General features: G+C 39.7%; 3 protein-coding genes across 7 annotated transcripts in view; 1 reads left to right on the top strand and 2 right to left on the bottom strand.

Moving 5' to 3' along the window:
• Window positions 1-21461: 21461 nt before the first annotated feature.
• LOC122422615 (nephrocan-like) lies at window positions 21462-52585 on the bottom strand. 2 transcript variants are annotated; one of them, XM_043439066.1, is made up of 4 exons: window positions 52459-52585; window positions 43123-43409; window positions 30292-31193; window positions 21462-22264 (listed from the first exon to the last, which is right to left on the bottom strand). In XM_043439066.1, exons 2-4 carry the CDS (start codon window positions 43309-43311, stop codon window positions 21817-21819), a joined length of 1539 nt encoding a protein of 512 aa, XP_043295001.1. In that variant the 5' UTR covers window positions 43312-43409; window positions 52459-52585; the 3' UTR covers window positions 21462-21816. The 2 variants fall into 2 exon arrangements, with proteins under 2 accessions (XP_043295001.1, XP_043295002.1); XM_043439067.1 differs by lacking the exon at window positions 52459-52585 and adding an exon at window positions 51609-51774.
• A 176-nt stretch (window positions 52586-52761) lies between these two features.
• GOPC (golgi associated PDZ and coiled-coil motif containing) lies at window positions 52762-93124 on the top strand. 2 transcript variants are annotated; one of them, XM_043439068.1, is made up of 9 exons: window positions 52762-53289; window positions 72354-72518; window positions 74079-74102; window positions 77344-77519; window positions 80539-80704; window positions 83004-83099; window positions 84345-84509; window positions 87022-87202; window positions 90030-93124. In XM_043439068.1, the coding sequence occupies exons 1-9, from the start codon at window positions 53002-53004 to the stop codon at window positions 90158-90160; spliced, it is 1392 nt and encodes a 463-aa protein (XP_043295003.1). In that variant the 5' UTR covers window positions 52762-53001; the 3' UTR covers window positions 90161-93124. The 2 variants fall into 2 exon arrangements, with proteins under 2 accessions (XP_043295003.1, XP_043295004.1); XM_043439069.1 differs by lacking the exon at window positions 74079-74102.
• A 16846-nt stretch (window positions 93125-109970) lies between these two features.
• DCBLD1 (discoidin, CUB and LCCL domain containing 1) overlaps window positions 109971-144179 on the bottom strand; it is a 91599-nt gene continuing 57390 nt past the window's right edge. For 2 of the 3 annotated variants that reach the window (XM_043439094.1, XM_043439093.1), the window contains 13 exons: window positions 137493-137627; window positions 136059-136110; window positions 133778-133850; window positions 123788-123921; window positions 119138-119178; window positions 117975-118190; window positions 117454-117578; window positions 117025-117184; window positions 116829-116936; window positions 115276-115360; window positions 114995-115044; window positions 114100-114219; window positions 109971-112025 (listed from right to left, as the gene is read on the bottom strand). In XM_043439094.1, coding sequence (XP_043295029.1) covers window positions 111523-112025; window positions 114100-114219; window positions 114995-115044; window positions 115276-115360; window positions 116829-116936; window positions 117025-117184; window positions 117454-117578; window positions 117975-118190; window positions 119138-119178; window positions 123788-123921; window positions 133778-133850; window positions 136059-136110; window positions 137493-137627 — 1802 coding nt within the window. In that variant the 3' untranslated portion in view covers window positions 109971-111522. Of the gene's footprint in view, window positions 112026-114099; window positions 114220-114994; window positions 115045-115275; window positions 115361-116828; window positions 116937-117024; window positions 117185-117453; window positions 117579-117974; window positions 118191-119137; window positions 119179-123787; window positions 123922-133777; window positions 133851-136058; window positions 136111-137492; window positions 137628-144179 lie in introns of those variants that run through there. The other variant, XM_043439095.1, reaches the window with a different exon arrangement.

Here is a 144179-nt window from a genome sequence, read left to right on the forward strand (position 1 = left end):
TTTCCCAGCATCAGGGTCCTTTCAAATGAGTCAGTTCTTCACATCAAGTGGTCAAAGCATTGGAGTTTCAGCTTCAGCATCAGTCCTTCCAATGAATATTCAGGACTGATTTCCTTTAGGATTGACTGAGTGGATCTCCTTGCAGTCCAAGGGACTCTCAGGTGTCTTCTCCAATACCACAGTTCAAAAGCATCTATTCTTCAGCGCTCAACTTTCTTTATAGTTCAATTCTCACATCCATACATGACTACTGGAAAAACCATAGCTTTGACTAGATGGACCTTTGTTGGCAAAGTAATGTCTCTGCTTTTTAATATGCTGTCTAGTTTGGTCATAGCTTTTCTTCCAAGGAGCAATCGTCTTTTAATTTCATGGCTGCAGTCACCTTCTGCAGTGATTTTGGAGCCCAAGAAAATAAAACCTGTTACTGTTTCCATTGTTTCCCCATCTATTTGCCATGAAGTGATGGGACCAGATGCTGTGATCTTAGTTTTCTGAATGTTGAGTTTTAAACCAACTTTTTCACTTTCCTCTTTCACTTTCATCAAGAGGCTCTTTAGTTCTTCACTTTCTGCCATAAGGGTGGTGTCATCTGTGTATCTGAGGTTATTGTTATTTCTCCCGGCAATCTTGATTCCAGCTTGTGCTTCATCCAGCCCAGCATTTCACATGATGTACTCTGCATATATGTTAAATAAGCAGGGTGACAATATACAACGTTGATGTACCCCTTTCCCAATTTCTAGATCATGTGGTAAGAATATTTCTCGCTTTGTATATTTCAAAGTGGCTGTACCATGCTGCATTCCCATCATTTAAGATTGAGAGTTGCTGTTGCTGCACATTCTTTTTCTTTTTATGGAGTACAGTGGATTAATAATGTGTCAGTATCTGATGTACAGCAATGTGATTCAGTTAGACATATATATCTTCTGCTTCATACTCTTTTCTTTTGGTTTATTGTAGGATCAATATAGTTCCCTGTGCTATAGAGTAGGAGCTTGTTGCTTATTTATTTTATATATGGTAGTTTGTATCTGCTAATCCCAAACTCCTAATTTATTCTTCCTCAACCCCGTTTCCCCTTTAGTGACCATAACTTTGTTTTCTATATCTGTGAGTCCATTTCTGTTTCATAAAGAAGTTCATTTGTGTCATATTTTAGATTCCACATATAAGTGATATATATGGTTTTTGTCTTTCTCTTTCCGACTTATTTATTTAGTATGAAAACCTCTTAAAAAAAAAAAAGAAAATGTCTAGGTCCATCTGTGTTGCTGCAAATGGCATTATTTTATTATTTTATTCTTTTCATGGCTGGGTAGTATCCATTGTGTTTATATGCCAATTATTTCTTTGATGGATGGATCATAGCGTTGTTCACTGTCTAAAAAGTCATTGCCATACACAAGGTTCACTATGTTTTCTCTTGCGTGATATTCTAAACATTTCTTAGCATTATGTTTTAATTTAGGTTTATGATATATCTTGAGTGATTTTGGTGAAGGGTGTGAAGTCTCTTTTTGTATTTGAATTTTGCATGTAGATATCCTATTGTTTCAGCACCATTTGTTAAAAAGACTATCATTTCTCCATTGAATTGCCTTTCCTCCTTTGTCAAAGATGGGTTGACTATATGGATTTATTTCTGGGTTCTCTATTTTGTTGAAGAGGGGAATAGCAATCCACTCCAGTATTCTTGCCTGGAGAATCCCATGGACTGAGAAGCCTGGTAGGTTACAGTCCATGGGGTCACAAAGAGTCAGACACAACTGATGGACTAACACTTCTCTATTTTGTACCATTGGTCTATTTGTCTATTCTTTCATGATTGCCACACTGTCATGATTACTGTGCTGTAAAATTGAGTGGTATCAGTTCTTCAGTTTTGTTCTTCTCCTTTAATATTTAGGTGGTTATTCCAGGTCTTTTGTCTCTCCGTATAAACTTTAGGATTCAGTTCAGTTCAGTCACTCAGTTGTGTCTGACTCCTTGCGACCCCATGGACTGCAGCAAGCCTGGCTTCCCTGTCCATCACCATCTCCCAGAGCTTGCTCAAACTCATGTCCATCTAGTAAATACATATTTGGATATTATTTTTATATAAAAAATTGACTTACAAGGATTTTTACTGGGATTGCACTGAATCTATAGATTAAGTTATGAAGAACATCTTACAATATTGAGTCTTGCTGTACAAAAATCAGAGCTATTACTTTGCCACCAAAGGTCCGTATAGTCAAAGCTATGGTTTTTCCAGTAATCATGTATGGTTGTGAGATTTGGACCATGAGGAAGGTTGAGCACTGAAGAACTGATGCTTTTGAACTGTGGTGTTGGAGAAGACTACTGAGAGTCTCTTGGACTGCAAGGAGATCCAACTAGTCCATCCTAAAGGAAATCAGTCCTAAATATTCATTGGAAGGACTGATGCTGAAGCTGATACTTTGGTCACCTGGTGCAAAGAGCTGACTCATTGGAAAAGACCCTGATGTTGGGAAAGATTGAGGGCAGGAGGAGAAGGAGACAACAGAGGATGAGATGGTTGGATGGCATCACAGACTCAATGGACATGAGTTTGAGCAAGCTCTGGGAGATGGTGAAGGACAGGGAAGCCTGGTGTCTCGCCGTCCATGGGGTCACAAAGAGTCAGATACGACTGAGCAACTGAACAACAACAATACATGGACCTGGAACACATCTCCTCATTTATTTAGTTCCTCTATTTCTTTCATCAGTGTTTTGTAGTTTCTCTCATAGAGATCTCATATGTAATTTGTTAGATTTATACCTAAGTATTTCATTTTGGGAGTGCTTGAATGGGCAAGAGTTGGGTAAGTCATCCCTCAGTATCCACAGGAGTTTGTTTCCAAGACCCCCTATGGATACCAAAATCCTCAGATGCTCAATCCCTTATATGGAATGGCATGGTATAACATAAGCAATTCTCCCATACACTTTCTCATGTCTAGATTATTTCTAGTACCTAATACAAAGTAATGTTCTGTAAATAGTTGTGAATACAATATAAATGCAACGCAAATAGTTGCTGGAGTGCAGCAAAGGGTCAAGTTTTGCTTCTGGAACTTTCTGAATTAAAGAAAATATATTTTCAATCTGCAGTTGGTTAAATTCATGGATGTGGAATTGGTAAATACAGAGAGCCAACTGTATTTCCCTTCCCCCATGTGAAAGGCTGGAGTGGGCTGGAGTTGAGTATTTCCCTTCCCCTAGGTCAATTAGGTTCTGATAAAAGCCCAACAGTTTAGGCTCTGGAAAAATAGCCTGTTGAGGGCAAGTCTTGTTAGGAGTAGAATTTCTGGCACATTTCAAAATGGTCCTTTCCCCCTCCTCTTGCAGAAGTATGAAGGACTATTCTTCTAGTATTCAGTTGTGAACCTGGTTGAGTTCCTGAAGGTAAAACTCACAAAAAGAGGAGCCTCCGTATATCTGGGCCTCCCCCACCCAGAGTTTTTAATTCTTAGACTTGTCTACTCTGAGCCTCCAGCAATTCATCAATTACAGGTCAGGTGTTCCTGCCAAAGTACTGGCTCCCGTGGAGGTGTCGGCTCTGATAAATTGTAATTCTCTATTTTCCCCTGTCTGTCTCTTCAATTTGGGGGCAGCAGTTTGCCCTATGACCTCACTGCTCTTGTGGATCTAAGAAGATTTGTTGATTTTTTCAGTTTGTTTAGCTTGTCACTTGTTGTTACAAATTCCAGACGCCCTGTATGCTGAACTGTAAACTGGAAGTCTACCACCATTTTTTTGTTGTCGTTTTATTGGAAGGTAGCCACGTCCACTCATTTATGAATCATCTCTGGCAGAGTTGGGTAGTTGCAACAGAGACCATATGGGCCACAGCATCTAAAATTTATACTATCTGGTCATTTACATGAAAAGTTGGCCAATATCTGACTTAAATTATAAACTCTCTTAAGTAAAAGGAGCTTTATTCTGATTGGTTTACAGAGGCTAAGAAGTACTTACATAAATCTAATATTACTAGAATTTCCAGAACATAAAGAAAGTGAACTATGTTTTTGAAGGGAAAAAAATTCACTTTCTCACAGAAACTGCTAAATCCTAATCATTTTTATACAGGAATCCAAAATCCTTGGGGAACTATATCCTTGACAGTTTGGAATTTTTTTTTTTTAATCTGTAAATTTATTCCCTGGATTTGTCTTCTCATAAAGAGACTAGTTAATCTGAACCTCCTGAACTTTTTATACCATGTTATTGATTAGATAAGTTTACCACCACATAATGTGGAAATCAGGGAAAATGTAAACTTGTATGTTCAACAACTTAGAACTCTATTCATCTCTCACTATCCATGGGGGATTGGTTCCAGAACCTACCATGGAAACCAAAATTTGACAGTGCTCAAGTCCCATAGTGGGCCTTCCATTTCCATAGTTCCACATCTGTGGATTGAACCAGCTACCAATCATGTAGTACTGTATATATTTGTTGGAAAAAATCCACATAAAAGTAGACCCACACAGTTCAAACCCATGTTGTTCAAGGGTCAATTGGCTATAAATTTTGATGAACTTATTATGTCAACATTTACTGTGTCATTTTAAAAAAAATTTTTTTTTGTGTGCTTCTTTCCCTCTTTTTTTTCCTTTACTTATTTATTTATTTTTTCAGTGGGTTTTGTCATACATTGATATGAATCAGTCATAGATTTACACGTATTCCCCATCCCGATCCCCCCTCCCACCTCCCTCTCCACCCGATTCCTTTGGGTCTTCCCAGTGCACCAGGCCCGAGCACCTGTCTCATGCATCCCACCTGGGCTGGTGATCTGTTTCACCATAGATAATATACATGCTGTTCTTTCAAAACATCCCACCCTCACCTTCTCCCACAGAGTTCAAAAGTCTGTTCTGTATTTCTGTGTCTCTTTTTCTGTTTTGCATATAGGGTTGTCGTTACCATCTTTCTAAATTCCATATGTATGTGTTAGTATGCTGTAATGCTCTTTATCTTTCTGGCTTACTTCACTCTGTATAATGGGCTCCAGTTTCATCCATCTCATTAGAACTGGTTCAAATGAATTCTTTCTAACGGCTGAGTAATATTCCATGGTGTATATGTACCACAGCTTCCTTATCCATTCATCTGCTGATGGGCATCTAGGTTGCTTCCATGTCCTGGCTATCATAAACAGTGCTGCGATGAACATTGGGGTGCACGTGTCTCTTTCAGATCTGGTTTCCTCAGTGTGTATGCCCAGAAGTGGGATTGCTGGGTCATATGGCAGTTCTATTTCCAGTTTTTTAAGAAATCTCCACACTGTTCTCCATAGCGGCTGTACTAGTTTGCATTCCCACCAACAGTGTAAGAGGGTTCCCTTTTCTCCACACCCTCTCCAGCATTTATTGCTTGTAGACTTTTGGATAGCAGCCATCCTGACTGGCGTGTAATGGTACCTCATTGTGGTTTTGATTTGCATTTCTCTGATAATGAGTGATGTTGAGCATCTTTTCATGTGTTTGTTAGCCATCTGTATGTCTTCTTTGGAGAAATGTCTGTTTAGTTCTTTGGCCCATTTTTTGATTGGGTCATTTATTTTTCTGGAATTGAGCTTCAGGAGTTGCTTGTATATTTTTGAGATTAATCCTTTGTCTGTTTCTTCATTTGCTATTATTTTCTCCCAATCTGAGGGCTGTCTTTTCATCTTACTTATAGTTTCCTTTGTAGTGCAAAAGCTTTTAAGTTTCATTAGGTCCCATTTGTTTAGTTTTGCTTTTATTTCCAATGTTCTGGGAGGTGGGTCATAGAGGATCTTGCTGTGGTTTATGTCGGACAGTGTTTTGCCTATGTTCTCCTCTAGGAGTTTTATAGTTTCTGGTCTTACATTTAGATCTTTAATCCATTTTGAGTTTATTTTTGTGTATGGTGTTAGAAAGTATTCTAGTTTCATTCTTTTACAAGTGGTTGACCACCTTTCCCAGCACCACTTGTTAAAGAGGTTGTCTTTTTTCCATTGTATATCCTTGCCTCCTTTGTCAAAGATAAGGTGTCCATAAGTTCGTGGATTTATCTCTGGGCTTTCTATTCTGTTCTATTGATCTATATTTCTGTCTTTGTGCCAGTACCATACTGTCTTGATGACTGTGGCTTTGTAGTGTAGTCTGAAGTCAGGCAGGTTGATTCCTCCAGTTCCATTCTTCTTTCTCAAGATTACTTTGGCTATTCGAGGTTTTTTGTATTTCCATACAAATTGTGAAATTATTTGTTCTAGTTCTGTGAAAAATACCGTTGGTAGCTTAATAGGGATTGCATTGAATCTATAGACTGCTTTGGGTAGAATAGCCATTTTGACAATATTGATTCTTCCAATCCATGAACACGGTATGTTTCTCCATCTGTTTGTGTCCTCTTTGATTTCTTTCATCAGTGTTTTATAGTTTTCTATGTATAGGTCTTTTGTTTCTTTAGGTAGATATACTCCTAAGTATCTTATTCTTTTTGTTGCAATGGTGAATGGTATTGTTTCCTTAATTTCTCTTTCTGTTTTCTCATTGTTAGTGTATAGGAATGCAAGGGATTTCTGTGTGTTAATTTTATATCCTGCAACTTTACTATATTCATTGATTAGCTCTAGTAATTTTCTGGTAGAGTCTTTAGGGTTTTCTATGTAGAGGATCATGTCATCTGCAAACAGCGAGAGTTTCACTTCTTTTCCTATCTGGATTCCTTTTACTTCTTTTTCTGCTCTGATTGCTGTGGCCAAAACTTCCAACACTATGTTGAATAGTAGTGGTGAGAGTGGGCACCCTTGTCTTGTTCCTGATTTCAGGGAAAATGCTTTCAATTTTTCACCATTGAGGGTGATACTTGCTGTGGGTTTGTCATATATAGCTTTTATTATGTTGAGTATGTTCCTTCTATTCCTGCTTTTTGGAGAGTTTTAATCATAAATGGGTGTTGAATTTTGTCAAAGGCTTTCTCTGCATCTATTGAGATAATCATATGGTTTTTATCTTTCAATTTTGTTAATGTGGTGTATTCCATTGATTGATTTGTGGATATTAAAGAATCCTTGCATTCCTGGGATAAAGCTCACTTGGTCGTGGTGTATGATTTTTTTAATATGTTGTTGGATTCTGTTTGCTAGAATTTTGTTAAGGATTTTTGCATCTATGTTCATCAGTGATATTGGCCTGTAGTTTTCTTTTTTTGTGGCATCTTTGTCTGGTTTTGGAATTAGGGTGATGGTGGCCTCATAGAATGAGTTTGGAAGCTTACCTTCATCTGCAATTTTCTGGAAGAGTTTGAGTAAGATAGGTGTTAGCTCTTCTCTAAATTTTTGGTAGAATTCAGCTGTGAAGCCATCTGGTCCTGGGCTTTTGTTTGCTGGAAGATTTCTGATTACAGTTTTGATTTCCTTGCTTGTGATGGGTCTGTTAAGATCTTCTATTTCTTCCTGGTTCAGTTTTGGAAAGTTATACTTTTCTAAGAATTTGTCCATTTCATCCAAGTTGTCCATTTTATTGGCATAGAGCTGCTGGTAGTAGTCTCTGATGATCCTTTGTATTTCAGTGTTGTCTGTTGTGATCTCTCCATTTTCATTTCTAATTTTGTTAATTTGGTTCTTCTCTCTTTGTTTCTTAATGAGTCTTGCTAATGGTTTGTCAATTTTGTTTATTTTTTCAAAAAACCAGCTTTTAGCTTTGTTGATTTTTGCTATGGTCTCTTTAGTTTCTTTTGCATTTATTTCTGCCCTGATTTTTAAGATTTCTTTCCTTCTGCTAACTCTGGGGTTCTTCATTTCTTCCTTCTCTAATTGCTTTAGGTGTAGAGTTAGGTTATTTATTTGGTTTTTTTCTTGTTTCTTGATGTAAGCCTGTAATGCTATGAACCTTCCCCTTAGCACTGCTTTTACAGTGTCCCATAGGTTTTGGGTTGTTGTGTTTTCATTTTCATTCATTTCTATACATATTTTGATTTCTTTTTTGATTTCTTCTATGATTTGTTGGTTATTCAGAAGCGTGTTATTTAGCCTCCATATGTTTGAATTTTTAACAATTTTTTTCCTGTAATTGAGATCTAATCTTACTGCACTGTGGTCAGAAAAGATGACTGGAATGATTTCAATTTTTTTGAATTTTCCAAGACCAGATTTATGGCCCAGGATGTGATCTATTCTGGAGAAGGTTCCGTGTGCACTTGAGAAAAAGGTGAAGTTGATTGTTTGGGTGAAATGTCCTATAGATATCAATTAGGTCTAGCTGGTCCATTGTGTCATTTAAGTTTGTGTTTCCTTGTTAATTTTCTGTTTAGTTGATCTATCCATAGTTGTGAGTGGGGTATTAAAGTCTCCCACTATTATTGTGTTACTATTAATTTCCTCTTTCATACTCGTTAGCGTTTGCCTTACATATTGCGGTGCTCCTATGTTGGGTGCATATATATTTATAATTGTTATATCTTCTTCTTGGATTGATCCTTTGATCATTATGTAGTGTCCTTCTTTGTCTCTTTTCACATCCTTTATTTGAAAGTCTATTTATCTGATATGAGTATTGCGACTCCTGCTTTCTTTTGGTCTCCATTTGCATGAAATATTTTTTTCCAGCCCTTCACTTTTAGTCTGTATGTGTCTCTTGCTTTGAGGTGGGTCTCTTGTAGACAGCATATATAGGGGTCTTGTTTTTGTATCCATTCAGCCAATCTTTGTCTTTTGGTTGGGGCATTCAACCCATTTACATTTAGGGTAATTATTGATAGGTGCGGTCCCGTTGCCATTTACTTTGTTGTTTTGGGCTCACGTTTATACAGTCTTTCTGCATTTCCTGTCTAGAGAAGATCCTTTAGCATTTGTTGAAGAGCTGGTTTGGTGGTGCTGAGTTCTCTCAGCTTTTGCTTATCTGTAAAGCTTTTGAGTTCTCCTTCATATCTGAATGAGATCCTGGCTGGGTACAGTAATCTAGGTTGTAGGTTATTCTCTTTCATTACTTTCAGGACGTCCTGCCATTCCCTTCTGGCCTGGAGGGTTTCTATTGATAGATCAGCTGTTATCCTTATGGGAATCCCTTTGTGTGTTATTTGTTGTTTCTCCCTTGCTGCTTTTAATATTTGTTTTTTGTGTTTGATCTTTGTTAATTTGATTAATATGTGTCTTGGGGTGTTTCACCTTGGGTTTATCCTGTTTGGGACTCTCTGGGTTTCTTGGGCTTGGGTGGCTATTTCCTTCCCCATTTTAGGGAAGTTTTCAGCTATTATCTCCTCGAGTATTTTCTCATGGCCTTTCTTTTTGTCTTCTTCTTCTGGAACTCCTATGATTCGAATGTTGGGGCGTTTCACAGTGTCCCAGAGGTCCCTGAGTTTGTCCTCATTTCTTTTGATCCTTTTTTCTTTTTTCCTCTCTGCTTCATTTATTTCCACCATTTTATCTTCTACCTCACTTATCCTATCTTCTGTCTCCGTTATTCTACTCTTGGTTCCCTCCAGAGTGTTTTTGATCTCATTCATTGCATTATTCATTTTTAATTGACTCTTTTTTATTTCTTCTAGGTCTTTATTAAACATTTCTTGCATCTTCTCAATCTTTGTCTCCAGGCTATTTATCTGTAACTCCATTTTGTTTTCAAGATTTTGGATCATTTTTATTATCATTATTCTAAATTCTTTTTCAGGTAGATTTCCTATCTCCTCCTCTTTTGTTTGACTTGGTGGGCATTTTTCATGTTCCTTTACCTGTTGGGTATTTCTCTGCCTTTTCATCTTGTTTAGATTGCTGTGTCTGGACTGGGCTTTCTGTATTCTGGAGGTCTGTGGTTCCTTTTTATTGTGGAGGTTTTACCCAGGGTTAGACGATTGGCTTGTCAAGGTTTCCTGGTTAGGGAAGTTTGCGTCAGTGTTCTGGTGCGTGGAACTTGATTTCTTCTCTCTGGAGAGCAATGGAGTGCTCAGTAATGAGTTTTGAGATGGTCTATGTGTTAGGTGTCACCTTGGGCAGCCTGTATGTTGATGTTTAGGGCTATGTTCCTGCATTGCTGGAGAATTTGCGTGGTATGTCTTGCTCTGAAACTTACTGGTTCTTGAGTGGTGGTTGGTTTCAGCGTAGGTATGGAGGCTTTTGAACGGTCACTTATTACTTAAAGTTCCATGTAGTCAGGAGTTTTCTGGTATTCTCCGGTTTTGGGCTTAAGTCTCTTGCCTCTGGATTTTAGTTTTATTCTTCCTGTAGTCTCAGAACTCCTCCAACTATACAGCACTGATAATAAAACTTCTAGGTTAGTGGCGAAAAGATTCTCCCCCGTTAGGGACACCCAGAGAGGTTCACAGAGTTACATGAAGAAGAGGAGAGGGAGGAGGGAGATAGTGATGAGCAGGAGGAGAGAAAGGGGGACTCAAGAGGAGGGAGACAGATCTACGCAGTTGTCTGTTCCCAGAGTGTTCTCCGTAGTCCAGACACCCACCAAGATTCACAGAATTGGATTGGGAAGAGAAGGGGAAAGGAGGAAATAGAGGTGTTCTGAGGTAGAAAACAGAGAGCCAAGATTGGGAGAGAATAATCAACACACTCCTGAATAAAAATGGGAACTGAATATTGGATTCTTAAATGTTCACAATTTATATCATATACTGAAAGACAAAAATTAAAAATCTAGAGTAGTGGTTAGACTCTTAAAAATACTATATTAAAAACAAAAACCAAAACACACACACACACAAAAAAATTTTTAAAAATATGTATGAGGTTCAGTTTAAAAATAGGGCTTCTCTTCTTTTTTTTTTTTTGGTAAGGTTATAGTGTATTGAGAATGAAAATTAAGGAGTAGTAGAGGGGTACTAGAGGACTTTAAAAGAAATAAGAGAAAAAGAAAAATAGAAAATAGAAGAGAAAAAGGAGAAAAAAAAAAGAATTTTCCCTAATTAAAAAAATCGTAAAAATCTATGAAAATGAAAGTTAAGGAGTAATGGGGAAGTAATAGGGAATTTTAAAGGAAAATAAAAGAGAAAAAATAAAAAAGAAAAAATATAAAAAAAATTTTTTTTTCCTTACTTAAAAAAAAAAAGTAAAAATATATCTAGGAATTTCTCTGGAGCTGTTGCGGTCAGTGTGGGTTCGGCTCAGTTTCAGATATCTCCTCGTTCCAGCTTACACTTCTCGATATCTACAGGCCTCTTCCAGTGTAATCGGTGTTTTCTACAGGGATTTTAATCTGTTGCACCGCTCTCTCCTGAAGCGGTTCTCTTTGTTTATTTGGCTTCTGTTTGCCGGTCTCTTCAGAGCCTCATTTCTGCCCTGACACAGGCGGGCGGAGGTGGACTCTTATTCAGGTAGCTAGTTCCGTCGCTCTGCGGGGAGGGGCTGGCGCTGTCGGGAGAGGCTGGCGCTGCTTTCTCGGTCTGCGCTGCTCAGGCTCCCGGCTGTTCTATATGGAACGCGCTGCGCAGCTCCAGCCCTCGGGTGTTCCACAAAAGCGCGGAACAAAAGGCTGCGTCCGCTCTTGTGCCTTCCCCGTCAGAGCGGTCCAGGCAGCCAGGGGCTTAACAGGCGCACTCTCCCCGGGTGCGGCGCGCCCACTACCTTCCACAGTCCTAATCTCGGTTTCCGTCGGCGCCAGTCGGGTGCGTGCGCCTTCTGCCCTCCGCGTCCCCAGCCCCAGTCCCTGCCCGTGCAGGTCGGGTGCCTGCGCCCTGTGTCTCCCCGCGACCTGCTCCCGCCTCCGGCGGGTCTGGGCCGGTCCGCAGTCTGCGAGCTCTTCTCTGGACTTTCTCGGTCCCTTTGTTCTGCGAACGGCCGGCAGCGTGTTCGGGCGGTTAATTTTCTCTCTCTTCCCTGCTCTCCCAGGGTTCAAGTTGGCAACTCACAAAAGCTCCCTCCGATTGTCCTCAGGGCACTCAGGCCCGGACCCTACCCCAAGCATTGCCGCCCGCTCCTCTCTGTGCCGCCCCCACTTGCTGGTGGCGGATGCGGGTGTCTGGGGTACTTTTCTGCTGAGAGTTGCTTTTAGGCACGTAATCTGTGGGTTTTATTTATTGTTTCCCTCCCAGTCAGGTTGCCCTCCTAGATTCAAACACTTCCCCCAGGCCCGCCAGTGCGAGGGTTTCCCGGTGTCTGGAAACGTCCTCTAAAGACTCCCTTCCCTGGATGGATCTCCGTCCTTAGCTCTTTTGTCTCACTTTTTATCTTTTATATTTTGTCCTACCTCCTTTCGAAGACAATGGGCTGCTTTTCTGGGAGCCTGATGACCTCAGCTAGCGATCAGAAGTTGTTTTGTGAAGTTTGCTCTGCGTTCAGATATTCTTTTGATGAATTTGTAGGAGAGAAAGTGGTCTCCCCGTCCTACTCCTCTACCATCTTGGCTCCTCCTCTACTGTGTCATTTTAAATAGAGTTTCTAAGACTCTTAGTTAACTTTAGCAGTTGGAAATAATATTAAATAGGGTTAAGTGATGAATCCATTTGAGTTCCACAGATAATTTCTAAGTAATGTAGAATACTGAAATATAGGTCACTATGTTTCATAGTAATATATCTATGCCATAGATACAGATCGTATATATACACACTATATATATGTGCATTACAATATATTTGGAGAAGGAAATAGCAATCCATTCCAATATTCATGCCTGGAAAATCCCATGGACAGAGGAGTCTGGCAGGCGACTGTCCATGGGGTCACAAGAGATGGACATGGCTTAGGACTAAACCACCAACACCATACAATATATTACATGTAAACACACTTAAATATATCTTAGTGTATGTATATGTATATATATCAATACATATAAGTGTATACTTTGTATATGAAAGCTTGACTAATTTGACTATCTAAAGGTTAAAATTTTCTGTAAGGTAAAAGATACCAAAAAAAAAAAAAAAAAAACCATAAACCAAGCTGAAAGAAAAATGATGATCTGGGAGAAAATATTGGTAATATAGCTGACAAAATAGAATATTTCTGCTATACAAAGAAACCCAACACATTGATTTTTAGAAAAAACAAAGAACTGAATGTTAAAAAATGAGTCAGGTATATGAACAAGTCATAAATGAGGAAATGCAAAAGCAAACAAATGTATAAAAAACATGCTCAACCTCACTAATAGTCAGGAGAGTGGAAATCAAAGCAATAAGATACAGTTTTTTTTCACCAGTCAGACTGGCCACATGTAAAGACTGAGGATAAATGCTGGTTAGAAATAAGTATCTATAAACATTGCTGATAAGCTTATATGCCATTCAAAGGAAGTAATCTTTGTAAAATAATCTGTTGGTATTAATTTTAAGTAAAAATACACATAGTATATCTTACACTCAAAAGTTTGTGCCTCCCACCCCCACCCCTATATTGCCCCTTCCCTCATCCCACTGATAACCATTAGTTTGTTCTCTGTATCTGTGAATCTGCTTCTTTTTTGTTATATCCACTGATTTGTTGTATTTTTTAGATTCTATATATAAGTGATATCCTACAGGATTCATCTTTCTCTGTCTGACTTATTTCACTGTAATGCCCTCCAAGCCCACCCATGTTGCCACAAATGGCCAAATGCTATGTTTTTTTAGTGGCTGAGTGGTAAGATAGGCTCAAGGATGTATTGTATAACTCGGGAAATACAGCTGTTATCTTGTAATGACTGTAAATGGAAAGTAACCTTTACATTTAAAAAAATTGTTTAAATACACATAGCCTGTAACACAAGGATCTTATTTTGGAATTCCATTACATTTCCAAGTGAATAATTATTATGAACTACTCTTCATATGGGCTTCCCAGGTGGTGCTAGTGGTGAAGAACCTGCCTGCCAATGCAGGAGACCTAAGAGACACAGTTTCCATCCCTGAGTCGGGAAGATCCCCTGGAGGAAGGCATGGCAACCCACTCCAGTATTCTTGCCTGGAGAATCCCATGGACATGGGAGCCTGGCAGTCTACAGTCCATACAGTCACAGAGAGTCAGACATGACTTAGCATGCCCTCTTCACATAATACATGTACTATATTTTGACTATTCAGATAGTATTATTTTCAGTGGCATTTGTGATTTCTAAAAAAGGAGTGGGGGGAAAGAGATTGATGAGTCCTAAAGCAGAAATGAATACTGTAAGCCTGAATAACAGTGATCCAACACTGGGTCAGGGGGCTTGGGAGGGTTTGTGTTGTGGGGAGAGAGAAGGGGAGAAGATGGGAATATATTAAATATTTTCCAGGAACTCAAATAGATTGGGATAAGAACACTCTTAAGGCAACTGTCACTTACTGTTCTGAACATTGAATAACATCTATTAAATTAAATCCTCTATATTAGGTTCCTTAAAAAAGTGTTTTGTGAAAGCTTACAGAGAAACAGTATTTTGCCTTAGAGAGAAAAAAGATAGGGAAATCCATCATACCAGCTTTTTTCTGTCAAAACCAGATACCATCCACAATATAGGCAATCCTAGTACTCAGAGATAATGCTAGTAATATTCCTCAATCAGAATGTTAAGATAAGCCATTATTATTACTGGAATGACATCAGTTCCACATAAAACCGTGCTTTTGGACACTTTAACCATCTTGGAAGGTTTCAGACTGATAATCTGGCAAACATCCAATTTTTAGCATTCACAACACAATTATTGATGGGAAAACATCAAGCTTCTGGCTGACTTGTAAAGAAAGTAGTTATTTCATTTGGGTACATACATCCTCTGGATCATTGAAAAAGCAAGAGAGTTCCAGAAAAACATCTACTTCCACTTTACTATGTCAACACTTTTGACTGTGTGGATCACAACAAACTGTGGAAAATTCTTGAAGAGATGGGAATAACAGACCACCTGACCTGCCTCCTGAGAAATCTGTATGCAGATCAAGAAGCAACAGTTAGAACTGAACATGGAACAATGGACTGGTTCCAAATCGGGAAAGGAGTACGTCAAGGCTGTATATTGTCACCCTGTTTATTTAACTTATATGCAGAGAGTACAAGGAGAAGGCAATGGCACCCCACTCCAGTACTCTTGCCTGGAAAATCCCATGGATGGAGGAGCCTGTGGGCTGCAGTCCATGGGGTCGCAAAGAGTCGGACACGACTGAGCGACTTCACTTTCACTTTTCACTTGCATGCTTTGGAGAAGGAAATGGCAACCCACTCCAGTTTTCTTGCCTGGATATTCCCAGGGACAGAGGAGCCTGGTGGGCTGCCGTCTATGGGGTCGCTGCTAAGCGACTTAGCAGCAGCAGCAGAGAGTATATCACGCAAAATGCCAGGCAGGATGAAGCACAAGCTGGAATCAAGATTGCCAGGAGAAATAACAATAACCTCAGATACGCAGGTGACACCACCCTTATGGCAGAAAGTGAAGAAGAACTAAAGAGCCTCTTGATGAAAGTGAAAGAGGAGAGTGAAAAAGTTTGCTTAAAACTCAACATTCAGAAAACTAAGATCATGGCATCTGGTCCCATCACTTCATGGCAAATAGAAACAATGGAAACAGTGACAGACTTTATTTGGGGGGGGGGCTCCAAAATCACTGCAGATGGTGACTGCAGCCATGAAATTAAAAGACACTTTCTCCTTGAAAGAAAAGTTATGACCAACCTAGACAGCATATTAAAAAGCAGAGACATTAGTTTACCAACAAAGGTCCATCTAGTCAAAGCTATGGTTTTTCCAGTAGTCATGTATGGATGTGAGAGTTGGACTATAAAGAAAGCTAAGTGCTGAAGAATTGATGCTTTTGAACTGTGGTGTTGGAGAAAACTCTTGAGAGTCCCTTGGACTGCAAGAGGATCAAACCAGTCAATCCTAAAGGGAATCAGTCCTGAATATTCATTGGAAGGACTGATGTTGAAGCTGAAACTCCAATACTTTTGCCACCCAATGTGAAGAACTGACTTATTTGAAAAGACCCTGATGCTGGGAAAGATTGAAGGTAGGAGGAGAAGGGGATGACAGATGATGAGATGGTTGGATGGCATTACTGACACGATGGACATGAGTTTGAGTAGGTTCCGGGAGTTGGTGATGGACAGGGAAGCCTGGCATGCTGCAGTCCATGGAGTCACAAAGAGTCAGACATAACTGAGCAACTTAACTGAACTGAAGAGCAAAATATCTAATTAACCAAGTAATGAATGATATTACTGAAACATGACTCCTGGTAAACTAGAACTTAACAAAAATTACTATTATTATTCAGTTTCTCAGGGCTGGTGAATTCGATATAACCTATATATAAAAGGGATGAAACAGTCAAATGTCAATAGATGCCCATATCCAACCTTCACCACCTACACACACACACACACACACACACACACACACACACACACACACAGCTGTTTTATGAGAAGGAACATTTTTGGCTACAGCCTCAATACCAGAGCATTTTTTTTTTTTTTTGATGATGGGATCTAATAAAACAAACAAACCTTTAGAGAAAGAAAAGGACACCTTCAGAGGAGGAGGCTTCCCTGATAGTTCAGTTGGTAAAGAATCCGCCTGCAATGCAGGAGACCCTGGTTCGATTCCTGGGTCCGGAAGATCAGCTGGAGAAGGGATAGGCTACCCATTCCAGTATTCTTGGGCTTCCCTTGTAGCTCAGCTGGTAAAGAATCCACCTGCAATGTGGGAGACCTGGGTTCAATCCCTAGGTTGGGAAGATTCCCTGGAAAAGGGCAAGGCTACCCACTTCGGTATTCTGGCCTGGAGAATTCCATGGACTATAGTCCATGGGGTCGTAAAGAGCTGGACACGACTGAGCGACTTTCACTTTCAGAGGAAGAAGGGTTTTCTCAGCATCAGCCTCGAAAACGTGTGTGTGTGTGTGTGTGTGTGTGTGTGTGTGTGTGTGTGTGTGTGAGATAGTCTCTCAGTCATGTCTGATCTGTTTCGACCTCCATCGACTGTAGCCCACCAGGCTCCTCTGTCCATGGAATTTTCCAGGCAAGAATACTGGAGTGCGCTGCCATTTCCTTCTCCAGGGGATCTTCCCGACCCAGGGATTGAAGCCCGGTCTCCCACACTGCAGGTGGATTCTTGACCGTCTGAGCCACCTGGAAAGCCCTAGTTCCTGTCTAAAACCAGGACATAGTTCCCATCTAAAACCAGGACATAGTTACTGTCTCAAACCAGGTTCTCCATGAGTCTCCTCCTTCAGAAGTGAAGGAGGCATTCACAGATGTAACCAAACCAAAGATTTTTGAAAGACTCATGAGCTCCTTTGCCATGGCATAGACTGAAATCCTACACATCAAAAGAATACAAGTCTACACTTTCCTGCTATTACACATATGGCATAACAGAAATTTATAAAGTCTGTGAGAGAAAACTCTGTCACGTTTATGAATTCTAAGCAAGTCTGAGTAGAAACTAGAAATGGTCCTGAATGAAAATATCAGCAGTGATAAAAAGCAGTACATTCACGTGTGACCTTGTGAATGTGTGCCGGAGAGGAACACCGTGCCCTCTTTCCCTCATTTTCAGATAATTCACTTCAGTCTTTCCTTTTCGGATTCCAAACTAGGATGAACTTCTCACCACCTTCCCCAAGGGCTGACCGGGAGACTGGTCTTGCTCTAAAAACAGTCAAGCCCTTATCAGGTACATTAAATTGCACCTTTAAATAGGCTGCCACCATGATTTGTATTACTGAGGGAGTGGCCAGTTGGAGGGGTGTGACCGGGCAGTGAGTGGCTTGGTTCTGAGGCTTGGTAGGACTAAACAGGTGTGTTTTGAATTGTTGGGAGGATTTAGTGATGGAAGAGAAGGGCCTGCAGTGTGGATACATGCTGGCCACTGCAAAGCCCTAGTGGACGGATGCCATTTACAAATGCCACCATATGATTGACAAGTTGGGGTATAAAGCAAGGTCTCCATTTGCAGAGAGAGGCATATTTGCAAATTATGGGGTAGTTATGAAAATATATTTCTTCCATATATTAGGTTTAGTTAGAAAGAACTAACTCTGGGAGGTTGTATGTAATCCCCTTTTTATGCATGAGGAAACAGTCTCTGAAAATTAACAGAATAAAAACTGGTCTCTGATAGTTTATCTACCTTAATCTACCAAGTAATTCTTTCTTAGGCATTGAATGTACCCCGTGCTAAGATGACCACCCCTTCTCCAACTCCACTTACATTCACCTTCCAGTTGAAGCAGTCTCTTATATTCCATATTTTGTCTTTCCTTCCCAATTTCACTCATCTTATATCTCAATCCTGGTCACTAGCTATTTTCCATGATTAATACATAATTGTCTGATCTCTTAAAATGTGTACATTAAGTGCAAATGTGTAATAATTGGGCCTTATAATTTCCCTTTCTTGCCCTTTCAACCTTTTCTTTTTTATGTAAATTCATCAACAAACTTAATCAAGAGTCAGAAATTGAGATAAATTGACAGGTAGATAGGTAGATAGAAAGTTAGATAAATACTGTCATGGACTGAATTGTGTCCCCAAGTTTCCTTCATATGTTAAGCCTTAACCTCCAATGAGATTGTATTTGGAGACAGGACCTCTAGGGGGGTGGTGGTGGTTTAGTCGCTAAGTCATGTCCGACTCTTGCAACTCCATGGACTGTAGGCTGCCAGGATCCTCTGTCCATGGGATTCTCCAGGCAAGAAAACTGGAATGGGTTGCTATTTCCTTCTCCAGGGGATCTTCGCGACCCTGGAATCAAACCCAGGTCTCCTGTATTGCAGGCAGATTCTTTTGTCAACTGAGCTATGAGGGAAGCCCTTAATTACTGTTAGTTGAGGTCACAAAGGTGGGGCCTAATTTAATAGGACTGGTGTCCTTATAAGAAGAAGGGATGTCAGAGATGTCTCTCTTCCCCTGTGTGTGCACACAGACAAGAAGCCATGTGAGGACACAGTGAGAAGACAGTCCTCTTCAAATCAGGAAGAGACACCTCACCAAAACCCAACCCTCACAACATGTTGACCTTGGGCTTCTAGCCTCCAGAACAAATTTTCTGTTACTTAAGTCACCCAGCCTGTGGTATTTTGTTATGGCTGCCCACGCAGATGAATACAGAACCTATCCCACTCAAGACATTGTGAGTAGAATGTGCTAAGGGAATCTTAACGTAGTTTTGAATGCTATAGTAGAAACAGTACTGGACTGAAGTCAAAAGGCTGGATGCAATCAAGTTCTGGTTCTGCCACTTCCTATATGTGTGGACCCAGTAGTCACAATGTCCATCTGATGTGAAGAGCTGACTCATTGGAAAAGACCCTGATGCTGGGAAAGATTGAAGGCAGGAGGAGAAGGGGACAATAGAGGATGAGATGGTTGGATGGCATCACCGACTCAGTGGACATGAGTTTGAGTAAACTCTGGGAGTTGGTGATGGACAGGGAGGCCTGGCATGCTGCAGTCCATGGGGTCGCAAAGAGTTGGACATGACTGAGCGACTGAACTGAATAGTCACTTCACCCCTATGAGCCTGAATTCCCTCACCTGTACAAGACTAGATTCTTTCTCAAGGTCCTCATTGCGTGAGACTTCTGATTATCAATATCCATGCAATCAGTGAGTATAAATCATTACACATCAAGCACCATTCATCTTTGTTAGAAAGAACTGTGGTCTAACTCATTAGAAGAATTGAAGCTCCACACAATAGCAAGGAAAACCATATGACTTTCCTGATTTCTGCACATCTGTGCACACGTATTTGGGATACCTGTCAATGTGCCAAGGAGTACTAGAAATGACAATATTAGTAGGCTCTTCTCCAAGGAATATCAATGTTATAAAGATCTGGGGAGAAGAAAATATGGATATAAAGCAAGTAATGCAAAATTTGCCAAAAGATTAACTTAAAACATAGCATTCTGGAGAAAGTTTTAGCTTCTTATGGGCATCTTTGCTCATCCACTCAATCACTACAGTTTCTTTCTTTGTCATTTTGATGAAAATATTTGTAGACTACTATAGCGGATAAATTTTATTGCTTAGAACAGCAGCTGATTTTGATGGGTTTTAAATTTATTTGCAAGTAGATCATTTCACAAGTCCCCAGAGGAGGAAATGGCAGCCCACTCTATTGTTCTTGCCTGAAAAATCCCTTGGACAAAAGAGCCTGGCAGGCTACAGTCTATGGGGTCGCAGAGTCCGTGACTGACCGACTAAGCACACAGCACATTTTCACAGGTAGGTGGTAGAAGATTATCCCACAGTCACGCCTGTATCCTCTGTCAGGCAGCTCTCAAATGCATGCAGTTAATCAAAAGGGAGGCACAGCGGAGACTATGGTCCCTGGAGAAAACTGAATGTAACTAAAGCGTGATCTTTTCAGGAAGCCTGGTATAGGGAGATCTGCGGTAATTACAGTGCCAGTTTACATTTCCCTTTCTGATTTCCCTTTGGCTGTGGGGAGACTGTCAGAGTACCCTTGGCTTCCGTCCCTTAGTTAAAGGCAAACATGTGACTCAAGGTAGAACAATTAGTCTCTCCCTCTGAGGATGTGACTCTTGAGAAGAGGGGAGCTATTAATAACACTGATAATAGTGGAATACTGCGTTCTGCAGAGAGAACCCTGAAAAAGCGCAGGGACTCTCCATTACGTTCTTTTCCCTGGGGCCCTGGGGTAGACCTGATCTCCATCCTTACCATATGTTCCAGTTTTTCCTTTGATTCTGTGAGCTAGTCCCAATCTTTCCAATAAATTCTTTCCTGCTTGAAGTTAGAGTCAGTTTTTATTTCTTGTAAGCAAAGTGTATAGTGTAGGCCTTTAGGTACCAGCTTCATATATGAAATCATCACTTTTTATTTAATAAAATGATCTGCTCAATTTGCAGGAAGTTAGATTGCGGTTTTATTGGGCATTACTGTTTGTCTAGGTTTCAGTATAAAACACAAATTACTTTTAACATGGTAGGAATTTACATCTTCTTCTGACCATTGATCTTTTCTACGTTACTCCTCCCACCTCAACTTATCTTAACTGTCATTTCAACTTATCTTAACTGTCATTTCATTCATTAAACAAAAAAGAAAAACTTATTTAAAAATTTTGCATATCTATATGTATTATCTATTTCTGCTTAAGAGATTGAACATTAAAAAGCATTTTTGGTGGAGCAAAGAGGACATTTAGGGCAGTGAAACTACTTTGTGTGATACTATAATGGTGAATACATGTCATTATATATTTGTCCAAACCCATAGTATGTACAGAAGAATTGATGCTTTTGAACTGTGGTGTTGGAGAAGACTCTTGAGAGTCACTTGCACAGCAAGGAGATCAAACCAGTCAATCCTAAAAGAAATCAGTCCTGAATATTCATTGGAAGGATTGATGCTGAAGCTGAAACTCCAATACTTCGGCCACCTGATGCGAAGAACTGACTCATTGGAAAAGACCCTGATGCTGGGAAAGACTGAAGGTGGGAGAAGAAGGGGATGACAGAGGATGAGATAGTTGGATGGCATCACTGACTCAATGGACATGAGTTTGAGTAAACTCTGGGGGTTGGTGATGGACAGGGAGGCCTGGCGTGCTGCAGTCCATGGGGTCGCAAAGAGTCAGACACGACTGAGCGACTGAACTGACTGATAGTATGTACAACTCCAAAAGTGAACCCCAACATAAACTGTGGGCTTTAGGTGATTATGATGCATTGATACAGGTTCATCAACTGTAATAAATGTTCCACATCTGGTGGGACATGTTGTAATGGGGGAGGCTATGTTTGTGTAGGGGTAGGGGGTATACAGGAAATCTCTGTACTTTGCTCTCGATTCTGCTATGAACCTAAAACTGCTCTAAAAATGAGGTCTACATTTAAGAAAGAAAGAAACAAAACCTTTTTCTAAACTGCAAACAAAGCTCATCCTTAATCTATCTCATAATCATAATAATCATCATCCACATTGATTCTGATGCTGGCGTGCTCCTCCAGCTTTGGTTTCTTTTTGGTCTCTTTGCTTTTCTCGGTCAGACGTAAGTGATGCTCACATTGCTTCATGATCTTCTTGGAAGACATCCAGCTCTCCCCTTGTCGCTCAGCTGGTGCTGCGCACTGTCCTCCCCTCACATCTGTGCCCTTGGCCTTCAGGACCTCCCTGGCCCTCAGGAGACTGCAGGTGCAATTCCACGGATTTCCATCCAGATACAAGTGCCGGAGGCGAGGCAGCACCTCCAGGGCTTTGAGGTCTAAAGCGGAAAGCTTGTTGTTCCTGAGGTTTAGAACCTGAAGCTGCTTCAGATCCTTGACCTCCCTCTCAGCAATGTCCTGGATGGCATTGCCTTTTAGGTCCAGCCTGGCTAAGGTTCCCGGGAGCCTGCAAAGCATGGAAACAGGATGAGAGGAGGCTGTGACCGGCATTCCAAACTGCCGAGGCAACTCGGACTGAGCAACATCCACCTTTGCTGTACCTGTTCTGTTCCCTCTGAAGCTAGAAAACAAGCTTTATTTTGAAAAGTTAATTAAAAGTACAAACCTCAGGCTTACCTATTGGTCTTTAACCCTTTCTCACAGAACTTATTTCCTAAGCCTCTGATTTCTTCTATTTTATATTCATACATTTTTCTCTTCCAGTGAAAATCTTGAAAAAACGGCTAATTCCATGTCTAGGGCAAAGTAGGCTAGAACATCTGAACCAGAATGCAATGAAGTGTTCAGAGATTAGTGGAACACCCATCAGGGTGGCTGCTATCAAAAATACAGAAAATAGCAAGTGTTAACAAGAGTGGAGAAATTGGAACCTTTGTGCACTGTGGATGGGAGTATAAATGGTACAGATGATATGGAAAACAGTATGGTGGTCCTCCCCAAATTAAAAATACAATTGCCATGTGATCCAGAAATTCCACTTTTGTGTATATACTCAAAAGAATTGAAAGGAAGGTCTCAAAGAGATACTTATGTACCCATGTTATACTCCCATGTCAAATTCACAGTAGTTAAAATGTGGAAGCAATCCAAATGTCCACTGATTGATGAATGAATAAGCAAAATACAAAATATAAGTACCTACAATGGAATATTATCCAGCCTTAAAACGGAGGAAATTCTGACTCATGTTACAACATGAATAAGGATACTATGCTAAGTGGGAAAAAAAGCTAGTCATAAAAAGATAACTTCCCTGGTGACTCAGATGTTAAAGAATCTGCCCCAATGTAGGAGACCTGGATTCAACCCCTGGGTCAGGAAGATTCCCTGGAGAAGGGAATGACAACCCCCTCCAGTATTCTTGCCTGGATAATTCCACGGACAGAGAAGCCTGGTGGGCTGCAGTCCATGGAATCACAAAGAGTCTGACATGACTGACCTCCAAATACTTCAAAAGATAACCGCTGTATGATTCTACTTATATAAGATGTCTAGAGTAGTCAAATTCATAGAAACAGAAGTTAGAATAGCGGTTGTCAGGGATTTAGGGGAGAGAGGAAATGAGGAGCTGTTTAATGGGTACAGAGTTTCAGTTTCACAAGACGAAAAAGTTCTGGACACTGGTTGCACAACAATGCAAATATAGTTAACATTGAATTCTACATTTTAAAATGGTTAACATGGTAAATTTTATGTTATGTGTGCTTTACCACAATTAAAAAAAAAAATAGAGATAATGGTATTGTGTCCCATGAACACAGGAGCCAGCTTGGAGAGGCTCCTACTAATGAAATTTGAGCATCAAAAGAGACTAGCAACTATAAATAACCATAACTCACTGAATGAATTAAGATCTCTGAGTCCATAGTGATATTTATTAAAAAAAAAAAAGCGAGAAAAGCTACACAATAATGTTAAATGGGGACAATAGAAGACAAAATGAACTGATTTGAAATAAATAAAAACAACTTATGGCTAGACATGGGTTCTGATTGAGCAGTTATGGATGACTCCTTCATTTCTCAGCACACAAAGTTTTCAACCTTGAACAGGTATTGCTGTATAATCAGGAAAAAAAATTTTAACTGCGGATACCAATTTGAAAAATTTCATGCTAACGACTGTTGATAAAAATAAAAAAGGATCACAGTTGTGAACTGAAAATCTTTCTGTGAGTCAACAACTTTCCATTAAGTGCTATTCTCTTTATGAAGTGCAATAAGTGAAAAAGTTTTATGGGAAAAAAAGTCCCGCAAAATACCATCCAAATGCTATCTTCATGCCGTGTGAACGTATTCTATTTCATGCTTTTTAGTATTCACTGGAATTTTTTATGGTGGTCTCGGTCATATGACTGCTATGCCAAAGAGAAAGAAACAAATTAATTTAACCGTATTTTACCACAATATTACCTTTTGCTTGTTATAGTGTTATTTTCAGGTGAATTTAATTCTAAAAGGTTAATCTTTTAGGTTACTGGAATGGGTAGCCATTTTCTTCTTCAGGGGAATCTTCCCAACCCAGGGATCGAACCCTAGTCTCCCGCATTGCTGGCAGATTCTTTACCATCTGAGCCACCAGGAAGCCCACAGTTACTGGCACTTAGCCTAAATTTTGCCCTTGGTTTTTTTCTTTGATATTTACATTTTATATTTATGTTTATGTATTTTATATTTGTATTCATCTCCTAAACCATATAATACATATACACACATAAGTATTTGTGCTTCTGAATATTTTAAAGTCATGCTTGTTTAAAGTGACTTTTTTAAAATTTGGAATTAAATTTACCTGACAAAATAGGTTAATTTACCAGGGAAAATCACTTCATACATTTTAACAGTGTGGTATAAGCTTCTGCAAAGACATTTTCTCTTAATAAGTTTGTTGTTAACACAATTAACAATTTTCAAATTGATATCCACAGTTAAATTCAGTTTGAAATTAATCCCTGAGAGAATGTAACTTTCTGCACACACCAGCTTATCCAGCTTACATCTCTAAAAGTTATACAGAAAATCAGTGTGTAGCTTTTTTTTTCCCCAAGAAAAAATAGACTGTTAATTGGTGATGATGCGGCAACCAAGGTTCTGTAACTATTGAGGGTACAAGGGGCACAGCTGAGGAAAGATACGGTAAACTCAAGAGTCGAGTCTACTTATTAAGACTTTGAGTTCTAACTCTGGCTATTCTATCTACTAGTATGTGACTTCAGGTAAATAATTTAGTTCTTTTTTTTTTTTTTGGCCACATCCACAGCATGTGGGATCTTTGTTCCCCAACTAGGGATTGAACCCACGCCGCTTGCATTGGAGGTGGAGTCTTAACCACTGGGCCACTGGGGAAGTCCCAGTTATTTAGCTTTTTAAAGCTTCTGATTTTCCAAGTGTTCACTGCACAGAAGTCACATAAAAATGTTAACTAAAGACAATGAGCAAGCCAAGCTTTTCTTTTAAACAAACACAGTTATTCAGTTATCAGCTGGGTAGCCAAAAACTGTACCTGTTCTTAGGAGTATCTTATTTTTCTTTCATGTTACTATGGAGAATCAAAATGGTATTATAAGAAGAATCTTCTGCTTTTGTGATCTTTTGGCAATCATTTAGTTCTTTGATATAATTTGTCTTTATAAGTCTGATTTTTATAAAAATGTAGCCCTGATTTTAAGACAAACAAGTGTCTAGAAATGCTGTTTGTTCTTTGGGCAGTATCCCTTTTTAGAGTAAAAAGAGAAACACCCCCATTTTGTCAGTAGATGGCACTTGAGTGTAAGAGAAAATGCTAACTAGCTTCATTAGGTTGTAGAAAGCTATTCTGGATTTGAATTATCTAAATTGTGAATAATGAAGGAACGGTGTAACTTATCTTTGTTCCCTGAGCTGCAGACTGGTGAAATGAGAAGCAGCAAAAAGTGAGACCCAGGTTCTGGGTAGTCTAAATTCTAAGTTGTTGTTGAGTCGCTCAGTCGTGTCCGATTCTCTTGCGACCCCATGGACTGTAGGCCGCCAGGCTCCTCTGTCCATGGAATTTTTCAGGCAAGAATACTGGAGTGGGTTGCCATTTCCTCCTTAAGGGGATCTTCCCGACCCAGGGATAGAACCGTGTCTCCTGCATTAGCAGGCAGACTCTTTACAGCTGAGTCACCAGGGAAGCCCAAGGAATAAATAGTATTGTGTTTTAATTCTTTATAGGAGGGAAACCATGGAAAAACTTTTTTGGGTCCTTCCAAATTTCAGGTTCAAAGAAAAGTTGCAGAGTAGGGGTTTGGTGGTCATGATGGGGAATTTAAAGATCACTTTCTACAAGAACACAGGCCAAGTTCTCTGACAGAGTAGAGAGTTGTGTGGCTTCATTTATGCCTCATGGGCATATACCCTCTGGTAGCTCATTACTTGCCCCATTGTCCTTTCCCAGTGTCCTCAACCTGGGCTACGCCTTAAATTCATCTGGGGAGTTTTTAAAAAATACTGATGCCTGGGGTGATGATGTAATTGGTTTGAAGTGAGGTCTAGGCATGAATGGGCTTTTTAAAAGTTATCCAGATAATTCAATTGTGAAATCAGATTTGAAAATTAGGGTTAGCTCAGGCTTGCAAGGGCTTCCCTGGTGGATCAGTGGTAAAAAATCTGCCTGCAATGCAGGAGACCTGGGTTCAATTCCTAGATTGGGAAGATCCCCTGGAGGAGGGCATGGCAACCCACTCCAGTATTCTTGCCTGGAGAATTCCACGGACAGAGGATCCTGGCGGGCTACAGTCCATGGGGTCACAAAGAGTCTGACAGGACTGAAGCGACCAAGCAGCAGCAGCAGCAGCAGGCTTCAGTTCAGTTCAGTCACTCAGTCGTGTCCCACTCTTTCCAACCCCATGACTGCAGCACGCCAGGCTTCCCTGTCCATCATCAGCTCCCGGAGTTTGCTCAAACTCATGTCCATTGAGTCAGTGATGCCATCCAACCATCTCATCCTCTGTCGTCCCCTTCTCCTCCCGCCTTCAATCTTTCCCAGAATCAGGGTCTTTTCCAATGAGTCAGTTCTTCGCATCAGGTGGCCAAAGTATTAGAGTTTCAGCTTCAGCATCAGTCCTTCCAATGAATATTCAGGACTGCTTTCCTTTAGGATTGACTGGTTTGGTCCTCCTGCAGTCCAAGGGACTCTTTCAAGAGTCTTCTCCAACATCACAGTTCAAAAGCATCAATTCTTCGGGACTCAGCTTTCTTCATAGTCCAACTCTCATATCCATACATGACCACTGGAAAAACCATAGCTTTGACTAGACAGACCTTTGTTGATAAAGTAATGTCTCTGCTTTTTAATATAGTGTCTAGGTTGGTCATAGCTTTTCTTCCAAGGAGCAAGTGTCTTTTAATTTCATGGCTGCAGTCACCATCTGCAGTGATTTTGGAGCCCAAAAATATAAAGTCTCTCACTATTTCCATTGTTTCCCCATCTATTTGCCATGAAGTGATGGGACCAGATGCCATGATCTTAGTTTTTCGAATGTTGAGTTTTAAGCAGTAGGCTTACAAACCCATTATACACTCTGTTGGGTAAAAGCACTGTGCTTTTTGTAGTCACTTATGAAAACACAGATACTCTGTCAGAAGTAATGAAGAATAATTATGCTACTTTTCACTCATTAAACTTAGCAGGATTACTTCCCCAAATGCTTTCTAAAAGTCACCTGAATAGAAAAATTCACTAAGTTCACAGTTTTGTCCATGGCTGTCATAGCCCACTGAGAATCCTTAGGTGATATAGTCACTCCCTAACCTGTTTTGACTTTTTTACTTGATTCATATTTTTTGGAGGAGCATGTAGTAATCAAAAATATAGCAGAGAAATTATTTAAATAACAAGAATGTTGTTGTTCAGTCACTCAGTCATGTCTGCCTCTTTGCAACCCCATGAACTGCAGCACTCCAGGCTTCCCTGTCCTTCACTGTCTTCCAGAGTTTGCTCAAACTCATGTCCATTGAATCGGTGATGCCATCCAACCATCTCATGCTCTGTCATCCCCTTCTCCTCCTGCCTTCAATTTTTCCCAGCAATCAGGGTCTTTTCCAATGAGTCAGTTCACATCAGCTTCAGCATCAGTCCTTCCAATGAATATTCAGGACTGATTTCCTTTAGGATTGACTTATTTGATCTCCTTGCTGTCCAAGGGACTCTCAAGAGTCTTCTCCAACACCACAGTTCAAAAGCATCAATTCTTTAGCATTCTGCCTTCTTTATGGTCCAACTCTCACATCTGTACATGACTACTGGAAAAACCATAGCTTTGACTATACAGACCTTTGTCAGCAAAGTGATATCTCTGCTTTTTAATACACTCTCTAGGTTTTTCAGAGTTTTTCGTCCAAGGAGCAAGCATCTTCTACTTTCATGGCTGCAGTCACCATCTGCAGTGATTTGGGAGCCCAAGAAAATAAAACCATTACCATTTCCATTGTTTCCCCATCTATTTGCCATGAAGTGATGGGACCGGAAGCCATGGGACCGGAAGCCATGATCTTGGTCTTAAGAATGAGAGTCTTGAAATACTGCCCACATGCTCTAGCCTTAGGGCCTTTGTACTGGCTGTTGTTTCTAGAACACTCCCACTCCCCCCATCCTGCCCACTGCCCGGCAAATAGCATTACAGCTAAATCTGTCAGCTTCTTCCAGTCTTTGCTTAAAGCTTACCTTTACAAGGGGAGTACTATTCTTACCTTATTAGAAATTACAACCAGCTACCCCCACTCTTTACAGTCTTGAACCTGGTAACCCTGCTTGTATTTTGTTGTTAATTAGAACACCTAACAATATCTAAATGTTATATAGTTTACTTATATATTATGTTGTCATTCTTTCATTCCTAGAATTTAAAAGCAAGAAGTTTTATCTCTTTATTAGACTGATGTATCCCAAGTGCCTGGTAAAGTACCTGGCACATGGTGAATGCCAAAACATACTTGTTGAATTAAATTGAGTGTATATGCATGCTTATTCATTAAGAGAAATTGATTATTTTAAAATCATTCTCAATATAGAATTTTAAATACAGATTTCAGTTTGAAAAATCACCTTTTGCTCTTTTGCACTGGGGATAGTTAACATACCATATACTTTTAAAATCTCTTTTTGAACTAGAAAAAAAATGAACATCTATCTATATAAAAGATAATTTTATTCCTTTCTCATTGATAAGAAAATTTATCATAATGAACAATGACAATAAGTAAATCTAGTGCCACAGGATCCTACAGAAGCCCGAAGTTGATATATTAATTGTGAGAAATTTGATAACGATAATAGAAGAGGAAGCCTTTTTTCTATAAAGTGCTGAAAAGAAAAAGAATCTGCCGATAGGCACATTTAATAAACAACATAGTATCTTTTTTAGGAGAATAACAGTACTTACTCTTCTATTTTTATTCTACTTTAAAATGTGAAACATGGGATAAAAGTTAAATAAATAGAGTCAATTAACATAAACATATTAGTTACAGATTATAACTTGGTTAGAGGGGAGCAAGTACAGTGGGTTGGGGATAGAAGTAGGGATATTTGGAAAAAAAATTATTAAGTGCCAGAGTATGAGGATATATGTGTGTTTGTGTGTGAGAGAAAGAAAATAGAAGCAGCAGCTGAAAACACAAGTAAGACCAACACAAACTGACTCACACTCACAGACGGGCCCACAGCAAACCACACAGCACCCCACAGCACTGAGAAACGCAAGGCTCCTAAATACATAACTCAAAACAAATACAATGTTAGATGTCAAGGTTTTGATGTTTCCCTTAGATACTATTTCAATGCTTTTAAAAATATAAATGTCTTACTACATGTCCCCCCTCAGTTTTTCCTGGGGTCCTTGCTTTGCTAGTGGTTAAGCACACGTCTTGCTTCCCAAATGGTGCAGTGGAATCTGCCTGCCAGTGCAGAAGATGCAAGAGACACGAGTTCCATCCTTGGGTCAGGAAGATCCCCTGCAGTAGGAAATGGCAACCCACTCCAATATTCTTGCCTGGAAAATTCCATGGACAGAGGAACCTGGCGGGCTACAGTCCATGGAGTTGTAAAGAGTCAGATAGGACGAAGCATGCACCCCCTTAAGCACATGCCTAGGGGGCCTGTTGCTGGATCCAGGCCATAGTTTAGAAAACCAGAACATATTTCTACAAGTAATAGCCCCCTGTGATGTTCCTTAGCATACTTCCCTGAAGCTGAGTTGCTTCTAATACAGATCTCTAATATAGATCTCCTTTTGGTATCTTGTCCCACAGGCAAGGTAAGTTAGTGTAGGAGTCAGCTTGAGGGCTGGAGATCCCAAACCCTTGTTTAAAATGTCTGCCTCTGAACCCTTGGATAGCTTTAATCAGATAAATTACGTTTACTTGGCCTACTTTTCTTTCTTCTATAATGTACTTAGTTGCCCCCATCTTTGGAAGACTACTCTGGTGAGTTACACAGATGATAAGGCTCACTTACCGCAGAGGTATAGACAGGAGGAGGTTCTGCTCCAAGGCCAGATTGGAGAGCTGGGAACACTTCTGCAGGGCTCCAGCTTCAAACAAGCTGACAATGTTGTTGTCCAGAAACAAGTGCTTCAAATCTCGGAGGTCCCGGAAATCCTGCGCCGTAACCTTCCGAATCAGATTATTGCTGATATCCAGCTTTTGTAGCCGGGCTGGCAGTCGGAGGGGCAACGTCTGGAGCTGGTTTTGGGACACCTCGAGAGTGGTTAAATTGGCAAGAAGTTGGGCCCCCTCGATGGAAGAGAGTGAGTTTTCTGACAGGTAAAGGTGGGAAAGATTCTCCAAGTGTTTCATATCTCGAAACCTCACCGCTTTGAGCCGGTTTCTCTCCATTTTTAAAGAGAGCAAAGATTTGGGCAGGTTAATAGGAATTTTAGTCAGAAAGTTACTACTGAAACTGAGAAATTGCAGAGACGGAAGGGAAGTGAAGAAGCTAGCTGGTATGAGATGCAGCTTGTTGTTCTCCATGCTCAGATGTTTCAGATGGGGAAGGGCCAGCGGTCCCTGCACATTCTCGATGTTGTTGGCGTCTAACGTCAAGCTTTGCAGACTGACAAGGGAGGAGAGCATGCTGGGAGAGACGGAAGATAGCAGGTTGTTCTTCAGTTCAAGGATTTTTAATTTCTTCAGTCCTTCAAAATCAGATCCGTGAAGCACATATATTGAATTATCATTTAGTTTTAACACTTCAAGGCTGGCCGGGAGAGCACGGGGGACCCGTCTTAACTTATTTTTCCAGAGTTCCAAGGTCTTCAAAGTACTCAGAGTTTTGAAAGTGTCGTTTTCTACTGACTCTGTGCCACTGGCCAACAGAAGAAAATCTTCTAGAGCTAACATTTGGGTAAAGTTAGATAGCTATTTTAAAAAAAAGAAAGAAAGAAAAAAAAAAAAAAAAAAGCAGGGATGGGGAAGAGAGGAGAAAGCAGTAAATTAGGATTATTATTTTAAAAAAGGCATATATGTTATCATTCAATACTAATGATGCTTCAGCTTTTTCCTTCAGGATCTATTTTATCTTATTTTATTTTTTTTACTAGAATTACTTAAAAGTTCTTTTAATTGGAGGAAAGTTGCTTTACAATATTGTATTGGTTTTGCTGTAGAACAACACGAATCAGTCATAATTATATACATATATGTTTACATACCCCTTCCCTCTTGAACCTCCCTCCCCACCCTATTCCCTTCCTCAAGGTCATCACAGAGCACAGGCTGGGCTCCATGTGGTTTTAAATTATCTCTTGGAAAAGAATAGAAACTCAGGTCCTGACCATTTTTATTCACAACTGCTAGCAGTATAAGGGGTCTAAAATATTTTAAGCATTTTCATACACTATTTGTAGACATAAAACTGGCCAACTTTTGCTATGTATTCTTTGATCCAGCAAATTTACTTCTAGGTAGAAGTGCTTACAAATTGCACAATGATGTGTGGGACAGGATGTTCTTTGTTGCATCATCTTGTAACAGCCAAAAAGGAAACAATCTGGAAATTTCACCAAACTGTTAACTAGAGTTGCTAACTCTTAGGGGGTAAGGTTATAGGGAATTTTCATTATCTATCTACATTTCGCATTGTTTAGATGTTTTAAAATTTTAAATTACATTTAAACAATTTTAAGCATTAAAAGTAAAAAAAAAAAAATTAGTGTCCTATATACTGCTATCAGTTGGATGGGCCTATCAGAGAGACATTTTCAAGTATATTATAGTTTGGAAAATTAGTCTCCTTGTTCCCACTCCCCAATTTTTGTTTCATTGATGAAAAAGATCCATGAAGAAACAAACAGGATACAGTGTCTCTATGTCTATAGAGCAAGGAGTCCTTTCATGCATATACCCCAGACCTAATGCTATTCCTCTCCTCTATTTTAGGAATTACCCAAATCTGATACACTTTCTCCATGGTTTGCAAGTTCAAGCACCCCTATCTTTCCACATATCCTCCAAACTCCTAGCTTGACATCTACCGCTTTTTTAGGATGATGTAATGTTTGGTATTTGTTTCTCAGAGTAAAATCATGGTTAGGTAAAAGAAGAATTGTTCCAGATTTTCCTCAGCTTGATAAATCTTCACAAAATCGTCAACCTGATTTAGAATTCAGTTAAGCTGGAATTTTCAATGACAATTTTATGTCTTACTGTCTACAGCTTCTAAATGTTTGATTTAATTGTGCAGTTGAATCCTTTTGTAATACCAGTATATGGTTAATACCTTCAAAGTGGGTTAATTCTGCAGCACATATTTGTTATATGTTTTTATACTATAGGAGAACCTGTGATGTGAATTATGGTATATTTTAAAGCATCTCCTAAAATGGTACACTAGTTGAAGAATCTCATGTTAAAAATTCAATAAACAAATATTTTTAATCATAAATTTTTGGCAGCTGCCTTGGCTTATATATTACTGCTAACATTTAATATTTTCTTAATGATTAACAGGATGCATTAATTAGTCATAGTCTCAAGAATAATACCTTTTTTTAAAAATTTGTTGAGCATCTACAAGTTCCATGTGCTTTTCTATATGTTATCATTAGTTCTCCTTATAACCCCGCAAATTTGAATTTCAACAAGGTCTACAGAACTCCAAAGCCCTTTCTTCCTCAACTCATCATTTTCTAATACATTTTCTGCTGCCTGTGGTCTATATTTAATGTTTTTCAAACACGTCTCAAGATCTGGACACAGATCATATTTTTAGAAAAGCAGAAATTTTAGAAATTATATAGTACAAATCTTCCATATAAGGGATGATTTAAGCTGGAATCAATATTGCCAGGAGAAATATCAATAACTTCAGATATGCAGATGACACCACCCTTAAGGCAGAAAGTGAAGAAGAACTAAAGAGCCTCTTGATGAAAGTGAAAGAGGAGAGTGAAAAAGTTGGCTTAAAACTTAACATTCATAAAACTAAGATCATGGCATCCGGTCCCATCACTTCATGGCAAATAGATGGGGAAACAATGGAAACAGAGAGAGACTTTATTTTGGGGGGCTCCAGAATCACTGCAGATGATGAGTGCAGCCATGAAATTAAGACACTTGCTCCTTGGAAGAAAAGTTATGGCCAACGTAGTCAGCATATTAAAAAGCAGAGACATTACTTTACCAACAAAGGTCTGTCTAGTCAAAGATATGGTTTTTCCAGTGGTCATGTATGGACATGAGAGTTTGACTATAAAGAAAGCTGAGTGCTGAAGAATTGATGTTTTTGACCTGTGGTGTTGGAGAAGACTCTTGAGAGTCCCTTGGAACTGCAAGAGGATCAAACCAGTCAATCCTAAAAGAAATCAGTCCTATATATTCATTGGAAAGACTGATGCTGAAGCTGAAACTCCAATACTTTGGCCACCTGATGCTAAGAACTGGCTCATTGGAAAAGACCCTGATGCTGAGAAAGATTGAAGGTGAGAGAAGGAGGGGATGACAGAGGATGAGATGGTTGGATGGCATCACTGACTCGATGGACATGAGTTTGAGCAAGCTCTGGGAGTTGGTGATGGACAGGGAAGCTTGGCGTGCTGCAGTTCATGGGGTCACAAAGATTCAGACATGACTGAGCGACTGAACTTAACTGAACTGAAGGGATAAAAAATTAAAATAAATGCGCTGTCCAAGACTCAGGGTGTTTAATCTATTCTTCATTCTAAAGTGCCTTTTTCTAGGCTTTCTTTCATATAGAGTCACAAGTGACTCTCCACATAGATTTGCACCTCTGGGACTGTTGATCTCCCCCAAAAAGACCTTGGTGTTGCTTCTATCTGCGTGACGACAAACCCTAAAAGACTGCTGACTATGCAGCCAGTCTCAGAGATGACATGGATCTGAATGGACAGTTTCTTTGAGGACAAAGTGTGGTGTGGGAGGTTCAATTTGTCTCCATTTTTATTTACAAAGTATATCGACTAGCCTACATAGTAAATACCAGTCATATTCTTAACTGAATCCAGGGAATAGTTGTTTTCTGTTATTAAGCATAGAGAACCTTTTCTCTTTATTAGGTGAATGCAGATTACTTTTGCCATAGCCAAAACAACACCCAGTTGTGGATGTGACTGGTGATGGAAATAAGGTCCAATGTTGTAAAGAGCAATATTGCGTAAGAACCTGGAATATTAGGTTCATGAATCAAGGCAAATTGGAAGTGGTCAAACTGGAGATGGCAAGAATGAGCATTAACATTTTAGGAATCAGCGAACTGAAATAGACTGGAATGGGTGAATTTAACTCAGATGACCATTATATCTACTACTGTGGGCAAGAATCCCTTAGAAGAAATGGAGTAGCCATCATAGTCAACAAAGGGTCCAAAATGCAGTACTTGGATACAATCTCAAAAATGACAGAATGATCTCTGTTCGTTTCCAAGGCAAACCATTCAAAATCACAGTAATCCAAGTCTATGCCCTGACCAGTAATGCTGAAGAAGCTAAAGTAAACAGTTCTATGAAGACCTATAAGACCTTCTAGAACTAACACACAAGAAACATGTCCTCTTCATTATAGGGAACTGGAATGCAAAAGTAAGAAGTCAAGAGCTACCTGGAGCTACAGGCAAATTTGGCCTTGCAGTACAAAACGAAGCAGGTCAAAGGCTAAAAGAGTTTTGCCAAGAGAACGTGCTGGTCATAGCAAACACCCTCTTCCAACAACACAAGAGAAGACTCTACACATGGACATCACCAGATGGTCAATACCAAAATCAGATTGGTTATATTCTTTGCAGCCAAAGATGGAGAAGCTCTATACAGTCAGCAAAAACAAGACTGGGAGCTGACTGTGGCTCAGATCATGAACTCCTTCTTGCCAAATTCAGACTTAAACTGAAGAAAGTAGAGAAAGACACTAGACCATTCAGGTATGACCTAAATCAAATCCCTTACAATTATACAGTGTAAGTGACAAATAGATTCAAGGGATTAGATCTGATAGACAAAGTGCCTGAAGAACTATGGACGGAGGTTTGTGACACTGTACAGGAGGCAGTGATCAAGACCATCCCCAGGAAAAAGAAATGCAAAAAGGCAAAATGGCTGTCTGAGGAGGCCTTACAAGTAGCTGAGAAAAGAAGAGAAGCAAAAGGAAAAGGAGAAAAGGAAATATATACCCATTTGAATGCAGAGTTCTAAAGAATAGCAAGGAGAGATAAGAAAGCCTTTCTCAGTGATCGATGCAAAGAAATAGAGGAAAACAATAGAATGGGAAAGAGTAGAGATGGCTTCAAGAAAATTAGAGACACCAAGGGAACATTTCATGCAAAGCTGAGCACAATAAAGGACAGAAATGGTATGGACCTAACAGAAGCAGAATATATTAAGAGGAGGGGGCAAGAATACACAAAAGAACTAAACAAAAAAGATCTTCATGACCCAGATAACCACGATGGTGTGATCACTCACTAGAGTCAGACATCCCGGAATGTGAAGTGAAGTGGGCCTTAGGAAGCATCATTGTGAACAAAGATAGTGGAGGTGATGGAATTCCAGTTGAGCTATTTCAAATCCTGAAAGATGATGCTGTGAAAGTGCTGCATTCAATATGCCAGCAAATTTGGAAAACTTAGCAGTGGCCACAGAACTGGAAAAGGTCAGTTTTCATTCTAATCCCACAGAAAGGCAATGCCAAAGGATGCTCAAACTACCACACAATTGCACTCATCTCACATGCTAGCAAAGTAATGCTCAAAATTCTCCAAGCCAGGCTTCAACAGTATGTGAACCATGAACTTCCAGATGTTCAAGCTGGATTTAGAAAAGGCAGAGGAACCAGAGATCAAATTGCCAACATCCATTGGATCATTGAAAAAGCAAGAGAGTTCCAGAAAAACTCTACTTCTGCTTTTTGACTATGCCAAAGCCTTTGATGGTGTGGATCACAACAAACTGGTGGAAAATTCTCCAAGTGATGGGAATACCAGACCACCTGACCTGCCTCCTAAGAGATCTGTATGCAGGTCAAGAAGCAACAGGTAGAACTGAACATGGAACAACAGACTGGTTCCAAATCGGGAAAAGGAGTCCGTCAAGGCTGTATATTGTCACCCTGCTTATTTAACTTCTATACAGAGTACATCATGTAAAATGTTGGGCTGGATGAAGCACAAGCTGGAATCAAGATTGTCAGGAGAAATATCAATAACCTCAGATATGCAGATGACACCACCCTTATGGCAGAAAGTGAAGAAGAACTAAAAAGCCTCTTCGTGAAAGTGAAAGAGGAGAGTGAAAAAGTTGACTTAAAGCTCAACATTCAGAAAACTAAGATCATGGCATCTGGTCCCATCATTTCATGGCAAATAGATGGGGAAATAATGGAAATAGTGAGATACTTCATTTTGGAGGGTTCCACAATCACTGCAGAAAGTGACTGCAGCTATGAAATTAAAAGATGCTTGCTCCTTGGAAGAAAAGCTATGACCAAACTAGACAGCATATTAAAAAACGGAGACTTTACTTTACCAACAAAGGTCCATCTAGTCAAAGCTATGGTTTTTCCAGTAGTCATGTATGGATGTGAGAGTTGGACTGTAAAAAAAACTGAACGCTGAAGAATTGATGCTTTTGACCTGTGGTGTTGGAGAAGACTCTTGAGAGTCCCTTGGACAGCATGGAGATCCAACCAATCAATCCTAAAGGAAATCCGTCTTGAATATTCTGATGCTGAACCTGAAACTCCAATACTTTGGCCACCTGATGCAAAGAACTGACTCATTTGAAAAGACCCCAATGCTGGGAAAGATTGAAGGCAGGAGGAGAAGGGGATGACAGAGGATGAGATGGCTGGATGGCATCACTGATCTGATGGACATGAGTCTCAGTAGGCTCCAGGGGTTGGTGGTGGACAGGGAGGCCTGCGGTGCTGCAATCCATGTGGTTGCAAAGAGAGGGACAGGACTGAGCGACTGAACTGCAGTGATTGTTGGTGAAAATGGCCTACCATTTTCTAAATATTTACTATGCTTATCTTTTATCTTTTAATTGAAGGATACTTACTTTACAGTGTTGTATTCGTTTCTGCCATACAACAACTTGAAACAGCCTTAAGTATACTTATATCTCCTCCTTCTTGAACCTCCCTCCCATCCCAGCCATCTAGGTCGTCACAGAGCACCGGGTTGAGCTCCCTGTGTTGTTCAGCAGCGTCCCACTAACTACCTGTCTTACATCTGCTAGTGTATGTGTCAATGTTACTCTCTCACCCTTGTCCCACCTTCTCCTTCCCCTGCTGTGTCCACACGTCTGCTTTCTATGTCTGCGTCTCTGTTCCTACCCTGCAAATAAGCTCATCAGTACCATTTTTCTAGGTTCCATATATATGTGTTAATACACAACACTTGTTTTTTCTTTCTGACTTACTTCACTCTGCATAACAGCCTCTGGGTTCACCCATGTCGCTAGAACTGACACATACAATGCTTACATTTACAAAGTTCTGTGTGTAAACATGATTGTTCCCTTTTCAATGAGAGAAACTAAAGCTCAAGAAGGCAAAACGATCTGTCCAAGTATTTCATGCTAGGAAGTGGAAAGGCTGGGCTTCCAATCCAGGTTTATCTTACCCTAACACATACATTTAAAAAAAACTTAATCTATTTATTTTTATTGGAGGCTAATTACTTTACAGTACTGTGGTGGTTTTCGCCATATATTGACATGATTCAGCCACAGGTGTACATGTGTCCCCCATCCTGAACCCCCCTCCCACCTCCCTTCCCACCCCATCCCTCTGGGTTGTCCCAGAGCACTGGCTTTGAGTGCCCTGCTTCATAAATTGAACTTGCACTGGCCATCTATTTTACATATGGTAATATACATGTTTCAATACTATTCTCTCAAATCATCCTACCCTTGCCTTCTCCCACAGAGTTCAAAAGTCTGTTCTTTACATCTGTGTCTCTTTTGCTGTCTTGCATATAGGGTCATAGTTACCATCTTCTTTCTAAATTCCATAATATGGGTCAATATACAGTATTTGTCTTTCTCTTTCTGACTTATTTCACTGTGTATAACAGGCTCCAGTTTCATCCATCTCATTAGAACTGAGTCAAATGTGTTCTTTTTTAATAGCTGAGTAATATTCCATGGTGTATATGTACCATAGCTTCCTTATCCATTCGTCTGCTGATGGGCATCTAGGTTGCTTCCATGTCCTGGCTATTATAAACAGTGCTGCAATGAACATTGGGGTGCACGTGTCTCTTTCAGATCTGGTTTCCTTGGTGTGTATGCCCAGCAGTGGGATTGCTGGGTCATATGGCAGTTCTAGTTCCAGTTTTTTAAGGAATCTCCACACAGTTCTCCATAGGAGCTGTGCTAGTTTGCATTCCCACCAACAGTGTAAGAGGGTTCCCTTTTCTCCATACCCTCTCCAGCATTTATTGCTTGTGGGCTTTTTGATGGCAGCCATTCTGACCGGTGTGAGATGGTACCTCATTGTGGTTTTGATTTGCATTTCTCTGATAATGAGTGATGTTGAGCATCTTTTCATGTGTTTGTTAGCCCTCTGTATGTCTTCTTTGGAGAAATGTTAACACATATGTTTTTAACTTTCCTGTTTGTGAAGTGTATAGAGTTCTGGTGCCACAATGAAGAAGACACTCATTGATTTTCAACTTATCAGTTGAGTTTGCAAAGCTGACAAAAGGAAAAAAATCTGCCAGACTTGTTTTTTCCATTTCCGTGGCCTGAGCAGGGTTGTGCTCAAGAGATATGGAAAGAGATGCTTTTGCCCTGGAGCTAACCTTGGGACTGTTGGCCATTTGTCAACATTGGTTAAAAAGCAAGGCAAGTGTGGCTTGGTATTAACAATTAGGCTTAGGGAAAAAAAAAGAAAAGAAAAACAGGCTTAGAAAGCTTAGCTAAGTAAAATGCCTGCCATCACATTTTTACAGTTTGGTGAACCTAATACTTTATGGAGATAAAAGTTGCCTTATAATATGAAAAGTTAAAGAAAAAAAAAAAAGGCTGGGCGGCCAATTCTGCTGGTCTCTCCGTGAAAAGACTTTGTTTCAGTTTTCAGTTCTGGGAAGCCCCCTCTCCAAGCACTAGAGGATCACAGAACTTCCTTAGGCTCTGTTTAGGTCAAATGCACATAGGAAGCTGACACATGTTCACAGTGACTGCCTCAGACACATGTGAACCAAGCCAGCAAGGAGTTTTCTAAACTATGTCGGAATTTTTCCTGATCATCAAAGCAGCATTTGTTCTCTGTAAAAAAATTTAAAAATTCTGGAAAGTATGGAGAGAATATAAAAAGAATTCATAATCTCTCCCTTGTTGATAAACTGTATATTTCTCTTTAAAAAAATATGTATTTATTTATTTGGCTGCAGTCGGTCTTAATTGGGGGCTTCCCAGGTGGGGTAGTGGTAAAGAATCTTCCTGCCAATGCAGGAGACCCAAGAGATGCAGGTTCATTCCCTGGGTGGGGAAGATCCCCTGGAGGAGGCAATGGCAACTCACTCCAATATTCTTGCCTGGAAAATTCCATGGACAGAGGAGCCTGGCGGGCTACAGTCCACGGGGTCGCAAATAGCCAGACACAACTGAGGGGCAGCACTGAGACTGCAGTTGTGGCACTGGTATCTAGTTCCCTCACCAGGGATCAAACCCAGGCTCCCTGCGTTGGGAGCACAGAGTCTTACCCACTGGGCCATCAGGGAAGTCCCTATATATTTCTTACGCAAGAAGAATTTGAAGTACCTTCTTCTCTTCCACAAAAGATGTGAAGTAAAATTAGTTTCACTGACTGCCGCCAGAAAGACATTTCTGTGTGCATGCTAAGTTGCTTCAGTTGTATCCAACTCTTTGCGACCGTACGGACTGTAACCCGCCAGGTTCCTCTGTCCACGGAATTCTCCAGGCAAGAATACTGGAGTGGGTTGCCATGCCCTCCTCCAGGGATCTTTCCATCCCAGGAATTGAACCTGCATCTCCTGTGGCTCCTGCATTGCAGGCAGGTTCTTTACCACTGAGTCACCGGGGAATCCCAAAGACATTTCTATTTGTCCTTTATATGTTAGAGCTAAACCTGTAAAACTCTTAGAAGAAAACACAGGCATGCATTGTCATGACCTTGGGTTTGGTAAAAGTTATCTTGGGTATGACACCAGATAATGAGCCTCTCCAGCAGCACCAGCTGTCCAGGTATAGGAGAAACAAAGGAAAGTGATCATGCTAAATAGAGACTGAGGCTTTGCTGAATAAGTGTTGAGATACTTAATTGTGGGACGCAAAAGGGGAAGGGGTAGGGAAAGAAGATAAATAAGAAATGAACTAATTATCTGAGAGAATGTGGGTAGATCTAGGATTAGAAGTCTCCATGAGGTAGAATGATAAGTGCAGAATATGGCAGCTGAATGGAAAGAAGATAAGGACAAGAGAGTGCATATGGGAATTCAAGATTTTTGATTAGAGAAATTTCAGGTATAACAAGGATTATGATATAAGCAAGAGTAGACAGCTGTGGAGAACTGGAAATGTAGAGAGATAATTTTTTTGAGTTCAAGGAAGTGTGGGACTGGGATATCGAACGCTAAAGGCACCCCAAAAGATGCAGAACTTAGGATGGAGAGGAAGGAGACTTAGGATGAGAGACAGGGGCAGAGTCCAAGACTCACAGAGGAACAAACGGAGTGTTATTGTCGGCTGGTGTGCACCTCAAAGAAGTAGGGATTTTTACAGATAAGTGGATGAATAAAGTCCCCCTTTTCTTGAGGGCAGGAACTGTGAATTTTTAATACTTTTTCTTTTTTGACTGTGCTGTGTGGCTTGTAGCATCTTTGTTCCCCGACCAGGGAGTAAACCTGGGCCACATCAGTTGAGAGCCTAGAATCCTAACCACTGGGCCACCAAGAAACTCCTGGAACTGAATTTTTCATCTTTTGTCTATAGTCTCAACCACAGCATTCATGGACCCAAAGACAGTTGAATCATATGAACAAGTAACAGAAACATTTAAAATTGTGGTATATATACACATACACATATATTATATATATATATAAATATGCTCTGCATGCATACATATATATGTTATGTATGTGTATATATGTATGCATATGTATGTGTGTGTTGTGTATATATATATAGTTTCTATTGTTATTAATCTGTAGATCCATTTTAAGGCTTTTTCTTTAAAATACATGCACCCAATGTTTATCAAACCAGATAAACAGAATAACACTGCATTCACTAGATGCAAGTAACCTATGGTCATTTAAAGCCTAAGGATTTTTAAAAGGGAAAAGAGAAGTATTATTGTTTAGAACTTTCTACTTCCTTCACCAAACAGTCCTCTCTTTCTTCAACTTTTCTGCTGAAAACAGTCCTTCCTAGAGATAATTAACTAGGTTAAAGTCAGGAAAGTGGCAATATTGCTATTCAATGAACCTAAACCAATCAATATTGCTGTTCAATGAAACTAAACCAATGACAAATGAACTCAATCAGTAAGTGAATTTGAGGAGAGACATAATTTCATCTTATTGACTGCAGAGCAACAGTGGGGGATCATTACCAGGGTTAGTTGACACTCCACCTCTCAGTATCTCAAGTCCTCAGGACAAATATTTAAGCATTTTGCCCTTTAACCGGGTGTCTTGCTTGAATGCTGAGACCTGACAGGCATTAGGCACTACTGGATTAGAAGAGGAAAGTAAACAGATGATGACTAGGCAATGGTGCTTATTGAACCTTGACATAAATACCATGCCACAAATTTCAAACTCCCAGTGTTTGTGGCACCTACATTAAAATTTCTTGTCCAAATAAAACAGGGGGACAGGGAGGTGTCTCTGAAAGAAAAGTACATTCATCTGCTGACTCTCTGCACCTGGATCATAGACAGGTATTTCCTTATCTTAAGGTTTGGATTGATGAGGGAGAAGTGGTGACCAGAGAGTCATAGGATTTTCCATCTAGAAAATTCCTGGGATCCCCAATCTAATCCAGCCTTCTCATGTCATAAAAGTAACAAATAAGGTCCAGAGATTTTTTTTTTAACTGCTTGTCTAAGGTAATTCTATCTCTAGTGAGAAAACTAAAATGAGAACTCTAGTCTCTTGGTACCTTTCAAAATACCAAAGGTCAAAAACAAGTTTCTTCATGTTATACAAGTCAGACAGATCTATAGCACTCTTTTCAAGTGCCCTCTGAATAGGAAAGCATGAAAATAAAAGCCATAATTAAAAGCATATAGATCAACTAAAAATAAATAAATTAAAAAATTAAAGCACACAGAATGAGAATTTCAGTAATGTGGCAAAACAAAAATGTGTATTTCTTTTGTATAAGTTTCCATAAAGACATTAATGCCCAGCTGGTTTGTAGGGTTTGTATGAATAATTCTCACATGCTGTGTTTATCTTGATAGCCTTATCATCTGCCTTCTATGGCATAAACAAAAGTATGTTTTTTCCCCCAAAACAAATTCTTTTTAAAATGGGGACCTGAAGGAGCCATATGCTCTCAAACTCTTTTTGTTAAGAATCATTACTCTGCTTTTACTCTGCAACAACATAATTAAAATTTTAAAAAACTAAAACAAAATATTATTTTATTATGGCGGGGGAGGGGGGGGAGGGCTCCTTCCCTAAAATGAAATATCCAGAGGCATATACCCATCTCAGTACACAGAGCAAACAGGTAGCTAGGGCAGCGACACAATTTCATAACCATCGCTTTTAAGTTTCGATTCTTTACATTAAGTTTAACACCCCCACGGTCACCCCTTCACCCTGTCTCACAAATAAAGTTGCAGGAGAATGAGTGATTACCTGAAGGTGCTGGATTTTGCTATGGCTGATGTAGAGCTTCTTGGTGGTGGCAGGAATGCCCGATGGTACCTCCGTTAGCCTGTAGCATTGCACCAGGTGCTCTGAGTCACAGCTGCATCGCCCAGGACAGCGAGGATCGAGGCCATAGCAGAGAGCGAGCAGAGCAAGGAAGGCGTAAAGCAGACACATCTCCCCAGCAGGGCCTCTCACGTAGCCGGCGAGTGTTCGGGCGACGGCTCACTTTTTATACCGTGAAATCTGATCATAGAACCTTATGAATGTGTACTCTGTCAATGTAAGAAGACAGGAGAGAAAAAATTCCCAATTTGCCTGGGTTAAAATGTTAGCAACTATTACAAAGAGGAAGGCACTTAAACATTGATAAGCTGCCTTAATATTTGTAGGTGAGCAACACCCTATGTTATTTATGGCTTGAAAGGCTAATCTGCAAACACCTCTATTATCTGTAGTTTCCTTGTTTTGTTAAATGTGACACTCGGGAATTAGGGGCAGAAGACAAAGAGTTGTTTTATAGTGGGCTATAAAACCATTGCGTTTTCTGTGACCCTGTATTAAAACCATTTTTGTGGGACTGCAATGGGCAGGTGTTTTCTCCTCATGTTAACCAGTGTGGGAAAATAGACAGGTTTTTTATTTATGATTGTTGTTTCAGTATTTTATTGCTAGTGAAACAATGGGGGTACAATGGAGAGATGTTTACAGCCACAGGTAACTTGTTTGATTCATCTGTCACTTGATCACCCTCATATCACATATAGAAAATAACTTTTGTTGTTCAAAAATATTACTGACTCAGATGAAAATCAAACATCACACTAGGTCTTTGCTTGTTTATCTTTACAAACAAACTTTATCTTTGTTTGTTTGTAATAATGGAAGGAAAGTCCTTTAGTTTCTTCAGAGGAACTTGGTCGTGAATTCCTTCCAGTGAGGGAAAGCTTCCTATGTCCTGGGGGCCCCATAATTGTGACTTCCTGTCTTGCTGTGTTCATCCCTGCTGAAGGAATTTGAAAGCATTTTAAGCAAAAAGATTATCTAGAGAAACTCTTTCCTCCCAAATGGAAGACCTAAATTTCCCATATGGCTTCAGCAGATGGCTCCTAGAAACCCCTTCTAATATTGAAAATCTTCTCTGATCTCCTCTTCAACCTTACTTTGCTACAGTTGTCATTTCGAAGGCAAAAGTTTCTTGGCTCTAATAATCAATTCATTCTATTTCCAGAGTAAGGATTTTGTGTGCTTTTCCCAAGAGACTTTTCCTACTCCCCTTTTCTGATGTTTGTCCTCTGTTTTCTTTTACTATCAGAGACAGGAAGTGATAAGAGATTTCTGTCAATATTCTGATTTTCAAGAAGCTTTATTATTTATTTCTTTTGTCCAGTAATAGAATTTTTTTTTTAATTTTTAGAATTTTCAAATAAGAAAGCAATGCTCAGTAAAAGAAAATTTGGAAAAAGGAGCAAGGAAGGGGAAAAAAAACTTTAGTCCTATCTCCAAAACAAACCTTTTTTTCCATTCTTTTTTCTCTGCCTAGGCTTTGAAATGGCAAAAAGAGGGTCTCAATAAATGACAGTTGTGGGAATTCCTTGGCAGTCCAATGGTTAGAACTCTGTGATTCCACTGTAGGGGGCACGGGTTCCACTGCTGGTTGGGAAACTAAAATTCCAAAAGCTGCTTGTGGCTAAAGAAAAGAAAGAAATAGTTGTCTCTGTTTAGGTTATTAGTTGCAAGCAGTGGAAACAAATTCTGACCAATTTAAGAAGAAAAGGAATTACTGAAAGGAAGTTGTGTAGCACACAGAATTGTAGGAAAATCTGGAGAACCAGATTTTAAAGTGGACAAGAATAAAGGAAGGCTACCTACCCAGAGGGCTTCCCAGGTAGCACTAGTGGTAAAGAACCCGCCTGCCAAAGCAGGAGATGCAAGAGACCCAAATTCGATCCCTGGATCCCTGGGTCGGGAAGATCCCTTGGAGGAGGGCATGGCACTGGGTCGCAAAAGTCAGATACAACTGAAGCAACTTCGCATGCACGCATGTATTCAGCCAGAATCACACACTTCAGTATAGTGTCGACACAACATAGATGCCCTTGCTTCTACCACTGAACTGGAAATTGGATATGCTTGCTGACCCTGTGGCTACTGAAAAAGGATGCTGCTACCCTCACCTTCTCTCTACTCCCTATCAGCAAGAATTCTCTCAATCCCTGCCTCACAATCTCCATGTTAAAAATTTCAGGTGGATAATTTTTTGGTTAGGGGAACCTGGGTCATATGCCTATGCTGTAGCTGTCACAGAGCTGGGAAAGTGTTATCTGATGTTTTCAGTTCATTATGGAAGGAGGAATAAATTTCCAGTATTCCAGTCACATAAGTAGACAATTCCCTAACCAAAGGAAAGTTTTAGTCATTCAGTCGTGTCTGACTCTTCGTGACCGCATGGATTGTAGCCCACCAGGCTCCTCCAGCCATAGAATTCTCCAAGGCAAGAATACTGGAGTGGGTTGCCATTCCTTTCTGCAGGGGATCTTCCCAACCCAGGCATCAAACCTGGGTTTGATCTGCATTGTAAGCAGGTTCTTTACCATCTGAGCCACGAGGCAAGTCCTGGGGTTCAAATATGGACAGCCCACCATTTTTAGTGACAAATGTCCACACTAGAAATCTTTTCACCCTCACTCTTGCTCATCATGACCACAAAAGTCAAATGAGTTTTGAGTGAGTTGCAACCACCTGAGGGTCAAATTATACTTCTAACAATGGTTGTGACATCGCTTTTTGTGTCATTGTTTGCTATACATTTTTGATTTGTTCATTTAGAAGGCTATAAAAATTCTAATGAGATCATTTAAAAAAAAGTTTGTTTTTTAAATATACATACAAAGAAAAGATAATTAACATTAAATGGTGTTCAGAATTGAGTTGTTTTGGGTCCCTTTTAGAACTAATCCGAAAGAAATATAAATGACAGGCTGATGAGGGGGTAGTCTGTTTGATCTGCAAAGTCTGATAATCTGAGATGTAAACAGTAACCTGACAGTGGATGAATGAGGAAGAATCAATGATTAGTAAACTCTGATAGCGTTGTTGATAAATGGTGGTTTTAGATAGTGCTCACCCAAACCTGGAACTGTGGGAGAGGGTAAATGAAGAATGTAGATCAGGTAACAGTGGGAAAGCAATTATAGTAAGTCTTTGAGCATGTAAGGGAATAGAAATATAGTAATATGGATTTTTGTAAACTTTATTGAAATATAGTTTATTTACAAAGTTGTGTTAATTTCTGCTGTACAACAAAGTGATTCAGTTATACTACATATATTCTTTTTCATATCCTTTTCCATTATGGCTTAGCCTAGGATATTAAATATAATTCCCTGTGCTCTACAGTAAGAGCTTGTTATTTATTCATCCTGTAAATAATAGTTTGCATCTGCTAATCCCGAACTCCCCATCCTTCCATCCTTCATTTCCCTTCGCCCTTGGCAGCCACAACTCCAGATCTGTAGGTCTCCTTCTCTTTCATATGTCTGTTCATTTGTATCATTTATTTTTAGATACCACATGTAAGTGGTATATGACATGTGTCTTCCTCTGACTTGCTTCACTTAATATGATAATCTCTAGGTCCATCCATGTTGCTGTAAATGGCACTACTTCACTCTTTTTATGGAGAAGTAGTATTCCATTGTATGTATGTATATGTGCGTGTGTGCTGAGTCGATTCAGTCATGTCTGACTCTTTGCAACTCTATGGACTGTAGCCCACCAGGCTCCTCTGTCCATGGGATTTTCCAGGCAAGAATGCTGGAGTGGGTTGCCATTTCCTTCTCCAGGGGATCTTCCTGACCCAGTGATTGAAACTGTGTCTTTTACATCTCCTGCATTGGCATTTGCAGCAAGGTCTTTACCACTAGTGCCACCTGGGAAGCCATGTGTGTGTGTGTGTGTGTGTGTGTGTGTGTGTGTGTGTGTGTGTGTGTGTGTGTGTGTGTGTGTGTGTGTGTGTGTGTGTGTGTGCGCGTGTGTGTGTGTATTTGATATATGTATCACATCTTCTTTATTCATTTATCTGTAGATGGACATTTAGGTTATTTCCATGTGTGTGTGTGTGTGTGTGTGTGTGTGTGTGTGTGTGTGTGTGTGTGTGTGTGTGTGTGTGTGTGTGTGTGTGTGTGTGTGTGTGTGTGTGTATTTGATATATGTATCACATCTTCTTTATTCATTTATCTGTAGATGGACATTTAGGTTATTTCCATGCCTTGGCTATTGTATTATAAATAGTGCTGCTATGAAAATAAAGGTACATGTATCTTTTCAAGTAGTAGTTTTGTCTGGCTATATGCCCAGAAGTGGGGTTGCTGGTCATATGGCAACTCTATTTTTAGTTTTTTAAGAAGCCTCCATACTGTTTTGCATAGTGGCTGCACCAATTTACATTTCCACCAACAGTGTAAGTGGGTTCCCTTTTTTCCACACCCTCTCCATCATTTATTATTATAGACTTTTTAATGATGGCCATTCTGATTCACGTGAGGTGGTACCTGATTGTAGCTTTGATTTACATTACTCTATTAACTAGCAATGATGAGCAGCTTTTCATGTGCCTATTGGTATCTGTATGTCTTCTTTGAAGAAATGTCTATTTAGATCTTCCAGTCTAAATAGATGGCATCTATTTAGGTTGAATGGCATCACCAACTTGGTGGACATGAGTTTGAGCAAGCTTTGGGAGGTGGTGATGGACAGGGAAGCCTGGTGTGCTGCAGTCCATGGGGTCAGAAAGTGTCGGACACGACTGAGTGACTGAACTGAACTGAGTCATTTTTTGATTGAATTGTTTTTTTCTTATTGAATTGTATGAGCTATTTGCAAATTTTGAAAATTAATCCCTTGTCATTTGCATCATTTGCAAGTAGTTTCTCCCAGTCTGTCAGTTGTTGTTTTGTCTCACTTAAGTTTCTTTTGCTGTGCAAAAGCTTCTAAGTTTGATTCAGTCCCATTTTTTAAAAAAATATTTTCTTTTATTTCTAGTGCCTTAGGAGACTGACCTAAGAAAACATTGCTAAAATTTATGTCAGAGAATGTTTTGCTTATGTTCTATTCTAGGAGTTTTATGGGGTCATGTCTTATATTTAAGTATTTAAGCCATTTTGAGTTTATTTTTGTGTGTGGTGTGAAGGTATGTTCTCATTTCATTGATTTGCATCTGGCTGTGCAACTTTTCCAACACCACTTGCTGAAGAGACTGTCTTTTCTCCCTTGTGTATTCTTTCCTCCTTTGTTGAAGATTAATTTAACATAGGTATGTGGGTTTATTTCTGGGTTCTCTATTCTGTTCCACTGATCCATATTTCTGTTTTTGTGCATATACCATGCTGTTTTGATTACTGTGGCTTTGTAGTATTGTCTGACATCTGGGAGGATTGTGCTTCCTGCTTTGTTCTTTTTCCTCAGGATTGCTTTGGCAATAATGGGTCTTTCATGGTTCCATGTAAATTATCAAATTATTTGTTCTAGTTATGTGAAAAATGTCATGGGTAATTTGATAGGGATCACATTAAATCTTTAGGTTGTTTTGGGTAGTATGATAACATTAAAAATAATGGGAATTTTTAAAATTACTTTTTGCTATGTTTTGTTTTAGATTTAGGTACACCATGCAAAATTAGTATCTTATAAATTTAAACTATAGAGTAAGTAAAATAATTTTTGAAGCCTAAATTATGCTGGGTTTATTAGTGAAATCATCCACCACTGTTAAATGAACTTTTCTCTTTAGGCTGGGAAAAATATTCCTTGGATTTTAAAGGAACATATATTTTATAGATATTCCTAACTGTTGAGCTAATATGAAAATATATTTAGTTTTACTCTCTAGCAGGTGTCAAAGGTATGTGTTAAAAAGTAACCGTCTTTACAATTTTCTAAATAGACTATTGTAATGTCTTAATTTTTGAACTGATCACACATATTTTCAGCATTCCTACTAGATTCAAGGCCCTGTGTTAGGATCTGGGATTCAAAAATAAGCAAGATACCATTATTGTTGCCAAAAAATGTATGGTAAATGCTGTAACAGGTATTTGCAGAAAACTAGACAGGGAACACGTCCACAGCCCCACAAGAAAAAGAAAAGAAGGTTCTTCTTGGAAGAGGTTTCTGAGCTAATCCTACATCACTGCACCAAAACTCTCAAGTTTTAAAAACAAGAGGGCAAACAGTTGTTCCATTTGTGTATGAAAGAGAAATAACCAGGAGAATGAGGTTAACAAGTCACTTTGGAATGCCCAAACTCCTTCAGCATGTGTATCAAAGAGTTTCAGATTATTAGCAAATATGAATAAATATAAATAATACATATGAGTATGTATGTACTTTCCTCGCACTGCTCAAGTAAAATGCTAGTGGATTTTCCCCCTTATTCATTATACAACTGTTTCCAGTGACCAATGGTACTTAATACCATTTTCTTTTCCTGGTAGGATTACTGGAGAATAAATGAAACATGTGAAGCTTAGTACAGGGTCTGGCACACAGTAGCAATTAATAAACGGTAATCTCCCTCTACAGTTCAAGGTAGGTTTCTAAGTCCATTCAACTAAAGTGCCTTTGCAATTAATGATGTGCTAATTAACGTTTGGGCTTCCCTGGTGGCTCAGATGCTAAAGAATCTGCCTGTTGAAATCTACAGTAACCTCACAGCTAATTACCACTACCCACCAAAGAAATCTTTAGCATCTTCCCTTTTTTCCCAGTTTCCTTGGTCCCCCACTGTATTCTTATTAATACCTTATGGTAAAACTCTGTAGGGATAAGTTCTTAAAACAAGACTGTCACATTTAAGTTATATAAGAAATTTATCACATAAACATTCATGAAACAGTTTTTAGAACTTTCTGCCAATGCAATTGCAAATAGAAGTATGAAGATTTTATTATCCCAGGAAATTAAGTCCCACAAATATTGAGATGATACACAATTCCAAAGACCAACACAAAGCAACACATGTAGACAGCAGATGGCAGCACTAGAGCATCAAACCAGGCCTTTCACGTCCCTGGGAGGCTTTGACTTGCAAACATGCAGAACCCCAATCAAGGTGGGCAAAAGATAACATCTACCAAAGCACATGAGCACTGTAAATAGTCACGTAGCACCAAGGAGCGGCACATAGGGATGAGGAAGCTGCTATATAGCATGGTAATGAGAAGGAACAATATGAGATGACAGTGTTCTGAGTCACAGACGGTGTGACTTGTTGGAGTGTTGTAAAAATTGTACTCAGAAGTGGAGTCGGGTTCTTCAGTCCTGAAAATGGAGGTATTCACCAAGGATCAGAGCACTGGATACCTATAAATACTTAAGATTCATTGTGGTTGTACCTATACAATATGAAGCTGAATTTTTTTAAAAAATTTAAATTTATTTTCAGGTGTAGTTTATATAAACTAAAGAAAGTGGTAAGCAATAGAATGGGCTTCCCTGGTGATGCAATGGTAAAGAATCTGCATGACAACACAGGAGACACGGGTTCAATTCCTGGGTCAGGAAGATCCCCTGGAGAAGGAAATGGCAACCTACTCCATATTCTTGCCTGGGAAATCCCAGGGACAGAGGAGCCTGATGGGCTACAGTCCATGGGGTCATGAGAGTCAGACATGACTTACTGACTAAACAACAACAAAAAGCAATAGAAAATGAGTATTACACTTAATTTTTGGGATAAATAGTTCTTATATATTAATCTGTTTGTATATGGCTTATAACTGGGAAGGAATTATTTTAAAAAAAAAAGCTTTGGGTTGATTTGCTAACTTATTAACTTATACATGAAGAGATGGATTTCTGCATCCTTCTATACCCTGTTTTAACAGCTAAGACTTTGGAGAAAAAGACATCTAGATTGAAATCTCACCCCAGTGGATTTTTAGGTATATACCAAGATACTTAAATTTTCTGTGACTCATTTATAAAAAACTGACAACAGCTAACTCACAGGATTTTGTGAGAGTCAAAGAAGCAAAGCAAATAGCAAAATGCTTAACACATAGTATGTATTCAATAACTAAAAGCTATTATTGTGATTTCATGTGTATGTGACCCCCCAACCCAACTTAACATTATTTTTCTACTTTAAATTACTGGAAATGGGATTGCTAACTGTACTATGAATAGGGAAAGTGGCTGGGAACTTGGTGGCTGTAGTAATGATGTTTATCCAAATTTTGCAGATAAAAATTAAGTTAATTTGGGAACAGAGGTTGGGGGGTGGGAAATGCAAATCTTAGTCTTATATTATTTCTGGGTAAAACCTGTGTGAATGTGCCTACTTAAGCTCAAGGATCTCTGAGTAGTTTTGCTTAGCCAAGTTTGTTGAAACCAAAGAACTTTATTGACTGATATGTTGAACAGTCTGCCCTGACCCAGAGGGCAAACTAAAACTATGATTTTTTATTACTCACTGGCATTAGTGAGGGACCCACAGTGCAGACTTTGATGGAGATTAACTGGGAGAGTCTGTAGTTAACCAGTGAAATATTCCCTTAGGCAATATCTCCTATGAGATACAGTTCTCACCAGCCTACTGTATCAGTCTACTTTCTCCTTCCTTTTCAAGACTCGGCTGGAAGCGGGTTGAGAGTGAGTAAGTGGAATGGTAAAGAACAGCTGCTCAACACTCCCAAAATCCACATTAAAGTTGTAGCTATGAGCTCTGCTTATCGGAGGGTCACGTCTCATTCATTTTTGTGTCCCCGATGCCTCAACAGGGCTCTGCATTCAATCTGCCTATGAATATGTAAATCTTCATAATTTTGTTTCACTGAAATGTCACGTGTAGGAACACTATGCAAGTTTTTTTTTTTTTTAATAAGAACATCTTTTTAGGTAGTTGCTTTGGAAATGTATAACCTCTGTTGTGATAATAAGGAATATCAATTGCCAAGCACTGAAGCCAAGCATTTTACCTTATTCCTGAGCGAAATAAAATTTGGAAACTGAGGCTTTGAGGTTAAAAAATACAACTAAGATAGCACAGCTAATAGGGGATAGGACTTAAAACTTGAACTGCTGCCTGACTTTAATCCCAAGAGGAAAGGACTCCTCTTAATTAAGCAACACCTGGTGAGCCGCTGTCCTTCAATTTGCAGTTCTAGGCAGTTTCCATCCAGAATTTAAGGCCTGGTTTACCGAGAGGAGCAAGTGTGTCCACCCACCCCACCCACCTCACCCGTCACAGGAACTGGACTGGAAAAGGGAAAACGTGGCCACTGCGCATGCTCACACGGCCCTCTCTCACTCTTCCTTCCCTACCACAGAATGTCACCGCGGCAACTTTGTCGGACGACTTTAGAACGGTTCCCGCCCACTATGAAGTCAAAGGGGTGGAAGCTGTTCCTCTCTGCGACGTGGACACCCTTCTCTTCTCCGGGCCTTCCCAACTTGGAAGCCGACACCATGCGTCTCTATGTCTCGGGGATTCAAGCTGGAGTTTGCCAGTTCTCAACATGGCCGTTGACAGGCCGGTCCCAAACGGAGGCTTTTCATAGGCCAAGGTCGCACCCTAGCCCCGCCCATTTCGTCCCTCAGGGCTGCGTCTGCCTAGGTCTTTTCTACGCATGCGCGGCGGGGGCGGGCCGAGAGGTGGGACGGCCCGCGTCTTCCGTGTGCCACCGCCGTCGCCTCTGCTCTGCTGCTCTTGCCCCTCCGGGGCTGCGTAGCCGGCGTTAGCCACGCGAGGGGAAGAGAGGGGACAGACGGAGCGTGCGTGCGCGGGGCTTCCCGCAGTCCCAGCAGTTCCTCTCGCGGGGTGGACGACGGGGTCAGCAGCAGTCGGGGGAGGCCCTAGACGGCGCCATGTCGGCGGGCGGTCCATGCCCGGCAGGGGCCGGAGGGGTCTCAGGGGGAGCCTCTTGCGCCGTGGGGGTCTCCCCTGGCGGGGTATCTATGTTCCGGTGGCTGGAGGTACTGGAGAAGGAGTTCGACAAGGCCTTCGTGGATGTGGATCTGCTCTTGGGCGAGATTGATCCGGACCAGGCGGACATCACTTATGAGGGGAGACAGAAGATGACCAGCCTGAGCTCCTGCTTTGCGCAGCTTTGCCACAAAGCCCAAACTGTGTCCCAAATCAACCACAAGCTAGAGGTGAGCCTTGAGCCCTGGAGCGGGTGGCATTCAGCTCCAGCCATCAGACTTCATTTAACGTACCGGTGAAAACTGCCAACTGGGGCACCTGGGCTTCCTATGTGACGGGAGAGTGCGTGTCTGTGTGTGAAGGAAAAGAGTGAGGTGAGGTGAGGTGAGAGCAGGCAAAGGTGTGTAGGTTGACATGTAGGTCACCTGGGATCCTGAAAGCCACCTTCCTGGTATCTTTATGAGGAGGAAACAGAACTAATTACACCTGTCTACTTGTGCCTTTTCGTTAAGAAGCCTAAGACTTAACTGAAGCTCAAAGATGCTCTGTCATAAGAATATTTTAGCTCACCTTTTAACATTTGAGTTTTTAGATCTACTTTCACATTGCAGGTTTGTATATCACCAGTCCTGATCATTTTGAACTATTTCAGGTCAGTTTTCATTGTTGCACACAGGCAACGCTATTCCTTGCCTGCATGAACTGTTTAGGGGAATTTGATCAAAGCTCTTAGGAAAATGGGATAAACAAGATAGTATCAATGTCCATCTCAGTTTACAGTTAGTCCTTAAATTACAGGCAGATACCTCCAGAGCGCCCTACGGTTATTCAGATGACTTCTAATATTGAGGTTGTGTCTGTACTTTACTAATTTCCCAAAGTCTGGATTTATTTTTGAAAGTGTGAAGACCGATCATTTGCTTAAGTCTCTCATCTTGGTTGTGGGTGTGAGTGCAGTAGTAATAGTTCCCAAAAAACTGACCATGTTTTGCAGAAAATTAAATTAACGTATTTTTACAATATTTAGAAATCATGATAGATTAACATTATATAAAGAGCATTTTTTAATTGTAAATAAGAGAATGCGTCTTTCATTTTAAAGTGGATAAAAATAGGATAATAAATGATATGCAAAGCTCTTTGACATTAGATTTTCTAAGAAATCATTACTATCAGTTGTGATGATTGAGAGTGCCCATTGGATCCAGATCAATATGAATATCAGAAATGCATTCTTGCCTGGAGAATCTCATGGACGGGAGGAGCCTGGTAGGCTACAGTGCATGGGGTTGGTAAGAGTCAGACAGGACTGAGCGACTTCACTTTCACTTTTCACTTTCATGCTTTGGAGAAGGAAATGGCAACCCATTCCAGTATTCTTGCCTGGAGAATGCCAGGGAGGGAGGAGCCTGGGGGGCTGCCATCTATGGGGTTGCACAGAGTTGGACACGACTGAAGTGACTTAGCAGCAGCAGCAGCAGCATTCTCTCCTTGGTTAGTAGTTAGTTAGCGTTCTTTCTTCTTCCTGTCCGTCTTGAAAAAGGTAGTATAATTTATCTTTGATTAGCATAGAATTGTATATGGGAGATTTTGCGACTCTTCTTCACTGAAAGAACTGTTAATTTCTTTTGTCCCTTTTGAAAAGGTTGGAAGTGTTGACATAAAGCTAATCATTTATTAATCTACATCTGTGAAAATATATCTTGATTTCTCGATTCAGCTGTGGCTTCTAGAAGACGGTTCTTTATTCAGGTAGTGACATTGCATTTGATGGTCTTTAGTAGCTTTTGCTATTCATCCTATACAACTGAGAGTTTTCACTGAGGACAGAAGAGCCTGGCAGGGTACAGTCCATAAAGTCGCAAAAAGTTGGACACAACTGAGTGAGTATACACACATACACACTGAGGATAAGCAGATTTTAAAAAATGAAACAATATCTAATTCATTTTTTAAATGACTTAAGGAAACTTTGATATTTTGGTGTCAGATTTAAAAAATCCAATTTTGGAGAAATGATTGTTCTGTGAGCAGGTGATACTCAGTTTTTTCATCTTTAAATATTTTAAATGAGTATTTAGAGTTATATTAAATTATGCAATTTCTTTTCCAGAAATCATAATTATGTGTTCTGATTCCATGTCCTGGCTTAGAAGGTGGCTTTATTTCTCAAAACAAGAAATGCTAGCCCATCACAATGTGAGCATGTTTTTTTCAACATCCTTGAAGCTTTTGATTTAAAGATTTTAGAAAATAAGGGTTGTTTGTGTGTTTTTTCAGTTACAGTTGACTTCTTTGTAAGGTTATTGTTTCTCTATATAACAATTTCCACAGTTTTCATGGAATCAGTTGTGTATTGCTGAGGAGAGAGAGTCATTGTCAGTAGTGCCTTTCAAAGTAGATCTGCCATTGTATTATCTGCAGAATTTCAGAGGTTGCCCTGTGTTCCTTTAGCAATCTTTTGAGATCTTGAAATTTTAGCAAAGATTTCATACTTTCTTGCCCTGTTTTATTTTTTAGTAAGTGAATTAATTGATTTTATTGCTTTAAGGATATGGACATTAAGACATAATATTTGAGGTCACTTACGGTGTGCTGCGATTCATGGGGTCGCAAAGAGTTGGACACAACTGAGCGACTGAACTGATCTGATGATCTGATGTGCACCAAAATTTGCTGGTTATAGAGATTAATACTTAAACCATATTACCATAATAGAATATTTTTATAATCAAGAAACAGATACCTCCAAGAGTAACTTAGATTTAAATTGAGCATCCTTCCAGATTGCCCTTCTTCTGCTAAGTTATTGTCTTTAGGTAGTTAATTTAATATTAGTATAGTAGTTAGGAAAACAGTTTTGCTACAAAAAAAAAATTTGCTATTAAAAAAAATATATAAATTGCATCTATATGACTGCTTTTTTCCATAAGTTGTATTTGGAGAGAGGGGAGGGGGAGGGCAGAGAAGTCATAATATTTTGAGGCAGTGCCATTTTTAATTACTCATGTCTCTCTTATACTTCCCACCTGCTTGAGAATCCCTGCCGTGGTGAGCCACTTGGGAACAGCTGTGCTGGAATCACAGGTACTGGTTGGGACAGTCGTAGTGGTAATAGTAGTAGCAGGAGTAGGTGTTGGAGTAGAACAAACGTCAAGAACCAGTGCTTTATGAAAACTCACCTCTCTGCCTTGAAACATGGTTTTCTGCCTGTTCACCCCTTCTTTAAAAATAACAGCTACACAGCACATCTTTTGTCACATCCTCCTTTCCCTCAGCAATTGCTGAGTCAGTATCGTTTTTAAAGTGATTTACTGTTCAGAGCCATCGAGAGCTTCATTGAAAATGAACTGATATACTGTCCTTTTACTGCTTTAAAGCTCTTCTCTTTTTGTTCTTTTGTTTTTAAGTGCATCAGTTTTATTGTAGTTTGTTTAACATTGGCTGTTAACTGCTCATGAACAATTGTAGTGCCATAAAATGGTAGGTTTCAAAAACAGTAACCAACCCCCCCCCCCCCCAAAAAAAAAATCTTCCCCGAGTCTCACTTGTCCATCCTTGCTCTTTTTTTTTTGTCTACAAGGCTGTTTGTCCGCAAGGGATATTAGTTCCCTGACCAAGGATCAAACCCAGGGCCCTGGCAGTGAGAACACCAGATCCTAACCACTGGACCACCAGGGAATTCCCCATCCTTGCTCTTTTCGGTATTACTATAGTGATTTCCCTTTGCCCAAGGCCATTCATATTTAGTTTCTAGTGCCATGTTCCATACTTGAATAAGCTGGGCAGCATTCTAGACTAGTGCAGAAGTATTTTGTTTTTAAACAAGCAGTGGGACTCTTTGCAGCCTTGAACTTGAAGTTTAATATTGATCCAGTATATATTTATTGAGTGCTATGTGCCGTGTGCTGTGTTGGGCACTTGGTATACAATGGAGAGCAAAAACAGGTATAGTCATCACTGTTATGAAACTTAAATTCTATTGGGGGGATTTGTTGAAATAATTATCATATAAATGTGAAATTCCAACTTTGAGGAACATAGAGTAATGAGAACCTCTTCTGGGAGATCAAGGAAGGCTTCTTTTGAGGAAGTGACCATTTAGTTAAAACATAAAGGATGAGTAAGAATTAATTAGGCCAAGAGAAATAGGAGTATCATTCAACATTCCAGTAGAGAGAACAGGAAATGGAAAGCACCAGTGATAGGCGAGTGCTAATGCATTTGAAGAACTGAGAGTTGATATGCATTATAAGAGCAGAGGGCAAGAGAAGTTTGAACAAGTATGTAGGGACCACATCTTTATGATTTTCTAGATCATGTAGTAGACTTGATGAGGGCTTTATCATAACAATGTGAAATATTTTAAATTAGGTGGTAATCTCAGATAGGAAATTAGAATAGTTCACTCTGGCTGTGATAAAGAGAGAGTTTGTGGAAATAAAATGAATAAATGCAGAAAACCACTGGGGGCTCTGATCCATGTGAGATGATGGGAGTAGGATAGCAGAGACAGAGGAAAGTGTTCAGAACAAGAGAGATATGAGAAGTGAAAATAAACAGATTCTAGGGATGGGTTGGAACAGAGGGATGAGGGAATTCAGGATGATTCTCTGATGTCAATTGACTGGATAAATGGAAGGATATGATATATTATCAGCAATGACTATATTGCTAACTGTCGGTCAGTTACCAAGGGCCCAGCTCTGTCCTACGTCTTTTATGTATATTGATTCACCTATTTCTCACAAGTTGTGTGGGGTAGGTTTATTATTCCCATTTTACAGGGATTAAGTAAGGGGCCCAAGACTACAGAATACGAAAAACCAGTCTCTCCAAAGACACATTTATCTCTGGTTGGAAAAGGAGGTAGAGAGAAAAGCAACCAGAAAGAGTTGAGTGTGGCTGGATAGCTGGGAAGGAGGAGTTCAGGGGACGTATTGTTTTCATTTTTTTTTTAATGGTAAAAATAAAGTTAAACATGTTTGCAAACCAATAAGCAGCATCTAGTTGACTGAAAATCTGAATATTCTAAGGAAAAGAAGGGGATTATCAGTAGCAGTAAGGTTTCTGAATGAAGATGAAGGTCAGAATATAGGTAAAGAGACTGACTTCATATTGAAAAGACAGCTGTTACACTTAAGGGGAAAGGAGGGAGTGTTTTGTGTGATGGCGTCTTTACTCTATAGAACAGCAGCCTGGGACAACTGGAAGTGGTTGAAAGTAAAAGCTCAAGGAGAGGGAGCAAAATCTGAAATAGTAATGAAAGAGTGTGATAGCAAGTTGGCCAGTCAAATAGAAGGACTGCCAGGCAGTGCTGAGGTAATTTAGAGTTACCATAAATTCATGGTCCAACCAGTCTGCCCCGTTGTATGACTTGCTCTAGTAATACAAACATAGTGATGAGAGTAGTAATTGCATTCATCCAGCGCCATAGCAGGAAGTTTGCTGTACACGCAAGAGTGTTATTGAAATGAAAATGGTATTGGGGATGAAGAAAAGGAGATAATCTTTAAAGGAGTATAACCCGTCTTTGATAATCATGTAGCTGTAAAGCAAGAGGAAGGGTTATGGGTGACATCCCATTTCTGTTTGGGAAATGTATTGGTTGATACCTGCAGTGGCTTGAATGGTGCTTCCCCCCAAATTCATGTCTACACAGAACCTCAGAATGTGACCTTATTTGGAAATAGGGTCTTTGCAAATGTAATTAATGTAAGGATGGAGATAAGGTCATAGCAGATTGTGACAGAGTATCCTCAGAGGATGCACAGAGACTCAGAGAAGAAGGCTGTGTGAGGATGGAGTCGGAGATTAGAGAGGGACAGGTCTACAAGTCAAACAGCCACGGCATTAGGAGACTGGCATGGGATAGTTTCTCTTTCAGGGTTTCCAGAAGTCATGAGCCCTGCCAGTACCTGGATTCCAGGCTCCTGCATCCTGAGCTGTGAGAAAATAAAGTTTTGTTCTTTGAAGCCACCTCTTTTGTGGTAATTTGTTATGACAACCATAGGAGACTGATACCATTCACTGAAGTGAGGAATCCAGAAGACGGAGCAGGACTGGCAGGAAAGAGAATGGGTTGCCTTTAGGAGACTGTGCATTGTTAAGGTCTTTATCCTTTTTTGCATATTCCTAACATAGTTTCCTGGGCTTCCCTGGTGGCTCTGACAGTAGAGAATCCGCCTGCAATGCGGAAGACCTGGGTTTGATCCCTGGGTTGGGAAGATCCCGTGAAGGAGGGCATGGCAACCCGCTCCACTATTCTTGCCTGGAGAACGCCATGGACAGAGGAGCCCGGTGGGGTACAGTGCATGAGGTCGCAGAATCGGACACGACTGAGCAACTAAGCACAACGCAGCCACGTGGTTTCCTAATGACTTCTTAACCCCTCCAAATCATCCTTTTGTTGCCAAAATTCATTCTAAAGTGATTCATATTAAGGCTCATATGAAAAAAGACAGCTCTGACCCTGTCACTCTCTTTGTATACTTCCTTATCACTTACTGGGCTTCCCACGTGGCAGAAGGGGTAAAGAACCCACCTGTAAATGCAGGAGACATAAGAGACGTGAGTTTGATCCCTGGGTTGGGAGGATCCCCTGGAGCAGGAAATGGCAACCCACTCCAGTATTCTTGCCTAGAGAATCCCATGGACAGAGGAAGCTGGCAGGCTACTGTCCATAGGGTTACACAGAGTTGGACATGACTGAAGTGACTGAGCATGCATATTATCACTTACTGGCTAAAATTCATACTCTGGTACATTGATCAGTGCCCAGTCTGTCTGTCCTTTTCTCTCCTCACCCCTTGTTAGCTGCTTGTCCCTCAGTAAAACTGCTCTAATTTCTTTTCTGTAAATAGGCCTGCTCTTTCTTGGCGTCTCTACTTTGGCATAGACTTTTGTGTATAGTAACTTCTCTGTCCCCTTTGTCTACAGGATCAAACACCCTCATCTTTCAAGACACTGCTTACATCACCATTTGTTTTGAAGGCTTTCCTCACCCAACAAACCTTAGTCCTAACACCTTGAAACTCAAGCTGTTGTAAGATTTGTTACATTGGGCTGTAACTAGTGGTTACCACATTTCTCTGCTTCTGTAAAGTAAGCTCCTTGAAGGTCAAGATTTTGTTGTAGGTGGAGTTATCTGAACTATCAAATGCTTGTGACAGCTGACTTTTCAGGGTATCAGTATCCCTTTATGAACCCATTTTGGTTTCTGAAAATTGGTTGGTAGTTTTTTCTCTCCATGGTTCTTCCCATACCATATTGAGAAGGAAATAATTCCTTTCAGTGTGGTTATCAAGTTGACTTATATATGTGGATTACAGAATTGGCCCTTTAAAGGGGCCAATTTTTGGAAATTTGGAACTCACACATTAAATACCAACCTTTCTAACCTGCTTGCCTCCATATCTCACCTGCTAGGGGTTTTCATATCTCAGACCTTTCCCTTCTCTGTGTATTAGCGGATCTCCATTCAGCATTCCCTTCTTTCTGACTCCCTTTGTTTCTTCTTGAATGGGTACATCACGCATGCCTCTGTATAGGTGTTTACAACACTTTACATCATAATTGAAATGTATTTTTAATCTCATTCTATTAGACGTAAAATCCTCAAGGGCAGAATCCATGTCTTATTTATCATTTTTTTCTCCAGGTCCTGGCACATTGTATATACTCTACAGATGTTTATTTGAATGAGTAAATCATTTGAAACAACTTTAGTTATTTTGTTCTGCCATGAATCCTCAAAGATTACCAGTAATCATTCTGTAATACAGGCTTCATGAGAGCTGGAATGGTGTCTCTCTGGACGACTCTGCTGTCCATTGTGTCTAAGATGGTCCCCACCACATTTTTGAGTGACTGAATCAGTCACAAAGATACGATCTCTGAGTTACTATTTCATGGTATTCCATTTTAAGAACAAGTTGAAACTGACTGAGTGTAACTTTAAACATCACTGTTTTAGAGTACTGAGTATGGATTTAGTGTACTTGTAATGTTTCTAATATATTGGGTAAGTTCATTCTCTTCACTCCACCTCCAGTTTGGTCATAGAGCAACTGAATTCTTTACATTAAAATGAAAACTGAAAGCATTTTATATTGTTTGGGACTTCATTTTGAGGTTTAAAATACTTTAACTTTTAAAAATACACCACAGATTTATCTACTTTCTTCCATTTCAGATCCCCTAACTGTAGTTCAGTCACATTGTATCCCATATTACACACAGCTTCCTTTTAAAAAACATAAATATGATCATATCATTCTCTTTTAAATTCCTCAATTATACTTTGAGTTAATTCAGACTCTTTATCACTGATGAACTTTCTGTGATCTCACCTCTGGATAGCTCTCCAGTGTCACATCTTATCATTCTTCCCATTTTTTTTGTATGGCCCAGTCCACATGGGTCTCCTTTCAGAAACCAAAACAATAATTCTTAAACATTTTGGTCTCAAGACTCCTTTACATTCTACAGTTATAAGGTCCTCAGAGAGCTTTTTATGAAAAAAAGAAATACAGGTTATATCTACTGGTATTTACTGTATTAAAAATTAAAACTGAGAAAACTAAATATTTATTGAGTTGGCCAAAAGATTCATCAAGCTGGAATCAAGATTGCCGGGAAAAATATCAGTAACCTCAGATATGCAGATGACACCACCCTTATGGCAGAAAGCGAAGAACTAAAGAGTCTCTTGATGAAAGTGAAAGAGGAGAGTGAAAAAGCTGGCTTAAAACTCAACATTCAGAAAACTAAGATCATGGCATCTGTTCCCATCACTTCATGGCAAATAGATGGGAAAACAATGGAAACAGAGACTATTTTGGGGGCTCCAAAATCACTGCAGATGGTGAGTGCAGCCATGAAATTAAAAGACGCTTGCTCCTTGGAAGAAAAGTTATGACCAACCTAGACAGCATATTAAAAAGCAGAGACATTACTTTGCCAACAAAAGTCTGTTTAGTCAAGGCTATGGTTTTTCCAGTAGTCTTGTATGGATGTGAGAGTTGGACCATAAAGAAAGCTGAGCGCTGAAGAATTGATGCTTTTGAACTGTGGTGTCGGTGAAGACTCTTGAGAGTCCCTTGGACTGCAAAGAGATCAAACCAGTCAATCCTAAAGGAAATCAGTCCTGAATATTCATTGGAGGGACTGATGCTAAAGCTGAAACTCCAGTACTTTGGCCACCTGATGGGAAGAACTGACTCATTTGAAAAGACCCTGATGCTGGGACAGATTGAAGGCAGGAGGAGAAGGGGAGAACAGAGAATGAGATGGCTGGATGGCATCACCGACTCTATGGACATGAGTTTGAGCAAGCTCCAGGAGTTGGTGATGGACAGGGAAGCCTGGCATGCTGCAGTCCATGGGGTCATAAAGAGCCAGACATGACTGAGCAACTGAACTGAACAGAACTGAAAAGACTCATTCAGTGTTTCCCGAACGAACCTTTTGGCCAACCCAGTATTAGTTAAAAGTAGCAACAGTTTATAGCACAGGGAACTAGTCAACATCTTGTAATAACCTATAATGGAAATAATTTCAAAGATTATGTGTATGTGTATAGCTATGTATATATATGTATATGTATAATCTTGCTGTGCATATGAAACATTGTAAGTCAACTATACTTCAATAAAATGTATATATTAAAAAAATAGCAACAGTAAACCCATTGTGTGTTAATATAATTATTAATTAAAATAACTACACTTCCCCAAAAATTATGAGTAGCATTGTTTTACATTAAAATAAAAAAAAATATGTCTCAATAGATTGCTGGACTCTTGTATCTGCTTTTACATTCAAACAGTTGTGATATGTGGTTTTGGTTATAGAAAGAAAATTTGACCTCACAGAGATAAGTACTTCGATAAGGGAGCAGTATTTTAATAGCCATTTCAGATAATTATGGATATTCTTTGATAGTAAAAGGTAGTTACTTAAAGGTTAGTTACAATGTGGAGTATGAAACTATCAGTGAACCATTTATATACCATCATATTAAAATACATTGGTCTATCTTTGTAGCCTTTGAATGAATCTTTTACCAAGGCATGACTTTAACATTGTGTGTGGTCATTTTGAAAACATTGGTTTGCTGAGTTATCCAGATCTTCCAAATGTGGACACACCTCATAATACAGTAGCAAAAAATCACATTTGTTAATATCTCCAATCACATGAGAAATATTTAAATATTGGGAAGCTGTCAGGTTTATAGTGATGGATTCAGATTTTCCAAAATTCTCGTTTTCACTTGAAAGTGTAAATTTTTACCATTGGCAACAAATGCTGTCAGTTGTTTTCCTTGGAATAGCAGATTCACTTTATCTTTAAGAACATGTCTGCCAGATATATCAATCTTAATAACCACAGTTTGTTCTTCTTTCAAATAAAAATGGTGTTCTAAGAAAAAAATGTTCAGCTTTGCAACTCAAGCAGTTGCATAAGTGCTTTTTCTTGAGACAACATAGTTTGATATGCAGCAAAGTGAAAATGAAAAGGCAAGTTTTAGTCACTCAGTCGTGTCTGACTCTGTGTAACCCCATGGACTGTAGCCCGCCAGGCTCCTCTGTCAAAACTTTCCAGGCAAGAGTGCTTGAGTGGGTTGCCATTTGCTTCTCCAGGGGATCTTCCTGACCCAGGGATTGAACCCAAGTCTCCTGTATTACAGTCTGATTCTTTACCGTTTGAGCCATCAGGGAAGCATTAGGGATGCTTTATGCATGCTTCCCATTTCATCCCACAGAACATTAAAAACTTATTCAAGGGTTGAGATTTTTAGAAAGTGATAATTTTGCTGCTTTATTGGGACATTTTGAAGTGTTTTTTGTTTTGTACTGGGAGTGCATGTTAGTGAAACATACATTGACTACTGGTAGTTTGGTGCCACTGCCTTGATGTGTTGTCAGCCTTCTAGTCATTATTGCTTTAACATCTTTGGAACGAATGTCAGCACAATAAAAAAGGCAAATAATACTTTATTATTATGAAAATAATTTTGGCTTTGCATATGCTCTGAAATGGTCACACAGACCAGTGAGAACTGCTGCCCTTATAATAACTGCAACTGTTCCCAGAAGTGTTCCCAGAGGATAGCCATACACTCCCATCCCACTAATTGTCTTTGTTTAGCTCCTTTCAGACAGCTTATTATGGCTTTTAATTATGTATATTACTACTGACTTTGTAATGACCTTGGACAAGTTACCTAATCTCTCTGCTTCACTTCCCTTTGTACAAAAAAGTATCTTTGAGGATTATTGTGAGGATTAGGGCAATTAAAACATGGGTTTGTTCACAACAGTGCCTGGCACATGGTTGATGCTATTATTATATATGCCGTTCATTTTCTGTATGAGCCGCCTCCTGTGCAAGGCCACGCTAAGCCTTGAATGGCAGGATCCACATTTGTTTCAGCCAGCAGTGTATCCCTTGGGCCCAGCCCACTGCTTGATGTATATTGGTGCTTAATAAATAACTTGTTGAATAAATGTGTGATGATGTGGAAGACTAAAAATAGCTGTAGAATACTTTGGGGAGAAATGATGACAGATGAAGTTAGTGGTCTTTATGCTTGGATTGGAAATTGGAGCAGAGAGGTAGTTTTCTCACAGAACTTTCATAAGCCAAATGAACATACTATTTCGAGAGCTGATACGTAATTAAGAAAGAGAATATTATTTCCTATCTTGAGTTAACATCTTGATGTTTAACCTTTGAATGTATTTTCTGTTTGGTCACAGTCTTTGCTTTAGACAGGACTCACTGGCTTTTTATAATCTTGGATATTAGAGCAGCGCCAAGTATCCTGGTCACAGGAAGAAAAGAGAAAATAGAGAAAGTCTTTATAAAGGTGTGGGTTAAATTAAACGAGCTGTAAGACTTTGTTCGGCTATTTTGAAAAAGTAGAAGAAAAGAAAAAGAATGGATCAAAATGCTTTCATTAGTAACATTATCTCCTTGATTCTTGTCACAGAGGGGAAAAGGCCATGTAAAGCAATGATGCTCTTGTCTGTCAGGTAGCTTACAACCTTTTGTATAAGAATGATAGATTCTTTTAACAGTTTAGACCCTGGGGAAAAAAAAGACAGTCTTACTGGATAAAATAGCATTGTTTGTTTACATGTTTCTTACATGTTACATGTTTCTCCTGTTAATAGGAAGCTCAATATTTAATACTCAATAAACTGTAGTAAGGCTTTTATCTTTACCAAGTCATATCCCACCATCATTGTATGATTTTTATTTTTTTACATTTGTTTGATTGGTCTTATGAGCTTTAAAACCTTTGAGGAAAGTAGGTGGGTATAGATGATAAATTTTAGACATTGACATTAAATGGTGTTATTGCTGGAGATTTAAATTCCAATCTGTACTTTCATCCTAAATTGCATTTGCAAATAGTAAAAACATACATTTAAAAGCATAATTGTTTCTTTTTAATGATGTGATTACATTTTATACACATATTTTAAAGTATAGAAGCGTTTGCAGGGAAATGTGGTCTTTATCAGCAACTTTGTATGCTATGGTTCATAACGGTTAAATTGCTATTTGAAGTCAACAGGTTTCTTTGTAATTCCAGCAAAGACCCACTCTTGAGTGTGTGTGCTTTTGTGTGCAAGCCTGTCCTTGCCTACATGTGTGTTTGTGTATGTGTGCACATCCACATGCATTTGGATGTTTGGGGGGTGAGGCTGGCTACATGGTGTATGTTCAGAGTAGTCTCTTGCTTAGAGTTCTAATTCTGGGATTTGAGATGTGATCTCATTTGGAACTCATAGACTCCTTCCTTTCCATTTTTCCTATTAACTGCCAGAATTATAAAGGATGTCAGGAGGTCTTGAGTTTTAATCCCATACAGTTTGTAATTTAGGACAACTCACCTAATCTCTTTGGACCTCAATTCTTCATGTGCAAAATAAAAATGTTTTATCAGATTTTTAACTTAGATTCTTAGCTTAGATTTATTAAAATTTTATCAAAAGAGCTGTACAAAATGCCCAAAGTAATGAATGACCTGGACCCAAATTCCCTGCTGTTGGATATTTGCTAATTTCTTGTCTTAGTTTAATTCTCCCCAGAACAGGAGATTTGGGGGGATGCTTACAGTAAAGTAATTGCCTTTTTTATCCATAAGACAGTTAAATAAAAACTAGCCTAAATCTAGAAAGAAAAAGTACAGCTGTTGTACATTTTTACAAAATTGTATGGACAGAGGATTAAAGTCTAGACAGTGTGGAATAATAGGAAACTCTGAATAAAAAATTGCTTTGATTTTTGGTGCCACAGAATGGAATCCAGTACTTAAGAACTAGAAAGGAATTAACTTCATGGAAAAGAATTTGAGGTAAGAAATAGAATAGTAATGACTACATATACAAATGAATGGTAATGATAATCCTAAAAAAATCCTAAAAAGTTACTTAGATACACTGTCTTTCTTTTTCATTCCTGAGAATACTGCATTCCTATGTTGCAGAATATGCCCAGAATTCTCATACATCTCCCCACTCGGTTCTAGCTGATAGTGGAGATCCAGGGACTATATTTGAGAGTCACTGCCTTAGAAAATCTCACCATTGGTTGATTTAAGGACCTTTAAGTGAAAGTCAAGGTCCTAAGGCTCAGAGATCCTCCTAGGGTGAAGTCTTTTTGTTCTTTATGAGTTCTAGGAAAAGAATATCCTGATTCTTTCGGGATAGAAAAATCAAATGTAGGAAAGTGAAAAGAATGAATCCCAAATAAAATCTATATGTAAGGTGGTCTTTAACTGGTTTTGATTTTGCTTTTTAAAAGATTTTTTTAGATACCAATGTAGAAATGTAAGAGTTGAAGGTTGAAATCAACTATTTATTTTCTTATTTTCATTCTTTCCTGGTTATTGCGTGGCCAAGGTTAGTGATGTGAAAGATGCTTAGGTGTTTTTTACGGTCAAGCTAGATTTGAGTCTTGTTTACCAGCTGTGTGATCTTGGGCAAATTGCTTAAACTCTGATTTCCAGTTTCCTTAACTATTAAAAAAGGAGAGAGAGAGAGAGAATGATGATAAGAATTACAATGATGCATGGTACGTGTACACCTGCCATGTGGTAGGTAAATGCTTGCTTTGCGGTAACTGTGAATATTGTTAGTAAGTTAAACAGGTATTGTAGCAGCAGAAACATTTTTTCCTTACAGCTAACTGCTTAATAACACATCTGCTTCCTTGCCCCAGGAGTGAGGATTGGGTTCAAAGGGCTGTTCTGCCACTGGCTGTTCGGATAGCCATAGAAAGAAAAGCAGCTTTGATGGGCGTTGGTTTTGTTATCTAAATAGTAATCATCATAATCGTAGTCTTTATGTTCTCTAAGATCTCTTTGACCTCCTTCCTTCCAAGGCAAGGGACCACAGGGTAGTATGGAGGTCTTCTGAATATTAATCTGCTAACCTAGGGCTTCCTAGGTTAGAGACGCAAGAGACGCAGGAGACGCAGGTTCTTTCCCTGGGTCGGTAAGATCCCCTGGAGGAGGGCATGGCAACCCACTCCAGTATTCTTGCCTGGAGCATCCGCATGGAGAGAGGATCCTGGCGGGCTGCAGTCCATGGGGTCGCTAAGAGTTGGACACGACTGAAGTGACTTAGCATGCACGCACAGATATCCCAAGATATCCTGCTAAGTTAGTTCATGAATACCACTTATGCCTCTTTGTATCTTTCTTAATGCCAGAAGTTTTGCTCAGCTATTAATAAATAATGAGGTTTTTGATTTGAAACATAAATCATAATGGGAAAACCAGACAGTATATACCTGTTGAAACACATCGTGTACTTCTTGCCATAAACATTTAAGTACCGTTATTCTTCAGTATTTGTAGGGGATGGTTCCAGGCCTTCCCAGCCCCACCCCTGCAGATGCCAGAATCTATGGATGCTAAAGTATCCTATATAAAATGGTGCAGTATTTGCACATAAGCAGTGCACATCTTCCTGTGTATTTTAAATCATTTCTAAGTTAACCTATAATACCTAATACAATGTGAATGCTATATAAATAGTTGCCAGCATGAAGCAAACTAAGTTTTACTTTTTGGAACTTTCTGAAGCTTCCCGCCACCCCCCGCCCCCCCAATATTTTTGATCCACAGTTGGTTGAATCTGTAGATGCAGAATGTGTAGATACAGAGAGCTGACTGTAAATCTGATTAAACCTTTAGGTTTATATTATAAAAATTTATTTCACTTGTTTAATTTTACTTTTTAAATGTGGCTACTGGAAAAATTTAAATTACACATGTGGTTCATATTAAATTTATCTTAGGAAGTACTGATCTAGCCTATCACAGCTTTTCTATTACAGTGAAAACGTGAGATAAAGATTTCTGGGAAAGATCACAATGGATCAAGTTTTAAATTTTAAAACATCTTTTGTAAAAACAGAAGAACTAGAATTACGAAAAAAGAAATCCAGTCATAGCCTCTTAAGCAAAACTAGATGAGGAGAGGGTGTCCTCATAAGCCCCAGAGCATGGGTGGGTTGGGGCAGCAGGACCCACACAAATCATGTGACTGAGCACCTGCGTGGCAGAAGGAATGAATAGCAAGGGGACCCAGACACAGAAGTCACTAACAGAGCTCAAAAGGAGAAGGCGTCCCTTTGGATGGGAAACTTGAGCACCGGGCCTGAGAACAACTGGCAGAACTACCTCCAGGTTGCAGAGGAGTGCAAAACAACCACGGGGACACACGAAGAAGCTGCAGGAAGAAGCTTAGAAAGTACTGGGCTGGACTTGAAGAATCTCAGAAATTTCTAACAAAAACCGCTTTTGAGAAAGAAGGTCCAGTTGTAAAGAAACATTGCTAAAAAATAGAATCCTGTTTGTGCAGGGCAGAAACATGAAGTCTGAAGGGAAGAGAGTTTATATTCAAGTTAGGGATGGAATGCATACATAGGAGTCTGATTTCAAAACAGTGGTTCTGGCCACAGAGGCCATGGTTTTAAACAGTTCACTTTAAGACCAGGGGAGGTAGCTAGGAAAGCTACCCATGCTCGCCTTAAACTCCCACATGCAAGTCTCCTCCTCCCTGACAGGTGCTACATGAAAACCCATTTCATTTCAACATGAGTAACAGAAAAGGATTTTCTGTAAACCCCATATAAATGTACTATATGCAAAAAAAGGTAGAAATGAATAGAATAATGTGACAAGAGACAATGAAAGCATGTTAGAAAAATAAGGCTACAAACCAATTGGAAACTGTAAAATATAAACTAAAGGAAATTAATAATGTTAATTCCTCTATGAATAAACCAGAATGATTCAGAGATAGGAAAACTCAGAAATTAATAAAAAGAATACTTGCAGAACTTTGGGGAAAAATAGGGGAAAATTATTTTAGAATGGAGCCTAATTTGGAAGGAACATAAAAATAGGCAATATAGTAAGTACAGCAAGAGGAAAACAAAAAGAATTTAAGAGGAAATTGCAGATATAAAAGATAGGGAAAGAGTAATTCATGTTAGTATAATTAGAGACCCTGAAGAAGCGTGTGAAAGTTGCTCACTCATGTCCAACTCTTTGTGACCCCATGGGCTATACAGTCCCTGGAATTCTCCAGGCCAGAGTACTGGAGTGGATAGCTGTTTCTTTCTCCAGGGGATCTCCCCAACCCAGGGATCGGACCCAGGTCGCCTGTACTGTAGGCGGATTCTTTACCAACTGTTGCAAGGGAAGCCCTGAAGAAGCATGGGACAAAAACAAATATTTAAAACTTCTGTCAACAAACCCGTAGGAATGTAAAGTGGTCCAGCTTCTGTGGCAGTAATCAAGAAGTTTTCATTAAAACCACAATGAAATGCCACTAGATTCCTCCCAGAATGGCTAAAATTAAGAGGACTGACAATACCAAATGAAGACAAGGTTGTGAAGCTATCAGAGTTATCATACGTGGTAGGCATGTCAGTTGCTGCAGTCATTTGGAAAACTGTTTGGCCTTTTCCACTGAGGTTTAACATAGTCATACTCTGTAACCCAGAAGTTTCCTTCCTAGGTATATACTCATTAGAACTGTATTCCATATAAATCTGTGTAGGGTGTTGCTAGTGTCCCTGTCTTTAACCTCCTTACCTGCAAATATCATGTGACTGAAATGTCATTGAGAGTAAATGTTCCGTGGTTATATGGCATTGATGGTTGCGTAATTCTGTGATTATACTAAAAATCACTGAATTGTACATTTTTAAAAAGTGAATTTTATGTGAATTACATCTCAATAAAGCTGCTATTGAAAACAAAAACAAAATGTCATTGGGAACATGTAGTGATTTCCTGTCAGATTCAGTCTCAGTTTTGGTCTATCAAACAAAGCCATTTGTTGTATCTAGCCTCACTTTCCTCTCCAGTCTTGTCCAGTCTTTCGTGTACAGTCCACTCAGTAGTCTTAATCTTGCTGATAACACCTTCATATTCCAGTAAGTGCTTTCCTATATATGCTTAATAATATGAAAATAATCAAAGCATGGATATTATTCCTATTTTATTTACTTAAAAATTTTATTGAAGTATAGTTGATTTATATCAATTTCAGATTACAGCATAGCAATTTGACATTTTTATAGATTATATACTCCATTTAAAGTTAGAATATTGTGTATATTCCTTGTTGTTGTATATTACATCCTTGTATCTTATTTATTTTATACCTAGTGGATACTATACTATTTTAAAACCAAGGAAACTTGAGACAGAATGATTTATCTGAACTCACAAGGCTCGTATTAGAATATGCTTCAACTTCAAGATACTTAGTGAGCGTCTTTTATATACCAGGCACTAGTCGGTGCAGTTGGGAGACTGAGATCGGCTCCTCTCCTCTGGTCTCTGTACTCAGGGGATTCACCTGTGTTGCTTCTAGTCTTGGTCTGTCCTCGCTGGTCTTCTCATCTCTTGTCTGCTTTACTGCCTCTATTTTGTTCTTGACTAACTTCAAAACCCTTCTAAGCTTTCTTTTCCTCACTAACCTTCTTTAAACCTTCCTTTACTTTGAATTCCTGAGGACCTGACCAATTCTAAATATATCTGTAACTTGCCACATTTTTTTTGGTTGGTTCAAATGCATGTTTATTACCTCAGTTGATAAGAAAGCTTCTCAAGGGCATAAATAAATATCACCTATAATTTAGAAAATATTCTCCACCGTTTTACCTCATTGGGCCAGCATGCTGCTTGGCTTTTGAGATACTTAGTGGTAAAATTTATGTTAAATAGAAAACTAAGGCCTTGCCTTGGTCTTGAATCTACTTGTGAGCTGGAAATATCAAACACACACAAGGGATATATCCTGTGTGCTATTGTAAAACAATGTATCAGTTGTGAAAAATGAAAAACTTCAGATTGAATAGCTAAGTGGTTCTAATGGGTTGTTCTGCTACGCTGTAACAGTTAACTATAGCTTACAGTTAACTCTGGTCTTTGGACCCACTGTAGCCTCAGTAGTTTGTACAGAAGCACCTAAAGCGAGGTGGTGATTAGGCTGATTTGGACTAATATTCACTGAGGTGAAGGCAGCACCACTGATTGGCCTCTCCTGTTGTTCAGTCACTGAAGTTGTGTCCAGCTCATTGCAACCCCATTGACTGCCGCATGCCTGGCTTCCCTGTCCTTCACTATCTCACAGAGTTTCCTCAATCTGTCTATTGAGTCAGTGATGCTATCCAACCATCTCATCCTCTTCCGCCCTTTTCTCCTTTTGCCTTCAATCTTTCCCAGCATCAGGGTCTCTTCTAGTGAGTTGACTGTTAGCATCAGGTGGTCAAAGTGTTGGAGCTTCAGCATCTCCTGTAATGTACTATTAATGTTAGTAAACCACTATAGCACATATTATCTCAATAGAATGATGAATCATCCCATACCTGTGTATTTTCATAAACTTTACAGGTAACAGAAACAGTGAAAAGCCTTCTTAAAGTGAGCAAAGTAAAATGGAACTAGCATTTTGTGTTATTAAGAGATACTGTTTATGGTAGAGTTCTCTTTCCACTCAACTATCTTACTTGTACTGTTGATTTTATGTCAGTTTAGGTGGATATCCTATAGCTTGGTCAGATAGTGGTCTTCTAGTGTTCTCTATTCATTGCAAATAGTCTCTCTCTGTCATTCTTGAATAATATAATCAAATATAAAGAAAACTAAACATACTTAATGTTTTTTATTGTTGCTGTTTTATTTTTTATATTCAGATATAGTTGATTTACAGTGCTGTGTTAATTTCTGCTATTGTTGCTGGTTTTTAAGGCACAGTTGGTGGATCTGAAATCTGAACTGACAGAGACCCAAGCAGAGAAAGTTGTATTGGAGAAAGAAGTACATGATCAACTTTTACAGTTGCACTCTATTCAGCTTCAGCTTCATGCTAAAACTGGCCAAAGTGTTGACTCTGGTACCATTAAGGCAAAATTGGTAAGTAGTTTAGAGAATAACACATACTTATATGTATTTTAGAGGGTGAAAAGAACAGTCTTTAATGAGCCTTTTTAATTATAAAAATTAGTGTGTGCTCCTGGGAAATTTGGAAAATACAGGAAATGTGAAGATCGTCCTAATCATCTTTGATCTCATTACATGGAGACTGTACTGGTCAGTCACAACATCAATAACCAATTGGTACTTAGAATAGAATCTTACTCCTATTTAAAAAGATCTATATAAATATATTTAAAAGATATTTGTGATTGTAACATGTAAACAGTTTTTTTTTGCCTGTCTACTGTATCAGTTAAGATTTAGTTTAGCTACATATAAAACAGATCCCAAGTAACATGAGAATTGTTCTTAAATAGTACATGTTATCAGTCTTTTCTCTCAGTTGAAGAAGCTTTGAGACAGGCAGTCCAGAGCTGGTAGGGCAGCTCCACAGGTACCAGGGATCCAGCTTCCTTTTGTTGTTCTGCTCTGTCATCTTCAGCTCATGGTTTCTGCCTTCAGGATTTCTTCCTTCCTGCATTCCAGGATCTTGCATTCCAAGATCTAAGGGCAAAATGATGCTTCCTAGCTGCGTCCATTTTCTTTAACGACCTTTTCATGAAATCCTCAGCTTTTTGCCAATCGTTTAGCTGTCTCGTTGGCCTTCCCTAGCTGCATGTCAGTCCCTTCATTGGTCACATGACCGCCTCCAGTAAAATCTGAGTTCTTTTAATAAGGAAGAAAATGGAGGAAAACGGAGTTGGGTGTCAGCCAGGGGCACGTTTTTCCTTTTGCTCTTAATACAAGTTTTTTCCCCCGCCACTGAGTGCTTTCTCGTGTTTGCATAATGTTTGTTTTTATAAGTGTTGCGTAATTAACTATTGCCCTCTTAATCAGTGTAGGTTGTTTAAAGAGAATTTTTTTTAAGTCTCATTTTGATTTAACCTCATATGTATTAAGTGTACTATAGGGAACACAGCAATAAAGAAGACATACAGCTTGGGAGAGGGATGAGATAAGATGATGTTGGTGAGGACAGCAATGCAGTTTAAAGTTTTATTCATTTTCAGTTATTTCTGTTTAATTGGTTGATTAGTTTCTGATACTGGTATGTTAGAATTTATTTAAATGAATATTTACATTCTCTTAAAGTACTTTTCAGTTTTGAAATTCTCTAACTATAAATTATTAGTGTTTTATTTAATTGAGATGAATCAGATTCATAACTGCTTCTTTGGAATATTTGATACTAACATTGAGAAACAATGTACATTTTCACTAGAATAGAATTCATGTGACATGTTAACATTAGTTTGGAAACATGGTGCTTTAGTGGAAAGACATTGAACCAAATGTGTTAACCAGTTTGGATAAAACAAAAAAAATCAATCCTGTACGGTTACCATTGCTTATGGATTTGCAAATATATTTATTTTAATGAACTTGACCCAAGTGATACTCAACATATAGGAATTTTCCTTGTAATGATTGTACCACTAAATAAGTTTATTTGTTTGATGTTTTTCTAATTATAAAACTTTTTTCTTATATCTTAAGTCTGTCCCCTCTGTGGAGGAGCTGGTAAGTATACCATTTCTGTTTTGCTTTAATATGTTATGCTGAAGTGTTCTTAGTGCGTTTTTTGCATAGTACATGTTGTCACCTTGTACGTATCTGAAAGTGATGTTAATGATGGTAATTTTTTAATGTGCCAGTACCCAAAAAATTCAGTCAGTAGCCCATTGCTCTTTTCTCACCTCATGTTGTTAAACGATTTTTCTTTTGTGATTTATTGCCATTATTTGTAGAACCCATCAATTTTTGACAACTTCTGAGCTTTGTAATTTGCTCATACCGCTGCTTCAAAAGAACAATTGGTTTTCCTTATGCAGGCCTAGCTCTTTCCTCCTTTCTATTTGAATTTATTCCCAGAGAAGGAATGTGCATGTTCGTTTCTTATTCATCCACTGCATGTGTTATAACTTTTTAGCAGTCTTGAGAATAATTGTGTGGCCTTTGAAACAATTGAATTTTGAAACCCTTTATTAAAATTTACCTTAGAAAATAACAGTATAGATAAATTCTTAATATTTTTCCCACTACCTAAGCCTAATCAGGTTCTAAGTTGTCATATGACTTTTCTTCTTTTGGAAATATAGCATGCGGATATCAGAATATAAAATTAACTTCTTTATTGTTACCCAATGATGAACAGGTTAACTGAAACAAGATTCTTTCCTTTAAATCTAAAAGTGATTAACTTCAGTGTTCTTAGTCCTGTTTTTGCTTGCATCTGTTCATTTCAGGCTAGAGAGTTTGTCCAATTTACTAGGAGTTTAAATCTTTAAAGCAAAGTGGTGACTTAATATGTTTCTCATATTTCATAAATATTGTATAAATAGCTCATTAAAGTGATTGTAAATAGAGAATCCTCAACATAAAATTTACTTAGCCCATAAACAATTCTTGGTCTTCTAGGAACTCTTTTTTTCTGAAACAAAAGCATTAAACTCCATAATGTCATTAAAAAAGACTTTGTTCATGTTGTCCAAACCATGGTTTCTTTTGGAACTGATAACCTGCCCTTTTAGGAAAGAGATTCTGAAATAAATTGAGATTTTAAGAGTTCCAAAGTTGTTGTAAAAGGAGGATTCTAGATTATTAGTTCTTCAAATTAAATTAAAAAAAATCTAAACAACTGTGTTCTAGTTGTTATATTTGTCTTTTTACAGAAGTGGAAAAAACATACTAATCTTCCTTCTTATCACATATATAATGATAAAAGTTTAATCAAGGAAGTGATAAGTATATTCAACATTTGGTAATTGTCATTCATTTTAGGCTATTTTTTTTTTATTGTTTTTAAGATGATGGTACTCACTGCCTTGTATTTGAATATATCATATATTGATGTTTAAATATATTGTATATTGATATGCTATTGTTAAAACGGTAGATCAAAGCAGACATCGAAATTAGTATCAAAACATATTCCATTAATTGTTAAAAGTTTGCTTACATTTGTTTCTCAGTTTATTATTTATAGTAAAAGGGAAATAATTACAGTATTCACTACTCGAACATTAGAAACAATATCCTGTGCCATTCACTCAAGAGAAGCATTCTTCCTGGTGCTGAGGTGGAGCTTTATTTAAATCTCCTAAAGGGGACATGGTGTGGTGAACAGTGTCTTCTGCATGTCATCAGTAAATATAACTATATTTTCACAGGATTTATAGATTCTGTAAATTAACAAATCTGTGAAAGTAGTGCTCTAAGTCAGTAAACACTTCCACCCAAATTTGGGATAGTTCTCTTGATCCAAAAATAACATTTAAATGATCTTTCAGGGCCCTTATCCAACTCTCAGAAGGGTTTATTTAGTCATACTGTGTGTGTGTGTGTGTGTGTGTGTATGTGTGTGTGTGTGTGTGAGTGAGAGAGAGAGAGTTCAAATTTGAATTTGACTGTCTTTTGGCAGGATTTTTACCTTCTGTTTTCCCCTCCGCTTTCCTTTGTACCTACCTGCCTATTCTGTGCTTGGATCCCAAAGGTATTTACATTTGTAACCCTTGATGTATAGGAGTGGGTACACTGTACTTTATACTTTGAAAGTATATTGAAAATTATTTCTCTCACATGTGAGTTGCTGATAAAAGCTTGGTGGCAAAAATCTTAAGGTTATATTCTCTGGTTGACACCTATAAATTCATATATAAGAATTATCTACCAAGTGAAGCAAAGGATAACATCCTTTTTTGAGAGATAAAAATGGATATCTATCCAACCTCATAGTAGGCAAGCCAGGCCAGTATTTTTTCTCAGAAAACAGTTCTTCAGTCACTTTAACATTTGGACAAATGGATGATCCATTCCAGATCCCAAAGTTCAGTGGTAGTCTACATCATGGATATAGTTACCTATAGTTAGTTTTTCCATAAGCTGTATTTTTTATTGAAGTATAGTTGATTTACAGTGTTGTGCTAATTTCTGCTATACCACAAAATGACTCAGTTACACACATGTGTATATTTACTCTTTTATGCTTTTTTCCACTGTGGTTTATCCCAGGAGATTAGATAGAGACCCCTGTGCTGCACAGCAGGACCTTGTTGTTTATTCATTCTAAATGTAACAGCTTGCATCTACTAACGCCAGAGTCCCCATCCCTCCCTCTCCTTCTCCCCTTCCTCTTGGCAACCACAAGTCTGTTCTCTGTATAGATATTTTTAATGTGTAAATATTTTTAATGCAGTTATTACCAGCATTTCTCCATTACCACAAAATGTTTTTTAAAAATTGGAGTATCTGTTCTAATTTAAGCATTGTAAGTTTCTTACAGTGCTCTAAGATAAATTGGCTATAAAATGTTTCTCTTTGTAGCCGAATTTATAGTTTATAGAATTGCTGCATTAAAGTTAATGAAATGTTTGGGCACAGTCACCAGAGTGATTATTTTAGTCTAGTTTTAGAGTCATTTTAGAAAGTAGAGAGTAGATTCAATTATCCATTGAAGCCATTACTATTAGTATGTGATAACATGTGCTTAGAGAAGGCTACTAATCTTAGTATCCTCAGGATCAGGGTGCCTCAAGCTATGTTACCTTACCTCGAAGTGGTTCTAACACCTCTGGTACTAGTTTTGAAAAAAACTGGATCCAAATCATTGTGCTCCATTTTATAGAAATAAAGTGGTAATTTTTATCATATGCTTTCATCGTTGGTATCATAGATTGTGTGCTTTTGTGTCTTTTAAGGCGCATGGTCTAGTGCTAAAGAGTCTTGAAAGTATTTTCATTGCATTTTTTAAAAATTGCAACAGGAGAGAGAGCTTGAAGCAAACAAAAAAGAGAAAATGAAAGAAGCTCAACTTGAAGCTGAAGTGAAGTTATTGAGGAAAGAGAATGAAGCCCTTCGCAGACATATAGCTGTTCTCCAGGCTGAAGTTTATGGGGCAAGACTGGCTGCCAAGTATTTGGATAAGGAACTAGCAGGAAGGTGTGTGGAAAATGGGTACCATCTTACCCTTGTGCTCTTAGGTGACCAAGTACATAGTTAAAGAGTATCTTATCTCTTTCGGTAAACAATATATTAATCTTTATATAAGAGTGATTTTATGGTTGATTATAGCTTACTGTTGTTAACTTCATAGCATTACATATTACAGATTTAATTCACTTCAGTTCAGTTCAGTTCAGTCGCTCAGTCATGTCCGACTCTTTGCGACCCCATGAATCGCAGCACGCCAGGCCTCCCGTCCGTCACCAACTCCCGGAATTTACCGAAACTCATGTCCATTGAGTCGGTGATGCCATCCAGCCATCTCATTCTCTGTCGTCCCCTTCTCCCCCTGCCCCAATCCTTCCCAGCATCAGGGTCTTTCCCAGTGAGTCAGCTCTTCACATGAGGTGGCCAATGTATTGAAATTTCAGCTTCGGCATCAGACCTTCCAATGAACACCCAGGACTGATCTCCTTTAGGATGGACTGGTTGGATCTCCTTGCAGTCCAAGGGACTCTCAAGAGTCTTCACCGACACCACAGTTCAAAAGCATCAATTCTTCGGCACTCAGCTTTCTTCACAGTCCAACTCTCACATCCATACATGACTACTGAAAAAACCATAGCCTTGACTAAACAGACCTTTGTTGGCAAAGTAATGCCTCTGCTTTTTAATATGCTGTCTAGGTTGGTCATAACTTTACTTCCAAGGAGTAAGCGTCTTTTAATTTCATGGCTGCAAACACCATCTGCAGTGATTTTGGAGCCCAAAAAAGTAAAGTCTGACACTGTTTCCCCATCTATTTGCCATGAAGTGATGGGACCAGATGCCATGATCTTAGTTTTCTGAATGTTGAGCTTTAAGCCAACTTTTTCACTCTCCTCTTTCACTTTAGTTCCTCTTCACTTTCCACCATAAGGGTGGTGGTGTCTGCATGTCTGAGGTTATTGATATTTCTCCTGGCAATCTTGATTCCAGCTTGTGCTTCATCCAGCCTGACATTTTACATGATGTACTCTGTATAGAAGTTAAATAAGCAGGGTGACACTATACAGACTTGACAGACTCCTTTTCCTATTTGGAACCAGTCTGTTTTTCCATGTCCAGTTCTAACTGTTGCTTCCTGACCTGCATACAGGTTTCTCAAGAGGCAGGTCAGGTGGTCTGGTATGCCCATCTCTTTCAGAATTTTACACAGTTTATAATGATCCACACAGTCAAAGGCTTTGGCATAGTCAATAAAGCAGAAATAGATGTTTTTCTGGAACTCTTGCTTTTTTGATGATCCAGTGGATGTTGGCAATTTGATCTCTGATTCATCTGCCTTTTCTAAAACCAGCTTGAACATCCGAAAGTTCATGGTTCACGTATTGCTGAAGCCTGGCTAGGAGAATTTTAAGCATTACTTTACCTAGCGTGTGAGATGAATGCAATTGTGCAGTAGTTTGAGCATTCTTTGGCCTTGCCTTTCTTTGGGATTGGAATGAAAACTGACCTTTTCCAGTCCTGTGGCCACTGCTGAGTTTTCCAAATTTGCTGGCATATTGAGTGCAGCACTTTCACAGCATCATCTTTCAGGATTTGAAATAGCTCAACTGGAATTCCGTCACCTCCACTAGCTTTGTTTGTAGTGATGTTTCCTAATGCCCACTTCACTTCACATTCCAGGATGTCTGGCTCTAGGTGAGTGATCACACCATTGTGATTATCTGGGTCATGAAAATCTTTTTTGTATAGTTCTTCTGTGTATTCTTGCCACCTCTTCTTAATATCTCCTGCTTCTGTTAGGTCCATACCATTTTTGTCCTTTATTGAGCCCATCTTTGCATGAAATGTTCCCTTGGTATCTCTGATTTTCTTGAAGAGATCTCCAGTCTTTCCCATTCTATTGTTTTCCTCTACTTCTTTGTATTGATCACTGAGGAAGGCTTTCTCATCTCTCCGTGCTATCCTTTGGAACTCTGCATTCAAATGGGAATATCTTTCCTTTTCTCCTTTGCTTTTTGCTTCTCTTCTTTTCACAGCTATTTGCAAGCCCTCCTCAGACAGCCGTTTTGCTTTTTTGCATTTCTTTTCCATGGGGATGGTTGAAATCCCTGTCTCCTGTACAGTGTCATGAACCACCGTCCATAGTTCATCAGGCACTCTGTCTATCAGATCTAGTCCCTTAAATCTGTTTCTCACTTCCATACTAAATAAGTGTTTCCGGTTGACATACACACTGCTAGTAAATTACTGTGAAATGCTTACAACTCTTAGAGCTATACTTTCACCATTTCCTGTCTTCACACCATAACGGATGATGTTCCCATGTACAGCAGGACTTTCATAGGAATTCTTTCTGTAACCATTGAAACCCAGTCTTTCTTGTCCCTCAAAAACATATTGGAATGACAGTGATTTTATCATAATATAGAGTTCTGCTTTCATTAACTTTTATGGTAAATTATTCACAAACTCTGGTGATTCACTATTACTAAATAATTTTCTGCTTGTTGGTTTAATGTATTAAGACCTGATGTGGAGCAAATAAAAATAATTTACATTATCTCAAAGTGCACATTCCTAATAATCTTACCACATTTTTTTTTTAATTTTACCACATTTAAAAAAGTAATCATTTTGTAAAAAGAAACTGTCATTGGAAAAACTGTTTTGTACGGTTAGCCTCATCTGAAAACTAGTATGACTGCATGTAAGACATGAAACATGTTGACATTAGTCTCCTAAATTGTTTCTAAGATGTATATGAATTAGGTATGTGACTAAAGAAGGTCATAGTCATTCTTTTTTTTAAACTAGTTTTCCCTTGAAGACACCTGTCTTTTTCAGAATTTTCTTGTCTTTATAAATCTGAGAGACATCGGGAAATTCCTGAGTATTAGTTTCATTACTAAATTAAATTGATGTGAAAGCTACTTGTGTCCAGTAATTCTTCTGAATTCTTTATATATATGTGTGTGTGTGTGTGTATAAAATGAAAAACTAACTGAATTAATTCTTTTCCCAAATGAAGAGTCCAACAAATACAGCTACTTGGACGAGATATGAAGGGACCTGCTCATGATAAGCTTTGGAACCAGCTGGAAGCTGAAATACATTTGCATCGTCACAAAACCGTTATCAGAGCCTGCCGAGGACGCAATGACCTGAAGCGACCGATGCATGCTCCCCCGGGCCACGTGTGTTTGCTGCTGTTTCTCTTTCAGTCTTGCCTTTCTTTAATCACAAGTCCTTTGCATTTTTAAGAATTCTAGTAGAATTTCAAACCTTTCTTTAAAAGTGAAAGTGGGATTAAACTTATTTTAAAATAGATACATATTTAAGGTTTCAGCAGCCCATATAGCTCCTACGCCAATACCCCAAAAATGGTATTTCTGAAGACACTGAACTATTGATAGCAGACGAATGTTGCTTCAGCTCATATTTCAGAATTTTCCTGGATCGCGATTAGGCCTGTTTACAGAAGTTCTAAGCTTAGCAGAGTGTGTGTGATCCTATTGATAAGTTGGCAAATATCTGGGGGTAGTTCTTTATAAGGAGACTCTTGGTAACTAGCTTTATATATTGTTTCCAAGCTGACATTTATACCTGTTTGCTTTTGGATTAAGATGGAATTTGAGCTCTGTGTCCAGTTGTCTGCTTCTGTAGCCACCACTATACAGGAGCTTTTCTTTCTACCTATATAAAAATTTATTAAATTTCACTGCAACAGCAGCCTGATGGTACAAGCCTTAATATAATAAAATCATATCTAACTCCTGTCCAATGGATCGCATATTTTAGTATCAGGTAAATCCTGGTGTCGAATAGTAAAATTATTTGTTGCCTTTGAGAAGATTATTGTAAGAAGAATTGGCATGTGTGTGGCGACCATGGGAGAGGAGTGGTGAGTGCAGTAAGCACTCATGTCGTTGTCTTCTTTGGGTTCTCTTGGTTCCCATTAACTTCTAGGCAGTGGCCAGATGATAAATGTTATCTTATACTAAGTAAAGTCACTTGAATCTTAACCTGATGGTCGGGATTTTCAAATAAAATGGTGGACTTAATAAGATTTAGCATTTGTTTGACAGTTGCTTTGGATAGTGAGGAGGATATATTAGAAGAGGGACTAATTGAAATCAGGGAAATTACATTTAGAAAGATAATAAGGAGAAAGGGATCAGAGGAAGAACAGGTTTGAGAGAATTAGAATCAAAAGGAGTGAGTGACTAACTGCTTTTGGTTAAGTAGGTGAGTAAGAAGGAAAGTCTGGGTTTTGGTTTGGGCAATCGAGTGAGATGATGGCATGTATTGATAAACCAAATATAGGAAAAGGAAGGTTTTGATAGAAAGATGATATCAGTTTTAGACATATAGCGATTGAGGTGCCAGTGGGACAGCCAGGTTATATCCAATTATATATATGACTCTAGAATTCTAGAGAGAACTCTTGAGTTCAGGATTACTAGGTAAATCGTCTTTTGAAACCATGGAATTGATTAAGTCACCCAGGAAAAGTATGTAGAAAGTAAAAAGCTGGACGGAAACCATTAAGGAGTGAGGGAAGGAAATTAATCACCAAAGACAGAAGCCTGAGATAGAGCTGTCAGATATGGGCCTCCTAGGAAAGTAGTGTGATGGACGCCAAAGAAAAGAGGTTTCAAGAAGGGGATTGTGAACAGTGTCAACTTCTGCAGGGTTCGAAAGGGCAGTGACTAAAAAGTATACATTGGAAGCAGCCACATTGGTTACCAGTGACTGCAGAGAAGACAGCTTCGGTGGAGCAGGTGGAGTAGAACCCCAGTTACAGGTTGGAGTCCTGGATATGGGAAGCAAGGAAGTAACTACAGTGAGGATTAACTTTGTGTAAAGGTTCAGGAAAGATGGAGCGTGGACAGAAGGTAACCAAGATTGTGGATGGTTTAAGGGTTTTTATATGTTTTGTGTTTGTACGTGGTCTGTGTTTTATAGCTTGGTGAGGCTTGACATTTTTTCATTTTAGCGAAGGAGCTTGTAGAGATAGGGAAAAAGTAAAGGTACCAGAGAAAGAATTATTAATGGAGCAAGGTCCTTTAGTTAAGAGGTAGATTCCACAGCTCAAAGAAATGAAAAAGTAGTTAATGACCAGTTGACATTTTGTTTTTCAGTTCTATAATTCAGTTGAAATGGATATAGATCTTAAAGCTATTTTCCAGTGAAGATAAAGTTACCTCCTTGTATTTCTTAAAGGTATTGTTTATCAGTTCATGGCAGTAGTTTCTTTTGTAATGTCATATAGAAGTATTAAAGAAATTAACAAGAGGGTGAGAAAATCATGTACATTCACTATATTAATAGAACCACTATTTCTGCTTTCCCATGTTATCTGTTAATTATGTTCTTAACATTATACTGTGTATCCATTACAGGAAACCAATAAACATTTCTAAAAGCAAGTTATTCTATATGGTATATAGTTTAAGTACTACTAATTTTTCTTCTTTTTTTTTCTCTAACAAGGATCAAGACTCTTTAAAGAAAAGCCAAGGTGTTGGTCCAATTAGAAAAGTTCTCCTCCTCAAGGAAGATCATGAAGGCCTTGGCATTTCAATTACAGTAAGAAGTAGTGCTTCCAGTCTCCTCTTCGCTACACTTCTCTAGTATAATCACACTCCTTTGTTGAACATCATTGGGAAATAAAGTATTCTGAATATATTTTCTAAATAACTAAACTTATCCCCATGGGTAATAGCACATTTGTGTAAACTTTTTTTTTTTTTGGTATGTAAATCTTCCTAGTAACTGTTAAGTATTACTTTAAAGTACTTTTTAAGTAATCATTGTTTATCATTTTCACTATGACTCAGATCATAGTTCTGCACCACATCCTGTGATGCCTATAGGGGCCTTTGGGATTGGATACAACTGTTTTCTTCTGTGTTAAATGACCTGATTGTATTGTTCTTTTCCCTAGAGTATTTGCTGTCTTTCTCTTGTCTCATTTCTTGGCTCTGAGATTTCACTGGCTCTTGGGTCCAAGTATTCTTCTTTTTTAATGTTGATTCCTTTACAAACGGTTGTCTTGGACAACCTTCTTGAGAGCAATCTGTTTTAAAATACGTACAACTAGAGCATTTTGTTCAGTGGTTTGTTCCAAATCAATGAATAAGCTGGCTTTTTATACTTAGGCACTGCAGAAGTTTATTTACTTTCTGGTATTATTTACTGTAGAAATGTTTCTTGTAATAAAAAGTTTATCTAATAGATATCTATTGAATATTCCTACCTTTTTGAGTATACTTCCCTCAAAGAGCACAAGTTTAGTAAGAGAAATAAGACACACATAGAATTATGATTACAGGCTAGAAAGTGAAAGGTACCAAATGCTGTATTTCATTAATTTCTGCATTGCATATTTTTTCACATTTTAACATCTGTGAAATTCAGATTCATCTTACAGTTATTTTTGTGGAACATAAAATAATGGGTTTTTTCTTATGGTTCATTGGGACTTAGGTTTGATAAAATCTGATAGTACTATGGGCTACTAATACATAAAATATTTATGTTTAAGAGAGTTAAGCCAATTGTTCTTTTGGTTTTTCAGGGTTTTTTTTTTTTCTGTAATGCATTTTAAAAAGCACATATATGTTATTAATCATTTTACTTAGAGGTAACTCTTTGATATTTATGATAGTTTGATTTACCATTACCTAAGTAGCAAATAGGATATCACTCAGCATTTATAGAGATAGTATAGGTGCTTATTGAAATGTTTTTAGAAAAATATTTTATCAGAATAGTGTGCAACTATGTAGAGGTAAACTAGTTTGCTGCTTTTTTTTTTTTTTTTTTGACTAGGGTGGAAAGGAACATGGTGTTCCAATCCTCATTTCTGAAATCCATCCGGGGCAACCTGCTGATAGATGTGGAGGGCTGCACGTTGGAGATGCTATTCTGGCTGTTAATGGAGTTAACCTACGGGACACAAAGCATAAAGAAGCTGTAACCATTCTTTCCCAGCAGGTCAGTTCCCTTTATATAGTTAAAATTGGATCTCTCAGTTGTTTCTTTTTGAGCCTATTGAATAGATGATACTTCCCTAGGAGGGTTCTCAGGTAGTAAAGTGTTTATCTATAGATACTAGTTTCCTTTGACTTGGCCCTTTTGTAGAAGACATTCAGCCAGATTTACTGAAAAAGATTTTGATTGCTCTTCTTCACAGCTGTATAGCTTTGAGCAAGTTACTTAAGTCCTTAGTGCTGCAATGTCCTCATCTGAGAACTGGAAGGATTAAGTTTGTTAATACATACAAAGTGTTCAGAACAGGACTTGGTTCTTGGAAAGCAAAACATCATTAATGACTAAAACACTATATAGATATGAAGTATTATAGAAAAAACAATGCTAGAAGTGGATTGATTTTACAGTCGTAAATGTTAGAAGTCAAGGATCATTAGAAATCTTTTAACCAACCCTCTTATTTAAAATGAGTAAAATAAAGTTCTTAGAAATTAGATTGCTCAAGGTTGCAGAACAAATAGATTAAAGAATTGAGATTCATATCCAGGAGTCATATTTGTTATCCATAAAAATTAAGATGTAAAAAATGTTTTGTTTTTTCTTTCAAGAATAGATTTGAGGGCATTAGAGAGGTGTTGGTTAGTACATTGAGATGTTCATTGGATCATCAGCAGAGTATGCCAGAGCAGACTTGAATTTCAGAGTTGAAAATGAATTTATAGCTCATTTAGTTCAATTCTACTTGATGCATAAATAACTACAGTATCACTAAATGAATGTGTGTGTGTTGTGTGTTCAGTTGTGTTTGACTCTTTGCGACCCCATGGACCCACCAGACTCCTCTGACCATGGAATTTTCCAGGCAAGAATACTGGAGTGGGTTGCCAGTTCCTATGCCAGGGTATCTTCCCGACCCAGGGATTGAACCCACATCTCTTGCATCTCCTGCATTGGCAGGGGGATTCATTACTACTGTGCCATCTGGGAAATAATTGTATTCTGTATTAAAGGGAGGACTTGTTGGTGATAATGCAGTCCATTTCACTGTTTTAGACTGCTGATTTTCAGAAAGCTTTTCCTCATATTAAACCTAAAATCTGTTTCTTCATGACAGCTACCCACAGACCTGATTCTGTCATCTAAAGAACTTTACTGAAGACCACTACAATGTGGGAGACCCAGGTTCGATCCTTGGGTTGGAAAGATCCCCTGGAGAAGGAAATGGCTACCCACTCCAGGATTCTTGCCTGGAGAATTCCATGGACAGTACAGTCCATGGGGTCGTATAGAGTTGGACATGACTGAGCGACTAACACACTGCATTTACCGACTCCCCAAAGTGTTATTTTTAAAGCAGTATCTGATGAGGGAGACTTAAAAATGCAGCACTCGTTTCTTTAAGTTGGTGTTTTCTCAGTCCAACTTGGCTGTCATCCTGTAGCATAAGAGTGGGATGAATGACTGCTGAGGTAAAGGGGACATAAAGAGGCAGTTCATGAGCTGCAGTTCATGAGCTACAAAATTTTATAGAAATGCTGAACACATGTAAAGTTCTAAAGGATAACCTTAAACTGCTGGGAAAGAGGAGCACCAAAGAGACTTAGTGAGTAGCAATTCAAAACAAAACAAAACGGCATGCTTTCTTTTGAGCAAAGGCAGGCCATAATTTTCAGAGAATTGCAAACACTGGTTTTGTGTGTAGTGATTGTAGTCTCTTATTAAGTGACAATTATAGCTCGGAATTTTTTTTAACATAAAATAATCTATAACTTTTTACTTGAACATGAAGTTATTATTAAAGAATAAAATATAAATATTACACATTTAGTCTAGTATAGGAGAAAGAGCAAGGACTTTGGAGTCAATTTCTGTTTTTCTATTTTACTTGTTTGTCTTATTGAGAGTTATCAGCCCTCTCCAGGACTGACTCAGGTTTCTCATTCATGTATGGGGACTACAATAGAGTTGTTCTGAGAATTAAAGGATATAATTTTGAACAATAAACACAGTAATTGCTATTATTACTCAACAGAGTACGTTGACCAACAACTGTGTCTGCTCTCAGTGACAGTTAAGGAAACGCTCAAGACCTATTGAGTAAGAAACAAGAAATCATTGTGTAGAGGTTTCTTGAATTAGTCAAAGAAAAGTTTGTGTGGTGCCCTTAGGTGCAACTTTAATATCTGACTATTAGATAGATTTTCTGAATTGCTGCTATGTAAAGTATAAAATGACAAAATGACTTTTAAACTGAACACTTTGTTCCAAAATTCTGTAAATTGAATAATCATCCTTTTTTGTTTTAGGTCTTTTGGGGAAAATATTTTGATCAGGAGAAAGATCTGTAATACTGAAAGGAAATTACGTGTACCTCTTGAGAGTCTAAAATTTCACTGTTTATTGTCTTGAAAGGAGCTACATCTGAGGCCCAACTGTTGCTTCTCACCTCAAAGAATTTGGAAATCTTTTAAAGTTACAGTAACTTGGTTTTTGCATTTTCTTTTCCCCATTTTAGAGAGGAGAGATTGAATTTGAAGTAGTTTACGTGGCTCCTGAAGTGGATTCTGATGATGAAAATGTAGAGTATGAAGATGAGAGTGGACATCGTTACCGATTATACCTTGATGAGTTAGAGGGAAGTAGTAATCCTGGTGCTAGTTGTAAAGACACAAGTGGGGAAGTCAAAATGTTACAAGGTAAAAATCACCATGAAAGTTATAATTAATGTATTTACTATCAATAAACTTAAAAAATATACAAGACTTAGATGTTCTTTGTAACACTGTTTTAATGATGGGGAAACCAGCATTAACAGAGTGGATAGCTTTCCCTTGCTAAATTATAGTTTTATTATACACCAGTAATTATGCCAATATTTTATTTACATGTCAGTTCTTCTAGATTCACCTTGGACAAATATATGAGCAGTTACTAAACTACAGCTAATCCTCGAAATATAAATAAAATTCAAGTTTTCTAGACAGAAACAAAGGCCAACATGCCTTTTAAAGTAGATACAGCTTAACATCTTGCTGTTTTAATGCACATTGTTCTTTCATAATGGAGTGATTTTACAGGCTGAATTTGAATAAGTAATTAGACTGTTATCTCCTCATTTTTATTGGAATCAGGATATGTAGTCTTGAGGATTTGGGGTTTAGTTCCTTTGCTGTCATCTATACATATTTTAAAGAACAATTCTAGCACTTTTATATGGAGCACTGGTGCTTAAATTGTGATCCATAGATCTGTAGGGGACCCTGAGACCTTTCAGGGAGTTCTGAGATCCAAACTTTTCATACTAATTAATACTAAGGCATTGTTTGTCTTGTGTTGATACTTATTGATGGTACAAAATCAATGGTGGTAAAACTATTGGTGCCTTAGTATGAGTCAAGGCAAATAGCACTGCTTTACTAGTGATCACTGTGTTCTTCCTTGTCATCTGCTCAGAATAAAAAAGAAGAAAATGCCAGTTTCTTAAGAATATCCTCTATAAAATAGTAAAAGTTACTCATTTTATTAAAAGTTGAGTACATGACTTTTTAATTATTCTTTGTGATGAAATGGGAAGTATGCATGGCATTGAGTTTATATGCTGAACTAAGATGCTCGTCTTGAGGAAAAGTACTTAAGTGATTAATTTGCTAGTTGAATTAGCCATTCTTTTCATGGATGACAATTTTTACTTGAAAGAATGACAAATTATGGTTGTTCAGACTATCTGGCAGCCGTTTTCCTTAAAATGAACAAGGTGGATCCATCCCTTCAAGAACAATTGACAGTATTTATTGCCAGTGATAAAATGTGAGCTTTCAAGTGGAAATCAGAATTTTGTAAAACACATATCAACCACCATGAGCTTGACAGCTTCCTAACCTTTAAAGAGCTTTTCTAATATCCACATGAATAGTGGATATTCATGAGTATGATTTTTTTGATATAGTAAAATGAAATGTGTCAGCTTTTACAATTATTACATAACTCAGGGATCTAAGACTTTTTAAATGACCAGCGTGTGATATTACTGAATCCTGCGTGGGTGAAAGAGCCATTCAAAAGTGCAAGATAGACAAATGATTTTAATGCATCAGAGTGTGAAAGTTCATTGATATGGTTTTAGATTCTATATTGTAAAATTTGGTATAATATCAAAGAAGAATATTGACAGTTATTTGAAAAGGCTAAGTTACTCTTCCTTCTTCATAGTTATACGTCTATGTGAAATGAACTTTCTTCACATGCTTCTGATTGAGTGAAAGCAGATATGAGAATCTAGCAGTCATCTGTAAAGCCAGACATTAAAGATACTTGCAAAATTGTAAAACTGTGACACTCTCTGACTAAGTTTTTTGGAAATTAGAATTATTTTCACTAAACAGATATTTATGTTAATGTTTATGGAGTTTATTACCATTTTTAACAAGGTAATTTTTTTTTTAGATTTCTCAGTTTTAATCACTAATATGGTAAACATCAGTACGTCACTTACTGTTAATAACCCACATGAAAAGAGGCTCTTTGCAGTTCTCAGTTCTTAAGAGTGTAAAGGCATCCTGAAATCAAAAAATGTGAGAACTTGTGGCATAGAGAGTTACAGTAGACTGATGAGCTCTTGTCCTTTGGTAAGCCTGTGTGTTGTAAAGTATCTACAAAGACAGCAGTCGCATTTGGTCTCCCTGTGCATCTTGAACAAAACCATTATGTCAGTATGTCAAAACCTTGCACTACTGAGCTTCTTTTCTTTTGATTTTGTTGTCTTTTACCTTTTCTTCTGTTGTTTTTTTTTTTTTTTTGTCAGGATTCGAAGGCTTATCCCTTCCTTTTTGCAGCTGAGGCTTTTTTAAAAGGTTTCCCTGTCACCTAGATAAATTGCAAACCATTTAAAATGTGACCCAAATAACCAAACATGTATACTCTTAGGATACATTACTATTAACTGATCACAAATCACAAGAAATGTATCCATTGCTTATCTTTTTAGCATGTATCCATGTTTCATAGCTCACTAAGCAGATTTCATAGTCAACTTTCATTTATTTGCAAGCCTATTATCTGTTTTGTAGATTAACCAGAATTAGTTTTAAATTTTATCTGGACGTTGTCTTACCAACAGGTTAGATTTAGTAAATAAACTAGTATGTGCCTCAGTGAGCTGAAGTTAAATAATTTGAAAGCAAAATGTGAAAGAAAAATATACAGTTCCGTAGGCATTTGTGTTAAGTAGAACTGATTGAATTTTGCAGTTGTGTGTATCAATTCTGAATTTCATGAATAATTTGGTAGGAAATTTTATATAATTTTTAGGTAGGTCCAATAGATAATATTAAAAACATCTGTACAGTGTTTGAGATCTGCTATAAGAAAGCATTCCTTTGTCAGAAATTGCTGTCTTGATTAATCTAGGGCCCCATTATTTGCTTCTTATTACTATTATTAGTTACAGTGGACTTTCCTTTGTTATTGCTCAATAGAAGTATGATTTTTTTTAGTTAGGAAGTATCTACTTATTTTCTCTTTCAGGATTTAATAAGAAGGCAGTTACTGATGGACACGAAAATGGAGACCTAGGAGCTTCAAGTGAAACTCCTCTAGAAGACAGTGCTTCTAAATTAGATGATCTACACAGTCTGTATCATAAAAAGTCTTATTAAATTGACTGTATCTTCAGACAAGATTGTTAATCAGACTATTCTGAATTTGGGGCACTAGGGAAGATGGTGACAAAGCCTATACAAGATTTAAGGAGGCTGTTTATTGCCTAAATGAAAGGCGGGTACCTCAGGGCTTCATGTGAACAATTCTAAATGCATAAAACTCCCTGTTTTCTGTGGTATACCATAATTAGCTATTGCATGAAAAGCAATTTTGATTTTCTTCAAATTATAAAGTACCAAAGCATGTGTTTCCCAAAAGGATAGTGTTAGGCTCTTAAGTACCAAATGAAGCACTACTGTTTTATTTGATTCCTTTTCCGTTTAGTAGAAGGAAGTGCTAACTGGATTTGTTTTTTTTTTAAGGAATAGCCTTTAAATATAAGAGAATAAATGAATTCATATTGTATGTTCCAGAATGTTAAGTGTGATGTTTCAAAGGACAGAACTTGACTCAGTGAATTGCAGAAATATAGGCTTGACTTAAATTTGTTTTTTAACTGAATGGTTTTAGTGTTTTTTAAAAATTTAATGTGCTTCCTGATGTCTAAATCAGTTCTTAATGATCATTTATTATAATGAGTTTGCTTTTCAATGTTATTCATGCAGTACAGAATAGTTTTCTTTAAGCAATCCTGTATCAATCAATGCTGCACTAGAAATAGTTTCAGTTATTGTACTTTTCAGGTTTTTTAAAAGAAATGCCGATGAGTGTGAAATATCTGTTCTCAATTATGTTGATTTGTCTGCGTGGTATTGGAGCATTACGTTATTGTTTAGTCACAAATGCTTTTTTTCTGGAATCCACAAAAGACAGTTTTATACATTTTGAGTTGTTCATAATGTTTGTATTGTGATAGTCCTAGCACTTAAAGGTACATTTTTTTTCTGGCAGTAAAAGCTCAAATTTATTACTATGTCAATGAGATACATTTAATTCAAACAGCAGTTTTCTCTCAAAGCATTGATAACTAACTGATTTGCCAATAATCTATAAATCTGAGGCACTGGTGGTGGGCAGGATAAAGTGAACACGTTTTGATATGATAATTTTTTTGGTTGGCTTTTCAGTGTTAAGTTTGACTAAAGTGCTTTTCATATGCAAACTCAATTTGCTACTTCTCTTATCCCAGGAATGAGCTCGGAGTGCCTGCTCTCTTACGTGCTGTTCCGCAGGCCACTGTACCCTGCAAGGAAAAGTGAAAAACATTGCATTTGAAGAGATGATAGTTTTGCCAATATCATTGTTTTAAAGAATACACATTTAGGGGAATATAAGTTGGGAGAAGGCTTTTAGAGTATTACCAGTATCTCATTTCTAATATTCAGATGTTATGTGATACAAAACACATTCTCTTGTCTTTCCTAGATGCACTATATGTTTGTTCATAGGTAAATCTATAAAATGTATATACTTTATTTGGTGGTTTTGCTATTTATAAATTTTATGTTTCAACTGTTACTCTTTTATGGTTTGTTTTGGTAGTTTTGTTGATCTGTATATCACCATGTTAATTTGTAATAGGAAATGCACTTCGTAGTATATGTGGTTACTGATACTAAAATACCTTTTAGCATAATGTTGCCTCTGAGCAAAAACTAGTATTTAGTTGTACAACTGAATAAGGAAGCCACATGTTATTGTTTGCTCCTGACAGGCTAGGACTCTTAAAAGAAAAATGTTTCCTCCTTATGCGTTCCCCCTACTCTATCTAGCACATACCCCCATGCATGAAATGAGATCTATAAACTGGATTTTAACCAGTGTATTCATTCAGTCAAAAAAAAATTTCCATTGCCACATATCTGAAAGCTTTTTTGTTGTGACTTGAAACTATGTTATTCTTATCTTTTTAAAACACCATCTAGGATGGGATGGCCTTGGCAGTTTTTCAGAGAGTATCTTTTATCTACTAAGGCTGAATCCTTAGGAAATATTAACCAAAGCCTTTTGATTTTCAAGAACTAATATGTCTATAAAGAGTTTCTTTAAGAGCCTTGAGTTGGCATTTCTATGAGGACGCTGTGTAATGTAAAGGATTGTATGAGATGGTTATGATAGAAACTCCCTTCTTGGGCTGATAAGCAAAATGAAAAGTGTTCCAGTTAGTTTAAAATTACAGAGGTCAGTTCCCATTTCATTCCTGCTTCACCTTGGTTTGCAGCCCATGTGAGAGCACTGTTGCTCAGGGATTACTATGAGATTCCCATCTGGTGTTTAGAAAGTACTTGGTTAAAAGTTCCTTTTAGAATATATGGTCTTTGGGAGATGAACTGAGAATTACAGACTCTTTCCAAAGGTCTAAATGAGAAGCAGTTTTTATGTTTTCAGATTTGTAGGAAAGGAACTTATTTCCAGGACAAAACCAGATAAGGAGAGAACTGTTGCAAAGCCATTACAATTAAAAAGGAAAAAAGGAAAGTATACAGGTGCACACACAAACAGAATAGCTGAGAAAAAATTTCAAGAGTATGAGGGTTGTATGTATGTGTGTATATATTAACTTCTGCAGTTCTAAGTGTCTGTGACTTTGATGGCAAAGAGCGTTTGGGTTGTGAGACTTTAAAATAGATTGAAAAGAGATGAAAATTTTGAGATCCTTGGTAATATAAACAAATGGTTTTTGCTGACTTAACAGTTGTCAAAAGTTAGCTCAGCGTTTCTTTGGTGCTGGTTCCATCCCCCCCTCCCCCCACTGTAGACGTTGTTTTCATGTTTAGAAACAAAATATATTGATTCATGTGTAAGTTGCATATTTCTGATGTCCTTATTATGTAATGCGCTATCCCAGCTACCCAGTTTTCCATGTAGGGTTGGCCTCAAATCTATAGGATTTTTGACAAATGTATCATATCTAGTTGCGTTGAGTTTTAGTATTTTTTTATTAGCCTGTAAATAACGATGGCATCTCTCCTATAATAAAATGGTATTAATCTCATTTAAAAATAAACATTTTACAAGTCTTTCATGTTAAAGCTTTTCTTTATTTCCAGCAGCTTCTGTCATTTGTATCAGTGAGTCGTGAAGTCCATGGTTGAGACTTCCACGCTCCCAATGCAGGGGGCTCGGTTAGATCCCTGGCCTGGGATATAGGGTCTCTCATGCTGCACAGTGCAGCAAAAAGAAAAAGCAAATTGATAGCCAATGTTGTCTTTGAGGATAACATTGATAAAAATTAGACAGTGAAGGATTTCCCTTGCGGTCCAGGTGTTAAGTCTCCACACTTCCCATGCAGGGCATGAGGGTTCAATCCCTGCTTGGCGATCTAAGAGCCCACGTGCCATTCAGTGTGACCAAAAAATAATAATAATAAAATTGTTTGTTATTAGATACTGTGTAAGAGGATGTTCATCCATTTTATCATCTAAGCATATATAATTTTGAAGTTCTCAAATTGTATCTAATAATTTTTAGACATATCTATAAACTTTGTTCAGTTTGCTCCTCACAAGGTTTACATGTGGTCATTTATAGTCAACCTAAGAACTAGGTGTAAAATATTGTAAAATATGTAGGAATGCTATTTCTTTGTCAAGGGTATTTGAGGTCAGTCAGGAGGAAAAACTCAAAAATGGTATTTTATTCTTAAGTATTAATGAATGTAAATCATATTTCAGAAACTTACTTGCATGATGAACATTTGGGGCTCCCCTGGTGGGTCAGACAGTGAAGAATCTGCCTGCAGTGCAGGAGACGCGGCTTCGATTCCTGTGTTGGAAATATCCCCTAGAGAAGGGAACGGCTACCCACTCCAGTATTCTCGCCTGGAGAATTCCATGGTCAGAGGAGCCTGGAGGGCTGTCGTCCATGGGGTCTCAGAGTCGGACATGACTGAGCCACTAACGGTTTCACTTTATGAACATATAAACATATTTATTTTTTTTGTCATTGAGTAACTTTGATTCAGTCCTAATACTGTATGCTATGTGTCAGCTCCCAATTCACCAAGCAGTTTGAAAGTCTTTTCCCCAAAATTCATCTACATAGGATATTGTTCAGTTTATGAAATAGAGAATATTATTTGCATTTTCATTATTAATTAGTGTTCTAGATTAGGGGATTTTATAATTAACTTTTTTCTTTTAGCTGAGACATGCTGTTGGTGCTAAATATTTGTCTGATAAACCTTTTTCAGGTGTATTTTGAGAGCTACAGTCACGGTTCTAGCAGCCAGTAGAGTGCATCTCTCAGCCCTCCAGCAGGAGGGGACGTAAGGGCCTGAAGGCCCTGTAGCCGCCGCACTTGGTCATCCCCGCCTTAACGCACAGTCTCTGCCTCTTGCCAGCCAGGGACTGAGCCTGGCAGGGAGATGACTCCTTCACTTTGGTATTAAGACTACCTGACGGTCTTGCCAGACTCCCTTAAGATTGTGTCATAGTCGCTAAGTCACTTTCACTCAACCTTCCTTCTTTTGTTTACCTGCGTCAGGGCCTGGCTGCCTCCCGCCAACCCCAGCACCCCCACTCTTGTGCTCACCAGTGTTGCCCCTGGTAACTCTGTTCCATAGCCGATCCCTTCTTGGTCTAGGCGCCTGCTTCCTGGAAGATCCAGACTAAGACAAGTAGCCCAGGAGTGAGAGCCAAGAAAACCGGTTAATAGGAGAATAGGAGCTGATTCATCTCTGTTCCAAAGAATGCAGAGGATGCCAGCCTGGCTGGTAAGCGGCATCCATACAGGCCCAGGTACAAGGTTATGGTCAGTTACTAAATATGTCACAGATGGTGTGCAGAAGAGTTGTCAAAGCAGGCCTGGATCTGTTACCCTTAGAGAGGCCTGCTTGCAGGTTCACATATGTCCAGCAGTTTGGATTTCATGGGTGTTCCCCCATTCTCTCAATTGATAGGATGGTTTACTCTGCCTGAAGTGTTTGTACAGACAGTGGGATTTATGTCGAACACCTGCTTTCCTTCTGGGACTCATGCATTTTCGTACATGTTAGACAAAGAGTGCCTGCTTAACTGGGCGCAATAAAAACCCTGGACTCCTCTGCCCAGGCTCAGGCCAGTTTCCTTGGTGGACGCTATTTTATACATATTATACATCTTTGCTGGAGGAATTAAGTTCATGTGTGAATCCATGGCTTCCTCTAGACTTTGTTCATGTACCTTTTCCCTTTGCTGATTTTGCTTGGTGCTCTTTCTCTGTAATAAATCATAGTTGTGAGCACAGATTTGTGCTTAGTCCTGTGGGTCCTTCTAGCAGGTTGCTTAACCTGAGGATGTTCTTAGAACCCCAGACACAGGTGGTAACTTAGGCAAATATCTCCATGGAGAAGAATTCTGTGGAAGTTCAATGAGGCAGGCATTTGATAAATGTGGAAAGAACAGTGTCTCCGAGAACAGCAGAATTGGCTGGTTACTGCTAGGTTATGTTGATGACCTACAGAAGGATAATGAGAGACCCCAGGCTGTTATCAAGCTGTTAATACGGAAATGACAGCCAGAGGACCCCTGGGGAGCTCACAGTTCTGTTCAGTCGCTTATTCGTCTCTGATTGTTTGTGACCCAATGGACTATAGCAGACAAGGTTTCCCTGTCCGTCACCAACTCCCAGAGTTTACTCAAACTCATGTCCATTGAGTCGGTGATGCCATCCAACCATCTCATCCTCTGTCGTCCCCTTCTTCTGCCTTCAATCTTTCCCAGCATCAGAGTCTTTTCCAGTGAGTCAGTTCTTTGAATCAGGTGGCCAAAGTTGGCTACAACATCAGTCCTTCCAATGAATATTCAGGATTGATTCCCTTTAGGATGAACTGGTTGGATCACCTTGCTGTCCAAGGGACTTCTCCAACTCCACAGTTCAAAAGCATCAATTCTTTGGCGCTCAGCTTTCTTTATAGTCCAGCTCTCACATCCATAGATGACTGCTGGAAAAACCATAGCTTTGACTACACAGACCTTTGTTGACAAAGTAATGTTTCTGCTTTTTAATAAGCTGTCTAAGTTGGTCATAACTTTTCTTGCAAGGAGCAAGCATCTTTTAATTTCATGGCTGCAGTCACCATCTGCATTGATCTTGGAACACAAAAAAATAACTCTGTCACTGTTTCCACTGTTTCCCCATCTATTTGCCATGAAGTGACGGGAAGTTTTAGGCCAACTTTTTCACTCTCTTTCACTTTCATCAAGAGAATCTTTAGTTCTTCCCTTTCTGCCATAAAGGTGGTGTCATCTGCATATCTGAGGTTATTGATGTTTCTCCCAGCAATCTTGATTCCAGCTTGTGCTTCCTCCAGTCCAGCATTTCTCATGATGTACTCTGCAATAAGCAGGGTGACAGTATACAGCTTGACGGACTCCTTTCCCAATTTAGAACCAGTCTGTTGTTCCATGTCCAGTTCTAACTATTGCTTCTTGACCTGCATACAGATTTGTTAGGAGGCAGGTCAGGTGGTCTGGTATTCCCATCACTTGAATTTTCCACAGTTTGTTGTGATCACACAGTCAAAGGCTTTGGCATAGTCAAAAAGCAGAAATAGATGTTTTTCTGGAACTCTCTTGCTTTTTTGATGATCCAGTGGATGTTGGCAATTTGACCTCTGGTTCCTCTGCCTTTTCTAAATCCAGCTTGGACATCTGGAAGTTCACAGTTCACATACTGTTGAAGCCTGGCTTGGAAAATTTTGAGCATTACTTTACCTAACGTGTGAGATGAGTGCAATTGTGCAGTAATTTGAACATTCTTTGGCATTGCCTTTCTTTGGGATTGGAATGAAAACTGACCTTTTCCAGTCCTGTGGCCACTGCTGAGTTTTTCAGATTTGCTGGCATATTGAGTGCAGCACTTTCACAGCATCACCTTTCAGGATTTGAAATAGCTCAGCTGGAATTCCATCACCTCCACTAGCTTTGTTTGTAGTGATGCTTCCTAAGGCCCACTTGACTTTGCATTCCAGGATGTCTGGCTCTAGGTGAGTGATCACACAATCATGATTATCTGGGTCATGAAGATCTTTTTTGCATAGTTCTTCTGTGTATTCTTGCCACCTCTTCGTAATATCTTCTGCTTCTGTTAGGTCCATACCATTTCTGTCCTTTATTGTGCCCATCTTTGCATGAAAAGTTCCTTTGGTATCTCTAATTTTCTTGAAGAGATCTTTAGTCTTTCCCATTCTATTGTTCTCCTCTATTTCTTTGTGTTGAATAGTGAGGAAAGCTTTCTTATGTCTCCTTGCTATTCTTTGGAACTCTGCATTTAAATGGGTATATCTTTCCTTTTCTCCTTTGCCTTTGAGTTCTCTTCTTTTCATAGCTATTTGTAAAGCCTCCTCAGACAACCATTTTGCCTTTTTGCATTTCTTTTTCTTGGGGATAGTCTTGATCCCTGCCTCCTGTAAAATGTCATGAACCTTGGTCCATCATTCTCCAGGCACTCTGTCTATCAGATCTAATCCCTTCACTCAATGTGTCATTTCCGCTGTGTAGTTGTAAGGGATTTGATTTAGGTCATACATGAATGGTCTAGTGGTTTTCCCTACTTGCTTCAATTTAAGTCTGAATTTGGCAATAAGCAGTTCATGATCTGAGCCACAGTCAGCTCACAGTCTTGTTTTTGCTGACTGTATAGAGCTTCTCTCTCTTTGGCTGCAAAGAATATAATCAATCTGATTTCGGTGTTGACCATCTGGTGATGTCCACATGTAGAGTCTTCTCTTGTGTTGTTGGAAGAGGGTCTTTGCTATGATCAGTATGTTCTCTTGGCAAAACTCTGTTAGCGTTTGCCCTGCTTCATTCTGTACTCCAAGGCCAAATTTTCCCATTACTCCAGGTATTTCTTGACTTTCTACTTTTGCATTCCAGTCCCCTATAATGAAAAGGACATCTTTTTTGTGTGTTAGTTCTAGAAGGTCTTGTAGGTCTTCATAGAACCGTTCAACTTCAGCTTCTTCAGCATTACTGGTCGGGGCATAGATTTGGATTACTGTAATATTGAATGGCTTGCCTTCAGAACGAACAGAGATCATTCTCACAAGGGAATGATCAAAATGAGCTCACAAGGGGAACTCACAAGGAGGCCTTTTCTTCTGCGATGGAAGGGTTGAAACAGTCGAGATTCAGGTCAAACATCTAATTGTTACAGTCACTGAGCTTCAGGGACTTGAATGTTCAGCCAAATTTTCTTTTGTGAAAATTCAGGGTGCTGGTAGGGAAAGCCTAGAACCTTAAAACATGCCATGGGGGCACCTGGATGGATGCCCCTGAGGCTGCTGGCTCTGCACTCCCTACTGCATCCTGTAGTCTTGTGGAAGTAGCCCACCCTTCCTACTAAGCCACCTCAGCTTATGCTAGAAGATGCTGCGGAGGCTGCTACCCACCCTTCCTCTTCTTCCCACCCTCCTCCCCTCCCCCACCCCTCAGAGAGTAACTGCCCATCTCCTCTCTTTGCTGCCAGGTCTGTAACTACGGTTAATTCCTGGCTGCAAATGTGCTGGGCTTGGTAAGCGGGAAAGAAGACTAGATATCAAAAATGTAAGATTAGCTAGCATATCCTGGCAGAAACCAAGAGAGTGCTACTGGGATTAGATTTTGAATGTGCTTGATCAAGGACTAAAACTGTCCATTAAGAGAAAGAATTCAAATTAGAAAAATGCAACAAAAAGTTGTTTATAAGGAACACACATAAGGATACAGAAAGTTTAAAAGTGAAAAGATAAAGATAAACTGAATATATAGTCTCCAAAGGCAAGATGAGATAGTTATATTCATCTTAGAATAGACTTAAAGGAACAAAAGCATTATCAGGCATGGAGAAACTATATTCTTAATTTTTAGTTTAAGTATAGTTGGTTTACAATATTGTTTTAGTTTCAGGTGTACAACTGAGTGATTTAGTTAAATATATATTTTTTCTTCAGATAATTTTCTATTGTAAGTTACTATAAGATACTGAGTATAGTTCCCTCTGCTATACAGTAAATCCTTATTATCTATTTTATATATAGTAATTTGTATTTGTTAATTCCGTACTCTTAATTTATCCGTCCCCCTTCCCTTTCCTCTTTGGTAATAACTGTAAGTTTGTTTTCTGTGTCCTTGAATCTGTTTCTGTTTTGTGTGTAGATTCGTTTGTATTATTTCTTAGATTTCACATTTACATGATATAATATTTGTCTTTGTGTGACTTCACTTAGTGTGATACTCTCTAGTTTGATTCATGTTGCTGCAAGGAGCAATATTTCATCCTTTGCTGTAGTGGAATGGTATCCCACTGTAGACGTGTACCACATCTTCTTAAACCATTCAGTTGTTGATGAACACTTGGGTTGTTCCCATGTCTTGGCTGTTACAAAGAGTGGTGCTATGAATATGGGAGTGCAAGTATCTTTTCAAATTAGTTTTCATAGTTTCTGTATATACGCCCAGAAGAGGGGTTGCTGGATCATATGGTAGCTCTATTTTTATTTGTTTAAGAAACCTTCATACAGTTTTGCATAGTGGCTATACCAATTTACATTTCCACCAACAATGTAGGAGGGTTTCCTTTTCTCTATATTCCCTCCAGTATTTATTATTTGTATACTTTCTGATGATGGCCATCCTGACTGGTGTGAAGTGATACCACATTATGGTTTTAATTTGTATATCTCTAATAATTAGCAAGGTTTAGCATCTTTCCATGTGCCTTTTGGCCATGTGTATGTCTTCTTTGGAGAACCGTCTATGTATCTTTTTTGGAGAAATGTCTGTTTAGTGTTTCTGTGCATTTTTAAATTGGGTTTGATTTTTTTTTGATATTGAGTTATTGTTTGTATCTATTTTGGATACTGATGTCAGTTGAATTGTTTGCAGATATTTTTCCCTATTCTGTATGTTGTCTTTTGTTAATGATTTCCTTTGCTATGCAAAAGCCTTTAATTTGTTTTATTTTTGCTTTTATTTCTTTTGCCTTGGAAAACTGATCTAAGAAAATACTGCTACAATTTATGTCTGAGAATGTTTTGTTATCTCCTTGGAGTTTTATGGTGTCATGGCAAACCATTTTGAGTTTATTTTTGCATGTGGTGTGAGGAAGTGTTCTAATTTCATTGATTTACATATGGCTGTCCAACTTTTCCAACAACCACTTGTTGAAGAGACTGTCTTTTACTCATTGTATTTTCTTGTTTCCTTTGTTGTAGATTAATTGACCACAGATGTGTAATTACTTCTGGGCTGTTCTTTTCCATTGATCTATATGTATATTTTTGTACCAGTACCATGCTGTTTTCATTACTGTAGCTTTGTATTACTGTCTGAAGTCTGGAAAGATTATGCCTACACTTTTGTTCTTTTTCCACACAATCATTTTGACATTTTGGGGTCATTTGTGGTTCTGTATAAATTTTACTATTATTTATTCTAGTTCTGTGAGCAATGTCATGGGTGTTTTGATAAGGATTGCGTTAAATTTGTATAGTATAGTATAGCTATTTTAACAGTATTAATTCTTCTAATCCAAGAGCATGGGGTATCTCCCATTTCTTTGAATCATCTTCAGTTTCCTTTATCACTGTTTTATGGTTTTCTGCTTTTATGTCTTTTACCTCCTTGGTTAAATTTGTTCCTCTTTTTTGTATCCTTCAATTCCAATGTTAAAGTAATTCTGATCCGTATATACCAATTTAAAATAGCCTCAAATTTTATAAAATAAAAATAGAACCATAAAAAATGACATAAATCCATCCCAATAGTGCAGATTGCAACAAAACTTTAAAAGAAATCAGGGGAGAAGGAAGATTTAAACAGCAAAAATAACAAGATTGTTTTAAAGTTCAAGAGGGTATTTGGTTCTAAAAGAATGACCTCTGGCCTTTAGGTAGGATGATAGATGAATAGATTGTAAGAAGGAAAATTAGATTCACAGTATGTGAAACAGACAGCTAAAACTTAGATTCTGTGCGTTGGAAAGGTAAAATCTGAAGTTTGATAAAATGCCAGCAGGGGGCAGAAGATTCCAAATGGGAATATTCTACTTCCACCTATTGTTAGAGCTGGAAGGCTTTATGAGGATTATCAAATAAAATACTGTTTATTATGAGAATGAACATACTGAGCACTCGGAAAGATATTACTTTCTGAAGTCATCCAGATAGTATAAGTGTCAAAAGCAGGACTCAAATCCCTGTCTTGATTCATCTTTAATAGGCCATAAAAGGAAATACAGATGAAATTACCAATTTTTCAGTCTTGCTCTCCCGACAGTTATTTTTATTAAATGGTGCAAGGATTAATGGAACCTGTGATTGATTCTATGTTGGTTTTTTAAAATGATGGTTGGAAAAAAATGATTGAGCTGGATTTGAGTTTCAATAGAAATACTTTTTTTGTATTTGAATGACTGTTGAATGCAGGAACCCGCTAAAGTTATAAGTAGATTTCTAAATCCTTAAGACTGTAGCATTGTCCCTCCCCTGACACAGAAATAATCTCTGCGTGTGCTTACGGTCCCTGTATTCTTCAGTAAGTAGTGTTTGTGACATTCAAGGAAGGAGGCTTTGTCACCAGGTGCCTTTCTGTTCTCATCCTCACCATAGTTGAGGGGATTTTTACCTTTGCCTACAGCTGTAAAAAGTAGATTATCAGCTTCTGAAAGCAGAAAACAAATTGAACAACAATAACTAAAAAAACAACCTGGTTTTTCAGGGGCAAAAGACAATGTGCTGGGCATACTAACCATGAAAAAGAGAGTGCTAAAGGCAAATGTACAATGTAAGAAATAAGGGAGAAATAGCCATAAAAACAGAGGGAACTAGAAGGATAATGAAAGACTGTTTGGTCAATTCCATATGAATACATTTGGCAACTTTTCTAAAGGAATATAATTTACCAAACCTGAAGTTTTAAAATCTAAACAGATATCCATAGGAGAAGAAATAGAAAAAAAATCATCAGATTGCTACCAACCCCAACAAATTACCCCAATATATGGTTTGAAGGGGCAATACTACTAAACCTTTAAAGGGCAGATAATTCTAATGCCTAGCAAGAGAAGAACCTATAAAGAAAAGAAAACTTCTAAATTACTTTTGTCTAGCTAAAAAAAAACAGGAGAAAGATTGACACACACAAAAAATGAAAGGGCTATCTTGAAAAAAGTATTAATGCAAAAATTCTGAGTAAAATATTATCACTGTGATCTCAGCAGCACTTTGATAGACTCATACACCATGACCACATGTGTTAGGGCATCAAATAAATCATTTGGCTGAGTCTAGAGAGGGATCCTAGGGAAGAAAATCATTTGCTTCTAATTCCATAGATGCTGAAAAGGCACTGGTCAAAATTCAACAACCATTCTTGGTGCGGGGGAAAATGGAACATAGCATAACAACATACAGCCCAACATAATCTATGCCCCAAAATGCAAAAACTATGCGTCATGCTTAGTAGGGAGATACGTCTTCTTGTTACTGTTATTATTTTAGTCGCTTAGTCATGTCCGATTCTTTTGTGACCCCATGGACTATAGCCCTCCAGGCTCGTCTGTCCATGGGATTTTCCGGTCAAGAATACCGGAGCAGGTTGCCATTTCCTTCTTCAGGGGATCTTCCCCACCCAGGGATCAGACCCATGTCTCGTGCATTGGCAAGCGGATTCTTTACCACTGAGCCACCTGGGAAGGACCATAAATAAAGGAGGTTGCACCAGCACTATCTGCATGCATTATGATCACATTTCCAAAAAACTAAGTCAACAAAAACTACTAGAAATAAGGAATTTAGTAAAGGAGTGATTTATAAACAAATAGATCTGGACAAAAAAATTAATTCCATATTAAAATATATGTCTGTAACTGCTAATACCAACGTAGTGCTTGTCATGGGGCAAGGCACAGTTCTAAAGGTTTTACATGTATTAACTCATAATATTCACTGCACTCCATGAGGTATACGCTGTTAGGATTTCCATTTAGAAATAAGGAAATGGAATCAGAGAGATGTAGAATAATTTTTTTTTTTTGGTCATACAACTAGAACAGAATTATGCTTTTTTCCACAAGGGCCATATTGATTCTTGATATGTAAAAGGAGGGATTTGGGACCATTTACAGTGACAACAAAAAATACCTAAGCGTAAATTGAAACCAAAAATGTGAAGAACTTATATGAAAACTATTTAAAATGCCCTTACATCAGTTCAGTCGCTCAGTTGTGCCTGACTTTTTGCGACCTCATAGACTGCAGCACGCCAGGCTTCCCTGTTCATCACCAACTCCTAGAGCTTGCTCAAACGCATGTCCATTGAGTCAGTGATGCCATCCAACCATCTCATCCTCTGTTGTCCCCTTCTGCTGCCTTCAATCTTTCCCAGCATCAGGGTCTTTTCCAGTGAGTCAGTTCTTCAAATCAGGTGGCCAAAGTCGGCTACATCATCAGTCCTTCCAGTGAATATTCAGGACTGATTCCCTTTAGGATAAACTGGTTGGATCTCCTTGCTGTCCAATGGACTCTGAAGCATCTTCTCCTATACCACAGTTCAAAAGCATCAGTTCTTTGGCACTCAGCTTTCTTTATAGTCCAACTCTCACATCCATACATGACTACTGGAAAAACCATAGCTTTGATTAGATGGACCTTTGATGGCAAAGTAATGTCTGCTTTTTAATATGCTATCTGGGTTGATCATAGCTTTTCTTGCAAGGAGCAAGTGTCTTTTAATTTCATGGCTGCAGTCACCATCTGCAGTGATCTTGGAGCCCAAAAAAATAGTCTGCCACTGTTTCCATTGTTTCCCCATCTATTTGCCATCAAGTGATGGTACGGATGCTATGATCTTTGTTTTTTGAATGTTGAGTTTTAAGCCAGCTTTTTCACTGTCCACTTTCACCTTCATTAAGAGGCTCTTTAGTTCCTCTTTGCTTTCTGCCATAAGGATGGTGGTATCTGCATATCTGAGGTTGTTGATATTTCTCCTAGCAGTCTTGATTCCAGTTTGTGCTTCATCCATCCTCGCATTTTTCATGATGTTCTCTGCATATAAGTTAAATAAAGTGGGGTGACAATATACAGCCTTGATGTACTCCTTTCCCAATTTGGAACTAGTCCATTGTTCCATGTCCAGTTCTAACTGTTGCTTCTTGACCTGCATACAGATTTCTCAGGAGGCATGTAAGGTGGTCAGGGGAAGGATTTTCCACGGTTTGTTGTGATCCACACAGTCATAGGCTTTGACATAGTCAATAAAGCAGAAGTAGATGTTTTTCTGGAACTCTCTTGCTTTTTCAGTGATCCATCCAATGTTGGCATTTTTATCTCTGGTTCCTCTGCCTTTTCTAAATCCTGCTTAAACATTTGGCAGTTCTTTGTTCATGTACTGTTGAAGCCTCGCTTGGAGAATTTTGAGCATTACTTTGCTAGTGTGTGAGATGAGTGCAATTGTGCGGTAATTTGAACATTTTTTTGGCATTGCCTTTCTTTGGGATTGGAATGAAAACTGACCTTTTCCAGTCCTGTGGCCATTGCTGGCTTTCTCATGTTTGCTGGCATATTGAGTGCAGCACTTTAATAGCATCATCTTTTAGGATTTAAAATTGATCAACTGGAATTCATCACCTCCACTAGCTTTGTTCATAGTGATGCTTCCTAAGGCCCACTTGACTTTGCATTCCAGGATGTCTGGCTCTAGGTGAGTGATCACATCATGGTTATCTGGGTCATTAAAATCTTTTTAAAAATGCCCTTAAAGAACGTAAAAGAAGACTTGAAACAGTGGAAAGGGCTATTATAGAAAATAAAAATTTCACTGGAAAAAAGAATCAATGGGAGATAAGGCACATGAAAATTCTAGGCTTAGGTCATTGTTTACTAGAAGGACTTGGGATATTAAGGAAGAATCCTTTTACACTTGTGAGAGATTTGAACACATTTATAGGTCAAGAGGAAGATATCAGTTCAGAAACAGAAATTAAAGATGAAGGAAATGGAAATACTTGAAGCAAAATCTGAAATGAGGGAGAAATTGGTGCGTGAAGGTTTCAAACATTTTTTCAACCAACACAGGAGGGAAGGACTGGAGTAGATGCAGCTTTTTGCGGGGAGAGGATGGACAGGGAGTTGTCGGATCTGATTTTAATGACTTGCCTAGATGAAAGATGTGGCAAGATCTCTAGAGGGAGATTGTGCAGAGTGGCAGAAAGAGATGAGGAAAGAAGTGATCCAAGATGTGTAAAGGGGTAAGGAGTAATGAGCCTGAGGTGGTTGGGGTTTTCTTGAGAGGCTCCATGTGGGCAGTTATGCCTTGTTCTGCTGCTGCTCTGATGGAGATAGGGAAGGTGGCATCCTGAAGGGGACTTCTGTCGTTGGGGCCTTAAGGTCGTCAGTCCTGGAAAGACCATGGAGTGCAGATGCTCAGACAAAATAGTTTAAGTGATGGATGGGGAAGAAAAGAAAACCGAAAAAGTTTAACAACCAGAGGAAAATGGTGGGATCTAGGCATTAAATTGGAGAAGGCAATGGCACCCCACTCCAGTACTCTCGCCTGGAAAATCCCATGGACTTGGAGGAGCCTGCTGGGCTGCCATCCATGGGGTCACGAAGAGTCGGACATGACTGAGCGACTTCACTCTCACTTTTCACTTTCCTGCATTGGAGAAGGAAATGGCAACCCACTCCAGTGTTCTTGCCTGGAGAATCCCAGGGACAGGGGAGCCTGGTGGGCTGCTGTCTGTAGGGTCGCACAGAGTTGGACATGACTGAAGTGACTTAGCCTCAGGCATTAAATAAATTTTAAATCTCTTCTTGAGATCAGTGAATCCATATGGAAGCTAAGGATGAAAGCTAAGGAATCAGAGAACAGATTTTGTGCAGAGATAGAATTATTAAGATCTCAGAGCTGGAGTTCTTGCTAATAACAAGTCTGGACATATAGGGAGGTGGTTTGAACGAACTGCAGGTTTCTAGTTGTTGTTAGTTGTTAAGTCACTCAGTCGTGTCCGACTCTTTGCGGCCCCGTGGACTGTAGCCCACCAGGCTCCTCCATCCATGGGATTCTCCAGGCAAGAATACTGGAGTGGGTTGCCATTTCCTTCTCCAGGGGATCTGCCCGACCCAGGGATCAAACCCAGGTCTCCCACATTGCAGCCAGATGCTTTAACCTCTGAGCCACCAGGGAAACCTCTAGGTTTCTAGAGTAGATGTCAAAAAAATCATAAAAGTTACCATGTTGACACTGAACTTTTCCACATGATTATAGAGAAAAATTGGAGAGGAACTGAGCTAGGTGATGTCCTCAGTGAATGGGGGAAATGGCTTGGAAGATATTAGGTGACACATGGAGAAGACTAACCGGCTGAGTCATGAGGGAAGACAGTTGCATGGGGCTAAAGGAGAGAGTGGATGGGGAAGTGGGAATCAGGAGGAAGGTGTGTATTGCACGATTTTTGAAAAGTTCAATCCAAAAGTTAAAAACCGGTGCAAGGTGGCTGGTACTCCTGGCATTAGAGTTGCCAGATTTAACAAACACAAATTATAGGACACGAATAACTTTTTAGTATAAATCTGTCCCATTGCACAGAACATACTTAAACTAAAAAATTACTTGTTTATCTGAAATTCAGACTTAACGGGGTATCCTTTATTTTATCTGGCAGTCCTACCTGGTGTACCTGACAAATTCCCAAACCCCTCAGAAAGACATTATCACAGAGTTTTCAGCAGGAGGAAAAAGCCCTGCTGAGGATGACCCGCAGACAGAAGTCTGGAACCACACAGACACGAAGCATCACAAACAAGAGTCGGTAGAAATGAAGAGCTTCCGGAAGTTCTTCGGTCACTGAGGAGATCCTTCTTGAAAACTGTCCTGAGTGCTGGGAATATATGTGGGGAACAAGAGGCAAAAGTCATTTCCTTCCTGGGATGTGATCTAGTGGGAGAGTCAGATAATAAGCAAGAAAATAAACCTGTGCTGGATTAGACAGTGACACACATCAAGGAGAAAAGTGAAGCAGGAACGGAGATAGAAAACGTGTTAGCGGAGCCATGTGCAATTTTCTGACAGGGAGAGGGAGATGTTAAGGGGCTTTTGCTGGAGTACAAGACTCGATGGGGCTGAGAGAACAAACTGCAGCGGTCCAGGGGAAGAGGTTTCCAGGAAGAGAAGAGCAAGTGCAGAATATGTCCCTGGCATGGGTAGGTGACAGCCAGGGGCTCCGTGTGGCTGGCGTGGGGTGAGCAAGGTGGGGGATGAAGTCAGACAGGTGACAGCCCGGTGGGGGGTGTCCTGTCCAACGCAGTAGTCACATCTGGCTGTCTACATTTAAATAAGTGAAAAGTCAACAAGATTAAAACAATTTTTCTTCAGTCACTCCAGCCACATGTGACTGGTGGTTACCCTACGGAGCAACTCACAGAATATTTCCGTTCTTGCAAAAGTTTTACTGGGCAGTGTTGATGGAGGCTTACAAATCATTACACAGACTTTGTGGCTCTTATTCTCAATGAGATGAAGATGACAGAAAAAAAGAATGTAAAATGAGTAGGTTTCACATGATTAATAAAAGAAGGAATCAAAGCCATAGAAAATACCAAGACAGTGTAGAAAAGGGAAGACTTGAAAAAGAATCAGTAGACCCTCCAGAAATTTTTTTTGACATTAAAACCTCAATGATTAAATAGCAGATAGCAAAACTGGAAATTAGTAGACTGGAGTATAATATGTTATCTTATACAGTGCTTCATGTGGGTCAGACAGTGCTCTGAAAGCTTCATTTAATACAATAGCTATAGGTAGGGGGAGAGTATATTTTTACCCCAGGTAACAAGCAAGGAAACAGGCGCAGAGAAGTTCTGGTTCCTTGCCCACGATGCATTCAACCACTATGCTATATTGTCTTTCAGGAATTTACTTGGAATGCAGCAAGAACAATAAAGAGAAAATAAGAGGGAAAAAGACACATGATGGAATGAGAAGGCCCAGTGAGCATCCACACGAATCCCAAGAGTGAATAAAGAAAACAGCAGAGGCAAGTAGTATTGGAAAAGGGAGGCTGAGACTTTTTCATAGTTCATAAAGATGAATCCTAAGATTCTGGAAGCACAAGTCCCAAGTAAATACAAATGAATTTATAGCAACCCCAAGTGGTAATAGGGCCGGGTGGCTCAGAGGTTAAAGCGTCTGCCTGCAACACAGGAGACCCGGGTTCGATCCCTGGGTCGGGAAGATCCCCTGGAGAAGGAAATGGCAACCCACTCCAGTACTCTTGCCTGGAGAATCCCATGGACAGAGGAGCCTGGTGGGCTATAGTCCATGGGGTCACAAAGAGTCAGACATGACTGAGTGACTTCACTTACTCAGTCCAAGTGGTAAAATTGCAGAATACCAAAAGCAGAGTGGAAATCCTTAAAACCTCTAGGGGAATTTATTCCCAGAACAGGGAGAGGCTGGGTGACAGACCCATAGTTGGAGGTGAAAGATCGGTGGCGGGCCATGAACACAGCAGTGTGGCTTTGAGAAGGGCACTTCTAGGTGACTGGATGGGCTGGGTATGGGGCAGAGACCGCTGGGAGGACTTATTCAGCCCTGGCTCCTCATTAGTGGGACTCAGCCTCTCCCAGGTCCTGGTAAGTGCCCAAGCTTGTGCTTTCTCTCAAGGAAGTACAGGGTGAGCATGGCTCTCAGAACCTTAATAAATAGCTGGTGCATAAACAGATGCAAGAAGCATTTTGAGAATAATGAGGCCAAGCTGGTGGCTACACTTGGATTGCTAAACTGATGTATTTATGAAAGGCCTTGTGGTGATGTTTCTGTGAAAGGTTATTCATGGTGATAAATATGATTTCAGTTTCTGCTAAGAACCTAAAGCAGTGCAAAATAAACAAGAGAAATCTCTAGCATCCTTTCTAGATGTTTTCTAGGCTGATTATAAATATGAGTTAGTGCACATGTAAATCATAGTAATAGAAGCCAGAGTAGCGTCAGCAACCTCTGTGGATGGCATAGTCTTGTCTGTCTGAGCAGAGATCTTTCTGCCACAATTGTAAGAAGTGACAGACTGCAATCTTTGCCTTCCAGTAGGATTTGATAACATAGAAAAAAACAGACAGTTGCCTTATCACAGGTGCTAATGTTGCAAAACGGAAAAGAAAAAGCCTAGTATTTTCCTGCTCTTATCCTGTAGCTTAGGCTTGGCTGTGTTGGGTGTATCAGACAGACTTTTCCACTCACCATCCTGGGCTACACAGTGAGGCCATCCTGAGGAAGTGGTGTTCCAAAACAAAGTCCTGTCCTCGCTCTTTCTGTCATGATTGGATCATGTATACGGGAAAGAAATGGGATAGATGGACACTGCTCCACTGTAGAGAAGTCTGGTTTTTTGGACTAGTATTTTAATGTTAAAAATACATACAGCCCAAATGTCACAGTTCTTATCTCTAAGCCTTGGAGGAAGGCACACTCACATCGTTTTTATGCATGAGGAAACTGAGGCTCAGGGTTAGGTAATGACAAATTGGATATACAGGTGGATCATGGGCAGACCATAAATAAAACCAGAACTCTGGCTGGCAGCCTACAGCAATAAGCATAGGAAACCAACTCATTATCCATAGTAGCAGGTAGAGAGGCCAGCCTGCTCTAAGTCAGGCTTGTAGGAAGTTGGACCACTACTTCTGGAAGCAATGCAGGAAGCCAAATTAAAATGCCTGAAACAACTGACCCCAGATCACTAGGACTTTATTAACAACTGACAGCTTCCCTAATTTCTGCCCCTATTTCCAGCTTAGGACCAACCAGCGGAAGCCACGAATGCTCTTCCCATTGTACCACGTGCCCTTTTATGGGAGCTGAGCCTCCCGTGCCTTCAGTAGGCAAGCAGGACACCTATGAGAGACGGGTATGTAATTGGTTTGGCATAGTTTATTACAATTAGTCTGCATAGAAAACCATGTAAACTCACAAGGTAAATGGTTTGTCCTCCACAGTAACCACAGATAATCTGCTGTGACCTCCAGCACCTCAGTATCACAGAAAGTGTCGTACAACTAGCATTACACATTTTTAGGGAAAGAATTTTTTGGTCCACATTTTCTATTAAAACAAAAACACACACTTTCCTCTTTGACAAAAGAGGTTAAATTCGCACACCGCCCCCCACCCTCCCGCCCACAGTGAACTTACAAAGCAAACTCAGATAAAACCACTGGACAATGAGGTACAGCTGAAGTCAGGGCCAATTTGGAATTATAGACACCTACTTGAGAGAAAATTTTTTTCTTACAAAATTAGCTGTTTCCAGCCATCTCAGTAGAAAAAGCTCTATGTAGATTTGGCTTCAGTCACTTTTAATAACACACTTCAAATAACTTTTTTGTGTTTCAAATAGTACAATGTGCTGTTTCCGATGAAAGTCATGAAAAGTGTGGGCGTCTGACCTCAGCAGTATTTTTCATCTGAGGTACAAAGGCATCTGACAGTAATTTAGAGCGTAATTGCTGTGCCCCCTTCACTCTGTTGAGAGAGCAGTTTTGGTTGCTCTAAGTCTCAGCAGTTGGCTTTGCAGACAGTTTGAAAAGGCAGATTTGCATGTGAAAGTGAGTTATCTGCCAGGTCTGAGGTGAGCAGGAAGCAAAGTGTCAGGAAGGCCAGCTGCTCAGAGGGCCAGGTTCCGCAGGCTGAGGGAAGTGAGGTCCCCAGCAGGCCAGAGACCTGGTCCTTGCACACCTTGACAGGCCACTGCACATCCCCACCTGAAGTGGGGTCTCAGGAATGGGCAGCTGCTGAGGTGCCAGTATTTTGTTTGTTCTTGTTAATCTGCAGTGGTAATTGCAAACAACCACCCCGGTGTGCTTGCAGGCTTCAAGTAATTTCATTCCTTCCAGGAGAAGAATGTTAACAATGCTTTTAGTTTTCCATATCAAAGGAAAGGAAATGAGCCATAATAACAACAAGATTAAGTTTAAACAGACCTGCTGCTAACACAGTATCAGATAAAATATATTTAAAAAGTGAGCATACTATTATATGTTTTTGCAACAGCTGCATTCTCCCACTTAACCTCCCTGCAGAACGAAAATCTGCTAAAGCAAACTTAAGTTACTTTAATTCTTGTTAAATACAACTCTGTACAGATTGCACATTTTACACCGAAGCAGCTCAGTATCACAGTTAGAGAAATGAAAACGCCATCTGAAAAATGTTCATTTTTCTAGCCCACAAAACCCAACAGACGCTGGCCCTCAGGGTCAGAACAAAACCAGCTGCACAATTCTGTAAACAGTGTGGACGGGGGGCTCTCTCCGACTCCCCCGCAGGATCCTGGTCCACTGCGCACACACGCACGCGCACACACCACACTCGCACGCACACTCTCCCAAGCGCATCGGCTTCCAGGGCGGCGCGCGGCCCGGCGCTCAGTACCGCAGCAGCAGTGTCGTTCACAGTGTGGGTGTTCACAGAAGAGCGGTCATGGCCGTCGGGTTGAGGGGTCTGAGGCAGTCTCTGGGGGCCAAGTAGGCAGCGCTGCTCGCGGGGCTGACCTGGGGCTTCTGAGAGTCGGGAGGGGCGCGCCCCGCGGCTGAGCCCTTGGGCTGGTCGTAGCCCGGCTCCGCGGGCGCGGGGCTCGGCGGCCGCTGGTAGCCGGCGGCTGGGGAGAAGGCACCGGAGGAGAGGGAGTGCTTGTGCGCCGGCCGGGGCCCCGGCACGCGGTAGCCGCTCCGCGCCGAGAAGGTGTGCGCGCGGGCCAGGTGCCGCTCCACGATGGGCGTGGCGTACTCGGGCTCGGCGTGGGTCAAGGGCAGTGCGTACTCGTGGCGGCCGGCCGGCAGGGGGCAGTCGTAGTGGCCGCCGGCCTCGGTACCCGGCCCCGCCGCGTCCGCCTCGGTGTCCATCGGCCGGAAGGTGGAGCCCTTCCTGGTGACCGTCCCGGTGCCAATCATGAGAGGCTGCTGGTAATCTGAAACCCAAAGAGCAGACTCTTGGTACCGGCTGTCTGCAGAGGGGGTGCTCAGCCCGGTGCCTGACGTGTACCAGGCGGAAGAGAAAGGCAGGGATGTAAACAGCACAGATACCCCGCCTCGAGAGGTGGAGATTACCTCTAACCACACCTAGAGGTACGAGGGAACATCATGGAGCTCTTAAACTGGCTCTTGAAAGGCCAGATTTTGGAGTTGAAGATAATACTGTCAGGAAAGGGGAAAGTGAGTGAACAACCTGTTAAACAACCATGAACAGGGTGGTGTGACCAGAGTAGGGGAGATGTGGAGAAATTTAATAGAAAGCCAAGACCAGAGTAATAGGTTGGGAGTTAATGACAACGGTAATGGTGATCATGGGCTTCCCAGGTGGCGCTGGTGGTAAAGAACCTGCCTGCCAATGCAGGAGACCTAAGAGACGCGGGTTCGATCCCTGGGTCAGGAAGATCCCCTGGAGAAGGGAGTAGCTACACACTCCAGTATTGCCTGGAGAATCCCATGGACAGAGGAGCCTGGCTACAGTCTGTGAGGTGAGAAGGAGCACACAACTGGGCGACCAAACAGCAATAGTGATAATCATAAAACTCACGTTTACGGAGTCCTTTCTTGGCGCCAGGCACTATTCTATAACATTAAGATATCAACTAGCTAAATCCTCTGGAAAAACGTGTTATGAGGTAATTTCCTCATAGTACTTTTACAAATGGAAAACTGAAGCAGAGAGAAATTTAAATAATTTTTCCAGGATCACATGGGTAGCAACCAGTGGGGCCAAAATGCAAACACATGTCCCAAGTGCGAGTTGTTACCTATACCCTAGATCATGGAGGGCAGTGAGTGCCCTGCCAGGAAGTTTGGTTTAATTGTGTAGAAACCTAAGTGACTGGCAGAGAGGTAACCCTGGAAGGAGACAGAAGAGGGAAAGATAAAACTAAAAAGCAGAGAAATGAAACAAAAATGTCATAAATTAGGGGACTAGCAGCAGCTTTGGAAAGACCACACTTTGGGGACAGGTTTCAGAAGAATAGGGCTTCCCTTATAGCTCAGTTGGTAAAGAATCTGCCTGCAATGCAGCAAAGCTGGGTTCAATTCCTGGGTCAGGAAGATCCTCTGGAGAAGGAAATGAAAGCCTGCTCCTATATCCTCGCCTGAAGAATCCCATGGACAGAGGAGCCTGGCAGGCTACAGTCCATAGGGTCACAAGAGTCAGACATGACTTAGCGACTAAACCACCACCATCAGAAGAACTGGTCACCAACAGTGTAAGTAAGGTAAGAGGAAAGAGGATGCTTCCCAGCTGTTAAGCCCTGAAAAATGGGGTGCACAGATGGAAGCCACCTAGAAAAGTAGTTCCTGGAGCATATGGGTTAGAAAATGACTGTTGTGGGACTTCCCTGGTGGTCCAGAGGTTAAGACTCTGCATTTCCAATGCAGGGGTTCAATCCCTGGTAAGAGATAAGATCCAACATGCCACAGGGCATGGCCAAAAACTTTTAAAAAAATTAAAACAATTTTTTCAATTTCTTTTTAAAACTTCATTTATATTTATACTGTACTTTACAAAACTATTGGTCCTTGATGGACTAGACATTTTGAAAAACCAAACAATAGATCCTTCTTCATAAATCCAGTGACTCCACAATGGCTTGTCAAAACCCTAAGGCCATTCTAACAGACTGCTTCATCTCCTTCTTCCTCTTTCTTCAGGGCAGGAGCTATGCTGAATTCATCTTTCTAGTCCCTCTTTCCTAGTGCCTTAATCAAAACCTTAGTAACAAAAACAGATTAAGTAAGGGCTTCCAGATTTCAGTGGTACTTCAGGACCATCGCTCTGGGTGTCATTAGAGGCCCTGCAGGTGTAAGAGTCTAGGCTAAATGGGGCTTTGGGAAAATAGTTCAGTGTTAGTTTGTGACTCTACAGAGCACAGAGAGAAAATGTCACACATTAGTGATTTACTAGATCCTGTTACAGAAGATTTTAGTCGCACTTCTCTTCCTGGCCTCCCCTCCCCCATAAGCAGCACCTCATAGCACGGTCACAGACTTGGTACCTACCTGCTAGGTCACTGGTGATGAGATCCAACTTTTGTGTCATCTCCTTTTCATTATCGTAGCTGATGGTAAACTCGGCTGACTGATGCCTGGCAAAGGGATACTTGATCTGCTTCCAACAGTCTGGAATAAAGATAACACGAAACAACTATCTCGGGAGTATAACACAGCTACTCCACAACAGGTTTCTCCTGAGGTCAGCCGTCAGGCTGCCTTTGGCCAGCTGCCTGTGACACATGCACAGCCACACTCTCCAGGTGTGTGGTGGGAACAGCCTGCTGAGGTCGTTACAACAGCCGCACACACCACCCAAACCACGCTTCCCGCTGTGCCTGTAAGGCGCACTTGTGTACCCAGCAGCCCCCAGATTATCCCGTTTAGACCACCTAGGCATGAACTTCCCTAATATGAGCTGACAGGGTATTTGTGACCTTGAAGAGTCCACACAGCGGGCGGCTCAGAGCCTCTGAGGGTGGCACCCTACGGTGGCCTTGAGATTCTCAGGGGTCCTGCCTGCTGGCCCCTCTCTGGACCACAGCTGACTCACTGCAGGGCATCCCGAGTCCTAAGGAGTCTCTGAAACCTGCCAGTCCTTCCCCTGATTTCCCGGAATGAGAAACACAAGGCTCAAGGGGTGCTATCTTCTTGGTGACAGGCAGTGTGGTGACCCAAACTCCAGTTGCCAAAAAAATAATTTTGACAAATGATGGGATGATGTTGAACAAAGGTAAAAGTAAACTGGCTATGAAGATTCTGAATTAAGAGATAGGATACAATATATTCTTTCCTGTTAGATTTGCTAACTTAAAGCTATTAAATCTTATTTCTTTAACCATATAAGTGTGGGTTTTCATGTCCTCCAAGACAGAATAAAACTGTAATAGTTTTTTCAACCAACCTGTTTTCTGAGCCTTAGATGACCCATAAGGATTTCCTTTCTTCTTCTTCCTATTAAAACAAAAAAATCCCACTGAAAAGACTTCTAAATGATAAGTACTGCTCATGAAATAATACTTGATACTTTCTCCCTCTCTCCAACTTGTTTTAAAAATATAAGTTAACATTTTATCTTCGAAGAAGTGATGCTGCTTTCTACACATGAACATATGAAGAGCAGTAAACTTTTGTGATTGTTGACATAAGTAGAATTAAAATGTTTTTAAATGTGAAGTCACATACTTTCTAAGGACTGCAAAGATTCCCACTCCAGCAGCCAGCAGGAAGAAGAGCACCAGTGGAATAACAATAGCTGTGATGTTTAATCCTGAAAAGGGGAAAAGCCACCACATTACAACAGAAATGAAGAGGGACCAAATTCCATGATCTAAAACTGAACACTGATTTGAAAAGTCCTCACTGGTTTAACATGTGGGGAAAAAGAACACACGCTAGACATGTAATGATACTGGAAAGCAAAAAGAGAGGACTCAGAATCCCAGCTAAAGTTTAGGAAAATAAAATTGATCTTTTTTTTTCCCCCCAAAGGCACTTTCCAATGTTCCTTGGGATTAACATTTACTCTGAGTTTGTTGCCTGGATCATATTAGATTAAAAATCAAAATGGTTGGGGAGGTTTATAGCTGGCCTTATTCAGGCAGGTAGATGATGTAAGCACCGTGCAGAACTCTCAGTGTGGCTCAGGTAAGCATTTCCCCGACAGGGGGGCAGGTTTGGACCTGTAGGGAACAGAAGCCCGGGGAACCAGACCCTTGGAACTGTGGACTGAAAGGACATGCAGGCCAACATCAGACCATGTCTTCCCACAATTGTCTGTTTTAAGGAAGAAGGTCGCTTTAACAGCCACGGAAGACCCCAGGCTTGTAGAAACTATGAAAACTAAAAGAGAAATGTTTTTCTTAACCCTTCTTTTTCTTTGTCCCCTGGGAAGAAAATAAAGGGATGATCAGGAGTGGAAATGTGTAGTTCATGAAACGGAGGACAAGGAAGTTAGAAGGGAACAATATTTATGTAAATAACAGTGGTATTATTTATAGGAGTGGGAATTTGGGGAAAATCTAACAGTTCAAACATCCAGTAACAGGGGAATGGTTAACTAGATGGTATGTCCATATGAAGAAATACTATAAAGATATCAGTAACTGTGTTTTTCAACTATTTAATTGCACTGGGAAATGCTCATAATACAATGTCAGATGAAAAATACATGCTACAGAACAAAATATGTGGTATGCTGCCATTTTGTTTTGAAGTTACAAAAATAAATATAATTGGATACACAGTGGAATATGGTGACCATGGATTCTGATTTATGGATGATTTTTATTTTCTTATATATATATATATATATATATATCTCAAATCTTCCACACATAAAATTAATATGCAAATGATTTTACATTCTGAAAAAAATTATTTTTAATGTTTATTATTAGTTGTCAGTGTGTCTCAGAGAACTTTCTCTAATATACTTTTTTATGGTTGTTAGAGTATTCCATGGTGTGTATGTGCTATTGGTTTTTTTTTTTTTTTTCCTACAGAAGATTTACGTAGTGTTTGAAGGGCACATGCTTTTGTTTCTACTGTTTCTACTCAAAACATCCCAATGAAAAGTGTGGATACATACTATCTTATGCATATGCAGATACTTCTGAACCATCTGCTTCTAGACACTTATATGACAGAGGAAAAAAGAATGTTGTTGAAGCTACTGTACTATGGGCTGGAATACCAGCTATGTTCCTTAAGAAACCACAGAACAATCCCTGCCATACCTTTGGGCATCTCTTCAGCGGGGATGGGTTTTGAGATTGTCTCATCTTCTCCTTTCGTTGAACCAACAGTATCCACACTTGTTTTGTGCCACACCAGTGAGTCATTATCTGAGTGAGAAGAGATGTTGCAGAAACCACACTGGTAACAGCAGTTTGTGAAAGGAGGGGACCTGAATTCAGTAACTCCTTCACTCACCCTGAGTCCTGCTTGGTGCAATCTGGCAGCCAAGGAGCTCCACTTTCAAAGCTATCCTCTGGTGCCACGTCTGGGGGATGACGCGCACATATCTGGCCACAATGGGAGGGATGAAATTGTTCCGCACAGGGTCCCGAAAATTAGAGTTGCCCTGAAACACCTGTAGGAACAAAGTAACTTTTACCTGAAGATTCTGTTAGTTTCTAGGTCTTGATCAACCCACTCACACCTGGTGATATGAAATCAAAGCCAGGATTCTATGTCCGTTGCATTTGTATAGACATGCCTGATATTGAAGATGCAAGGCTTTGCACATAAAGGCTAAGTAACTGGACGTGGTGCTTTGCATCTGTTTTCTGGAAACACACTAATGAAAATATCCGGAGGCCTGCTCTCCGACTCAGTTCCTCCCTCCAGAGTGTCTCTTACCTTTTCTTCATTATTCACAATTCCTTTATAGGTCTTCCACTTGGAGTTGTTGTTTCTGAAACTCATTATAAAACTCTTTACATAGAAGTTGAAATTTGACTGTGTGGATCCTGTGGTCCTAATTCCTTGTAAGAAAATAATACTTATGGGTTAGTTTTAAAAATATGTTATATATAAATTGCATTATTATTTTCAGGTTTCTTTTCCTTTCCTCCCCTCCCCCATCTGAAATTTCAAATCATTTTTCAGGCCTGCTTTTCTCATCTGCATTTAGAAACGTGATGACAGATGAGTTTTCACACTGACAATATGCCCTAAAAAGGTTTCCGCGAAGAGATACCTATCTCTTATCCACACATCCATCTGTATACCCTCCACACAGGTTCTTCTCACAGAGACAAGGTGAAGATTTGTTACTTTTAAACAAGACATGGTACTTTGAGATGGAGACACCCATGCAAATTCAAAACAATTTCAATGGCAAGTCATCTTGTTTCATGAAATTGCACTTGTGTCCATACCTGTTATTTTCTTTTTCTCTCCCAAATCTATCCTTAGCCACTCTCGCTGTTTGTGGTTCTTGCTCCTGTCCCCTGAAGCCCACGACGGGCCTTGGTCCTGAAGGCGAGCTTGGCCAGGAGACCAGCGGACCTGATCTCCAGTCTCATTGATCCACTCCCAAGAAGAAGAAGCTCTGATTTGCCTGTCAGGTTCCAAACTCAAGGATCTGCTGCAGCCTAGGATAAAGGGCAGGAAAAGATTTCAGATATGGACACAAAATGAAAACAAAAAAGCAAAAAAAACCAAACACCCCATTTCACCTAGAATGATTCAGTTGATTTACTTCCATTCTGATACTGAATCAACTGTTTAATTACTAGTTTTTAATGATCCAGAGTTCCATTTGACTTGTTGGTACTGTGGCGTCTTGAAATTGTTGCTGTTTTTTTTTAACAGAATTTATATCCCCTAAAAGTGATATCTCTTTGTCCCCACTGTAGATTTTCCTTTCTATCCTTCTAAATTCACCCTAATTTCAGTGATGTGCAAGGTGTCTTAAAAGCTTAATGCTGAGGTTCTTCTCGGTTGATTAGAAGGGGGACTTCATGCTCTGTACCCTTGAAAAGCAGGTACACCAGGTGCTCAAAGATCAGTTCATCATACCCAACGTCACCCCTGGGCGCTTAACTATAGCAATGTCCAAGATAATGCAAAGGTAGCAGATAAAGGCCAGTCCTCTTCCTGGGCAGAGAAGTTTACAGTGTTCTCCCCAAATATTTTGTATGAGGGAGACTATTTCCTCAGAATAAATTTCATGATGGAGGGGCCAAAAAAGCCTTTATACTATATATTCCTTTTCAATAACTTGATCACAAATACAAATTATACTTACTCAAAAGCTTTTCCTGTTAAAAATTGACAAAGGAATTTATCTTAAATGTCATTTAAAATTTTCATTCCTTTTGGCAAAAGTTTGAGAGATTATAAAGAAAAATATTTTCTTCCTAGTGCTAACTGGGTTTATTCGCGGATGTATTTTTAAGTCACAGCATATTGGTGCTACATAGCCTGAGGGGAAAGAAAAATAATCCTTTAAAACTATTTCATCTGAGGGGTATGGAAGAATAGACTACCCCTGAAGATTTTTAAATTATCAAATCCTTAAGGAAAGCATGATCCTTACCATTGGAGGTAAACAGAAATCGCTTGTCTGACAGGGAACCGCTGAAATAATAAACACAAAGATGAGGAGGTGAGTTGCTTCACTGGATCTTAATGACTGGTACAGCGCTACCGCATGGGGCTCAGAGCCTTCCCCCACCTCACGTGGTCCTCAGAGCACCTGGCAAGGCCACTCTTGCCTCGGTCACTGGTATTTCACAGACCAAGAAACTCAGGCCCTTTGAAGGTAAGCAACTTCCCTGAACTCACCCAGGTGACAAGTGGCCAGGACTCTGGAGGCACTGCTTGTGAATCAAAATTCTGTGCTCTTCCATCACGCCACGCTGTACTGGGACGGAATGTACACATATACGGTCTCCAGAACACCCTGAAACCCCAGTTAATGAGTCTGTGGTGACGGAGGCAGAAAGGATGCCTGCCCTAAACATGCTCTTTGCTTCGGCAGGCACCCCACAGCGCCCCACTCACGATCAACCGTCAAGGACCACTGAGGCATGAAGACGCCCGCTCACTTTGCGGATGGGCATGTTATGCTGCCTTCACTACAGGCTTCACTCCTGCCCTGAGTGGCCCTGTGTCAGCCTGAGGGCCTCCTCGGCCTGGTCTGTCTCTCCAGTCACACTCCGGCCTCCTGCAGCAAAGACTCCCAGCCGTGAAGCAGTTCCGGCCTCTGGATAACAAGGTGCAGCTGGAGAAAACTCAGAGCGCCTCACTGACAGGTCCTGACCCGGGCCCCCATGGCTGCTGGACAGTCCTGCCCGGCTGGCCTGGACCCTCGGGGCCCCCCAGTGCTACAACTTGTATCACTCTCCTGGCGAACTTATCAAATCAGCCTTGCTCTGCAGTTGTCTCCTGCAGAGAAGAGGTTCCTAAGGCATCACATTTATCTTTTTGTAAACCCCTCATCAACTCAATGCTGTGACAGTACAGAGAATGAATAGAAAACTTGAAATTTTCAAGATTCATCTTATATGCATCATACTTTATGTATTGGATACTAGAGGTAAACAAAAAAGGTAGACATCACTGTCATGTTCAATTATTTTACAATCTCAGTACTGCTTACAGTTTTAAATGTTTTGACTCAATTACTATGGCAATAATGGACAAAGAGTACTGAAATGTGAAATCCACAGAGAATCCCAAAATAGTCTGGACAAGAGTATTAGCACATTCATATCAAAGGTTTTGTTTTTTGGTTTTTTCTTAAGTAACAGATTTTTCTTTCATATTCTTTGTCCACTCTCAGGAAGAGACTCTGTAAGCCTTGGTTTTCCATGGAAATTCAGGTTCTATTATGATCCGTGCCGAGCATAACGCAGGGACCAACCATTTCATACATGAGAAAATGCAGGCCCACGTGGATCACTGAACCTCCTTCAGTTCATAGTTAGTGGCTGAGTGGGGGTGAGGACCCAGTTTTCCTAACCTTTAAAGAAAGGGTCACACTGTTGCAGTTCACATTTTTGTGATTCATGTTTAAATTAACATGTATTTAGAACCTCTTCTTGATTTTTCCATTTTCTCTAACATTCCTGCACTAAGTATTAGACTTGAAGTTTGGCTGGATAAGCCCAAATAATACTGCCTCTTCCCTGATGGCTCTCACTGCCATGAATCATTAAAAGATGTATTCTGTGACTCAAAAAGAGAAGTTAAGGCAAGAAGGTTAGCTTTGGAGTTAACCCTGAGAAGATGATGATGCTGGGGAAGGCTGTGCTTCTAAGATCTCTCTGCCTGTCTTTCCTCTATTATCAGCTGGAATATATTTTTTCATTTCACCCAATTAAACTAATTAAATACAACCACCTAGGGAATTCTGTAGGTAAATAAGCTGCTGCTTTTAAAAATGAAAACCCCCTAGGGAGGATGGGATTGAGGCATTTGCACACTAGGGTGAATGAATCAGATTCCAGGAATTGCCAGCCTTCCCAGAGGGCTGTAGAAGCCATCACGAACTGTCTGATGTAAACACAAAGCCCTCCCAGCAGATGGTCTGAGCCGTCATCCTCTGTGTGAGGTCAGTGGCTCTTCCTGATTCCATTCTGGTCTCCTCAGATCAGGGAAGTGACCTGACCCGGGATGAATCCCAGAAGAACCATAGATATTTACTTTAGGGACCCCTTCTTCCTCAGCGGCAATGCTTCCTTCTGTGTGTCTTCCTGAACACCAAACAATCATGCGTGGGAACAGAAGTTCAATGACCGCATGTACAGTGCTTCCCCAACAGCAAAACAGCACCGATCAAAACAAATGCTCCCTGAAGACCTGGGAATGGAAACCAGTGGAAGGGACGGTGTGAGCACACAGTTTACTCTCTTCTGCTGGGCACAAAAAGACCACAGAGCCAGAAGGGAGAAGGGACCTTGATATAGTTCTAGACTTTCTGTCTATGCATACCAAAGCAAAAATCACTCAATTAGTTCAAATAACTATATGGAATTTGGAGCAAAACTTTGCTAATTCATTTATGATTTAGATTTCTGGACTCTTGTTTTTGTCCTAAAGTTTAATATCAAATTATATAAAGTGACTTCTAATATAAGTCCAGTTGATGTAGCAGCAGTAATTGAGGACATTATGTCTACTGTCATTCAATAGCTTAAATAACTTTTCTTCAAAAGTAAAATAAAATCCAAGTAATACAAGTTTAACTTTTTCCTATCCTTTTTTTTTTTTCTAAAAAAGAAGCATGCAAATGTATTCAAACATAGGCAAGAGACCCAAAAACAACAAACTTAAGGCCAAAGGCCGGTTCTTTGTTCCTATTTGAGAAATAGCACCCCAGCAGATCTAGGTCACAGCTGGATACCTTCCTGATAAATAGTACCGTAGTATCAGTAGAGCAAACCATAAAAAACATAAAAAGAAATAGATCTGCAAAAGTCAAAGTTGAGCAGACACTGAAAGCTTACTGTGCTGAAGCAATACGCTAAGCTATAAATACTGTAAATCAGGGAGCCTGCGTGCTCAGCCATGTCTGACTCTTTGCCACCCCGTGGACTGCAGCTCGCCAGGCTCCTCTGTCTATGGGATCCTTCTGTTCTCCTGGCAAGAATACTGGAGTGGGCCGCTGTGCCCTCCTCCAGGTGATCTTCCTGACCCAGGGATTGAACCCACGTCTCTTATGTCTCCTGCATTAGCAGGCAGGTTGTTTTCCACTAGTGCCACCTGGGAAACTCCCCATAAATCAGGGTATACATTTATAAATCAGGATATAAATTTTAATGTCCCAAAGAGTTTGAGGTAAATATGTAAGTGAAAAAAAAAGTATATACTTATGTGTGTGCATATATGTGAGCATATATAATACATGTGTACATAATATAAAATTTATGTTTATGGTACATATGTATAAGCACATACCATGTGTATATATAGTCAGCCATATCTGCAGATTCTGCATCCCCAGAGTCAACCAACCAGAGTAAAAATATTCAGGGAAAAAAATTCCAAAAAGCAAAATTTGAATTTGCTACATGCAACTCTTTACACAACATTTACAATAGTATTTACAACTATTTACATAGCATTTACATTGTATTAGTTATTATAAGTAATCTAGAGATGATTTAAAGTCCATGGCAGGATGTGCATAGTTATATGTAAATGTTACACCATTTTCTATAAGGGACTTGAGCATCCCTGGATTTGGGTATCCACGGGAGTCCTGGAGCCAATCCCTGAGGACACGAACTGTAAGGGGCTTGGGGAGCACTGTTCCCTCACTAGGTGGCCACCCATTCCAAAGCGAGTGTCCTTCTGGACCAGTCTTAGCTGCCTGTTTACACGGATGGACATCTGGATCACAAGGCTAGCCTATTTTAGTTATAACAGTTCTAGTTTTCCTCTCTGGAAGCTGAGGAAACCTGAAAGCATTAAAAACTGAGGTTGAAGTGTTTAAAGCAACTGACATACTTTTTTCATAAAAAGCTAAAGGATCAGAGGATAACACAAACAGAAGTTAACAATGTTAACAAAAGCCATCTTTTTTTTCACTTCTCAACTATTATTCATCCTTAAGAGACTGTCTCTAGGGATCCTCTAGGGGATTTCTGTGGTTCTGCCTGGGTTTATTTCAGTCCTGTGTCTTCTTCAGCATCTTTGGTAATATTGGCGATAATAAGTAATTTACATAAACAGGAGAAACTAGAGAGGAATAAGCCTTTATTCCCTCCCACTGAAGCACTTGAGAGTAGAATGTTCTGCTGCCCTGGGACTTTAGAAATGTGCCATTTTAACTAACTTATCAGCATAAACAGCTATTTTATTGCTACAAGCTAAGTCACTTCAGTTGTGTTGGACTCTTTGCGACCCTATGGACTGTAGCCCATCAGGCTCCTCTGCCCATGGGATTCTCCAGGCAAGAATCCTGGAGTGGGTTGCCATGCCCTCCTCCAGGGCATCTTCCTGACCTAGGGAGAGAACCTGCATCTCTTAAGTCGGCTGCACTGGCAGGTGGGTTCTTTACCATTAGCGCCACCTGGGAAGCCCAAATGGACACTATAAATACTACTCTAAGCACTCACACTTATTTTTCCCAGTTGACAGGCCCTTGGTATCACAAGCCAGCTGTCTTTAAAAAATTGTGAGCTGATTACATACGCCTGCAGGGTTACCTTGCATTCAGAACAAAAAGCTAAGTACTTACTCCCTTGAGAGAACACCATTGGCCAGGATTCCTTCATATCGACTTATCCCTTTGCGCAGTAACACGCTGATCTGACCACCCACTTCATCTGCAATCACTCCTGCATGGATGGCGGCTTTGCACAATAAAGAGGTCTGAAACACAGCAACGTCATCACTTATAAGTGACTCAACAATGCATTTCACATTCGGTGGGAGCTTTCCATTTTGTTGCAACTTGTGGTCAGGATGCCTACATGACCCATGATATGGCTAAATTATAATTCATTTAAATAAAAAGTGTAAGGGAATGGAAAAAAGTATTAGATAACCATCTCAGAATGACATCAGAGTCATATATTTATGCTGACTAACTTGGGAAACTTTCCACTAGGTAGGAAGGGAGGGAGGTGATCTACAGTATCCATGGCTCTCCAGTGAATAATGCCTCCCGGGGGCCATGCCCATGTGTGGTCACCTCCCACACCGAGGCTGAACTGGGCCACAGCACTTGTTCTGTTCTGCTGCAGGTAACGTGGCCCTGCCAACTGTCAGTGAGGCCTCCTGAGACTCCCACCCCAGATGACCTGTCTCACAAATGCAGCTGCAATTCTAGGCAAAGGGAGCTTAAGAACCAACCAACCCACATTGTTAACCCACAAACTGGTCAGCAAAGAAAACAGCTATCATTTTAAACCATCATTTTAAGTTCTGGGGTGACTTGTTCAGCAAGAATAGATAGCTGCTCAGTTTCTTACAAATCCTAAAAGATGATGCTGTTAAAATGCTGCACTCAATATGCCAGCAAATTTGGAAAACTTAGCACTGGCCACAGAACTGGAAAAGGTCAGTTTTCATTCCAATCCCAAAGAAGGGCAATGCCAAAGAATGTTCAAACTACCGCACAATTGCACTCATTTCACATGCTAGCTAAGTAATGCTCAAAATTCTCCAAGCTAGGCTTCAACACTACATGAACTGAGAACTCCCAGATGTTCAAGCTGGATTTAGAAAAAGACGAACAAGAGATCAAATTGCCAACATCTGTTGGATCATCGAAAAAGCAAGAGAATTCCAGAAGAAACATTTACTTCTGCTTCATTGACTATGCTAAAGCCTTTGACTGTGGATCACAACAAACTATGAAAATTCTTCAAGAGATGGGAATACATGACCACCTTACCTGCCTCCTGCAAAACCTGTATGCAAGTCAAGAAGCAACAGTTAGAACTGGACATGGAACAACAGACTGGTTCCAAATCGGGAAAGGAGTACGTCAAAGCTGTATATTGTCACCTTGCTTATTTAACTTATATCAGAGTATATCATGCGAAATGCCAGGCTGCATGAAGCACAAATTGGAATCAAGATTGCTGGGAGAAATATCAATAACCTCAGATATGCAGATGACACCACCCTCATGACAGAAACTGAAGGGGAACTAGAGTCTCTTGATGAAAGTGAAAGAGGAGAGTGAAAAAGCTGGCTTTTTCAAACATTCAGAAAACTAAGATCATGGCATCCATTCTTATCACTTCATGGCAAATAGATGGGGAAACAATGGAAACAGTGACAGACTTTATTTTCTTGGGCTCCAAAATCACTGCAGATGGTGACTGCAGCCATGAAATTAAAAGACGCTTGCTCCTTGGAAGAAAAGCTATGACAAACCTAGAGTGTGTTAAAAAGCAGAGACATTACTTTGTTGACAAAGGTCCATCTAGTCAAAGCTATGGTTTTTCCAGTAGTCATGTATGGATGTGAGAATTGGACCATAAAGAAGGCTGAGCACCAAAGAATTGATGCTTTTGAACTGTGGTGTTAGAGAAGACTCTGGTGAGTCCCTTGGACTGCAAGGAGATCAAACCAGTCAATCCTAAAGGAAATCAATCCTGAATATTCATAGGAAGGATTGATGCTGAAGTTCCAATACTTTGGCCACCTGATGTGAAGAGTCAACTCATTACAAAAGACCCTAATGCTGGGGAAAATTAAGGGCAGGAGGAGAAGGGGATGACAGAGGATGAGATGGTTGGATGGCATCACCAACTCAATGGATATGACTTTGAGCAAGCTCTGGGAAATGGTGAAGGACAGGGAAGGCTGGCGTGCTGCAGTCCATGGAGTCACAAAGAGTCGGATACAACTGAGCAACTGAATAACAGCAACAACAGTTTCTTACATTTGCTTTGCTAAATACACATTCTGAGGATTATTTGAGAAGGTGAAACTTCCATGCCACAGTTTCATTTTAAAATTAGATATTTAACAAGGCATCAAAACCAAAACTCCCTTCTCCAGGGGATCTTCCCAACCCAGAGATTCCTGGAGAATTCCATGGACTGTATAGTCCTTGGCGTCACAAAGAGTCGGACATGACTGGGCGACTTTCACTTTCAAAACCAAAATGGTAGTATCAGCCACAAAACACTCAGTGGACAAGAAAATGGGATGAAGGTCTCAGAGCGAATGAAGAGCAACTCAGGGCCCACAGCCCCCTTCTCATTTCCTGAATCTCCTCTGAGTGGGTCTAACAGCTGGCTCAGCCCTCCATGGCTGTTGGCTGGGGTGATGAACCGAGAGCAGGTACCTGGCTGCCTCTGATTAGCAGGTGGCCCTGTGATTGGAAGTGGGGCTGGGGAGAAAGAAATGGAACTTTTTCACAGGGTACCCAGGCCCAGAGGCCCCCACAAGCCCAGATCGGTGTGGGAGGGTGATCTGGCTATTAGCCCAGGACTGAGCAGTCCAGAAGGATCTTTTCCCAAATAAATTTTAGCAACGCCTCACTTCTCTGTGATGGCTAGTGCCAAAAAGATAAAAGCAGCTCATGAAAATGTGTTTCATAACTGAACTTGGGAGCTTCTCTTTGTGTTAATGCCAGCACTGTTTACCTTACTGCAGTGGACAGTTTTTCTTAGGTTTAGGTTATAATACTAGGAGGACCAATGAAACCAACCATATTTTTGTGACTAATGTGGAGCCTCCTGTGACGGTGAAAGAGGAGAGTGAAAAACCTGGCTTAGAACTCAACATTTAAAAAATGAAGATCATGGCACCTGGTCCCATCACTTCACAATAAATAGAGGAGGAAAAAGTGGAAACAGTGACAGATTTTATTTTCTTGGGCTCCAGAATCACTGCAGAGGGTGGCTGCAGCCATAAAATTAATAGACACACCTTGGAAAGAAAGCTATGACAAACCTAGACAGCATATTAAATAGCAGAGACATCACTTTGCCAACAAAGGTCCATATAGTCAAAGCTATGGTTTTTCCAGTAGTCATGTAAGGATGTGAGAGTTGGAACATAAAGAAGGCTGAACACTGAAGAATTGCTGCTTTTGAATTGTGCAGAAGACTCTTGAGAGTCCTTGGACTGCAAGGAGATCAAACCAGTCAATCCTAAAGTAAATCAATCCTGAATATTCACTGGAAGGATTGATGCTAAAGCTGAAGCTCCAATACTTTAGCCACCTGATGAGAAGAGCTGACTCACTGGAAAAGACCCTGATGCTGGGAAAGGCTGAAGGCAGGAGGAGAAAGGGATAACAGAAGATGAGATGGTTGGATGGCATCACCGACTCGGTGGACATGGGTTTGAGCGAACTCCAGGAGACAGTGAAGGACAGGGAAGCCCGGCGTGCTGCAGTCCATGGGATCAGAGAGTCGGACAGGACTTAGTGACTGAACAACAGCAACAATGCGGTTGCAATAAAATTGAGAACTTTTGTGATCTTTAATTTAGAGAGCTCGTATCTCCTGAACTAGATTAGATTTGGCAAGTGAGTCAGTTTTCCAATGGTTTCTATCATCGTGAAAAAAGGGGAGGATCTCATGACAAAGAAGAAATAAGAGAAGACAATGCTGAAACAGATGTAGATACTACCCCCTTCTTGATTTGGAGGGAAAAAAAAGAATTAGAAGATAGTAATCTTTAAAAAGGCAGCTTGCCTTTTCATCTTTTATGAATTTTCTTTCTTTTTTTTTTTAAAGGTGTTTTATTATGGTTTTTATCTCTTAGGGCACAAAATAGAGGAGCTAGCTATAATGGAGACATCCTGAATGTAAATTCAGCAATTTAGCGCATCACCCTGTCTCTGTCTCCAGCTCTACCAGATGTGAAGTCATCTCACTGTTCTGGACCCAGCTTCCCAGTTCTCTTGGACAATGAAAAGACTGGACTGGGTGATGTCCAGAATCGCTCTGTTATTCTAAAGGGCACCCTGTGTACTATTATAGGGTTGATGCAGGGCTGCTTCCCTTTCTCAGCCCCAAATAAAAGGCAGATTGATCCAGGGGTCAGCTGGGCACCTATTCCCACTGTCTCTGGGATCACCTGGCTTCCTCTGAATTCAGTCTGGGGATGGGATGGTCTTCATTCCAGGATCCCTGCCCTGCGTAGAGCTCTCAGTGGACTTGGCATGTTCAAGGGCCTCCTTGGTAACAAGAGGACAGGTTTACAGGCCAACAAGCAATGGGACCTATCAGCTTCATTGACAACAAATATTCTCATTTCCCACGGTCCCTAGCATTGACGTACCCAGTGCTAGGTGCCCCTTTTATGGAATTCATTTCATTATATTATTGCATATTAAATTCCATGTATTTGTTTAATAGTTTTTCATTATATTAAAGGCAGAACATAAGATACATCCCCAAGAGAATAACCACCGGATCTGGCTACCATAATATCATGATAAAATTGTAAGCCCTTTCCTGGGTTATTTCCAGGAAGGAAAGTTATTTCCTTAAAAAAAAAAAAAATCACTCCACCAACTTAAATAAAATTGATGTTTTCTAAAGCTGGGGCTTTTTGGTCTTGTTGTTCAGTCGCTAAGTCATGTTCGACTCTGTGACCCCATGGACTGCAGCATGCTAGGCCCTCCTGTCTTTCACTGTCTCCTGGAGTTTGCGCAAATTCATGTCCATTGAGTTGGTTATGCTATCTAACCATCTCATCCTTTGCCACTCCCTCCCTTCTCCTTTTGCCTTCAGTCTTTCCCAGCATCAAGTTCTTTTCCAATGAGTTGGCTCTATGCATCAGGTGACCAAAGTATTGGAACTTCAACTTCAGCATCAAACCTTCCAATGAATATACAGGGTTGATTTCCTTTAAGATTGACTGGTTTGATCTCCTTGCAGTCCAAGGGACTCTCAAGAGTATTCTCCAGCACCACGACTGGAAAGCATCCATTTTTCAGCGCTCAGCCTTCTTCATGGTTGAACTGTCACACCTGAACCTGACTACTGGAAAAACCATAGCTTTGACTGTATGGATTTTTGCTGGCAAAGTGATGTCTCTGTTTTTTTAATATGCTGTCTAGGTTTGTCATAGCTTTCCCTCCAAGGAGTAAGTGTCTTCTAATTTCAAGGCTGTAGTCATCATCCATAGTGATTTGGAGCCCAAGAAAATAAAATCTGTCACTGAAGGGATGGGACAAGATGCTATGATCTTAGTTTTTTGAATGTTGAGTTTTAACTCAGCTTTTTCACTCTCCTCTTTCACCCTTATCAAGAGGCACTTTAGTTCCTTTCACTTTCTGCCATTAGAGTGTTATCATCTGCATATCTGAGGTTGTTGATATTTTTCCAGGCAATCTTGATTCCAGTTTCTGATTCATCCAGCCCAGCATTTCCCATAATGTACTCTGCATATCGGGCTTTCCCAGTGGTTCAGCAGTAAAGAATCTGCCTGCAGTGCAGGATCTGCAGGACACGTGGGTTTGATCCCTGGGTTGGAAAGATCCTCTGGAGAAGGACATGGCAACCCACTCCAGTGTTCTTGCCTGGAAAATTGCATGGACGGAGGAGCCTGATGGGTTACAGTCCATGGGGTCACTAAGAGTTGGACACAACTGAAGCAACTTAGCATGCACTCTGCATAAATAAGTTAAATAAGCTGTTAGATGAACAGCCTTGTCATACTCCTTTCCCAATTCTGAACCAGTCCATTGTTCCATGTTGGCTTCTAACTGTTGTTTCTTGACCTTTAAAAATTCACACTCACTGAACTGGATTTTTAAAAATTTTTCTTTTGAACAATAGATTTATACTTTGTCTTCTAGCTATTTGGGGATCTACACTTCACTGAAATATAAATACGGGAAAGCCTATATTAATCAGTGATTGCCTTAAACAAAAAAAATTTAAATGTATTTCTTCAGGGAAGGGAATGCAATGGACAGCTGAGGAGAACACCTGCAAGGCTCATGAACTTGGAAGTTGGTGGAATTAAACATCTCTGAAGTTCCCTGAGCCGCAAAAGATGACCAAGCAGATCAGCATGAGAAGACTCAAAGAAATTATCAAATCATCCCAGAACAGGAGCATTTTCTTTAAGTCTTCCTCTAAGAAAAAACAACGTGTACTAAAAAGTGTTGACAAAGTATTAAAATAAAATTTAATAAGAGTAAATGTTTTAGATTCACTTTAATATAATATAAAGACGGCTTCCCTGGTGGCTCAGTGGTAAAGAATCCACCTGCCAATGTAGGAGACACAGGTTCGATCCCTGGTCCAGGAAGGTCCCACATGCCATGTGGCAATTAAGCCCGTGGGCCACAGCCGCTGAGCTTGTCTGTGCTCCAGAACCCGTGCTCTGCAACGAGAAGCCACCGTGATGAGAAGCCCGTGCACCACACCTAGAGAGAGGAGCCCCCCACTCACTGCTGCTAGAGAAAGCCCTGGCACTTCAACAAAGACCCAGCAGAGCCAAAAATAAATCAATAATTGATTTAAAAAAAAAAATGAAGAAAGCACATGTTCAAAATTATAAAAATGTATTCCTCAGTCTATTCAATGAATTGTTTTAGTGTCGCTACAATCTTCATAATGACCATGATAACATTTTCCTTAGAAAAGTAATATACATTTACCATGGAAATTTTAGAAAATATGAAAAAATAAAATCATTATATTGTCATCACTCAGAGACAACCACTCACCAATATGATGTATTTATTTGCCTCTGGTTTTTTCTGGGTGTATGCAACTGGGTTTCTCCCTTTCTCTGCTAAATCAGGAACACACTTTTTGCACTGTCTCCCTTTAACTTACAGTACTTCTTGAATATTTGGGGGGAATGGAGAATTACTGAAACAAGTTAGTTAAGGGATGTGTTCTGCTTAAAAGCAGACGGTACAGTCAGCAGGCTTGGGAGAAGCTGCCAAGAGAAAAACTGTTCTGAGCGCTTTTTATTTCTGGTTTCCAGGTAAGGCAGAGCTTAAAGTCTGTATTTCTTAACTGGCATGTTAAGCCTACACTGTACGATGCCTTCATTCACCAGCCAAGGAGACAGAATCACAGAATCTTCAGAATTCTAAATGATCGTGAAAGTTTTCTGTGACACCTCCTGACACTGTCCCTTTCTCCTCCCCACACATCCAGGGCACCGTGACAAAGGCTATAATCTCCACACTTGACACTTTCAGTGATTAGGGCCCCACTGTTTCTGGAGACACCCTATCCCATCTTGCACTGTTCAGTTATTCCTTATATGCTACAGAAAGTGGCCTCCTGGATCTTCGTTCTGCCTTTTGAAACAACACAGAATGAACCAATTCTCTTATTATTATTATTATTATTGGACTCAGTTGCTTTACAATATTCGATTAGTTTCTCCTGTACACCAAAGTGAATCAGCTGCACTTACACCTCCCTCTTTTTTGGATTTCCTTTCCACTTAGGTCACCGCAGAGCTCTGAGTAGAGTTCCCTGTGCCGTATACAGTAGGTCCTCGCTAGTTATCTATTTTATGTGTTGTGTTGTGTTAGTCACTCATTCATGTCCAAATCTTTGCGACTCCATGGACTATTAGCCCGCCAGGCTCCTCTGTCCATGGAATTCTGCAGGCTAGAACACTGGAGTGGGTTACCATTTCTTTCTCCAAGGGATCTTCCCAACGCAGGGATCGAACCCAGGTCTCCTGCACTGCAGGCAGATTCTTTACCGTCTGAGCCACTAGGGAGCCCTATCTATTTTATACACAGTATCAGCAGTATATATATCGATCCTAACTTCCCAGTTCCTCCCATCACCACCGCTTTCCCCCTTGGTGTCCCTATGTTTGTTCTCTATGTCTGTGTCTCTATTGAGGCTTTGTATATAAGATCGTCTATACCAATTTTTTTCCATATGGATGGACCTAGAGACTGCCATACTGAGTGAAGTATGTCTGAGCCACCAGTGAAGCCCATATAATTGTATATTAACTATACATCAATAAAATTAAAAAAAAAAATAAAGATGGTATACAGGAAATGGAAAGAAAATTATCAGGAGGGGAAAAAAAGCAAGTAGCCATGTTGAAACAGTCCACATGGTAAGGAGCTGAGGACAGCTTCCAACCAGGAAGAAATTGAGGTCCTCTATCCAACAGTCTATCAGTAACTGCATGCTGCCAACACCATGTGAGCTTAGAAGCACATGTTTTCCTAGTGGAGCCTCAGATGAAACTGCAGCCCCAGTGACACCCTCGTGTCGCCTTGGATAGAACCTGCTGAGTGGCTGTCCCCGAAGCAGAGAACTCAGCAGTGCGTGCTCAAACTCCTGACCACAGAACATGAGAGGTAATACATGTGCTTCAGGCTTCCAAGTTTTTGGTAATAGTTATGTGGCAATAGTTATCTAATATACCCACAATATCAACATATACAAGAGACACTAGTCCAACTTCTTTGAAGAGATGCGTTTTCAAAATACAAATTTTCCCTCCAGATAAAATCATACTGAGAGCAAATGGTATAAAACCAGCTAGTGCGTCAAACAGGAAACCTGTTTGTCAGCATTTGCAGGTCACGTACCACCCAGGAAACCATTTACCTGTTACTCTGAAAAGGAGAGCTCTGTCCAGAGGAGGCAGGGTAAACAGCTAAAGTAAGAAAGAAACAATGCTATTTCTCTTGCTGCATGGAATTCTTAAGTTTCTTACACAGGCCAGGAAAATAATAAATTAAAAGTACACATTGCTAGGAGGTGAAACCTATACCTCAACTTTTTTATGTCTTTTGGTTTACTTGCTAAAGTCATTGAGTACTTCAGCCTGTGCCAAGTAATTTTCAAACTGAGGTAGTATAAATCATTTTCAGATTCAGTTTCTAGGCTAAGTGAACATTCTATGTCAATCTTGTAAATAAAGAAAACACATGAAAAAGGAAACGACGAGCAAAATCAGACCTGCTGCTTCCAGAATCAGGAGGTACTGAAAGCAAAATTAAAGCCAATTTTTCCTCCTCCTGTAGGAGATAAATGATCAAGCTCCTAGAACATGTATGTCTTCCCTGTGCATAAAGACATGTTAATAAATTGTAGGAAAGTTCCATCACTATACAGATTTTCATATTTCTAATAACTCAAGCCCCTTCCCATAAGCTATAAACCCAACCATTTGAAATAGTAATGTAAATTTTTTAAAATCAGGTATCAGATTTCCAGGATAGAAATCTGTGAATAGTAAGAAATGAAGAATTGTGAATCTGAATGTAAGACATATACTTAAAAAGGATTTCTGGTGAGTTTATTTTTTTCTGGGAGCAATGTATATCACCCAGTTTCAATAGGCCTAAGAAATTGGGGTGCAAGGAGGGAGGGGAATAATATAAAAGAGCAGGACAAATGGCTTCATTGGTCCCAGATACAATGTCACTGTTCTGTGCTGTAAAATGTTCATGTCTTTGGCTGTATTACCTGAAGCAATTGGAGTAGTAAAATCAATAAATAAATTATAACAAAAGGATGACCTCTTATAAAAATTGGATGGAATTATACTCTTAAGTTATAATAAAGGGTTTTGTTTCATTTATAGTATCCTTAATTGGAAATGCTAAAAATAGGAATGAATGCATGAAAAACCTTGGTTTTTATACTTATTTCATTTATTCTCAGAAAAGAGAACTGTGCATCTATCTACAAAGTTTTACATCTTATTTGACTTTAGTTTGTAAAGACTTTAGGCAGAGCAAAAGCACTAACTTTTTAATGTCTTCCCTGCCATAAAATTACCCTCAATTACTTACATCTCTATAGCCATGCACCACATTCCCAGAAATATCTCCTGGTATGTCTCTACAACCAGCTGGGCAGAACTTGCTGGAAAAAAAAAGTAGAGTATATATTTTATTAAGGCTTGCTTAAATTAAAAAGTATTAAATTATACTTAAAAGTATTTTCTCTCCATGCAACATGCAGGAACATCTTCCTCTAATGGCAAATCAGAAACTTGATTTGTGAAAACACAGATTAATCTAAAGGCTTCCCTGGTGAGTCAGGTGGTAAAGAATCTGCCTGCAATGCAGGAGACATGGGTTTGATCCCTGGGTTGGGATAAACATTGACAGATTTGAAGATGAATGCCATAAGCCCTTGTTTCTATATATACCATATTACAATAATGTTTGTTTGGTTTGCTCAAGAAGAATGTACCAGCCAAAACAGATTCCAAAATAGCAGTTGCTTTTATTTCATTTCCTCTCAATTTCCTCCTGCTGACTTAGCAAGTTAGATGTGTGACAACACCTAATTATCAAAACTACCCAAGTACATGGTTTATAATTCTTCCCCGTTGACCTAATGGAATCCAGCACTGCAGCAATAATCAAGGAATTAAGAAACAGAAATAACGGAAATCCTATTACAGGCTTACAGTTCCTTATCCTAGCCCTTAGAGCCAAATATATTTGAGAATTCGGAATTTGAAGGATTTTGGAAAAGCAAAACAGTGCTCACAGTGTATATGATGTAAAACCCTACTGAGGTCTGCAAATATTAATCAGAACTTCAATACCTCTACCAAATACATGGCTAGTTGTATTGGGCCAAAAGGATAAAGATAAAACAGCCTCATGTTTAATCTAGTCCAGTTTTGCTGTCAGATGAATCTATGGTCACATTAATCAGGTGCTGCCACCAAATGAATTACAAAAATTATTTGACTTTTCCAGCTTTCTACATTTTCTGCATTTCATGATAGATGAAGGATTATGGCTCTGTACTAGTCATCATACGTCATCTTTAACTAAACATCACAAATCGGCTGGGCCACAGCTTAGATGATCCAGCACCAGAATATCACACTGTGGGGCTGAGCACATTCCTTTCTCTAAGAGGATACGAAATGACTACTTATGCCCGAAGGCCTTGGCACCACTGGGGCTATACACAGATGGCTGGAAAGAAAATGCTGGTGAATGTCCACATTGGATGAACAGCAACTTTAAGGGCAACATCTAATTATTGGTCATTTTTGCTTTTGTCTTTTCTGAACTAGACTTCATATTAGTAAACAGTGGAGTTGATTCTGCATATAAAATAATCTCCTTTGTTAGAATGTTAGATGGATAGGACCATGGACCCTTGAGCTTAACTTTTGGAGTACACTTATTTATTGTGTAGCTATTGATAAACGAAATCCGGAGAGTTGTACCTGGCACTAAGGAAACACTCTAAGAAGTTAAGAGTTGTTGTTAGTGTTTTTGTTGACAATGACTTCTAGACCAGTGGTTCTCAACTAGGGGTGATTTCTGCACACCCAGAAACATTTGGAAATGTCTGGAGATGTTTTTACCACAACTGGCACACACAGGCCAGGGATGCTGCTAAATATCCACAAGGCACAGACCAGCTCTTCATAAGAACAAATCGTCCACAATATTAGTAGTGCCAAGGTTGAGAAATCCCCTCTGGGCTCTTGTTTTAGAAATGAGAAAATGTACATCAAAGAGATCAAGTAATTTTTCCAGTTAAAGTAAGGCTGGAGTGAAACCTTTCATCTCCTATTCTCTGTAGGTCTCTTTCCTGTGGGAAAGAGAAAATGAACCCCCTCCAGAATCACAAAAGTCACTCCCAAATGCTGGCCAGGTAATAAATGCACTCTAGACTCCATTTTGGCACACAGGTACTAGAGTAGAAGTCAGGGGTCAGTAAACTATGACCCATGGGCCAAATCCAACCTGCACTTTTTTTTTTTAAATAAAGTTTTATCAGAACACAGCCATGCACATTCATTCACACACATACTGTCTATGGCTGCTTTTGCACTACAAAGGGAACAGAACTGCGTGAACAGATAAAAAAAGACTGCATGGCCTGCAAAACCTAAAATCTTTACTACCTGGCCTTTGACAGAAAGTTTGCTGATCTCTGCTGTATAAGAAACCATTTCAAATATTCCTGATTCATTACAACACAGATGATTTTTTAAATTAAATACAAATAAAGGTACTTTATCTGGCTTAACGTCAAGGAAAACAAAATATTCAGCAACAAATGACTGCAGCACAACTAGGACAGTGTATTTACCTGTATTCTGTCTTCAAATAATGGTTAGCTCGTTCCAAACATGTTATTAAATCTGTCATAAATAAAGACAACTGCAATTAGCAGACTGAATAGAAGTTAGGACGCTCATGCTCTAAAGATTTCTTTTAAAATGAAACAGTTTCTGAGAAGCATTTATTTATTCTCTAGTTATCTGAACTTTTCTGCTTAAAAGTAAATAAAAACTGATACACTATCCTCAGGATTTCATTAGTTCATCTTTCTTTTCTACCATCAATGATGGTTCTTCACCATTTATCCAGTGGATGGTAACAGAATCTTTTTTCAACCAAAGAACAACATTGGTTCATTACTATTGACTACACACCTATAAAGATCATGTAACTTCTACTGGCAGGTAGAAAACAATTTCAAGAGCCCATGTGGTTTACAGAGAAGGGTCAGGAACATTTTAATTTGACAGTTTATCTAGTGGCATCCAAGCGACCACAGGGCCAGGTGTTTAGCTGGAACACAAAGTGCTTATCAGCTTTGATCAATGAGGTCCAAAGACTTAAAAGAAAGGTGCTCTCTGAAGCAACTTATAGAACTGAACTTATACTAAGAATGGAAGCTCGAAGATGCTGTGGATTTGGGTGCTTTTAGATGCACCTAGGATAGTTTCCAATATTCCACACTTGCTGCTGTTCTTTCCTTAATCTTTTCAGTGGTTCTTAGGGAGCAATCTATGCTAATCACTGGCCATGCAGCGGCCTGCTAGGATTGCTCAGATCTGATTGACTGAGCAGGAAATAAATGGAGTACCCTGTTCCCAGAGTTATTTCTGCTGGAGGGAACTGAGCAGAAACTCTGGACACTTCTGAGGCCCTGGAGAGACCCTGGGCTGCACGGAAATGACTCTGGAGTTGACCCGGACGAGACCCTGGAGTTGACCCTAGACGAGAGGCTATGTTTTCCGTCCCCATCTGTGTTCATGCTCCTCTTCTCTCCTGCTGATGTGCCAGCTTGATGAATGGGGCACTCGGTGACAGTGACCTCATCCTTCTCACATTGCGTGCTCCCAGGCTGGTGTGCTGGTGTGTATGAGGGCTGGGGCAGGGGGTATCACTGGTTAAAAGGCTTGTCTCCTGGACTAAGAAAGGGGTTGGGGGAGAGCTCCAGAGAACAGCCAGACCTCAGAAGGGTCAGACGCATATCCCTAAAGATACACAATCCAAGGTTTCTTGGAAAATTAAGTCAACCCTCTCCCATATAAGTCAGTGATCAATCTAACATGTGCTATGAAAGCATTCAGTTCAGACCTAACTAAATACCTATGAAGACACTGTGTTCCTCTCTTCCCTGACATCTCAATTCTGATTCTGAGGTCCCAATTCTGTCCAAAGATGGTGACTAGCAAGAGGAATTCTAAGACAGATAAAGGTTTACCGATTCATGCTGGTTATTCCGCCATACCTGGATGGTCGCTGCTGGCATAGGTTAGCAAAAAACCCCGCCCAGAAATGTGGGATCCACTCTCAAAGCGCACAGTTACTTCATTGGTGTTCAGCAGAAGTTCTTTGGGCATAGTCATGCTTCCACAATATGGACCTGAAAACAAAGCATGCTGGTGGCTCATTTCAAAATTTAGACCAGTACAAAGAATTTGTTTATGTATTTTTCTTCCTTAAAGGTCAAATTTACCAAACAACACACACATAGGAATCACCATCTTTACCGACTGAAATTTTGCTTTGTCCTGAGACTGAGAGGTAGAAACTGATGGTAAACTTAATTATACAGACAAACCAAGGTAGGGACAGTGGCCAACTCTAGATAGGCAACAGGCTGGAACTAGTTAATTATGAACAACCTAAAGATATAGGTTTTTATTTTTGTAAGCACACTACTAACAAAAATCAAATATATTAGGGGACTTCCCTGGCAGTCCAGTGGTTAAGACTCTGTCTTTCCAATGCAGGGGGCATGAGTTCAATCCCTCGTGCTGGAACTAAGATCACCCATGCTGTGCAGTATGGCCAAAATTAAATAAATAAATTGTTTAATAAAATAAAATATATTGCAGGCTTCCCAGATGATGCCAGTGGTTAAAAAAAAAAATCTACCCCAACTCAGAAGATGCAAGAGATGCAGGTTTGATCCCTGGGAAGATTCCCTGCAGAAGTAAATGGCAACACACTCCAGTATTCTTGCCTGGAAAACTCGTTGACAGAGGAGCTTGGCAACTACAGTCCATGGGGTCACAAAGAGTCAGACAAGACTGAGTGTGACTGCACGCACACACACAAATATGTTAGCTAGTAAAGAAAATGTTATTACAAAGGTGATATTCTAGGAACTTCCTATATTTGCTTAAAAGAAAAAAAGTGAAATGAAAGTGTTAGTCACTCAGTTGTGTCCGAATCTTTGTGACCCCATGGACTGTAGCCTGCCAGACTCCTCTCCTCTGTCCATGGAATTCTCCAGGCAACAATACTGGGGTGGGTTACCATTCCCTTCTCCAGGGGAATCTTCCTGACTCAGAGATCGAACCCAGGTCTCCTGCAGTGCAGACAGATTCTTTAGCATCTGAGCCACCAGGGAAGCCCACATCTGCCTAAAGTACAGTCCAAATAATTGTGTCCCAATCAAATTCATGTTGAAATCCTAATGTCTGATGTGATAGTATTAGGAGGCCTTGGGGAGGTGCTTAGTTGAACAAGGGCAAAGCCCTCATGAATGGGATTAGAGCCTTTATAAAGAAGGCCCCAGTGAGTTGGCTTGCCCCTTCCAGCAGGTGAAGACAGCAAGATGGCTATGAACCAGGAACTGGGTTCTCACCAGCCACCACACTATATCCACCAGCACTGTGATCTTGAACTTCCCAGCCTCCAGACTGTGAGAAATGAATGTCTGTTGTGCATAAGCTACCTGGTCTATGATATTTTGTTATAGCAGCCTAGAGAGACTAAGAGAGATAGCAAAGAAAATGTTATCACAAAAATATATTCTAGGGGCTTCCTAGGGCTTCCCTGGTGGCTCAGCTGGTAAAGAAATCCTCCTGCAATGCGGGAGACCTGGGTTCTATCTCTGGGTTGGGAAGATCCCCTGGAGGAGGGCATGGCAACTCACTCCAGTATTCTTGCCTGGGGAATCCCCATGGACAGAGGAGCCTGGCGGGCTGCAGTCATGGGGTCGCAAAGAGTCAGACACGACTGAGCGACTAAGCACAGAGGCCTCCTAAATTTGTTCACAGAAACTCACAGATTCCCTTTTTCCAAGAAAGTTCCACCACTGTATAGCACAGGGAACTACATTCAATATTTTGTATTAACTATAAGGGAAAAGCATCTGAATAAAAAATGTGTGCATAACTAAATCACTTTGCTGTACATATGAAACTAACACAGCATTGTAAATCAACTATACTTCAATTTTTTAACAAAAATGTACATAAAGAAAAGAAAGTTCCACAATTTAAGGACTGTCCCATACATGGGAAAAATCTATGTTCATGCAGTTCACTCATTTCTTTTTCTCTTCTCTACCACTCTTAACAGTAACTTCTGATTAACATATGTAATTTACTTTGATTTGTAAAATGAAGTTTATAAGAAAGCAGAGTAATTTCTAAAGGCTTTTGAAATACCACAGTATATATTATACAATTAAGAGTATAACATATTGTTTCTAGACTATGTTGCTTGAAAAGCAATAAGAAGTTCTACGAACTTTTAAGAGACAAAATGAGATTTGGAGCTTAAAAAAAAAAGAACTTCCTAAGACTACTCAAGTAGAAGTTTAGTTTGTAAATTGTCATCCTGAAAGTCAAGTATGCAAGACATGATAATTTCTCTGAAAACAGGGATCAGCAAACAAATTCTGAAGGCAGGTACTCTGCATCAACTTCTCCCAAAATAGAAAAAATAGCATAGAAAGAGCTAATTGCAGCAACAATGACTCTGCATCAGGTTAAGGGAAGACCACTCCAAGTCAGCACTAGTATGACTGGTCACACCAGCCAAAGCCAATACAGGGCCCAGACGGCTTAAATAGGCGGAAGAAGACTGTGAACCCAGCTCAGCCTTCCTCTCCTGGTATAAGGGATCAGATTTCTCTTTGTCCGGTCCAGATGTCATATTCTGAAAATGTGACGAAATGAGAGAGATGCTGTGTGTTTACATGCCACACATCCCTGTTGCTCCCTATTATTAAATGATAATGAATTCCAAACAAAAAAGAGTGTTTCTCTCTTTAGAAATACTTGTATATACTTACTTATGTGAGTTAATACTCGCAAATAATTTAGAATGGAACCTAGGATATAAAGAGTTACTCATGCACTAAGTACCTATTAAATGAATATATGAAAACAAATAATGCCTGTCTTCCTTTTAGGCTATATTCCCTGGGGTTAGGGACTTTCCTATCATCACTTTCTCTCAGACAGCTTGTACATGTGGCAGCCTTCCAAATATTGTCTGAATTTAAACGAAGTTAAATGTTTTTCTACTTGCAACATTGGTTTTTAAAAACAAAACATGATTATAAAGATACACAAAATATTTAATCTTGTCATTACAGAATATCATGAAGAAGCAAGCAAGAAAATTATAGAAAAGAAAGGAAAGAAAATCATTAGTGTGGTAGCTATATGGATTTTTTGATCTTTAAGAGTGCTCATAAGCACAGAAGATAGGCAATTAATACTAAATCCATTTTTGTATAATAAAGTAGAATGAGAAGAGTTTTTTCAAAATTAAAGTGAGTCATTACTGCGCTTGACTTTTGCAACTGATTCTCAGTTTTAAATACGTTTCAAATTCATTTGTTCTTTGCACAGGTTAAGTGAGATACTTGCTTTGCAAACCTAACAACAAAGATGAAATAACCAGTTACTTGTTGCTATTAATAAGTCAGAATATTTTCCTAACCCATATTTACTTTTTCCAAGAAGAAATAACAGCATGAAGACTTCTCCAAACAGTGATGATGACACCATACCAATTTCTCCTTAAACTTCTATTGCATTCCAATGGGTTCTAACAAAAACAGCGAGGAAAAGCAAGTCTAAATTGATTATCAGTGGGAACTTGACATTTTTCTAGTTGAAATATATTTGACATATAACACTAATTTAAGGTAGACAACATGCTAGTTTGATATCTTTATGTATTTTAGTATGATAGTCACTGTAGGGATACTAAGCATGTGTGGTGTTGTGTTGGTCGCTCAGTCGTGTCTGACTCTTTGTGACCCCATGGGGGTCCTCTGTAGCCTGCCAGGGTCCTCTGTCCATGGAATTCTCTAAGCAAGAATACTGGGGTGGGTGGCCATTTCCTTCTCCCAAATTAGCATATCTATCCTATTACTTATCATTTCTTCTGAGTGGTTGCAATAATTAAGTAGTAGTCTCTCAGCAAGTTGATGATTACAATAAAGTACTGTTGTCTGTATTCACTAAACTGTGCATTAAATCTCTAGGGTTTATTTGTTACTCACTGCAAGTTTGTACCCTTAAACAACATCAATCCTATTTTCCCACCCTCCATCCCCTGGTAGCTACCATTTTGCTTTCTGTTTTTATGAACTGGTCTTTTTTTAGATTCCATATGTAAATGGAGATCATACACTATTTGTCTTTTTCTATCTGACTCATCTCACGTAGCATTTGCTGTTGCAAATGACAGGATGTCCTACTTTCTCACGGTTGAATAATTGGAGGGTTTTGTGTTTTTTTAGATTTTTATGGAACAATTGAAAGGAAAGGCTGCAAAATTTTAAATACTTTACATGTATAGATAAGAGTGCATGCCATCATGCTAACTTGCTGTGCAATACATATAATTTCCTAAATCAAAAACACACAGTAAAACTCTAATTTGGCTGCATCCCCCCCAAAGTCCCAGTAAACATTTCTGAAAGAAGTTCAAAGAAAGAAAATGTAAACACACACATCCTTTAATCACCCTTAACCCACTGATACCATCCTTCCCACATTCTCATTGATATGTTGCAAAGACATAACTAAACCTTAGCAGGGATAGGATATGCCCTGTCTATACAAATGCCATCATTCAAAGTTATTTGATAGGTTCATCAAGGCACAGCGGCCACACAGCAGAGGCAGCTTTAGTCCAGAGCAGGGAACTGAAGCTGGGGACTGGTTGCTCTATTGCCTTTGGCAAAACATTCAAATCATTGCTTGTCTGAAGGTCTGACAGATAAAGATTCCTTTTCACAGACTCCAGGTTAATAACTGCATTCCTGGAGTTAAAAGGGAAAAGTGATGAAAACAGAGACGTGTGACTGGCAGTGAGAAGGAAAAATAATTAGAAACCACAGAAGGATCCTACAAGCCTATCCTAAGTTCTCTCTTTCAGTTTTTTTTAAAACTAATTATTAATTTATTTTAATTAATGAACTTTTTGGCTGCATTGGGCCTTTGTTGCCACGTGTGGACTCCTTCCAGTTGCAGAGAGTGGGGGCTACTCTCTACCTGTGGTGCAGGGGCGTCTCACTGAACTGGCTTCTCATTGCAGAGCACAAGCTCTAGGCTCATGGACTTCATGGGCTGTAGCCCGTGGGGCCTCGAGTGTGGGCTTCAGCTGCTGTGGCACACGGGCTTAGTTGTTTGGCGGCGCGTGGCATCTTCTCGAACCAGGGATCGAACCCAGGTCCCCTGCATTGGCAAGTGAATTCTTGACAACAGAGCCACCAGGAAAGTCCTGCGTTCTCAGTTTTCAGCCAGACTCCCTTGAGGATGGTATCTTTTTCTATGAAAGACTTTCTCCACCCCACCTGCCCGAAAGATGTATTTACTCTTAGGTACTCTCTGTCTCAATTTTTAAAAAGGATCTACACCTGTATTTGAGCAATACACAATGCCAGTGTCATTGGAAACCCATTAAGGGTTCAGAGGTGACTTCTAGCTTTGACTGTGGTTACATTCTCTTCCGGCGCAATGTTCCTAGGCTGGTAAAACTACCACAATTCACAGTCAAGGCTGAACCCTAACCCTTTTGAGTGGTTCTTAAGAACTCTAGCAGACCCAAAAGCAAGACTCACAGTCTGCATGGATGTCTGCTTTACAACTGGAAGTGCTGTGTGTTTCATAGGACTTGGACTTGCTGTTTAACTCTGCCCTCCTCCCTACCTCTATCCTTGTCTGGGAAGCAGGTTCCGTCTTTGTAGTCCCAAATTCCCATCCGACTGGGAGACAGCAGAAAGGCAGTTCATCAAGTAGTAAGAAAATCATGAAAAATAAATCCTTCTACCTTTTGTGGTTTGTCGTGAGTCACCCTGGATTGTGGGAAAAGCCATCAGTGATACCAAATGGAGTAGCATGTGGCGTTTGGCACCAGACATCAGACCAGGAGCTGGCAGACAATGGACTGACTCCTTGGACAAAAGGAATAAGGGCTAGCAGTCCTAGGAGCTGCCTGCTTTGAGCACAGTAGGCCAGTTCCTCTCAGCACATCCCCTGTTCCATAAGCAGCTGAGAGAGGAAACCCTTTATCTTCCCACGTGTGAATAAAAGCCAACTGTCCTGCCAGGAAGAATGAACTGTCTGCCTGGAGCCAGCCCTCTGGAATCTCTGGCAATCTGACAATCCATGCAGCAATTCACCCTCACGCTGCATTCTCCATGGCCTGTCTGCCTGAGTCTCCGGATACAAGGCAGTATTCTGTTTAATAACGGTTCCAAGTCACTTCAGATGGGTCTATGCTTTTGATCTTGAAACTGACGGCACTAAATTATTGTTTCATCTGTGAAAAGATGTGTTTAAAAGATGCTATGCATGCCATTAAAAGAAACCAAAGAGGAGATCTCTCCCTCTCCAGATGCAGTGGTGAAAACAGAGACCAAATGAAACACTAACTCGCCAGAGATTTGTCATAAATCAAATTGAACAACGAGCACCAAAAATCTCCTAAAAGCCTTCATTAGCCTTATGAGCACCATCTTACTCACACATTTAATTTTTCATGGCAGATAAGAACATGCCGATGAGATGAAGTGATGCTCCCTGGGCAAGCCATTGGCAGAGCCAGCCACACGATGTGCCATCGGCGAGCTGCCATGAAAGTGGTACCTGATGTGGCCCAGATCTGGGTGTAGAGGTACACTGATAAAACAATCTCCAGAAATGCTGAAGCTGCA

This window comes from Cervus canadensis, chromosome 20, assembly GCF_019320065.1.
Source record: "Cervus canadensis isolate Bull #8, Minnesota chromosome 20, ASM1932006v1, whole genome shotgun sequence".
Taxonomy (NCBI): domain Eukaryota; kingdom Metazoa; phylum Chordata; class Mammalia; order Artiodactyla; family Cervidae; genus Cervus; species Cervus canadensis.

Bases quoted from the DNA above. Each gene is read 5' to 3' on its own strand.
- GOPC (XM_043439068.1), top strand. From the start codon at position 53,002: ATGTCGGCGGGCGGTCCATGCCCGGCAGGGGCCGGAGGGGTCTCAGGG. The intron at 74,103-77,343 runs GTAAGTATACCA...AAATTGCAACAG, and splicing joins TCCCCTCTGTGGAGGAGCTG to GAGAGAGAGCTTGAAGCAAA. The intron at 77,520-80,538 runs GTGTGTGGAAAA...TCCCAAATGAAG, and splicing joins GATAAGGAACTAGCAGGAAG to AGTCCAACAAATACAGCTAC.
- LOC122422615 (XM_043439066.1), bottom strand. From the start codon at position 43,311: ATGTGTCTGCTTTACGCCTTCCTTGCTCTGCTCGCTCTCTGCTATGGC. The intron at 31,194-43,122 runs GTAATCACTCAT...TTTTTAAAATAG, and splicing joins GCAAAATCCAGCACCTTCAG to CTATCTAACTTTACCCAAAT. The intron at 22,265-30,291 runs GTAAGTGAGCCT...CATGCTTTGCAG, and splicing joins CTCCTGTCTATACCTCTGCG to GCTCCCGGGAACCTTAGCCA.